The sequence below is a fragment of the Salmo salar genome, chromosome 18 (assembly GCF_965601325.2).
Source record: "Salmo salar chromosome 18, fSalSal1, whole genome shotgun sequence".
NCBI lineage: Eukaryota > Metazoa > Chordata > Actinopteri > Salmoniformes > Salmonidae > Salmo > Salmo salar.
The window spans coordinates 71,361,055-71,503,885 of NC_138308.1; the positions used below are offsets into that span (position 1 = coordinate 71,361,055).

Below are 142,831 nucleotides of genomic sequence, written 5' to 3' on the forward strand. Positions count from 1 at the left end.
CAGCTCATTGAGTGCGGTCTTAGCGCCAGCATCAGTCTCTGGCGGTATGTAGACATCTGTGAAAAATACAGAAACTCTCTAGGTAGATAGTGTGGTCTACAGTTTATCATGAGATAATCTACGTCAGGCGAGCAAAACCTTGAGACTTCCTTAGATATCATGCACCAGTTGTTATTTACAAAAATACATAGTCTGCCACCCCTTGTCTTACCAAATGCCACTGTTCTATCCTGCTACATCATCACCTTGATTACCTTCCCTTTATTTAGCCCTCAGTAATCAGGCAGTATTTGTTCGTTTTGATTCATGTTCTGTACGCTTATGTTTATCTGCATTTATCATTATTAAACTCACCTTCTGCACCTGCATCCTGACTCCCGGCCTACACGTGAAAATGTCTTACCTTTTTTATTGTTTGGCTTCAACATATTTTGCACTCAGTTATCAGTTAGCTTAAAATATGTTGACGCAAACGGTGGCTACTTTGAAATCTCAAATATATTTTGATTTTTGTAACAATTTTTTGGTTACTACATGATTCCATATATGTTATTTCATAGTTTTGATGTCTCTACTACTATTCTACAATGTAGAAAATAGTAAAAAAATAAAAAATAAACACTGGAATGAGTAGTTGTGTCCAAACTTTTGACTGGTACTGTATACTTGTACAAAATATAACATTTTCCATTTTCATTAAGGCAGCATTGAATAAGTACAAAGTTATGGTTTAAACATGTCCTAATTGACAATGTAAAATAAACTGCCACTGATGTTCATATACCATACAGCAAAATGTAATAATACTACATGGGTCTAAATGCAAACCGCACTGTGAATAAGCATAATTGACATAGTGATGGACAGAAATATATTGAGATACTGACTCAAAACTACTAACATGATATGGAATAAGTCTTTTTAACTGATATTAACAATGAATCTGCTACATTCTAACATATTGTACATTTATAAACAGCAATATCCTTCCTGTTCCAAAGATGTATTGAACATTTGAACCTAAAATGACAAGTTATACTTGCAGGTGTTGACATGGTAAAGCTGTACATAACATTAAGATATGTCATCAAGGTGAGTACTATAGGTCACGTACACAGAGTATACAAAACATTAAGAACACCGGCTCTTTCCATGACACGAGACAGATCAGGTGAAACCGAAGATCCCGTATTAATGTCACCTGTTAAATCCAATTTAAAAAATCAGTGTAGATGAAGGGGAGGAGACGGGTTAAAGAAGGATTTTTAAGCATTGAGACATGGATTGTGTGTGTGTGTGCCATTCAGAGGGTGAATGGGCAAGACAAAATGTAAGCGCCTTTGAATGTGTTATGGTGCCAGTCACACCGGTTTGTGTCAAGAAATGCAATGCTGCAGGTTTTTCACGCTCAACAGTTTCCCCATGTGTAACAAGAATGGTCCACCACCCAAAAGACCTCCAGCCAACTTGACAACTGTGGGAAGCATTGGAACATGGGCCAGCATCCCTGTGGAACACCTGTGGAGTCCATGCCCTGACAAATTGTGGCTGTTCCGAGGGTAAAAGGGGGGGGTGCAACTCAATATTAGGAAGGTGTTCCTAATGTTTTGTATACTCAGTGTATATCATCAACTAAGGCTTATGCACAATGAAATTACAATCTTGCTTTTTGGTGATATTCCACTACTTTAGTATACTCACTCAACTGTAAGTGGGGAAAATGCAAAACTCACCCTACTCCCCATAATAGAATAATGGTCACATTTTGTGATCAACTGATTGGTTGGCAGGTTCAACTCCTGGTCTGTTGGCTCAGCAATTTCTCCACACCTCGACTATTCAGTCAATACCCACAGGGCACAAACTGGTTGAATCAACAACATTTTAACCACAGGATTATGTCATCATGGTAACCAAATTTCAACATATACAAACCTTGTATAAAATGTTGAAGTTAAACCAATGTCAGATCTTTAACGTATAAGAAAAAAACAGGGTGGACAGCACCTCCTACTGGAGAATTGATCCATCTACAGCTATCCTTTGGTCTCCCATCCAGGGTTTTAACCAAGCCCAGCCCTGATTAGCTATGATATTTGACACCGACTATTACCAATGTGCTATCGTATGATATTTGACACTGACTATTACCAATGTGCTATCGTGAGAATGATCGTTGGGAGATCTCCACTTTAAAACTAAATAGATTCACTGTTGCTATACGTCATTCCAAAGAGTAGGTTTAACACAGCAAATTAAATGTGACCATACTTTATCGCTTTTATCATCAATGACGCTATTTAGGCCTATATAGCATCTGCAAAGTCATCAACAGCTATTGTTTCAATTAAACCAAGGATGCAACTAAAAATAGACAATACAATAGGCCTAGGGCTTCAAGCTCTGGTTGATTAAAAATGTAATGATATTTAGAGGAAGATAGGACTAAATCAAACTTTTAAAGTTTGATTTGATTTAGTCGTATTCTTTAACTGAACGATTGAAGTAGAGACATTTAGAAACCCTGAAGCTCTTTGGGACCAGAAGGGAAGACCACTGCCTTTGGAGATTAGAAACAAGCCTGGGTTTATACACAACCCAGTGGGTTGTGTATCTTTAGGGGTGACGAAAAGGGACGATTCAGCTCATCCAGTTCATCCTCGGGTGTTGCAATTGCCCACATACTGGCAGATACAAACTGGCTACTTCCCTGTAGCTCTCCCTTCTATTCACTCTGTTAATTCTGTACAGGCAGGGTTCTGCAGCTGTCCTAATAAGCATGTCCACAATCCACATAGAGAAGAGAGCAGAAAGCACCACTTTCGGACTCTCCTTTTTGCCAGTCTTCAAATGACTCTCCTTTGAAGCCCTTTAGAATAGCAAGTACAAAGGGAGGTTGGAAGGGAGCTGGGCCCGTTTCATATAAAACATCTTAAGTGTTTCCCGTAAGGGTTGACCTTATGGAATAATTTTCCCTTACCTAAGGGAATTGTTTAAGGGCGATGCATAGAGCCACTCAAATATTTCCTTAGGTAAGGGCATACTTAAGGGGTTTTACGGTAGTTTGAAGGCACATATGGCAGAAAGAGTATCTGGTTACCATGGAGATGGCCTGATTCACTGACTGAATGTCTCTTCAAAGAGATCGCTTTCATTTTGTGAGATAGCAAAATAGAACTTCTACAATCAAGACAGGATAACCAAATTGCTTCAGATAATAAACCACTTTTCTTGTAGTTACTTTTTTCTCAACTTGTTTATATTACTTCCTAGTACGTCAAGCTAGCTTACAGAGTAGCTGTAGCTAACTAGCCAGCTAGCTTTGTAGCCATGGATCGTGCACCTTCCATTGTTTAGCTAAGTAGCTAGCTGGTTGACGTTTTCCTTTTGTAACCAGAGCAGATTAAAATCAACATTGACCTCTACAAATGCTGTTTACATTGATATCCATACATAATGAGGCATTTAAGGGACCTCATGGACACCTTTAACTTTTGTACTTAATTTAAAATTCACAAATTTTGTGCAACTGATTTAAAGTTACAGGAAAATATGAGTGGAAAATTAACTTAAGTTGTTTTACGCAACCGGGCCCAGGGTCTCAAGGGCGAGGGAAGAGATAAAAGTAGTCTACCAGGGGGATTATGTCAGTAAACATGTCAGTCAAATCACACGGTTGTCTCTTAGGTCTGATGTCCGGACACAAAAGTGTATTGGTTGCCACTGCTCAGGATGGACATGAGATGGTCTTCATCCATGGAGCTTAAGACGTCCAGGTCGTCAAGGGCGGCCGGCTGGCTGGCGTTGCCGGGGGAACTGTCCATCATGCCCTCGTTCTGGAGCAGGTTGACAATGCTGTTGGGGTAGTTCATCCAGGTGCTGCCGCCACAGCTGATGTGGTGGTTGGCTGGGTCTGCTTGGTTCTGGGCCGCGTTGTTGGCCACAGTGTTGGTGGAAGGTAAGTGGCAGGGTGCCTGAGGGGCTGACGCCTCACTGCTCTTTGGCCCTTCTCCAGCCAGACAACTCTGGCCCAGCATAGCCTGGAAGTCGTCGAAGTTTATACTATCTAGAGTCCCGGTCGGTTGTGCCTCAAAGCTGGGGAATTCGGGTAGCTCCTCGTCCACCTTGAACTGGGAGCCTTGGACCCCGAAGGTAGAGGTGGGCTCTGTGGTAGCAGCTGCACTCACCGGCTCCTGGGGACTAGCAAAGGTGTGGAAAGCGTATCCGTGGAGGTCCAACAGGTTTACGGTGGGAAAGTCCTGGGAAGAGGCGGCTGTGGCTACAGAGGCCTGGGGGTTGGTGATGAAGCTGGCCACGGGGGTGGCTTTGGGCTGGGAGTCCAGGGTCAGGCTGTTGAGGAACTTCCAGGTCTCGGCTGTGGTGGAGGCTTCTGCTTTGGGCTGGGTTTGAAACAACTGGCCTGGCTGGGGGCCGTTGTAGTAGGGCTGGGGCTTCACAGAGACAGCACTAGGGGGCGCCACTTGGTTCATCACTGCAAGAGACACAGTCAATGCCACTGTCCCTTACCCAATTCTGTATACTGCCAAATGTACAAATAAAACGTAGGGTCCCTAAACAGTAGTATCCATGTTAACTTTTGATAACATATAGAATAACACCCTTTAACGTACTAACACACCCATTAATAATAAACATCTAAATAAATAGTACGGTTTACCAGGCTGGCTAGCTGCTGGCTTAGCGGTGACTGTTCTCCTGGCAATGTTGAAAGGCCTCGTCTCTGCTGGCATGGCCCCTGGAATTCAAACATACACCATCACACATTAAAACCATCAGAGGACACAGCTGTCTAGTTCATCGACATGGATCATTTTAGACACTTACCTGACATCAGGGACCCCAGCTTCAGATTCTGTAACATTCCTTCTGTCCGTTTTCTCTTCTCCATCAGTTTATATTCATCTGTACAGTGAAAAATTCTAGAGTTAGCCTGGGTAAAATGTTTTGCATGACAACCACAGGAGTTATGCCATAGAAAATAAAGTGGATCGCCATTGTAACGGAAAGGGAAGTGACCTGGGTCGGAGGGCAGGAACTGGAAGTCCATTGGCTCGCTGACCTCACGGTCCGAGGGCCTGCGGAGCTGCATCTTCACTCGGATTGGCTCGGTCAGGTTGGTGTCGCAGTAGGGAGGGGTGCGGAACACAATGGCCACCTGCCTGTGGACATCCGCCTGGGAGAAGGTGCCCTTCCCCTCCCACGCATCCTGGAAGAACCGCACCTCAATGTCCTCTGTGGAGGGGAGAAAGAATGGGGTGGGACAGCGAGATGTGAGAGACCGGCTCAGAATCAATTCTCCCAGCCAGTCTAACTGCCTTGGTAACATTCTGTAACAACATTCTTTCATTGGCCCCCTTTTCATGTCATACAGGAAGGAGAAAGAACCAATGAACTAGGTTAAGTTTGATCAATTAAATAAGTGGTTACCAGTGGGCTTATATACACACACAATACTTTCAAATGTGTCTGGCAAAGAGGAACTACAAAAAAAGGCATACATGAACAAAGCCGTTGACGTAAGGTTAAAGAAACTAAAAAGGCTCAACACATTAATGCCAACAAAAATAGAAGCGCGTGTGTGTAACAGACAAACCTTTTTGCACTTTGTCACAAAGTAAGAAGATCTCATCCCCCCCTCTGCAGCTTCCAGAGTTTCTGTTCACTCGACAGATCTTCAGTTCTGCTGTGTTGGGTGCTCCTGTGAGACAGAAACGATAGAGATGGAGTGTGAAGGGGCTTCATAAATGAGTGAAACTGACACTGAGTCAACTGTGAAACATGCCTGCATATGTTTTGGCACTGTTTAACTGTTGGAAGTTCTTTGGAAATATGTTGTTGACGTCTTAGGGAAATGATGTCCCGCTCTCATGCTCTGTGGTTATAACCCAAATGTCCACATTTCTTTTCAAGAAATGTAACTTGAGCAGTTTCAACAGCTGTGAATAATTTTTTTTTTTTTAATTACTAAAAAAAAACGCTCTCAAAAAGCTGGTTTGAACCCAACGTTGAACTGTGCAGGCTTTGGGTTTTAATGTACAACATTTGTATATTCGTAAGATCAACTGCCAAAATTGTGGGGTGTGTATGATTGTGTGTGTGTGTGTCAGAGAGGATGTGTGTGAGAGTGGGAGTAAGTGAGAGAGGGTGTGGGAGGAAGGGAAGAGCGTGTAGGCCTGTGTGTGTAAAGTTACCAGAACAGTACAGATGGTTAGTGTTTTCATAACATTGCCAGACAAGTTTAGAAGCTCTTTGTGTCCATAGAGCCAGGTCTTTTTGCCTATAGTCACACCCATTTAGAATGCCTGAAGTTTTAACAGTACTTAAAAGGTGTGTGTAAGAAAAGAAAAAAAACTGTGTGCAAGTGTTAAACATCAAGGGCATTGATGAGAGGGAGCAGGCCTACTTAAACATTGAGAGCATTAATAGCTGAATGTTACAGTGACCTCTGTGTTGTTAATAGTGAAAATGTCAAAACGTTCTGATGTAGATCCTTCTGTGTTTCCGACACTTACAATCAAAGCATAGTATGCCTGCAACTTAATGTACTGCTGTTCAAAAAGAAAAAACTTTATTTAGTGCCAAATTTGAACAAATTCAAAAACTGTGATTCGTCGCAATTTACTAATGCCATTAACTCAATTATTTGAAAAGTTTGACAGCCCAAATGTGAATATGTATGTACGCAATTTGTTTTGCGTCTTCCTTGATTCTTGTCTTTATTCTTTAGTTTTTTCTCCTCTTTTTGTGTGATGTTGCTCCCTCTGGGTACTGCTTGTATGTACTGCTTATATTTAGCCTTATATGAAAATAATAAAAAATAATTGTTCACAATAAAACAGGAACACCCCCAGGACAGAACAGTGACATGCGAGGGAGTCAGTGTGTACTTAGTGAGCGTTTGGTTTGTGTAGCAGACTCACTGTTGTCGTAGATGGGCTGGGACACCACGGGCTCTAGAGCGAAGAGTTCCCCGGTAGGCAGAGTGATCGAGGCCTGGAAACACAGCCTCACTGCATTTAGGTCAAACTCCTCCCACACGTTCGCCTCAGGAACTGCAGACAAAACAACACATCAAACACAAAGCAAATTGGTGTGGCATCGGAGATAGGATAGGATACAGTCGGTGTCAGATAGCCAGTCACAGTCAACAGAGGAAAAATAAATTCCTACTCACACGATATTATTGTAATTAACCAAGGTAAACAAACATGAAAATTAGATTGGAGGAGTGAATTATATAACTGGTATAATGTTATGACAGTGGATTGTCACGTACAGTGTGTGTGTTTTTGGTTTACCTATCCTTATGGGGACCAGAAGTACTCACAAGGATAGAAAAACAAGGACAATTCGGACAAGTGGGGACATTTCGCCAGTCCCCACAAGGAAAAAGGCTATTTTAAGCGTAGGAGTCAGGAGTTAGAGAAAATATAATTTTGAAAGGGAATCAATTGTTTGGTCCCCACAAGGATAGTAAAAGAAAGGTGTGTGTGTGTGTGTGTGTGTGTGTGTGTGTGGTGTGTGTACACTCACTGTTGAAGGGGTTGTTTTGGGTCTGCAGCCTACAGGAAACTGCCTCGGCCACATCCTTTTTCTTCACACACTGAATGCCCAGGTTCTGAAAACTGAGAGCAGACAGTAAGACAAGGAGTCAAAGTGAACACGTGTGAAAGTGAGATACTGTAGATATCGACCACAAGAGGGTGCTTATTCCACCATCCTCTGCTTTTGGCCTTTAAAAATGTGAAACAACTTATTCTGAATGGTTATATAAATCATTAACTGGTACCCTTTTGTCATCCAAGTATATGTCCTCTATCAAGATGTTGGCAAGTACACACTGCACCAAACAAACATTTTGTATTTCATCACACACCCACCCACTAACAAGTCTGCCCCCCCACACACACACACACCCATCTAGTCATTTTCCCAGACGTGCCCTCACACCCACCCTCAAGCCCCCAACACACACACACACACAGACACACACACACACACACACACACACAGACCCTGCGTCTAACCTGTGTACTCGTCTCTCCTGCAGGTCTGCCTCATAGTAGCCATGTTTGCAGTCTTTCCCCACCAGTTCGTGGGGGTGGGGCTTGTGAGGTGGGTTCTTGGTCACCAAGGAGACGCGGACACGCAGGGGGCCATTGTAGTTGTGCACCTGCATGGGACCAACCAGGTTAGCAGGATATGTATCATCACTCACCTTAGAATCTCCACCACTTCCTTATCACCTTCAGATCTCCATAAATCAAGTGTCGTAAAGCATGGTGTAGTAGTAATTAGACTGCTCTACCGTGGTTATAACTAGACAAAATGGCTCATTTGCATAACAAATCTTACTTTCATTAATAGTTTTCCCATCGACCATCTCAGAATATATGGTGACTTAGCTACAATTATTAAAGGGATACTTCGAGATTTTGGCAATGAGGCCCTTCATCTACTTCCAAGAGTCAGATGAACTTGTGGATACCATTTTTATGTCTCTGTGTACAGTTTGAACGAAGTTGCTAAACAGTGCTAGCACAATTGCTACCTAGCGCTAGCGCAATGACTGGAAGTCTATGGGTATCCACTACCCATAGACTTCGTCATTGCACTAACACTAGTTAGCATTGGCTCAAGAAATCGACCTCTAACTTCCTTCATACTGGATACAGAGACATAAAAATGGTACCCACGAGTTCATCTGAATCTGAAAGGGGCTCATTGCCAAAATTCCAAAGTATCCCTTTAAGGTCTTGGAATGAATTCATTAAGCTACAGAGTAAACAATGGCATGGAATCATTATAAAATGACAGGTTAATTATCTGTGTCATTAAAGGGCGCCCTCACCTTAATGGCGGGGTGTGTCTTGGTGGTGTCATTGCTCTTCTCTCCCGGGGTGCTTCCCGCAGAGCGCCCCTCACATTTGTACCTGAACCTCATGCCCCTCTGCTTGGGCTGTTCAATGATCTCTATGAAGGGATTACCTGCACACACAGAGAGACAGATATATAAATTTGAGTGAGTGAGAGAGTGAGAGATATAGATATATATATATATATGAGACAGATGGAGAGAGGGGGAGACCAATGTAACGAAGGTCATAGTGCATCTCTAAACTATCACAATGTAATGTACCTAAAGCAGTGTTGAGCTTTTGCAACAGCTGTGATTCATCATGTTTGTATGCGTTTTAAAGCACAGCTGAAGATTCAAGTCAATAGTGAGTGAGAAGCCAAAAAGTTGACTCACTGATTGTCACCCATCAACATGAACAGTTGAGAGGAACAGGAAACAGTTACACAGAGTGATAGAAATCTCCTTACCTTGGTTCAAAGGGGGCTGTTCCCATCCATAAATTCCTAAGGAGATGGGAGGAATTGACAAACATTTACTAGAACAAAGATATCAGTAAGAAAGGATGAGCAATCAAAATCCACAACCTATAATTTCCCTCAACTACTCTCTGATAAGTAAAGGCACACAAGAACTGGTGACATTAAAGATCACAACAGTTCAGCACAGATCTGCGATAGAAATTAATATCCTCGATATGCAGAAGGGTGTTAACTAAGAGTAGAAGTTAATAGGTTTACATTGCAAACACTGGAGGTTGATCTTAAACACAATAGCAGACACGGCATAATCGCTCATAATGTTTGACCTGCCAGGATCGCCCTGAAAGTGTACCGCGAATTAATAAAGAAAATTATCTAGACGGGGACAATAAAAGGTCTCAGATTACATCGCTCCTATTGTGTCTGTGAGCAGTCGGTGTCGAATTTAATACATCTTCACTAAAAGCACTGTCCTGGTTCATGGAAAAAGACTGTCCTGGTACATAGAAAAAGACTGGAAACTTGATTTGTGGCGCTTGTTCATAGCCCCACCCACCACTGTTTCATGGAAGACTTTTCTTTTAAATGGCCACTCTCTAAGAGAAAGGGATGCCTTCCATGTTTGTTCAAGTCGACAATGTAACTTTTCGTAATGTCATATTGTTGCGTGGCTTTCTTAACAAGCTATACACCTATATATGTATAAGCACAACACATTGATGACGTAGGATCATTTCATAACGTTACATTGCAAACATTTACCCACAGCTAGCATACGTTCATCATTTATTTTATGACGTAATCTCGGAAACAACGGCGTCCCCTTATCAATTAAGTGTCAAATTTGTATATCTTGTCATAGGCCTACGAGTTAAATATCTCCCTGTGGCTAAAGTCAAATATCTTGGAGAATCACGTAGGCGCTTGACTGCCGTACTACTCTAATGTTTGGATAAAACTTTTTTTTTAAAGCATCCATAATGAACATGGGCTATGACATGTTCTACTAGATATGATGTGCAGTTCTAGAACTATAGCCTAATAGACGTAGGCCTATCTACTTCCTAGTACAGTGCTGGCAAGTCAGCGCCAATTAACTCCATTATTTTGTATTGGCTCTTCCTGATATAGTACAAAACCAATGGTATGCGGGCTTCACCCTTGTGCGCAAACAAATTGCTAAGCTTCACACGAGACTCCAACATGCATTTACCTTGAGGATCAGTTTGTAAACAAACTTACCATCCATTTCCAACTTCGGCTTCGGCCACCGTGATTAATCGAATAGCCTTTTCCCTATAGGTTGTTTGTCCCTTGAACGCAGTGTTGTTACCTTCTCTTGACAGCTTGTTCTTTCGCCACCCCCAACTTCGAGTCTCCAATGCAACTTACCACCTCCCCCTCAAATGGTGCGGAAATACCCAAATGACGTAGGCCTATGTTAAAAGGGCAATCTGTAGTTGCTACATCCATTTTTGGATTTAGAATTCATTATATGTACCCATAGATTCTTGAAAATATAACTTAGAAATTGCCTCATGAGCTTAGTTCAACTCTCCATACCCCAAATATAAGCTTGTTTTCCTCAAAATTCTGTAAACAATTTAAACACTATAGCCCCAAGACATGGATAAAAAAAAAAATTGATATTATGCATGGTCAGTCGTTGGATCAATCGCTCTGTCTATGAATTTGAAAATGCTCTAATTTCTTCAGCCCCATCCCTCAGCTTTCTACCTAAACAGAGGAAGGAAAACGCTTTAATTTGTTTTACTGCTTATTGCTGCTTTAAAACCTCTTAAGGATCGGACACGTTATTTACATTTTCGCCTAAAATGACATACCCAAATCTAACTGCCTGTAGCTCAGGACCTGAAGCAAGGATATGCATATTCTTGATACCATTTGAAAGGAAACACTTTGAAGTTTGGGGAAATTTGAAATTAATGTAGGAGAATACAATACATTTGATCTGGTAAACTATATTTTTTCTTTTTCCCCCCATCATCTTTGAAATGCAAGAGAAACGCCACAACGTATTATTCCAGTTTAGAGGCACTAGATGGCAACAGTGTTTGTGCAAAGTTTTAGCCTGATCCAGTAAACCATTGCATTTCTGTTCAAAATGTGGTATCAAGTCTGGCCAAATGTGCCTAATTGGTTTATTGATACATTTTCAAGTTCATAACTGTGCACTCTCCTCAATAAAAAGGCATGGTATTATTTCACTGTAATAGCTACTCTAAATTGGACAGTGCAGTTAGATTAACAAGAATATAAGCTATCTGCCCATATCAGATGAACATATGTTCCTGTTACTTACAACCTCATGCTAATCACATTAGCGCACATTAGCTCTACCGTCCCAAGGGGAGGACACTGATCCCATAGAGGTTTTAAAGGAACATATTGGTTTAGTAGCAATCATAGCCCTACCGCAGGTATTCGAGGTAAAAAAAACTATTCGACTATTGCATGGGAAAGGATCAAATCAAATCAATATTAGTCACTTACACAGTTTAGCAGATGCTATAGCGGGTGCAGCGTTATATTACTAGCTAATGTTACTAACTATATAGTACAATGGCAAACAAGTAGCCTACACAAATAATCATATTCAGTTTTTTTTATTAAACAACAAATCTTGAACAAATCCAATTAACCGAAATAGAGTTGTAACAGTAATCCAAATGCAAATATATATATACAGTCAGTGGTGGAAAAAGTACCCAATTGTCATACTTGAGTAAAGGTAAAGATACCTTAATAGAAAATGTGAAAGTCACTCAGTAAAATACTACTTGAGTAAAAGTCTAAAAGTATTTGATTTTAAATATACTTAAATATCAAAATTAAATAGAATTGCTAAAATATACTTAAGTGTCAAAAGTAAAAGTAAAAGTACAAATATTAAAAAATTCCTTATATTAAGCAAACCAGATGGCACGATTTCTTAAAAAAAAAAATGTATGACAGCCAGAGGCACAGTCCAACACTCAGAAATAATTTACAAACAAAGGGTTTGTGTTTAGTGATTCTGCCAGATCGGAGGAATTAGGGATGACCAGGGATTTTCTAATGATAAGTGTGTGAATTGGACCATTTTCTGTCCTGCTAAGCATTTAAAATGTAACAAGTACTTTTGGGTGTCAGGGAAAATGTATGGAGTAAAAAGTACATTATTTTCTTTAGAAATGTAGTGAAGTAAAAGTTGTCAAAAATATAAATGGTTAACAGGTGTCATGACGTTGCCCTCTTTGGGTACAGCGAGCACAGTTAAACCCCCCTCCCTCTGCACCAGGCCTTTTCTATGCACCATCCCCCTACCTACCTCCCCCTACCCAGGCTGCTGCGGTCAGACGGCGGTCGTAAATTCCAAAGGGAATGTTCTGCCTCACAGGCCACAGTTTTGAGACAGAAGGGTTTCATAGAGAGACAAAGGAATTCTTCCACCTCACCGGACGGGGGAACCAAACGACATTTATGTTCTGGAGAAGGTATAAAAGATCGCTGAAGAATCCAGCTACGAACTGGTCCGCTTCGTACAATTTTATGAAACCCATGAGAGACAATATTGCCATATTACCATAATAATGTTTATATAATAGCCTCAGCTATGGGACTTACATCTAAATGGTTGTATAAAATGTATTAATAAGGATAAAGCTATTTGGAATATGTTGAGATGCTTGTAAGATGTTAATGCGAGAGAATTGTATTTTCTACTTAAAGTTTTACCAAGTCACCGGCATGCCCCCAGGGACACAGACAGGACAAGGCGTCATGTGACAGCCTTTTCTACGTTCAGTATATGAACCCCCACACAGGGTTTCTTTCTGCAGACCAGCTTACCTCGAGGAGAGAGAGCCAAGGTTTGACCATGCATTCCTCTACTGAACTTTAACCATACCACGTGGTTAAACTTTTAGACTATCGATACCGACAGAATAATAACAAGTCTTTGATATTAATTACTAGTCTGCAGCTAGAAATTCGGTGTCATTGAACGCGAAGACCGATGAAACATCCATTCTATAACGACATGAACGAATGTCGCTTTGAAAGATCCATCCTAACCAAGAGAGATAGAACGCGGACAAAACTCTCCAACAGATCCAAACTCTCCAACAAGGATCCCGACGACACACTGAGCGTAAATATATATTGATTGCAATTGTTCCCGAATGAGTGAGCGTTCATGTGCAAAGGATTAGCTTATCAATTGTTAATATTTATTAACTCTGTAGGGTCTTCTCAGCTGACTCCCCAATACTCTTTTGTTTAACAAGCCGCCATGCCGGTTTAGCCCACTAGGCCACATTCCTCTACCATTGCTTTGTAACGATACCTACTGTTTTGTATGCTTTCTGTGAATTACTTAGTTTAGTAAATAAATGATTTTAAGACAATTGATGTATGGATGACTTAGTGAAGACTGGGTTCGTGCAGATAACAACAATTTACGACGTTTGGAATGAGACTGGACGCGAGGTAATAACACATCATTAAAACAAGAAGATAATAGATCAGATTTTATAATATAATATATAATGTTATAATATCTGACAGTTATATTGGGAAAATTATAACTGTGTAATCTGAATATTTTCCTTGGTGCCCCGACCTAGTTAATTACAGTTACATGATTAATCAGTTTAATCGCGTAATAATAATTACAGAGAGTTATTTAATAAACATGTCTTCAAGTTAATGATGGCCAAAGACACAACACAGGTGTGCCTTGTTAATTAAAAGTTAATTTGTGGAGTTTCTTTCCTTCTTAATGCGTTTGAGCCAATCAGTTGTGTTGTGACAAGGTAGGGGTAGTATACAGAAGATAGCCCTATTTGGTAAAAGACCAAGTCCATATTATGGCAAGAACAGCTCAAATAAGCAAAAAGAAATGACAGTCCATCATTACTTTGAGACATGAAGGTCACTCTATACGGAAAAAATGAAGAACTTTCAAAGTTTCTTCAAGTGCAGTCGCAAAAACCATCAAGCGCTATGATGAAACTGGCTCTCATGAGGACCGCCACAGGAAAGACAGAGTTACCTCTGCAGCAGATGATAAGTTCATTAGAGTTAACTTCACCTCAGAAATTACAGCCCAAATAAATGCTTCACAGAGTTCAAGTAACAGACACATCAACATCAACTGTTCAGAGGAGATTGCGCGAATCAGGCCTTCATGGTCGAATTTCTGCAAAGAAACCAATACTAAAGGACATCAATAAGAAGAAGAGACTTGCTTGGGCAAAGAAACACGACCAATGAACATTAGACTGGAACAAATCTTTCCTTTGGTCTGATGAGTCCAAATTTTAGATTTTTGGTTCTAACAGACGTGTCTTTGTGAGACGCAGAGTAGGTGAATGGAGGATCTCCACATGTATGGTTCCCACCGTGAAACATGGAGGAGGAGGTGTGATGGTATGGGGGTGCTTTGCTGGTGACACTGTCTGTGATTTATTTAGAATTCAAGAAATACTTAACCAGCATGACTACCACAGCATTCTGCAGTAATACGCCATCCCATCTGGTTTGTGCTTAGTGGGAATATCATTTGTTTTTAAACAGGACAATGAACCAACACACCTCCAGTCTGTGTAAGGGCTATTTGACCAAGAAGGAGAGTGATGGAGTCCTGCAACAGATGACCTGGCCTCCACAATCAAACAACCTCAACCCAATTGAGATGGTTTGGGATGAGTTGGACCGCAGAATGAAGGAAAAGCAGCCAACGACGGCTCAGCATATGTGGGGAACTCCTCCAAGACTGTTGGAAAAGCATTCCAGGCGAAGCTGGTTGAGAGAATGCCAAGAGAGTGCAAAGCTGTCATCAAGGCAAAGGGTGGCTACTTTGAAAAATCTCAAATATAAAATATATTTAGATTTGTTTAACACTTTTTTTTATTACTCCATGAATCCATGTGTTATTTCATAGTTTGGATGTCTTCGCTATTATTCTACAACGTAGAAAATAGTAAAAATAAAGAAAAACCCTTGAAAGAGTAGGTGTGTCCAAACTTTTGACTGGTACTGTATATACACCGAATGTATACTGCTCAAAAAATAAAGGGAACACTTAAACAACACAATGTAACTCCAAGTCAATCACACTTCTGTGAAATCTAACTGTCCACTTAGGAAGCAACACTGATTGACAATACATTTCACATGCTGTTGTGCAAATGGAATAGACAACAGGTGGAAATTATAGGCAATAAGCAAGACACCCCCAATAAAGGAGTGGTTCTGCAGGTGGAGACCACAGACCACTTCTCAGTTCCTATGCTTCCTGGCTGATGTTTTGGTCACTTTTGAATGCTGGCGGTGCTTTCACTCTAGTGGTAGCATGAGACGGAGTCTACAACCCACACAAGTGGCTCAGGTAGTGCAGCTCATCCAGGATGGCACATCAATGCGAGCTGTGGCAAGAAGGTTTGCTGTGTCTGTCAGCGTAGTGTCCAGAGCATGGAGGCGCTACCAGGAGACAGGCCAGTACATCAGGAGACGCGGAGGTGGCCGTAGGAGGGCAACAACCCAGTAGCAGGACCGCTACCCCCGCCTTTGTGCAAGGAGGAGCAGGAGGAGCACTGCCAGAGCCCTGCAAAATGACCTCCAGCAGGCCACAAATGTGCATGTGTCTGCTCAAACGGTCAGAAACAGACTCCATGAGGGTGGTATGAGGGCCCGACGTCCACAGGTGAGGGTTGTGCTTACAGCCCAACACCGTGCAGGACGTTTGGCATTTGCCAGAGAACACCAAGATTGGCAAATTCGCCACTGGCGTCCTGTGCTCTTCACAGATGAAAGCAGGTTCACACTGAGCACATGTGACAGACGTGACAGAGTCTGGAGACGCCGTGGAGAACGTTCTGCTGCCTGCAACATCCTCCAGCATGACCGGTTTGGCGGTGGGTCAGTCATGGTGTGGGGTGGGATTTCTTTGGAGGGCTGCACAGCCCTCCATGTGCTCGCCAGAGGTAGCCTGACTGCCATTAGGTACCGAGATGAGATCCTCAGACCCCTTGTGAGACCATATGCTGGTGCGGTTGGCCCTGGGTTCCTCCTAATGCAAGACAATGCTAGACCTCATGTGGCTGGAGTGTGTCAGCAGTTCCTGCAAGAGGAAGGCATTGATGCTATGGACTGGCCCGCCCATTCCCCAGACCTGAATCCAATTGAGCACATCTGGGACATCATGTCTCGCTCCATCCACCAATGCCACGTTGCACCACAGATTGTCCAGGAGTTGGCAGATGCTTTAGTCCAGGTCTGGGAGGAGATCCCTCAGGAGACCATCCGCCACCTCATCAGGAGCATGCCCAGGCGTTGTAGGGAGGTCATACAGGCACGTGGAGGCCACACACACTACTGAGCCCCATTTTGACTTGTTTAAAGGACATTATATCAAAGTTGGATCAGCCTGTAGTGTGGTTTTCCACTTTAATTTTGAGTGTGACTCCAAATCCAGACCTCCATGGGTTGATAAATTGGATTTCCATTGATTATTTTTGTGTGATTTTGTTGTCAGCACATTCATCTATGTAAAGAAAAAAGTATTTAATAAGATTATTTCTTTCATTCAGATCTAGGATGTGTTGTTTAAGTGTTCCCTTTATTTTTTTGAGCAGTGTATATACAGAAGATATAGGCCTACTGAGAATGATATGTACAACAGTAGATATATTAGAGTAAGCTATGTCAAGAATCCAGTGGGCCCTATATTAATAAATACGCAGTACGTATATACAGTATAACTAAAATGCAATGTACAGTAGTAGAAATAATAGATAGAATGAGCTGTGTCAGGAATACAGTATTTAAATACAAAATATTGTCACGATTCTCTAAGACAGAACCCAGAAGCAGACCAGGACAAAGTGAGTAAAATGAAGGTGAGTATTTATTGGTAGTCTTGATGTGTAATTTGAGTGATCCAGGAGACGGAGCGGCAGCGGAGGCGAGTTGATGAGAGTAAATGGGTTGATCCAATGAAGTCACTGTATCCACCGACGGCCAGGCAAGGGAGTTGAATGTTCCGGGAGAATGACTGTAGACAGAGTAAACGGGAGTGAGTAACCAGTAACAAGCACAAAACAACAAAACTATCTCAGGAAACATGAGGCTGATACGCTGACACAACATACTGTTCGTTGCTAACGATCCGGCAGGGAATGGATGTCAGCTCAGGGTTTAAGAAGAGGTGAAGATCAGGACCAGGTGTGCAGAAGGTTGATGAGATAAAGGTGCGGGTAATAAATAGATCTCCCGCCTAACCTCGTTGCCCGGCAACCAGACGGTGCGTTCATGAACCCTAGACAACACTCAAACAAAAACAGTCATCTCAGGCAGGAACAGACTCAGGAAGCGGGATCCTGACAAATATAAAACCCCATGAACTGGATAGAATTGCAGGAATTTAGCTTCCGGACCAGTGTCTAGAATATAAATATATACAGTGCCTTGTAAAAGTATTCTTCCCCCTTGGCATTTTTCCTATTTTGTTGCATTACAACCTGTATTTAAATGGATTTTTATTTTTATTTCATGTAATGGACATAAACAAAATAGTCCAAATTGGTGAAGTGAAATTTAAAAAAGTACTTGTTTTAAAAAAAATCTAAAAAGAAAAAAACTGAAAAGTGGTGTGTGCATATGTATTCACCACCTTCGCTATGAAGCCCCTAAATAAGATCTGGTGCAACCAATTACCTTCAGAAGTCACATAATTAGTTAAATAAAGTCCACCTGTGTGCAATATAAGTGTCACATGATCTGTCACATGATCTCAGTATATATACACCTGTTCTGAAAGGCCCAGAGTCTGTAACACCACTAAGCAAGGGGCACCACCAAATGTCACCATGAAGACCAAGGAGCTCTCCAAACAGGTCAGGGACAAAGTTCTGGAGAAGTACAGATCAGGGTTGGGTTATAATAAAATATCAGAAACTTTGAGCATCCCATGGAGGACCATTAAATCCATTATTAAAAAATTGAAAGAATATGGCACCACAGCAAACCTGCCAAGAGAGGGCCACCCACAAAAACTCACGGACCAGGCAAGGAGGGCATTAATCAGAGAGGCAACAAAGAGACCAAAGATAACCCTGAAGGAGCTACAAAGCTCCACAGCGGAGATTGGAGTATCTGTCCATAGGACCACTAAGCCGTTTACTCCACAGAGCTGGGCTTTACGGAAGAGTGTCCAAAAAAAAGCCATTGCTTAAGAAAAAAATAAGCAAACACGTTTGGTGTTCGCCAAAAGGCATGTGGAACGAATTGCAAAAATCGCTGAAGTTGGAGACATATCTCTCTCACTAACTTTAAGCATCAGCTATCTGAGCAGCTTACCGATCGCTGCAGCTGTACATAGCTCATCTGTTAATAGCCCATCCAACTACCTACCTCATCCCCATATTGTTTTTATTTACTTTTTTGCTCTTTTGCACACCAGTATTTCTACTTGCACATCATCATCTGCACATCTATCACTCCAGTGTTCATTTGTTAAATTGTAATTACTTCGCTATTATGGCCTATTTATTGCCTTACCTCCTCACTCCATTTGCACACACTGTATATAGATTCCTCTATAGTCTTATTGACTGTACTTTTGTTTATCCCATGTGTAACTCTGTGTTGTTGTTTTTTGTGGCACTGCTTTGCTTTATCTTGGCCAGGTCGCAGTTGTAAATGAGAACTTGTTAAATAAATGTGAAATAAAAAATGTAAAAATAAATGTTCTTCATCGGCAGGGACTGGGAAACTGGTCAGAATTGAAGAAATGATGGATGGCGCTAAAATCAGGGAAATTCTTGAAGGAAACCTGTTTCAGTCTTCCAGAGATTTGAGGCTGGGACAGAGGTTTACCTTCCAGCAGGACAATGACCCTAAGCATACTGCTAAAGCAACACTCGAGTGGTTTAAGGGGAAACATTTAAATGTTTTGGAATGGCCTAGTCAAAACCCAGACCTCAATCCAATTGAGAATCTGTGAACCCATCCAACTTGAAGGAGATGAAGCAGTTTTGCCTTGAAGAATGAGGGAACATCTCAGTGGCTAGATGTGCCAAGCTTATAGAGACATACCCCAAGACACTTGCAGCTGTAATTACTGCAAAAGGTGACTCTATAAAGTATTGGCTTTGGGGGGATGAATATTTATGCACGCTCAAGTTTTCTGTTTTTTTGTCTTATTTCTTGTTTGTTTCCCAATAAAAAATATTTTGCATCTTCAAAGTGGTAGGCATGTTGTGTAAATCAAATGATACAAACCCCCAAAAAATCCATTTTAATTCCAGGTTGTAAGGCAACAAAATAGAAAAAATGTGAGGGGGGGTGAATACTATCGCAAGCCACTGTATGTATGTGAATGGTGTGTATAGACAACATGGACAGTAGCATGTGTGAATAGAAAAGGTGTGTACAGCAGTAGTTACATAGGATGAGCCATGACTAAAATTCAGTATATGCATATGGAAACATTATTCAAGTGACCAGTGTTCAATTAGTCTTTATGTACAGTGCATTCGGAAACTATTCAGACCCCTTTCATTTTTCCACATATTGTTACGTTACAGCCTTATTCAAACATTTATTAAATCTTTTTTTCCCCCAGAGATGTTCGATTGGGTTCAAGTCCGGGCTCTGGCTGGGCCACTCAAGGACATTCAGAGACTTGTCCCGAAGCCACTCCTGCGTTGTCTTGGCTGTGTGCTTAGGGTCGTTCTCCTGTTGGAAGGTGAACCTTCGCCCCAGTCTGAGGTCCTGACCGCTTTAGAGCAGGTTTTCATCAAGGATCTCTGTACTTTGCTCCATTTATCTTTCCCTCGATCCTGACTAGTCTCCCAGTCCCTGCCGCTGAAAAACATCCCCACAGCATGATACGGCCACCACCGTGCTTCACCGTAGGGATGGTGCTAGGTTTCCTCCAGACGTGATGCTTGGCATTCAGGCCAAAGAGTTCAATCTTGGTTTCATCAGACTAGAGAATCTTGTTTATCATGATCTGAGAGTTCTTTAGGTGCCTTTTGGCAAACTTTAAGTGGGCTGTCATGTGCCTTTTACTGAGGAGTGGCTTCCGTCTGGCCACTGTACCATAAAGGCCTGATTGGTGGAGTGCTGCAGAGTTAGTTGTCCTTCTGAAAGGTTCTCCCATCTCCACAGAGGAACTCTGGAGCTCTGTCAGAGTGACCATCGGGTTCTTGGTCACCTCCCTGACCAAGGCCCTTCTCCCCCGATTGCTCTGTTTGGGCGGGCGGCCAGCTCTAGGAAGAGTCTTGTTGGTTCCAAACTTCTTCCATTTAAGAATGATGGAGGCCACTGTCCTTGGGGACCTTCAATGATGCAGAAATGTTTTGGTACCCTACCGCAGATCTGTGCCTCGACACCATCCTGTCTCGGGACTCTACAGACAATTCCTTCAACCTCATGGCTTGGTTTTTGCTCTGACTGGCACTGTCAACTGTGGGACCTTATATAAACAGGTGTGGGTCTTTCCAAATCATGTCCAATCAATTGAATTTATCACAGGTGGACTCCAATTAAGTTGTAGAAACATCTCAAGGATCATCAATGGAAACAGGATGCACCTGAGCTCAATTTTGAGTCTCATAGCAAAGGGTCTGAATACTTATGTAAATAAGGTATTTCTGTTTTTCATTATTGGGTATTGTGTGTTTATTGATGAGTTCATTTTTTTCATTTAATCAATTTTAGAATAAGGCTGTAACGTAACAAAAGGTGGAAAAAGGGAAGGTGTCTGAATACTTTCCGAATGCAGTCTCAAAGGTGCAGGGTAGAGTACCAAGTTGTAATCGGCTAGCGACAGTGTCTAAAGTTCAGGACAGGGCAGAGGTCGGCTGGTGATGACTGTTTAACAGTCTGATTGCCTGGAGATTGAAGCTGTTTATCAGACTCCAGGTCCCAGCTTTGATGGACCTGTACCGTCTCCTCCTTCTGGATGTTAGCGGAGTGAATAGGTCGTGTTTTAGTGCAATTTACACAGTAGCGTTTCTAGACCATTTCAACTGGGGGGGCCAAGCTGGGGCCAGTTGTACTGTTAGAGGGGCCAGTTACATTAGACGTTGTGGTTGTCATATCGTTTTCTTCACTGCATTGCAGGCATTAGCAGGCAAAACACCATGTTCATAATCATCATCGTTGCCACTGTCTAATAACTGATGTAAAAAAAGAACGATAGCAAAAATGAGTTATGTAAAAATTATTTCATTCTCCACATTTAGGGGGGCCACAAGGGGGTCCTAAATTGTTGTCACAGGGGCACTGCCCCCCCCCCCCCCCCCCAGAACCGCTAGTGAATTTACAGCCATATTAGTTGTATTTTACATTCTATTCTACTCATAAACCCATTTATTCCATTCTATTTTATTATTTTAGCCTACATTAAAGGCCTGTTAATATGTTGAAGCTGAGTAGAGACGTCAGAGACGAGGTCAGCAAGGCAGAATACAGTGGTTTTGTATATGCAACTGGGCCAGTAGATCTACTGTCATGTGCTATCACTATACTATACAACACAAAAGGTAAAGTCCTTATTGTACCTATATGCAGTGTGCTAAAGTACATGTACCTGTATAAGTTCTTTATAGAACATAAATTGGTACTGTCTTCGAGCGAGTTAAAAGGGGAAATTCACCAGTGTGTGCATTTATCCTCGTGCGCTCTTGGATCATGCGCCAAAAGGCCAAGAGAGAGCGCCAAAAGCCAAGTTTAGAAGCGGGAGCTGCCCCATCACCCTCTCTCCAGTCTCCACTAGTTTACTCAGAAAGTCAACTCAACTCCAAGAGGGATTAAATGTTTCACTCCAGGAGGAATAAAAACAGGCCAGTCTACCATATTGCCAGTATTTAAATCAAAGAAATTCACCATTGATTTTGAAGTGATTTACAAATCTAGGCTACCCTGTGAGATGTATTTAATTGTTACTGAATTATTTACTCATTTGTTTATGTTTTCTGCTTTAATCAAGAATAACATAACAGTGCATTTATTATAGTTTGGTTAAGTGCCTTGATCAAGGGCATAACGTTCGTTTTTCATTTATAGGCTACATGGAGACACCATCAATTATTGGACATGGAAATGTTAAAAGTCATGGAGAAGTCATGGAAAAGTCATGACATTCCATCTGTCAAAATGTGTATGAACCCTTAATAGTGAATAATCAGAGCTCTTTATAGCGTCATGTAATTTGTGAATTTCAGTTAACATATGCTAGTCTAATGGACCGACCTCTTCCAACCCTAATCAAGCACTGACATAAGCAAACCATGAATGAAGAAATCGCTTATTGCAATTTCCTATAACCTACCTATAGCCTACTGAATATTACGCTTGGGTTTTGGGCATATTGGATTTCATTCAGTACTATTATTAGACTATGACTGCATTGTTATTGATCTATAAAACATACAATAGCCTACATGTTCATATTGGAACGGTGTTATTATCATGAACCTGTTGTATTATATAGGCTTATAGCATACATTTGATTCCCTCCCAGTACAAATAAAAATTCGGGCGGAGAGACCCGGGAGCATGCATTCCGCGGCTGTGAGTCGGCGCCCGTGTTCAGGCGGTGCCTGCCAGGGTCTGTGGCAGCAGTGAACAGTGGAGAGAGCCCTGTCTGTCAGCAGCACCCACTATAGAAATGGCGGAGGGGGAGTTGGACGTCGACTCGCTGATCGCCCGGCTGTTAGAGGGTGAGTTTATCAAAGCCTTTACATTCTTTATTTCACATTTCAAATCAAGACGCTGGCCATTGCGTTGCGGTCTGAAACCCTGTCCTTGTAGTGGTTAGTTTACAACAGGAGGCCCTGGTTCGAGGGAAGGAGAGCCCGGAGTTGTATAGGACTATCCGTCACTTATCAGAAACACAGGCACACCTATACGTTTAACACCCCCTCTTTCTGCAGTTGTGCAAAGTACTTAAGTAAAAATACTTGAAAGTACTACTTGAGTAGTTTTGGGGGGAATCTGTACTTTACTATTTATATTTTTGACTACTTTTACTTTTCTGCATTCCTCAAGAAAATATACTTTTTACTCCATACATTTTCCTTGACACCCAAAAGTACTCTTACATTTTTTATGCTTATCAGGACAGATAAATGGTCCAATTCACGCACTTATCATATATTTCAATACTTAAGTATATTTTAGCAATTACATTTACTTTTAATACTTATGTATATTTTAAAGCAAATACTTTAAAACTTTTACTCAAGTAGTATTTTACTGGGTGACTTTTACTTGAGTCATTTTCTATTTCACTCTTGGCATTCTCTCAACCAGCTTCACCTGGAATGCTTTTCCAACAGTCTTGAAGGAGTTCCCACATATGCTAAGCACTTGTTGGCTGCTTTTCCTTCACTCTGCGGTCCAACTCAGCCCAAACCTTCTCAATTGGTTTGAGGTTGTTTGATTGTGGAGGCCAGGTCATCTGTTGCAGCACTCCATCACTCTTGGTCAAATAGCCCTTACACAGCCTGGAGATGTGTTGGGTCATTGTCCTGTTTAAAAACAAATTATTGTCCACTAAGCGCAAACCAGACGCGATGGCGTATCACTGCAGAATGCTGTGGTAGCCATGCTGTTTAAGTGGGCTTTGAATTCTAAATCATTGACAGTGTCACCAGCAAAGCACCATCACACCTCCTTCTCTATGCTTCACAGTGGGAACCACACATGCGGAGATCAATCGTTCACCTACTCTGTGTCTCACAAAGACGCAGCAGTTGTAACCAAAAATCTTATGTTTGGATTCATCAGACCAAAGGACACATTTCCACTGGTCTAATGTCCATTGCTCGTGTTTCTTAGTCCAAGCAAGCCTCTTCTTCTTATTGGTGTCGTTTGGTAGTGGTTTACATTTTAGTAGACGCTCTTATCCAGAGCGACTTACAGTAGTGAATGCATACATTTCATTTCATACATTTTTTCCCCCTCCGTACTGGCCCCCCGTGGGAATCGAACCCACAACCCTGGCATTGAAAACATCATGCTCTACCAACTGAGCCACAGGGAACCACGCAGGGAACCACACATGCGATTCTTTGCAGCAATTCGACCATGAAGGCCTGATTCACGCAGTGTCCTCTGAACAGTTGATGTTGAGATGTGTCTGTTACTTGGACTCTGTGAAGCATTTATTTGAGGTGCAGTTAACTCTAATGAACTTATCCTCTGCAGCAGAGGTAACTCTGGATCTTCCTTTCCTGTGACAATCCTCATGAGAGCCAGTTTCATCATAGCGCTTGATGGTTTTGCGACTGCACTTGAAGAAACTTTCAAAGTTCTTGAAATGTTCTGGATTTACTGACCCTCATGTCTTAAAGTAATGATGGACTGTTGTTTTCGCTTTGCTTATTTGAGCTGTTCTTGCCATAATATGGACTTGGTCTTTTACCAAATTGGCCAATCATCTGTATACCAACCCTGCCTTGTCACAACACGACTGATTGGCTCAAATGCATTAGGAAGGAAAGAAATTCTACAAATTGACTTTTAACAAGGCACACCTGTTAACTGAAATCATTCCAGGTGACTCCCTCATGAAGCTGGCTGAGAGAATACCAAGAGTGTGCAAAGCTATCATCAAGGCAAAGGGTGGCTACTTTGAAGAATATAACATCTACAATATATTTTGATTTAATTAACACTTTTTTGGGTTACTACATGATTCCATATGTTATTTCCTAGTTTTGATGACCTCACTATAATAGAAAATAGTAAAAAATAAAGAAAAACCATTGAATGAGGAGGTGTGTCCAAACTTTTGACTTGTACTGTATATATAGACTGTTACTGTCAGGCTGAATGAAAGGATATACTCTATTTTAGGAAAACAAACTGAGTATTAGGTCAATAATCTCTCTCTCTCTCTCTCTCTCTCTCTCTCTATACACACACACACAGTCAGTGGTGGAAGAAGTACCCAATTGTCATACTTGAGTAAAAGTAAAGATACCTTTTATAGAAAATGACTCATGTGAAAGTCACCCAGTAAAATACTACTTGAGTAAAAGTATAAAAGTATTGGGTTTTAAATATACTTAAGTATCAAAAGTATAAATAATTTCCTCTTATTTTCTTACGGATAGCCAGGTGCATGCTCCAACACAGAACGTGTTTAGTGAGTCTGCCACATCAGAGGCAGCAGGGATGTTCTCTTGATAAGTGTGTGAATTAGGCAATTTTCCTGTCCACTAAACATTCAAAATGTAACGAGTACTTTTGGGTGTCAGGGAAAACGTATTGAGTAAGAAGTACATACTTTTCTTTAGGAATGTAGTAAAGTAAAAGTTGTCAAAAATATGAATAGTAAAGTACAGATACCCCCCAAAAATACTTAAGTAGTACTTTCAAGTATTTTTACTTAAGTGCTTTACACAACTGCTACTCACATATGATAAGAGGTAGAACAGCAGTCAATCGATCTCAATCTCGATTTGTTATGATGTGCAGAAAAGTGAACAGTCTAGCCTACATAATTAGGTAAGTTACTGTCTCTTTCTGAAGTAGCCTTCCTACTAAAAGCACAACATAGAAGCAAACCACCAAATATCTTTCCCTATTAACGGTTTTAAAAAATAAACAATTGTTGGACTTTACAACTTCATTTACCTATTCAACTGTTGCAAAGAACTATTCTAAAAATGCTTGTCTATATCACTATATAATGCTTATAATACACTGCATATACAGTTGAAGTTGGACGTTTACATACACCTTAGCCAAATACATTTAAACTCCGTTTTTCACAATTCCTGACATTTAATCTTAGTAAAAAATCCATGTCTCAGGTCAGTTAGGATCACCACTTTATTTTAAGAATGTGAAATGTCAGAATAATAGTAGAGAGAATGATTTATTTCAGCTTTTATTTCTTTCATCACATTCCCAGTGGGTAAGAAGTTTACATACACTCAATTAGTATTTGGTAGCATTGACTTTAAATTGTTTCACTTTAAATTGTTTAATTGGGTCAAATGTTTCGGTTAGCCCTTCCACAAGCTTTCCATAATAAGTTGGGTGAATTTTGGCCCATTCCTCCTGACAGAGATGGTGTAACTGAGTCAGGTTTGTAGGCTTCCTTGCTCGCACACGCTTTTTTCAGTTCTGCCCACAAATTTTCTATAGGATTGAGGTCAGGGCTTTGTGATGGCCACTCCAATACCTTGACTTTGTTGTCCTAAGCCATTTTACTACAACTTTGGAAGTATTCTTGGGGTCATTGTCCATTTGGAAGACCCTTTTGTGACCAAGCTTTAACTTCCTGACTGATGTCTTGAGATGTTGCTTCAATATATCCACAGAATTTTCCTTCCTCATGATGCCATCTAGTTTGTGAAGTGCACCAGTCCCTCATGCAGCAAAGCACCCCCACAACATGATGCTGCCACCCCGTGCTTCACGGTTGGGATGGTGTTCTTCGGCTTGCGAGCATCCCCCTTTTTCCTCAGAACATAACGATGGTCATTATGGCCAAACAGTTTTATTTTTGTTTTAACAGACCAGAGGACATTTCTCCAAAAAGTATGATCTTTGTCCCCATGTGCAGTTGCAAACCGTAGTCTGGCTTTTCTATGGCGGTTTTGGAGCAGTGGCTTCTTCCTTGCTGAGCGGCCTTTCAGGTTATACTTTTGTACCTGTTTACTCCAGCATATTTACAAGGTCCTTTGCTGTTGTTCTGGGATTGATTTGCACTTTTCACACCAAAGTACGTTAATCTCTAGGAGACAGAACGTGTGGCGTCTCCTTCCTGAGCGGTATGACGGCTGCATGGTCCCATGGTGTTTATACTTGCGTACTATTGTTTGTACAGATGAACGTGGTACCTTCAGGCATTTGAAAATTGCTCCCAAGGCTGAACCAGACTTGTGGAGGTCTACAATTCTTTTCTGAGGTCTTTGCTGATTTCTTTTGATTTTCCCATGATGTCAAACAAAGAGGCACTGAGTTTGAAGGTAGGCCTTGAAATACATCCACAGGTACACCTTCAATTGACTCAAAAGATGTCAATTAGCCTATCAGAAGTTTCTAAAGCCATGACATAATTTTCTTTACTTTTCCAAGCTGTTTAAAGGCACAGTCAACTTAGTGTATGTAAACTTCTGACCCACTGGAATTGTGATACAGTGAATTATAAGTGAAATAATCTGTCTGTAAACAATTGTTGGAAAAATTACTTGTGTCGTGCACAAAGTGGATGTACTAACCGACTTGCCAAAACTATAGATTGTTAACAAGAAATTTGTGGAGTGGTTGAAAACCTAAGTGTATGTAAACTTCCGACTTCAACTGTACTCTGAGTCAGATGCCTAGTATTATGTCACTAATGAAGTTGAGAAATTACCTTATGTATAGTCATCATAAACAATTTAAGGAGGGCTGTGCTCCCCTTCTTGCATGCCAATTATTTTGTATAAGCCACAGAGTGATGGACAGGCTTCTCTGTTCACCAGTAGGCACTTTTCACACTGTAAGGTACATCATAACTACACAGACTTTAGGTCTCAGCCATTTGGAAAGTCTCTGTTTGTTCAGAAGGCTACATTTTGGCAGTTCTTTCCTAAAGTTAAGAAGCTGATCTCCTAAACATGGCAAAATGAAATATGTTGTATTATTAATGCAACACAGCATTAGAGTTTTAACCTTAAAGCTACTACATCAATAAGAATACTCTAAAGTGCTCCTGACCCAGTAGGTAACCTTTTACCTTTCAGTGAAAGCCTGTTGTGCCCATAGCCAGTGTTATGAGCAGAGTTAGCTGGGGATGATGTCTCACTGAAGCAAGGCTAAATAAGAGATTTCCAGATAGGTGTGGCTATGTGCTCTTAGGAACGACCGTCAAAGATACTGTTCTTCCTGTGTGTTTTGTAAACCTGTATATGGACCGAAGTACTGATGTACAAACGTTGAATACACACACACACACACAGACCAGAAGACGGACGGACGGACGGACGGACACACACACACACACACACACACACACACACACACACACACACACACACACACACACACACACACACACACACACACACACACACACACACACACACACACACACACACACACACACACACACACACACACACACACACACACACACACACACACACACACACACACACACACACACACACACACACACGCACACACACTTAGTGGAATGTAGTCTCTGGACAAACAGAGAGAGAGCCAGCAGTGGAGAGGATGGATGTCTTCAGAACAGAGCCAGTTGTGCCCAGAGACTGAGCCAGAGGCAGGCTGCATTTTTGGCCAAGCGCTCTGTAGCACTGAGGAACCTCAGATGGGGAAATTTTCCTGATCTGTTCCTAAAGGCTTCCAGGTGTGTGTGTGTGTGTGTGTGTGTGTGTGTGTGTGTGTGTGTGTGTGTGTGTGTGTGTGTGTGTGTGTGTGTGTGTGTGTGTGTGTGTGTGTGTGTGTGTGTGTGTGTGTGTGTGTGTGTGTGTCCCACCAGAGACCTAGCAGGAGGAGAATTAGGAGAGCTAGCTTCATGCACTACTGCTGGTCCACTTTCTATCCTGTTGGCAGGAAAAACACTGAACGTCAAGCCTTAAAGGTGCAATCTGTAGTTAAAATTTCAAAACTGATCAAACTCCAACAAAGCGATCACCCTACCACTGTTTTTGTAAACAGCTGAAGGATGGGGCTGGAGAAATGTAACCACTCTTAAATTCATAAACAGAGCTATGGATCTAAGGACTGACCATACACAATGTCAAAATTATATTTTCAACCACGTTTTGAGGCTATACAGTGTTTGATTACAATTACATTGTTTTCAAACCAGTTCATACTTTGGGTTATGATGGAGTATGACATTTGACCTAAGCTCATTTGACCTAAGTACTATTCTTCAAGAATCAATGGGTATTTATCATTAATTTAAACGTCTTCAAATGTATGTACCAATAGCAGAATACCCCTTTTTAATAGGCGCACAATCAAAACATTGGGCCATGGATAGACCCTCATCACACACACACACCTAATGAACACATCCCAGGGTTGGAGGTTCCGGGTTACTCCCTCAAATCGTTGCCTCCCCTCTTTAAAGGTGAGCCCTAGTGCTATTCAGCTCCCCTCCTCCCGACCCCTCTCTGATCCACCATTAAATGTCAACAGACGCAGCTGTCCCCCTTCTGAGGAATTACCCACACACTTCTTCTGGTGACACAAACACACAGCAGCAGCATACTACACAGTTGTGGAAATTCCCTCCTATGGTTCACATCTGTTGCTCTCTTTCTTCTTTATCTCCGTGTCTCTCTCTCATATACCCACTTCTATCTCTCCTCTCTCTCTCTCTCTCTCTCTCTCTCTCTCTCTCTCTCTCTCTCTCTCACACACACACATATACCCACATCTATCTATCTATCTATCTCTCTCTCTCTCTCTCTCTCTCTCTCTCTCTCTCTCTCTCTCTCTCTCTCTCTCTCTCTCTCTCTCACACACACATATACCCACTTCTATCTCTCTCTCTCTCGCTCTCTCGCTCTCTCTTTCTCACATATACCCACTTCTATCTCTCTCTCTCTTTTTTAATTAAAAAATTTTACCTTTATTTAACCAGGTAGGCCAGTTGAGAACAAGTTCTCATTTACAACTGCGACCTGGCCAAGATAAAGCAAAGCAGAGCGACACAAACAACAACACAGAGTTACACATGGAGTAAACAAACGTACAGTCAATAACACAATAGAAAAAGTCTATATACAGTGTGTGCAAATGGCGTGAGGAGGAAAGGCAATAAATAGGCCATAGTAGCGAAGTAATTACAATTTATCAAATTAACACTGGAGTGATAGATGTGCAGATGATGATGTGCAAGTAGAAATACTGGTGTGCAAAAGAGCAAAAAAGTAAATAAAAACAATATGGGGATGAGGTAGGTAGTTGGATGGGCTATTAACAGATGGGCTGTGTACAGCTGCAGCGATCGGTAAGCTGCTCAGATAACTGATGCTTAAAGTTAGTGAAGGAGATATAAGTCTCCAACTTCAGCGGTTTTTGCAATTCGTTCTAGTCATTGGCAGCAGAGAACTGGAAGGAAAGGCAGCCAAAGAGGTGTTGGCATTGGGAATGACCAGTGAGATATACCTGCTGGAGCGCGTGCTACGAGTGGGTGTTGTTATGGTGACCAGTGAGCTGAGATAAGGCAGAGCTTTACCTAGCAAAGACTTATAGATGACCTGGAGCCAGTGGGTGTGGCGACGAATATGTAGTGAGGGCCAGCCAACAAGAGCATACAGGTTGCAGTGGTGGGTGGTATTTGGGGCTTTGGTGACAAAACGGATGGCACTGTGATAGACTACATCCAGTTTGCTGAGTAGAGTGTTGGAGGCTATTTTGTAAATGACATCGCCGAAGTCAAGGATCGGTAGGATAGTCAGTTTTACGAGGGTTTGTTTGGCAGCATGAGTGAAGGATGCTTTGTTGCAAAATAGAAAGCCGTTTCCAGATTTAATTTTGGATTGGAGATGTTTAATATGAGTCTGGAAGGAGAGTTTACAGTCTAGCCAGACACCTAGGTATTTGTAGTTGTCCACATATTCTAAGTCAGAACCGTCCAGAGTAGTGATGCTAGTCGGGCGGGAGGGTGCGGGCAGCGATCGGTTGAAAAGCATGCACTTAGTTTTACTAGCGTTTAAGAGCAGTTGGAGGCCACGGAGGTTTGCTAACACAGTGTCCAAAGAAGGGCCAGAAGTATACAGAATGGTGTCGTCTGCGTAGAGGTGGATCAGGGAATCACCCGCAGCAAGAGCGACATCGTTGATATATATAGAGAAAAGAGTCGGCCCGAGAATTGAATCCTGTGGTACCCCCATAGAGACTGCCAGAGGTCCGGAGAACAGGCCCTCCGATTTGACACACTGAACTCTATCTGAGAAGTAGTTGGTGAACCAGGCGAGGCAGTCATTTGAGAAACCAAGGCTGTTGAGTCTGCCGATAAGAATGTGGTGATTGACAGAGTCGAAAGCCTTGGCCAGGTCGATGAAGACGGTTGCACAGTACTGTTTTTTATCGAAGGCGGTTATGATATCGTTTAGTACCTTGAGCGTGGCTGAGGTGCACCCATAACCAGCTCGGAAACCGGATTGCACAGCGGAGAAGGTACGGTGGGATTCGAAATGGTCAGTGATCTGTTTGTTAACTTGGCTTTCGAAGACTCTCTCTCTCTCTTACATATACCCACTTCTATCTCTCTCTCTCTCTCTCTCACATATACCCACTTCTATCTCTCTCTCTCTCTCTCTCTCTCTCTCTCTCTCTCTCTCTCTCTCTCTCACATATACCCACTTCTATCTATCTCTGTGTCTCTCTCTCACAGACAGACAGACAGACAGACAGACAGACAGAGAACACGTTGTGGTTTATTGATGGTGATATGCAATAGGCAGGAACAGGGGGAGCCTGTGTTTCTACTGCATAGCTGCCTAACTGATCTAGTGATAAGAGTATAGTCTGCCCTCCCTCCTGTTGATGACCAGAGAAAGCCTTCTGGCCGTATCATGCGGAGGTGAAGAATGCGGCAGGAGTAATGTAACAATACTTTAAAATAAGCGACTTTGCTCTGTATCTGTGTGTTTCTGTCTGTCTGTGTGTGTCTGTGTACTTGTCTGTCACAGGAGGTTGGTGGCACCTTAATTGGGGAGGACGTGCTCGTAGTAATGACTGGGATGGTATCAAATACATCAAACACGTGGTTTCCATATGTTTGATGCCATTCCAATTCTCCGTTCCAGCAATTAGTATAAGCCGTGTGTGTGTGTGTGTGTGTGTGTGTGTGTGTGTGTGTGTGTGTGTGTGTGTGTGTGTGTGTGTGTGTGTTTGTGTGTGTGTCTGTGTGTTTGTGTGTGATGAACTGTTTACATCAGTCCCATCCCTGTGGTCTTTGATGTCACGGCCACACACAAGGACCGAGGTTGTTTGACATTTGTTCCATCTGCTTTACTGTCTGTCTGTCTGTCCCTCAGCCACTGGCCTCTGGCTGTATAGTACGGTCTTCTGATAGATGGACTCTCTATCTCTCAGGGGGTCTCTCTCATTCTCCATACCGTACATATACAATATGTTCTCTTGTCACACTCTGTTCTGTGTTATTTAGTGCCTGGCTTTTGTACAGGAACGTGAGCATGAGAGAAAGTCATTGGAATTCCAGCCACTAGTGCATGCCTGCTAGGAAGCGTATCAAAGGACAAAATGTAATTTAACTGTTTCCTATAGCAGTTGTCTATACTACCAGTTTCCTATACCACCATTCATTTTCATCTAGTGTGTTTTTATGTTTGTTTCAGTTTTACATCTCCCCCCCTCTTCTCGTTAGCTTTGTTAGTATGAGTGTAATATGCAAGGGAACCAGCCCTAACTATTCTACTGCATCTCTCTCTCTCTCTCACCCCCATCTCTCTCTCTCTCTCTGTATGCCCACATGCCCTAGCTTACCAACAACATCCCAACAACAGCCCCTCTGTCTCATTGCGATCACAGGTGGCCCATGGCCTTTGTACAGATTTTATAGGGCACAAACAACACCATTCTGCCGTACATGAGCATGGCGACCTGCAGTTAGAGCTGGAGTTGTTTTGTGTTATTCTTGTTTACGGGGCATTAGGTGGCCATTTTTTTCTTCTATTCATGTGAACTGAGTTGAGTTGATAGAGCCTTCACTGTGGGGACACTACAGCTATGGGGTTGTGTCCAAAATGACACCCTATTCCCTAGCTAGTGCAATACTTTTGACTAGGGCCCATAGGGTGCTATTTGAGAAGCAAGCCATGCTGTTTGTGTCATTCTGGACCAACACCTACTTGAGATCCTTACTTACTTGTAATCTTGAGTTGATGTCAATGGAAGATTTACACGAAAATGTACGTGCATAAATTATGCTCATGAATCACAAATTGGGATTAGGCCCTAAGTGTCCAAATCCGTTCCTGAACTGAGCGTAGTACAGTATACGTAGTATAGCTATGTTTGTTAACCTGTTGTTGTTGTTGTTATTGATGGGTATGATGGTGCCCTCTGTGAAGGGGTAGAGGATGGATGGATGTCGGGCAATGACAGTGAGGGTGGCGCTCCACTGTTATGGAAACAACAATGGTGGTGCCTGTGTGTGTGGCCCGGGGCGGGCAGCGCGGAGTGTCTCCCACTGGCACCAGCCATGGCACAGCACTGGGCTCATGGAGGCTTTTCAGCTCGAGAGCTTTTCAGATAAACTGTTCTCATTCTCTAATCTCTCTCTCTCTCTCTCTCTCCATCCATCACTTGATCTTTTTCTCTCTCCCTCACTCTCTCGTTCTCTATTTTCTCTCCCTCTCTTTCTCCATTTCTCCCTCCCCTTCTTACTTTCTTTCGCTCCACAATGACGGCCATTCACCACGACACTTCACAAAGAACAAAAAAGCACTCAGAAGAAAAACTAAGGAGAAAAACATTTCTGAAATGCCATGGAAGGCAGTTGGGATTTCTGCTTGACATTCTCTCCTGTTCTCGGACCCAGATTCGAGCCACTGCGTGTCCACTGTGGGGTCACTGGTTTCCATCCCCTGTGTGTGGGAGAGGAGGACGGAGGAGGTATGGCGGGAGTGGATGGGGGGGGGGGGGGCAGCTGAGCCAGCCTGGCCTGGTGCCCGATGGGAGAAAGCGAGGTGCATGACAACAACAAAGTAGAATGGAGATGGAGACTGGCGAAAGGCCACAGAGGCTATTACCATAGTTGAGTCATTACGCCTGTGGGGGTCCTGGAAAAAGCTGCTTGAAATTCACGAGTTTTGTTCACTCGTGTGAAGAGACTGCAATGTTTTTGTGGAGACTTTTAAGCCTTGATTGGAGTTTGAATATTTCTAGCTGGATTGGATGTAGAAAAAGGTAATATATTTCATCTGACAATATAGTGTTAAAACTTCTCTGTTAAAACCACACTAAAAAGCATTCCCATTCAGTGCGGTATGTCACTGTGACATCAGTCTGAGTTGCCCTTGCTGCCACATAGTGAATGGGCTGACGTTGTGATTGGCTGACTGCAGCTGACAGGGGATGTATTGTTATGGGCCTCGGTCGTCATGGCTGCCAGTGGTGTGACTTGTTGTTGTTCTTGTCAGATTGTTGTTAAGTGAACCAGGCTAGCTAGTGGCTACAGGGCCGTAGCTACAGGGCCGTAGCTACAGTACCTATGAGGACGCCGAGGTCCGGACCTCGGTCATTTATTTGAATGAAATCAAATACAATTTGGGAACTCAGTCGGGGTCTCAACTTACTGTTGCGAGTTATAATAGTAGAATACACAAGGTGAAATTTCGAAATTTGGTAGTGCATCAGGAGTTTTCCTCTTGTTATGTCACTCACTGACAGTCACTCAATTAGCCCATGTCAGTAAAACATTTTTTTTTAGATAGCTGGCTAGACTAACTAGACTAATTTAGGAATCTTAACTTGTAGTAATCATGGCCGAATTACCAACCAGGCCCAGGGGCCCTGACCTACAGGGAGCCCCCATTGATTTTCTTAGTCACTCTCACTTAGATATCATATTACTGTAACTTGGCAAAAAGTCATGGCAAAATGTGTAGAATTGCAGGAAATGAGTTGTAAAACTGCAACAACAAAAAGTCATGTAAAAGCAAATGTATTTATTTACCTTTTTATTTATAAAATACTTGTTCTGCTAACAGATCCCTCTGTACGTATTAAACTGTAGCTTTTAATGCCAGTGCTGAGTTAATGTGAGTTAATGTGTAGCGGCTAACTGTATAGCTAATAGGCTATGACCGCTATGTGTTTGCATATCGACTGAGATTAATGAAGCTACAGCAGCCAATGTGATAATGGCTGGGGTCATTTTAGCTTATTTTTGCTGTTCTCCAGACCACACTAAAACCCAGACCCTGGCTACAGCCCCGAGTGGCTAGCTAGTGCACTTAGCATCAGTTGGTCGTGGCTGAAGACTTTTGAAGTGCTCTAGAACATACTAACTGCATCTGTTGCAAACTTTTTTACATGTATTTCTGTCCTCATTTGTCCTGAGAGATTACTTCCTACTTCCTCTCCTCCGAAACAGCACCCCATATATGGTAATGCTGGGAGAAGCACGGTCTGACTCTGTGAATCAGTTTCTCTCTCCTTCTATGCCAACATTAACGGAAACTTCTTAACCCACCTGACTCCGTTCCTAAATAAAACACAGGCAAGGAAGTGAAAAAGATGACGGCTAAGTAGGCTACAAGATGCCCTACAACTAACCACAAGACCATCTTTGTGTTGTCTAGAATACAACCACATACGTACACAAACTGAAATTACAATCCCCCCCACACAAATGTTTATTAAGTCTTCCATGTTCCAAATGTTGTTGAATTGCATAAACCACCCCTTTTTTAAGATAAATCCCTAATGTTATATTTTACCCAACTAGACAGCCTTTCATTACTTTGCTAAACGTGAAAATGTTGACCGTTGTCCAAACACTAAAAACACAAGCCAACAATAGCAGGGGAAAAGTAATGAAAAAATGTTTCTTTAACTCCAATGCCTTCAGCCCTGTCTCTGAATAACAGCGCTCTCAAATGAACACAGCTCGCCTTTGTCGCTCTCTGCTCTAAGCCCCTTAGATATGTACTCTGCTTTAGTTTCCCTCTCCACACCTTCCTTTCAGGCTCATCATCTACCAGGGATCGCTTTGTGGCACAACTCTCTCTCTCTGGTTGGGCATGTTACATCAAGGTGTAGTGTAGGAACGTGACTGACTCCTCTTCGGCCCAGACAAGACAAGCTAGCCCTCAGGAGGTGTTCTGCTGTGTTGTGTGTCTGTGCTTTGAGGAAACTTGTAGGAAACGTTATGCTGAAGTACTGAAATTCCCACAGGAGATTGTTGTTTCTATATTGCAACTATCCTGCATCATTCCCAGAAAGTTGTGGGAAGATTGTATACAATATAAGCATAGGGCAACCACGTTCTTACCAAGCTCTAAGAAACACGATTCTCAGAACGTTATGCGCTAGCTGGGGTGTGTGTGTGTGTGTGTGTGTGTGTGTGTGTGTGTGTGTGTGTGTGTGTGTGTGTGTGTGTGTGTGTGTGTGTGTGTGTGTGTGTGTGTGTGTGTGTGTGTGTGTGTGTGTATATAGGTCATGTGGAATGTTGTTTCTCAGGGCAGGGGCAGGGCCAGGCTGTCTTGTGAAGTCACACACAGTTCACAGACAGATACAAGAAAGAAGGGAGGGGGTGGAAGGACCACCCAGCTAGCACATTTGGTTTCTTGGAAGTTGTGGGAATGTACGTTTTTGGTTTCCCGTTGGTTCTGAGAACAAAGCTATCAGTTTCCTGACCGGTAAAACAGAATGTTCTGAGAACGGTAGTGAGAATTTTGAGTTTTCCTTGGAGGTTTTATTAACGTTCTTAGAACAGAAATTCTAGGTTATTTGGAGGTTTTTGAATAACTTAACTTTAACAATGTTTCAATAAGACTTTTAATAACACTACTAGCTTAGTTTGGATTAACTGTTTGGAACTTCAAACACAGGACACATGGAAATTCATTTGCTTAGACATTAATGCAAACACGTATTTTTATTGTGGCACGGCGTTGGTGAGATTTGAATATATGATCTTTTGTTCTTTATCCATGAATTAGTCCACTGCACCACCAAGATGGAGCTAGCACGCCATGTTTGTTTTTTTACTCATACAAAGCTGTTCATTTAAGTCTATTCAAACTGACCACATTTCAAATGAAACAAGCACTCGTTAAGATCAGGTGTGGCCAATTAGTGGGTGCAGCCAACACAGCTGAACACACTTAACAAGATAGAGGATAGAGAGAGAGTTGTTGACGCTGAGAATTAAATGTTTTTAAATAACATTCTTAGAACGTTCTTTGAGCGTTATTAATGTTTTAATGTTTTCTTGTGTTTTTTATGGAACGTTTTCTTAATGTTCTGAGTACATGACTTTAAATAGAACCATGAGGAAGCCTGTAAGAAATGTTATGAAATACTGAAATCCCCACAGAAGAACGTTGTTTGTTAACGTTCTCTGAATGTCAAACCAGTTGGAAAACGTTCCAAAAATGTTATTAAATGTAACCATATTTTAACTTTTAGGAAACGTTCGGTTAAAACCTCTTACATCTAGATGTTCCGCTAGCGGAACACCACTCCAATATCCAATGATAGGGCGTGGCGCGAAATACAAACTCCTCGAAAATCCGAAAACTTCCATTTTTCAAACATATGACTATTTTACACCATTTTAAAGACAAGACTCTCCTTTATCTAACCACACTGTCCGATTTCAAAAAGGCTTTACAACGAAAGCAAAACATTAGATTATGTCAGCAGAGTACCCAGCCAGAAATAATCAGACACCCATTTTTCAAGCTAGCATATAATGTCACAAAAACCAAAACCACAGCTAAATGCAGCACTAACCTTTGATGATCTTCATCAGATGACACTCCTAGGACATTATGTTATACAATACATGCATGTTTTGTTCAATCAAGTACATATTTATATCAAAAACCAGCTTTTTACATTAGCATGTGACGTTCAGAACTAGCATTCCCACCGAACACTTCCGGTGAATTTACTAAATTACTCACGATAAACGTTCACAAAAAACATAACAATTATTTTAAGAATTATAGATACAGAACTCCTTTATGCAATCGCGGTGTCCGATTTTAAAATAGCTTTTCGGTGAAAGCACATTTTGCAATATTCTGAGTAGATAGCTCGCCATCACGGGCTAGCTAATTTGACACCCACCAAGTTTGGTACTCACCAAACTCAGATTTACTATAAGAAAAATTGGATTACCTTTGCTGTTCTTCGTCAGAATGCACTCCCAGGACTTCTACTTCAACAACAAAACGTTGGTTTGGTTCCAAATAATCCATAGTTATATCCAATTAGCGGCGTTTTGATCGTGCGTTCAAGACACTATCCGAAGGGTAACGCGCGGAACGCGTATCGTGACAAAAAAATTGAAAATATTCCATTACCGTACTTCGAAGCATGTCAAACGCTGTTTAAAATCAATTTTTATGCGATTTTTCTCGTAAAAAAGCGATAATATTCCGACCGGGAGACATCCTTTCCGTTCAAAGACTCAAAATCTAAAATGGACTCTTCACGTGCACGCGCGCACCCGTCTCATTGTTCTCAGATCGACCACTTACCAAATGCGCTACTGTTTTTCAGCCAGTAACTGCAGAGTCATCATTCAATGTTCTGGCGCCTTCTGAGAGCCTATGGGAGCCTTAGAAAGTGTCACGTTACAGCAGAGATCCTTTGTTTTGGATAGAGATGACAAAGAAGGCCAAGAAATGGTCAGACAGGGTACTTCCTGTACAGAATCTTCTCAGGTTTTGGCCTGCCATTTGAGTTCTGTTATACTCACAGACACCATTCAAACAGTTTTAGAAACTTTGGAGTGTTTTCTATCCAAAGCTACTAATTATATGCATATTCTAGTTTCTGGGCAGGAGTAATAACCAGATTAAATCGGGTACGTTTTTTATCCGGCCGTGAAAATACTGCCCCCTATCCAAGTTCCTTAAATGTGCTGAGAATGTTCCAAAGCCAAGCAACGATCCTGCACCATCCCCAGAAAGATGTGGGAAGGTTGTATGCAAAATAACCTAAGGACAACCATGCTCTCACCAAGCTCTAAGAAACATATGGTTCTCAGAACGTTATGCGCTAGCTGGGCAGGATTCCACAGCTTTTAGAAGAACCATAAGATAAATAGATGAGAGAGGGAGAAAGGGGGAAAGAAGAGGAGAGGATAGAAGGAGAGGGTCTTGATGGGAGAGCTGCATAGCAGTGATCTGATCTGGCAGAGGGAAGATTGCAGGGCACTGGAAAGGACATTTTGTACTGGCGTACGAAAGGTCAGGTTCTGTACCCCTATTCTCCTCTTACCCCCGTACAGTCTGTACATGTGTGCGCGCCACACACACACACACACACAAACACACACTGTCAGAACATGGCCAAATTAGGAGTAATGAATTGGATGTTGGCGCGAGAGATTCCCTTTTCAAACAAAACTAAAGAAAAACCTAACTTGTGTAACCCGTACCAACCTCTCATACAAAGCAATAGAAATCCACAACACACTTCAATGTCTTTTCAACTCAAGCACATTTGTCAAAATTACAGTTTATTCTATAGGGCTCTTGCTCATTTTGACTCGGCGCAACCTAACAAGTGGTGACGCCTGTTCATAAACATCCAGGGCCTAGGGTGTGCTGTTCTAGTCTGCTCGCCACGTCAGTCAGTGGCCATGACATGACACATTAGTATTCACACCATGGGGTAGGTGGAGTGGTGGAGGCTCTGTGTCTGCCAATCAGCTATGCCTTCAGCTAGCAACCAACGCTCATCAACGCCTTGCCTCGCAGATGACCTCCCTGGTGTGTTGCCATGGTGACTGCCTGTGGTACCGCCCCTCGCCGTGGAAACGCTGCAGTGCAGAGAAAAGGGGCAGGATTAGTGGGTTGATACCTCCCGTGAATCCACCAGTGGTTGCATCTGAAGTCAAGGTCACAAGACTGTGGGTGTCAGGCAGCGGTGTACGTGTCAGTGTACACGTCTTTTTCTGTGTGTTTGTGTGTGTGTGTACACCTTTTCTCTGCACTGCAGCGTTTCGACGGCGAGGGGCAGTGTGTGTGTGTGGCATTTCCATCTAAAAGGACTAGAGGTCGACCGATTATGATTTTTCACCGCCGATACCGATTATTGGAGGACCAAAAAAAGCCGCTACCGATTAATCGGCCGGTTTTTATATATATATATTTATAATAATGACAATTACAACAATACTGAATAAACACTTATTTTAACTTAATATAATACATCAATAAAATCAATTTAGTCTCAAATAAACAATGAAACATGTTCAATTTGGTTTAAATAATGCAAAAACAAAGTGTTGGAGAAGAAAGTAAAAGTGCAATATGTGCCATGTAAAAAAGTTCCTTGCTCAGAACATATGAAAGCTGGTGCTTCCTCCTTCAATATTCCCAGGTAAGAAGTTTTAGGTTGTAGTTATTATAGGACTATCTCTCTCTATACCATTTGTATTTCATTTATCTTTGACTATTGGATGTTCTAATAGGTATTTTAGTATTGCCAGCCTAATCTCGGGAGTTGATAGGCTTAAAGTCATAAACAGCGCAATGCTTGAAGCACAGCGAAGAGCTCCTGGCAAATGCAGGAAAGTGCTGTTTGAATGAATGCTTACGAGCCTGCTGCTGCCTACCACCGCTCAGTCAGACTGCTCTATCAAATCATAGACTTGCGAACTGGACCCTCCCAGCGCTCTGGAGACACAGTGCGCAACGCCGGCGCAGGATAACCTGGACCGAGGAGGCGCACTGGAGACCAGACGCGCTGAGCTGGCACCATCCGCCCTGGCTCGATGCCTGCACTCGCATGGCACTTGCGGGGGGCTGGTATGTAGCGCACCGGGCTTTGAACGTGCACTGGGGACACCGTGCGCTCCACAGCATAACACGGTGTCTTACCAGTACCACGCTGCTTCCGGTAAGCACGGGGAGTTGGCTTAGGTCTACCACCTGACTCCGCCAATCTCCCCGTGTGCCCCCCCCCAAAAAAATTGTGGGGCTGCCTCCCGTGTCCGTTGCGCTCCCTCTCCTCATACCAGCGCCTCTCAGCTCTCGCCGCCTCGATCTCCCACTGTGGGCGGCGATAATCCCCAGCTTGAGTCCATGGTCCTTTCCCATCCAGGATTTCCTCCCAAGTCCATGACTCCAGATAGCCTTTCTCCTGGTGCCTCTCCTTGTGCTGCTCCTTCCTCTGCTGCTTGGTCCGTTGTCGGTGGGTAATTCTGTCTCACGACGGTCTAAACCCAGCTCACGTTCCCTTATCATTACGTTTAGGGGGGATTCTGACTTAGAGGCGTTCAGTCATAATCCCACAGATGGTAGCTTCGCACCATTGGCTCCTCAGCCAAGCACATACACCAAATGTCTGAACCTGCGGTTCCTCTCGTACTGAGCAGGATTACTATTGCAACAACACATCATCAGTAGGGTAAAACTAACCTGTCTCCACTATATGGGACTCTCAATCAAAGGCAGATAGACAACACCTGCCTTCAACTGAGAGTCCCAACCCCAATTAACCAAACAAACATACACTCACTAAACTCCACATAGAAATACCTAACCTAGAACCTACCCCAACACTCACAACCCCACTATACCATAACCAAACATAACTGCCACGTCCTGACCAAATATAATACAAAAAAACCTAAGTATATGGTCAGGACGTGACATTACTCTGTCACGTTCCTCGTATTCTCCCTCATCGGAAGATATGTCGAAATCACTCGATGACCAATACGCAGCAGGTTGACTGTTCCACATCATATTTATTTTAGATGGGAACGACAAAACAAAATAAACACTCAGAGGAGAAAGGTGACAGTTTCACAGGTGAAACGAAACACAGTGCAAAATTACAATTACCCACAAAAATCAAACAAACACACCCCACTATATGGGACTCTCAATCAAAGGCAGATAGACAACACCTGCCTTCAACTGAGAGTCCCAACCCCAATTAACCAAACAAACATACACTCACTAAACTCCACATAGAAATACCTAACCTAGAACCTACCCCAACACTCACAACCCCACTATACCATAACCAAACATAACTGCCACGTCCTGACCAAATATAATACAAAAAAACCTAAGTATATGGTCAGGACGTGACAATTATAATATAGTAACACACAGAAATACGAGCCTCAGGTCATTAATATGGTCAAATCCGGAAACTATCATTTCGAAACCAAAACGTTTATTCTTTCATAATTATGTACAATTCTGGCAAATTAATTGCGGTCTTTGTTAGGAAGAAATGGTCTTCACACAGTTCGCAACGAGCCAGGCGGCCCAAACTGCTGCATATACCCTGACTCTGCTTGCACAGAACGCAAGAGAAGTGACACAATTTCCCTAGTTAAAAGAAATTCATGTTAGCAGGCAATATTAACTAAATATGCAGGTGTAAAAAGATATACTTGTGTATTGATTTTAAGAAAGGCATTGATGTTTATGGTTAGGTACATTGGTGCAACGACAGTGTTTTTTTTCGCGAATGTGCTTGTTAAATCACCCGTTTGGCGAAGTAGGCTATGATTCAATGATAAATGAACAGGCACCGCATCGATTATATGCAACGCAGGACAAGCTAGATGAACTAGTAATACCATCATCCATGTGTAGTTAACTAGTGATTAAGTTAAGATTGATTGTTTTTTATAAGATAAATTTAATGCTAGCTAGAAACTTAACTTGGCTCCTTGCTGCACTCGCGTAACAGGTAGTCAGCCTGCCACGCAGGCTCCTTGTGGAGTGCAATGTAATGGGCCATAATCAGTGTCCAAAAATGCAGATTACTGATTTTTATGAAAACTTGAAATCGGCCCTAATTAATCGGCCATTCCGATTAAGGTGGACGGTGTTGTCCAGTTTAGTCAAGTTTATTCATTATTAAGTGATTAAAACTCAGTTATGTTACCAAATCAGTAACGAAATTACTGCAATTGAACTGGCAACAATGGGAAATGATAATAGTCACAAACTACAGTTGGGTCACCTGCTACTCTTCTCCCTTCCACTGGTATACTGTTATGTTCAGCTCATAACTGTTTTTTTTGCCTTCTTTCTGTTGTCAACGCAAGACTGCGAAAACAGTCTGGACAACCCCTCCTTCTCACTTTCTCTCTCTCTCTCTCCTATTTCTCTCCAGTTAATGCCACCTCTGACACCTGCCATGAAACCTACCACCCACACTCTTAGAAAAAATGCTTCCAAAAGGATTTCTCGGATGTCCCCATTGGACAGGGGCGTCAAACTCATTCCATGGAGGGCCTTGTGTCTGCTGGTTTTTAGTTTTTCAGACCTGGACAACCAGGTGAGGGGAGTTCCTTACTAATCAGTGACCTTAATTCATCAATCAAGTCCAAGGGAGGAGGGAAAACCCGCCGACACTCGACCCTCCGTGGAATGAGTTTCACACGTGCCGTAGGTGAACCCTTTGTGGTTCCAGCTAGAACCATTTTGGGTTCCAGGTAGAACCCCTTTTGGGTTCCATGTAGAACCCTCTGTGGAAGGTAGCACCATTCTAAGAATGTACCCTCTTTCCATTTACTGTGACAAGCATCCTCACCCATTGAGCACTGACCCACAACGGACGTCCATGGACTCTGAAAAGTAGTCAAAATTCGGTCAGTCTGCCCTGGCCGGGCCAAATCTGAGCCAGTCATAGACATCTGTTTCTGTCGTTTTGTCCTTTAGTAAGGCAGTTAACCCCCCTCAACAACAACTCCCGGATGACCAATGTGGCAGTCCCCCGCACCTCTCTGATTCAGAGGGGTTGGGTATAAACGTGGAAGTCAAGTTTTGGTTGGACCTTGTGTGCAATTGACTGTACAAATCAATATAATCCTTTTGTGGCAGACATTTTTAAAGTGAGAAATCTGAGTCAACGTGTAATTCCGTCATCGTAGAATTGCCCTGTGGCTTCGGCTGCGAATGTGCATGTCTGTCATGTAGACCTTTCCATTACATGTAAGGCGATCCACTCCGGTCCAGTGTTGCAGTGCGGTGGTGGCCCGGCTGTGGAGTCTGCGTTGATTCTCTCCTCTCATATGTTGGGACTCCCAGTCGCTTTCTCTGCTAACACCTCACCACTGGTCTGAGGTGGAGGAGGTGTGTGGAGGGTCTGAGGACAACACACACAGAGACATACACACACCTCGCTGACCCCATCCTCCTCGGGTTTCATCCTCACTGGAGTTTGTGTGTGTGTGTGTGTGTGTGTGTGTGTGTGTGTGTGTGTGTGTGTGTGTGTGTGTGTGTGTGTGTGCTGGAAGTCAGACGGTGTTGTTTATATTTCTGAATGTGATTATATTTTCTGATAGAGACCCCCGTCTAAATCAACAACTAGAAAGGCAGACTGTTCAATAGGGAGGCTAGGTCCACTTTTGGTCTACCTCCTGGCCTCATTGTATATGACTCTCTTTGGGATACTAGAAATATGATATGTGTTTAGATAACGTTCTCCTGTGGGTTTGGAGGAGAAGAGGGAATGTTTATACAGCTTGATTTAAGGTCTCAATACAGAAATAGCCGGGTCACACAAAGTACCAGTCGACAGGGGGGTCAATCCATTTGAATTCAAAATCTCTTTTTGACAGCATTCCTTTTGATTTAAACAAAACTTTTCATATGTTTGCCCGTGGAAAAAGTGGTCAGAAAATTACTTTTGGATCTGAATGCCAAAACATAAAAGGTGCTCAAAGTTGACCCATTTTGCAAACCGCAACATACTCAGACATTCGCGTCTTTATCACTGGAAAAGATAAACGATTGAGTTTGATATAATTTAAAAGCTTACAAACAGGGTTGTCAAACTATTTTATAAATTATGCCTTTCTTAAACTTTTAACTTATATTATCTAAACGCGTAAACTCTGTTTTTTTTTTTTAGTTTAGACCCTACTTTACATCATCTGAGGTTTTTGTGTTGTGCCTGCTATCGGTTGAGACACAAAATGCTCTTGAATACAACAGGGTGGGTGTCAATTCAATCATAGAAATATAAATCATAGAATGGTCATATCCCATCAGACCACTGCAATTTAGCTGGTACACCATTTACATTTTAATTTAATTGTAACTTCTAATTACTACCACAAAGATGGCCACCGGTACTCCCACCCTCAAATGTCAACTTAAATGGTCATGTCCATTCTATTATCTATATTTCTATGATTTCAATAGGTTTCCTATGGAGGATTGACAGTATAATTTAAAACAACAGATATTCTCTGATGTGTGGACCTCCAACCATTGAAAGTTGAAATTTTATTCCCATTTTAGTACATTTATCAGCCAAAACATGACACCCACCCTGTATTCAAGAGCATTTTTTGTCTCAACCGTTGGCGGGCACAACACAAAAACCTCAGTTGATGTAAAATAGGGTCTAAGCTACACGTTTTTAGATAATTAGCATTTTAAGGTTAAAAAAAATTACATGATTTTATTTTTAATTGAATAAATTATAAAATAGTTTGACAACCCTGTTTGTAAGCTTTTAAACGATATCAATCTCAACCGTTTATTGCTTTCTGTGCAGTTCTACAAAGGGCAAATATGTTTGGAAGGTTTCATTCAAGTCAAATAGATTTACCCCAGTGCTATGGGTGGGGTGCTAGGCAGTGGCTCAGTCACTTCTAGGAATCTCTGGTTCTCTGGCTCATGCCGGAACTGTAGTCTGTCATTAAATTGGCATCAATGAAACTGCTAAATGGTATACATGCTTAGGGATATGGTAACTAATCCATTGTGCATGACTTTGGGAATCTGCCATCTACATCTGCAATGTGCTATTTTTTAACAGACTGAATATTTTGTGCTTTCTTTCCTCCCAAATGCGCATGCTATGAAAACCCTTTCTCTTAGTTATAACTGAAGAAACCTAGTTTGCTAAAATCTATGATGAATTGTGCCCATTGTTCACAATTGACTTTTTCATTTGGAATACTTTAGGGACACCCGTGTCTACATATAGCTACCTAAATGAATGTGACCCAATTACAGTGCATTCAGAAAGTATTCAGACCCCTTGACTTTTTCTAAAAGTGTTTGTTACAGCCTTATTCTAAAATAGATTAAATAAAATCAAAATCACAATCAAATCTACACACAATACATAATGACAAAGCAAAAACAGGTTTTTAGAAATTTTTGCACATTTATTAAATCGGGAATACCTTATTTACATACAGTACCAGTCAAAAGTTGGGACACCTACTCATTCAAGGGTTTGAGTTTGCAAAGCTGTCATCAAGGCAAAGAGTGGCTACTTCGAAGAATCTCAAATATAAAATATATTTCTATTTGTTTAATGCTTTTTTTGGTTACTATGTGATTCCATGTGTTATTTCAATTTTGATGTCTTCACTATTATTCTACAATGTAGAAAATAGTAAAAATAAAGAAAAACCCTTGAATGAGTAGGTGTGTCCAAACTTTTGACTGCTACTGTAAGTATTCAGACCTTTTGTAAATGAGTCTTGAAAATTAGCTCAGGTGCATCCTTTTTCCATTGATCATCCTTGAGATGTTTCTACAACCTGATTGGAGTCCACCTGTGGTAAATTCAATTGATTGGACATGATTTGGAAAGGCACAAACCTGTCTATATAAGGTCCCACAGTTGACAGCGTAAGGTCAGAGCAAAAACCAAGCCATGAGGTCGAAGGAATTGTCTGTAGTGCTCCGAGACAGGATTGTGTCGAGGCACAGATCTGAGGAAGGGTACCAAAAAATGTCTGCTGCATTGAAAGTCCCCAAGAACACAGTGGCCTCCATTATTCTTAAATGGAAAAAGTTTGGAACCACCAAGACTCTTCCTAGAACTGGCTGCCTGGCCAAACTGAGCAATCGGGGGAGAAGGGCCTTGGTCAGGGAGGTGACATAGAGCCCGATGGTCACTCTTACAGAGCTCCAGAGTTCCTCTGTGGAGATTGTTGTCCTTCTGGAAGTTTCTCCCATCTTTGCAGCACTCCAACAATCAGGCCTTCTATGGTAGAGTAACTAGATGGAAGCCACTCCTCAGTAAAAGTCACATGACAACACGCTTGGAGTTTGCCAAAAGGCACCTAAAGACTCTCCGACCATGAGAAACAAGATTCTCTGGTCTGATGAAACCGAGATTGAACTCTTTGGCCTGAATGCCTAGTGTCACCTCTGAAGGAAGCCTGGCACCATCCCTATGATGAAGCATGGTGGTGGCAGCATCATGCTGTGGAGATGTTTTCCAGCATTAGGGACTGGGAGACTAGTCAGGATCGAGGGAAAGATGAACAGAGCAAAGTACAGAGAGATCCTTGATGAAAACCTGTTCCAGATCGCTCAAGACCTCAGAATGGGGCGAAGGTTCACCTTCCAACAGGACAATGACCCTAAGCACACATCCAAGACAAAGCAGGAGTGGCTTTGAGAAAAGTCTTTGAATGTCCTTGTGGCACAGCCAGAGCCCGGACTTGAACCCGATCGAACATCTCTGGAGAGGCCTCCAGAGTGGTGCAGTGGTCTTAGGCACTGCATCGCAGTGCTAGCTATACCACAAGAGATCCTGGTTCAAGTCCAGGCTCTGTCGCAGCTGGCCTTGACCGGGAGAACCATGGGGCGGCGTACAATTGGCCCAGCTTTGTCCGGGTCAGGGGAGGGTTTGGCCGGCCGGGATGTCCTTGTCCCATCGTGCTCTAGCAACTCCTGTGGCGGGCCAGGTGCATGCACACTGACACGGTCGCCAGGTGTACGGTATTTCCTCCGACACATTGGTGCGGCTGGATCCTCGTGTTTCAGAGGATGCATGGCTCTCGACCTTCACCTCTCCCGAGTCCGAACGGGAGTTGCAGAGATGGGACAAGACTGTAACTACCAATTGGATACCTTGAAATTGGGGAGAAAAAGGGAAGAAAGAAACCTGAAAATAGCTGTGCAGCAACACTCCCCATCCAACCTGACAGAGCTTGAGAGGATCTGCAGAGAAAAATGGGAGAAACTCCCCAAATACAGGTGTGCCAAGCTTGTAGCGTCATGCCAAAGAAGACTCGATGCTGTAATCGCTGCCAAAGGTGCTTCAACAAAGTACTGAGTAAAGTGTCTGAATACTTATGTAAATGTGATATTTCTGGTTTAAATTTTTTATCAATTTGCTAACATCTCTAAAAACCAGTTTTTGCTTTGTCATTATGGGGTATTGTGTGTCGATTGATGAGGGGAGGAAACTGTAACGTAACAAAATGTGGAAAAAGTCATGGGGTCTGAATATTTTCCAAATGTACTTAATGTCATGTAAAATAATAACAACAACAACCACAGCCAGTACTGTTTTACTGTTACAATAGGAGTAGGTCTACCTGTAGCTGCCATAGTGTGAGAAAAGGCACTTACTGTACACAGTCCCAGCCCTGCCCCAGTTATTCTGAATGGCTGGCGTTGTGAGGGCAAATAGACTGTCAGTCTATTTGGACCACTGTGTTGACACAACCCAGGCCCTCATATTTACCCTCTTTGGCTGTTTCATGAAAACCTCACCCTCGGGACATTGGGCCGGACTGACTTGCCATGTGTTCCTGTTGTGGTTATAAACACAGATTTTAAAAACGTGAAAAAGAAAGTAGGGGTGCGTGCTCGGGGGTAGTAGGCGGTACCTGCTTAGTAGAGTGTTGGTCCTGCGCTCTTAACCTGAACTGGATTAGTCCCACACTCTCCACTCCTCCCCCCTTCAGTCATCACTTCAGGCAGGCCTCGGTAGTACTGCACTATCACGCTGACTACTGAGAAGCCGAAAAGAACGACACGTATAGAATGTAGGTCTGTTGCACTTGGCAGAAAGATGAAGTGTCACTGCAGATGAGATGCAGTTCTTAAAGGGACATCACACTTTCAAATCAAAGTCTGTCAGACGTTTTCAGACCTCTGAAGTATTCTAATGTCAAGATGAAACCACAACTGATGCCGTGGGCTGTGGTATAATCTTGACCCCACTCTACATTTTGAGGTCTGAAAACATCTGACAGTTGAATTTTGAGTGAAATGTGTCTTTAAGTTCCAGTACCCTTTGCCATCAAATCTAACTGTCTCTGTCGGTCTCTGTGTCAGTGCGGGGATGTCGCCCTGGGAAGATCGTGCAGATGTCAGAGGCTGAGGTGAGGGGCCTCTGCATCAAGTCCAGAGAGATCTTCCTCAGCCAGCCCATCCTCCTGGAACTGGAGGCTCCCCTCAAAATCTGTGGTAGGTGGTGATGACGACGACAGTGATGATGAATCCCCACTACATCTCCCCTCCACTTTCTAACCTCATCACATCGAGTGTGATTATTATAGCGCCATACAATTACATTAGTATAGGATCTCTGTCTAGCGCATTGAGTAAAAGCCTCTCCGGGGGATTATGAAGATCTGTTGGTCTGCGCAGAATCTGCGTATCTCGAACACACATCGTTTCCCCTCATGTCCAGTTCCGCACCTGTCATTCATGAATTGCCCTGACTGTGGATAGCTAGGCTAGGGTAGTTTACGTTCCTCCTTTCTCTCCCCTCCTCCCTCTCTCAGGTGACATCCACGGCCAGTACACGGACCTGCTGCGGCTCTTTGAGTACGGGGGCTTCCCACCCGAGGCCAACTACCTGTTCCTGGGGGACTACGTGGACCGAGGGAAGCAGTCCCTGGAAACCATCTGTCTACTGCTGGCCTACAAGATCAAATACCCAGAGAACTTCTTCCTGCTCAGGGGCAACCACGAGTGTGCCTCCATCAACCGTATCTACGGCTTCTACGACGAGTGTGAGTAGCACGCCTGCTTGCACGCACGCTCTGCACACACATAAACTTCAATACATTGCCTAGTGCAATTGTTTGCGTTTCATACAAGTAACTGAGCCAAATACCCCACCGCGGCACACACACTAACGAATGCTTATTTGGAAAAACAAAATGCAGCCATTCAACACAGGGCGGCCTCTGTTACAAGAGTCAAGTTGCTGGAATTACAAGATCCCAGATGATGTTATAAAGTGTGTTTTTTTGTCTCACTGTTTCTCCAGGTAAGCGCAGATTCAACATAAAACTGTGGAAGACATTTACTGACTGCTTCAACTGCCTTCCCATCGCTGCCATCGTGGATGAGAAGATCTTCTGTTGCCATGGAGGTACGGCACGGCTGGAGGAGCTGTCACTCAAACTCCCTGTCGATGACTTGGCTGTTAAACGATCATCGTCTTGCTCAGCAAAACGTGAAATGTGAAAGTTGATGTAGCAAACCTTTTCTCCTAACTGTCAGTCAAACGAACACCCTATAGAACAAATAAGTCACATCATTATTTTGTGCGTTACAATAATTATTACATACTACGCATGTATTCAACGTGTGTACAATGGAATAACAATGCAAGCAGGCATTGGACATGAGTCATGACTATGACTAGGTGCAAAAAAATAGTTAAAGGCTCTGTGTAGAGCAGTATCCTACAACGTGCTGGTTCTGGCAGGAAAAGTGACCTTGAAAGTGTGTGGATTTTAAATGGATGTGTTTTCGATTACTGTGACTGAGTGCTATTGTCTCTGTGCTCCTCTGTCTCCTACCAGGCCTCTCTCCAGACCTGCAGTCTATGGAGCAGATCCGTCGCATCATGAGACCCACAGACGTCCCTGACACGGGTAGGTCCACACACACACACACACACACACACACCTCTCCAACGTTACAAAAACAAGTGCTATTTCCTTTAGCGGACAGTAGTGGTCAGTATTTCCTAAGCAAAATGTGATTGAATTGCCCACAGTAAAGTGTGATCCCAGATTATTGTACTGTACAATGTAGCTAATTCTTTAAAGATTTTCAGATTCTCTAAATCAATTGACTTTTGACATGACCATATATGGGATATTTAAAAATTATTTAAAAGACTGTTCATGTGTCCAGGATCAACCTATTGTTATGTCACTACAGTAGACCTATGTATAGTTATATCTAAATAAGGTTCTGATACTCACTGTATAAGTCACAGAAAACCTGACTGTCTGGTTCATTTTAAAGAGAAGTACATTTTGACCAAGTCCAGTATCGGCTCATCAGACCTTTCTAGAACACATCTCCTTATATGGGAGCGATGTGAACCACCGAAGCCATTGTTCATGTCTCAGATCCTGCTGTGTGTGTGTGTGTGTGTGTGTGTGTGTGTGTGTGTGTGTGTGTGTGTTCCAGGGTTGCTGTGTGACCTGCTGTGGTCGGACCCAGACAAAGACGTTCAGGGTTGGGGGGAGAACGACCGTGGGGTCTCGTTCACATTTGGGGCTGATGTGGTCAGCAAGTTCCTCAACCGTCACGATCTGGACCTCATCTGCAGAGCCCACCAGGTACAACTGAACTGACCTGTCATTCTGATAGGAAATAAAGGCACTACCCACTGGGCACAAACTGGTTGAGTCAACATTGTTTCAACATAATTAGTCAACGCATTGTGACGTGGAATCTATGTGGAACATACATTTTATTGGAAAAAAAAGACATCAACATAAACTGTTGTTTTGACGGTAACATTTCAACCACACGATTGTGTCATCATGGTAACCAAATTTCAACATAGACAAACCTTGTATGAAATATGTTGAATTTGTACCTATAAAACAATGTCAGATCTTCAATGTTATATCCACTATCAGAAAAAAAAAAAAAAACAATAGGCTGGGTCAGCACCTCCTACTAAAGAATTGATATATCTACAGTCTCCCATCCAGGGTTTTAACCAAGCCCAGCCCTGATTATCTATGATATTTGACACTGACTATTACCAATGTGCTATCGTGAGAATGATCGTTGGGAGATCGCCACTTTAAAACTAAATAGATTCACTGTTGCTATACGTCATTTCAAAGGGTATATTTAACAGAGCAAATGAAATGTGACCATACTTTATCGCTTTTATCATCAATGACGCTATTTAGGCCTATATAGCATCTGCAAAGTCATCAACAGCTATTGTTTCAATTAAACCAAGGATGCAACTAAAAATAGACAATACAATAGGCCTAGGGCTTCAAGCTCTGGTTGATTAAAAATGTAATGATATTTAGTGCCAACGCTACCAAATATCAACATTTGAAGGCGATGTATCTTCTGCTTAGATACTTCCACCGGTGCCACTGAATTAGTCTGGTGTTAATTCCAATCGGTTTTCAAATGAATCGTTGTTATGTTGGATTCACATCTCCATCTCAACCAAAAAAATGTAAGTTAAAGAATGGGAGTTTCTCAGATGGAACTATCACAGCAGTAGATACATCTCCTTTAAATGTTGATATTGGGTTATATTGTCAACCAAACACAATTCAATATTACATTGTAATACAGTAAATAGACTAAAAGTTAAGGCTCTTTTACGAACGTTTGTAACGTTCAACCTTAAAATGAGTAACACATCCATGGCCACATGTTAAGGTCTTCTTTCTGTAATCATGTAAAAGATGAATGTTCAAGATCGCATGCGTAGGTTGTCGCAGGTCTGTAGAGAACTTCACAATTGCTGTAATAGTCTGCGCAGAATCTTGTACAGTATTGATTACTTGTACCAGGTACGATTTAGTTTTATTTTTTTGACTTTTTACCCCTAATTTTGTGAGTCCCGTATGGACTCCGGAGAGGCGAAGGTCGAGAGCCTCCGAAACATGACTCTGTCAAGCCGTACTGCTCGCTTAACCCGTAAGCCAGCTGCACCAATGTGTCTGAGGAAACACCGTACAACTGGCGCCCAAAGTCAGCGTGCATGTGTCCAGGCCCGCCACAACGAGTCACTAGAGCGCGATGGGACAAGGACATCCCGGCCGGCCAAACCCTCCCCTAACCCGGATGACGCTGGGCTAATTGTGCGCCGCCTCATGGATCTCCCGGTCGCGGCACAGCCTGGGATCAAACCCGGGTCTGCAGTGACGCCTCAAGCACTGACATGCAGTGCCTTAGACCGCTGCGCCACTCGGGAGGCCCTGTACCATGTACTTTTAATGTAATCTCAACTGCAATCCAGGTCATTTGGTTCTGCTATTAAATGAACCACAGTGATAACACATTCATCTGTTATCAAAAATATCTGACATTGTATTCCCATTTGAACTTTGCTGTGCTTTTAAATGGTTGAAAGCACAGCGAAAGACATTTGGGTGACAACTGAACTGAACCAAATATCTGACCTAATTTTTCCATTGGAATTTGGTTGTGCTTTTAGGTGGTTTAAAGCATAGTGATAACACATTGCAAATTCAACTACATTTTGTCTGTCTTTTTGAGTGGGTGAATATAGGTTGTAAACTCATTGATTAACGTCTCAACCAAATATGACCCAATTATCCACATATGCCCAGTGGGTAGCCTATAGTTTATGCTAGGTTCTAGACTAAGCAACTTCATAATCATAATGTACTACATTCATGGCCAGTGACCTTTGCCCTTCCTATTCTACCTTTCCTGTGTCTTTCCAACGGTCTATCTTTCCCATAAAGGATAGGGGGATACCTAGTAAGTTGTACAACTGAAATTTGTCTTCCGCATTTAACCCAACCTTTCTGAATCAGAGAGGTGCGGGGGGCTGCCTTAATCGGCATCCACGTCATCGGCGCCCGGGGGAACAGTGGGTTCCCTTACTCAGGGGCAGAACGACAGATTATTACCTTGTCAGCTCGGGGATTTGATCCAGCGACCTTTTGGTTACTGGCCCAACGCTCCTACCCTCCAGGCTCATAAGCCACTCTTTAAAAACATTTTTTTTACTACCTTCACTCTTAGATAAAGCACTCATACACTGACATACACACAGACAACAGCACATGAAAAGTATCATACACCTCACTTGCTGTTGCAATACTACAACTTAACTCTGTAAAATACATTGACTATCTTGACTGTGATACTGCGGGTCCTCTGATGTGCTGACTGTGTGTGTGTGTGTGTGTGTCTCCACCAGGTGGTGGAGGATGGATATGAGTTCTTTGCCAAGCGGCAGCTGGTGACTCTGTTCTCAGCTCCTAACTACTGTGGAGAGTTTGACAACGCCGGCGGCATGATGAGTGTTGACGAGACCCTGATGTGCTCCTTCCAGGTAAAAGCAGTGCCATTGCCACCACTGACAACCACAGCTGGCTTCCGTCTGTATGGCGTACAATTGGTGCGGATGTAAAAATAAGAGACACCGACTGCGAACATTCTCATAAGTCCCTAAAATGTATCATTCCACACAGTGAAGTTTGTACAATGTTTCAGCAATAAGCCTCTTGTCCATTCTATATTGTAACTATATCACGACTACCACTCGGATACACCTGGGGCCGAACAACCCTTAGGTGTGATATAATTATACTGTTTAGTCTCTTATTGTGTCTATTAGTATTAATGATTCCCCAAACATATTAAAGAATTGGGTACAATTATACAGGTGGTGTATGCCTTTGATTGGGATTTAGATGTATGACCGTGTATCTGTCCCTGTCCACTATAACTGTGCAGATCCTGAAGCCATCTGAGAAGAAGGCCAAGTACCAGTACGGAGGGATGAACTCCGGCCGACCCGTCACCCCGCCCCGCACAGCCGTCCCGCCAAAGAAACGGTGAAGGCGGGAGCGAGAGCGAGGAAGGAGATGAACGGACGTCGTGGACGAGCGACGGTCCCTCATCCGCTTTCCACAAGAGAAACACTTGTCAGAGAAAGTAGATAAAACCCAAAGCAAAGTTTTTGATTTTATGCCCCCCACCACCCCCACCCATTTTTTTTTACTTTAATTTCCCTCTGAACTTTTGTCACGCACCGCTCTCCTGCCATAGGCTTTTTTAGCAACTGTGTAACCAACCACACTTGATGTTTTTAAAGTAGTCATTCTGTTTGCAGAAGTGTTTTTTCTTCTTCATTGTTTCCCTTCTTGCGTTTTTGGGCTTATGACAGAATGACGGGCTACTAGTTCCAGTTGAGCATTTCATTCCTATCCAGTAAGAACAGGTGTTAATGACGACTGCTGGGTTTTCAATAAATTCAAATGGGGAATAAACCTTTTTATTAGATGCTGCGATTTTGTATTTTTTATTTTATTGATCGTGCCTTCGATGCAGAAACAAATAGAACACCTAATCCATTATTAATCCTTGTTTGTTTCGATGTCCACTCAAGTACTGAACAAAGACATGAACCAAAATCTAAAAACAATCCATTTAATGGCATAAAAACTATTCCAACAGCAAGTCAAATTCCTCAACACAGAATAACTACGCAAAACATGTACATAGACATAGCCACGATTCCCTTCGCTGTAGTAGCGCATGTTAAATGTTTGTTGCGCAATCATACAGTACGACCCTGACAGAGCAAAGCCCTGCTCACAGCCACAACCTAAAACTGATTGGCACCATTGTGGTTCCATAAAACAAAACAGTGTACCGTATACATGTATGCAACAATGGCATTTATATTCCTGAGAATACTCTCTTCTCATAACCAGGGTCAAACAGGGCCATTGTTCTCATCAGCCCTTCATCCAGCCCTTTTGAAACCAAACGGCTGTTTCACTCAATAACACTTTATGCACTGGTACCTCGTTTATGACTTAGTTCACTCCATTCCGAAAACTCACTCATACACCTTGATCAAATCAAAAGCAAAGATTTCATGAGAGGGAAATTAGAATAAAGAGATTCTCTGGTACTTTTGTATACCTTTTAGCTAGTAGTTGTGAAAGTAGCGCTCATGAGCCAAAAGCGGTTCCCGAAAATTGCATACTACGTCACGTGCAGATATGTCCACCACGTCATGGCTCTCCCACTGCTGTGTGTGCATCTTGCTAGCGGTCACTCAAATGGCTATAACTCGAATTGCTATGTTGGCCCAACGTGGGGGAAAATGTCGGGGAAAATGAAACAGCTTCTAGAAAAAGTGGCTTTCAAACTAGGGATTTTGTTGCTAATTGAGGTAAGACAGTAATTCTGCTCATAGACTACGCATGTATAAATTACACCTTGACACAGCCCAAAGTGGAAGGTTAAAAAAATACTTAGAAGTCACAAGTTCCGGAGCATTAAACAATAAAACAATGGAGAATAAAATAAGAGTAATGGAGAAAGTCTAGAAACCAAAAAAGAGCAAACACACACAAAATGGTTCATGCAATAGTTTGTAAGGTTCTAATCATTGCGTTCATTTCTAGAACAAAACTGGAAATGGGCAAAAATAAATACATTTATAGTCCTAAAAATCTATAGCTTGAAAGCCCAGTTTTAGAAAATAAAGTGATTTGTTGTCATTTATTGTGTTCATGGCACTCTTAATACTGGCAGTTTAAAAATGTAAAATCTGACTCCAAGTCAGTCATTGTGGCCATGACACATTCAATAAATGAAAATTGGCAGAGAATTGTGTCTCGAATTGTGATTTAGTGTTATGGTAATGTCTTAAAATGTAAGGCCCTATAATGGCCTACTGTAATGCAGTTTAGCTAGTACTCCCACTGTCTGTGTGACACTCTATGAAGTATGAAGCTCAAAGATTGGCAGATACAGACACCTTGCCCAGAGCTAACTCGTCAATCAATGACAGCTAGAAGCCATTCTAGTCTGTGATCCTACTTCAAACACTATAGTTTACTCTAGTAAAATGACCAACAGCGAAACAAAACCATTACTTTAAATCCAACCAATTCACCTCATCAACCCTACAGAATAGCTGCCACTTTTTCGTGGTCATTGTCAGACATGAAACATTTAATTACATAGAGACAAACACACCCTTGCTTACGACAAAGCATGAAGCCTAGGTTTTTCCTTTTTGAGTTAGCTGGAACAGCACGCCTTTGTACACCGCACCTAAGGCAAAAATTCTATTTAAACAAAGTGACTGGGTAGGTTGGCCAAGCGGAATGGTGTTAAGGTCAGACTCGACAGTACCCTTAGAACAGAGGACAGGAATGGGTTAGGAATATTTTTAGGCTCCCATAACCTGCCTGCCCTCTCGTGAAAATACATCGAAACAGAAGCAGCTTGGCTAACAGGGGGCTGGAGTGGTCCTGTCAATAAACATATTTTGTTTCTAAAACCAGTCCTACTGGGCCATTATCCTCGCGTAAACAGGAAGTGAGTCAGACACAGGGCAATCGGATGACTGTGACACCTAGGTCAGGTGGTTGAAACGATGAGTCACAGATAGAAAGGTAACATAATTGAGCAGACACGATAATCTTATAATGTGGAATGGTGAATAGGGTTTTTTCCTGTCCATGACATCCGTTTTACTCTACTGAACACGCCATAGGCGGTCCTCTCCACTCCGATGGGCTAAAAAGTTATGACTGTGCTGATGTCGACAGACTAATGGCCACGTTTTCTGTGTAATATGGTAACTTTGTTCTGATGTGTCAATAAAACTGAAACGTATGTTTTAAATCAAATTAAAGGTTTACCGTAAATTCCGGACTATTAGCCGCAACTTTTTTCCCAGGCTTTGAACCTCGCGGCTTAAACAATGACGCGGCTAATATATGGATTTTTCCCGCTTTCAATTTTTTTCTCTCCAAAAAAACACATTCTGTGACGTGCTCAGTTTTTGGGCGGCATGAAGCTTTCATTAGACCAATGAAATTGCCGAACGGGTTAAGGTCAAACAACTTTTTTGTTTACTGTTTAGATTAAATCGAGCGCTCTCAAACTTCCCATCATTCTGATTACGTAGTAATTTTGTCACCCTCATCATGGCAAAGACACGGAGAAATGCATATAATTCAGATTTCAAGTTGAAGGTGATTGATCTGGCTGTTGGAAAAGGAAATAGAGCTGCTGCACGGGAGCTTGGTCTTAATGAGTCGATGATAAGACGTTGGAAACAGCAGCGTGAGGAATTGACTCAGTACAAAAATACAACTAAAGCTTACTGCTAATTTTTTGTTACAAGCCGTGTTTCGTTAAAGCCTGTGTAAAGTTCATTTGTTTCAATGTACCGGTAGGCACCTGCGGCTTATAGACATGTGCGGCTTATTTATGTTCAAAATAATATTTTGTTTTAAATTCAGTGGGTGCGGCTTATATTCAGGTGCGCTTAATAGTCCGGAAATTACGGTAGTTGAAAAGAATAAGTAAATCAACTTCAGAGCCGGTAATCGTATGATTTGCTCTGATGTCGTTTCCAGAGAGGATTATAATAAATGGAACTACTTAGTGTAACAATAGATTAGCTCTCGAAAAACTCACAGCTACAGTACTTGACTAAAGTTAATGCCTTACGTAAAAAGATCTAAAGCTAAGAAAACAAATAACTTTATACAACAATAAAAAAATCCTTAAAATGGCCCAACTCAAAAATAACGAAAACGACCCAAGTTTAGAGCGGTCTGGTACTGACTGTGTCCATTATTCCGGGAGTCAACCAGTGATGCCTTCTTATCACTGTAAACCACTTGTGAAGTAGGTAGCTAGCATTCATGTAGCATTATTCCCTCAAAGTCGGCTCTTAAGGCCATTCTCTCAGTTATTTCAGTGAGTATAGTGTATGTATGTGGCAGATGGAGAGGTAATACTCAAATCGCTTGTATAATATCTATTGTGGTCAGTACTAAATACATTTTGATGCAGGCAGCTCTCTATTCCCAGCCTAGGTCCTTCTAGGAATAAAAAGGGCATTTGGTGGCAGTGGTCGCTCAATTTACGAATGGCCATGTAGGCGACCGTTGTTCGAAAACAACAGGGACTGGTGACGGTGGTCCCTCTGGTGTGCCTGTCTAGACAAGTAGACGCAGCAGGAAAGAAAGGCCAGCCCCGATGGAGAGGCCCAGGCCCAGGAAGAAAGCCATCAGGGCCCCGGCCGTCTCTGCATCTTTGGACGCCACCAGCCTGGGAGGACAGAGAGAAAGGGTTACAGGGATGTAGAAATACATTTAACATTTACATTTAAGTCATTTAGCAGACGCTCTTATCCAGAGTGACTTACAAATTGGTGCATTCACCTTATGATATCCAGTGGAACAACCACTTTACAATAGTGCATCTAAATCTTTTAGGGGGGGGGGGGGTTAGAAGGATTACTTTATCCTATCCTAGGTATTCCTTAAAGAGGTGGGGTTTCAGGTGTCTCCGGAAGGTGGTGATTGACTCCACTGTCCTGGCGTCGTGGGGGAGCTTGTTCCACCATAGGGGTGCCAGAGCAGCGAACAGTTTTGACTGGGCTGAGCGGGAGCTGTGCTTCCTCAGAGGTAGGGGGGCCAGCAGGCCAGAGGTGGATGAACGCAGTGCCCTTGTTTGGGTGTAGGGCCTGATCAGAGCCTGAAGGTACGGAGGTGCCGTTCCCCTCACAGCTCCGTAGGCAAGCACCATGGTCTTGTAGCAGATGCGAGCTTCAACTGGAAGCCAGTGGAGAGAGCGGAGGAGCGGGGTGACGTGAGAGAACTTGGGAAGTTTGAACACCAGACGGGCTGCGGCGTTCTGGATGAGTTGTAGGGGTTTAATGGCACAGGCAGGGAGCCCAGCCAACAGCGAGTTGCAGTAATCCAGACGGGAGATGACAAATGCCTGGATTAGGACCTGCGCCGCTTCCTGTGGGAGGCAGGGTCGTACTCTGCGAATGTTGTAGAGCATGAACCTACAGGATCGGGTCACCGCCTTGATGTTAGTGGAGATAGAGGATGACACATACTGATAGATATGATGAGCCAGACAGTATACACATAGATACAGTATGCAGGTACAGTGAAATGTATTTCTTGCTCTTGCCCAACAATGCAGTACTCAATATCAGTGGTACTATTCAATAAAGTGAAGTAGAACAAAAACACAAGAAATAGAAATAAGAACACAGCAAAGTAATTAAGCTATATACAGGGTCAGTTCCAATACCATATTTACAATGTGCAGGGATACTGGAGTGATAGAGGTAGATATGTAGAGGGGTGAGGTGACTAGGCATCAGGATATATGATCAACAGAGTAGCAGCAGTGTATATGATGATTGTATGTACAGTACCAGTCCAAAGTTTGGACAACTACTCATTCAAGGGTTTTTCTTTAAATCAAATTTATTTTTATATAGCCCTTCGTACATCAGCTGATATTCTCAAAGTGCTGTACAGAAACCCAGCCTAAAACCCCAAACAGCAAGCAAAGCATGTGAAAGAAGCACGGTGGCTAGGAAAAACTCCCTAGGAAAAACTCCCTAGAAAGGCCAAAAACCTAGGAAGAAACCTAGAGAGGAACCAGGCTATGAGGGGTGGCCAGTCCTCTTCTGGCTGTGCAGGGTGGATATTATAACAGAACATGGTCAAAATGTTAAAATGTTAAAATGTTCATAAATGACCAGCATGGTCAAATAATAATAATCATAGTAGTTGTCGAGGGTGCAACAAGCACGTCCGGTGAACAGGTCAGGGTTCCATAGCCGCAGGCAGAACAGTTGAAACTGGAGCAGCAGCACGGCCAGGTGGACTGGGGACAGCAAGGAGTCATCATACCAGGTAGTCCTGAGGCATGGTCCTAGGGCTCAGGTCCTCCGAGAGAAAGACAGAAAGAGAGAAAGAGAGAATTAGAGAGAGCATATTTAAATACACACAGGACACCGGATAAGACAAGAGAAATACTCCAGATGTAACAGACTGACCCTAGCCCCCCGACACATAAACTACTGCAGCATAAATACTGGAGGCTGAGACAGGAGATAAAATATAATTGTTTATATTTTCTACATTGTACAATAATAGTGAAGACATCAAACTATTAAATAACATATGGAATCATGTAGTAACCAAAAAAAAGTGTTAAACAAATCAAAATATATTTTATATTTGAGATTCTTCAAAGTAGCCACTCTTTGCCTTTGAGAGCTTTGCAAACTCTTGGCATTCTCTTTTCCAACAGTCTTGAAGGAGTTCCCACATATGCTGAGCACATGTTGGCTGCTTTCCTTCTCTCTGCTGTCCAACTCATCCCAAACCATCTCATTTAGGTTGAGGTCAGGTGATTGTGGAGGCCAGGTCATCTGATGCAGCACTCCATCACTCTCCTTCTTGGTCAAATAGCCCTTACACAGCCTGGAGGGTTGTTGGGTCATTGTCCTGTTTAAAAACAAATGATATTCCCACTAAGCGCAAACCAGATGGGATGGCGTATCGCTGCAGAATGCTGTGGTAGCCATGCTGGTTAAGTGTGCCTTGAATTCTAAATAAATCACTGACAGTGTCACCAGCAAAGCACCTCCACACCACCTCCTCCATGCTTCACATGGGAACCACACATGCAGAGATCATCTGTTCACCTGCTCTGCGTCTCACAAAGACATTTGGACACATCAGACCAAAGGACAGATTTCCACCGGTCTAATGTCCATTGCTCGTGTTTCTTGGCCCAAGCAAGTCTCTTCTTCTTATTGGTGTCCTTTAGTAGTGGTTTCTTTGCAGCAAATCTACCATGAAGGCCTGATTTACGAAGTCTCCTCTGAACAGTTGATGTTGAGATCAGGGGCGGAAATCCCGGGGGGGACGGGGGGGACACGACCCCCCCCCATCCTGGGAAAAATATGATTTGTCCCCCCCAATATATCACTGAAACATAACTATGTAATTTAAATAATATTAATAATACGCAATGAATGCAATTGTGCTGATTATAGACACTTAATAGCGCGTTTTTAAGTTTCAAAAGATTGCGACCCCCCCACCCTTTGCCTCACCATGGTTTGATCCACTGCCAGTTCCTTAGTTGGCAAGGTAACAGAGGGGTCGTGTCTACTGTCTGAAAGGCACTCAATGAACGTAACTGACGTAAGGTTAATCCAGTCAATCGCGCACACACACTAGCTGAATATGCAGAGCTAGCGCGCAAATATGAACTATTAAGCTAGCTAGTACCTATTCCATTTATGTGGCGTCGTCTAAGATGGAATCTTTGCTATCGTCAATTTATTCCAAGATCAGCATGCAGATGATGTAAGTTAGTGCTTCAAAGTCCCTGTGATAAGGTTAGCGATAAACTGAAGTCCAAACTGAACAGAACTACACTCTCTTCTACCATTGTCTTAAATATATTTAATGGTCTCGTTGCAAAAGCTAAATTGTCGCAAGGGAACTTTTATTTATTTATTTTATTTCACCGTTATTTAACCCGGGTAGCAAAGATTATAGCAAAAACCACTGAAACTGAATTGGTGCTCGCTAGCTTTGCAAATTCAGCTATTGTTGGAAGCCAGCCAATATGAAACAAACTATTAAAATTACAAAAGGTTGCAGCATATGTTGTGTAAATGGTGAACTCATACAGCTGTCAACTCTTGTCATTTTAATCCGTTTCACATTTGCTAGCTACCTTTTAGATCGAAGCACAAATAGAATGATAGAAGATGATAGAAGCCCATCTCCTACTGTAAATAACCTACACACTGGTGTGTGTGTGTGTGTGTGTGTGTGTGTGTGTGTGTGTGTGTGTGTGTGTGTGTGTGTGTGTGTGTGTAGCCAGCCAGCCAGCCAGGTAGAAAAATGGCAGAAAAATAAAAGACGGACATCAGAGTATTTTTCAGTACACCAAAACGCAAAGTAAGAACCCTAGTAGCCTAATATCTCAGACTAGTTGATAAAATGTTCATAAGAAAGAAATGAAATTCTAATGGAAATGTTTCACAATGATGTCATTAGGCAGAGCAGGCAACAGATGGCACACAGACAGCAGAGTTGGGGACAGCTATGCAGGGACAGACTGGCAGAGACAGGGAGTCTCAGGTAAGTTTGTTGAGTCTTGGTTTGGCAACATTATGAAAGGTTCTCAATTTTTTTTGACTTGTAAAATAGGAACATAATTGGAAAATGCCATGGATACCCCCACTCTCAACTTAAACTGGTGACTGAACTAAGATTTGTTAAAGGCAATGGTATTGCTGTTGTGATTAGTTGTGTAGTTTTGGGTACCGGTAGTTAGGAGTACGGGCAAACACCTTATTTCTTTGGTTCCTCAATATACATTTACCATATTACAACGTAGGCTATGTGTTACAGCACTACTTTTGGCGTCCCCCTCAGGAATTGCTCTTGAGAAAATGTCATGTAATTGTCCCCTCCAAAGTTGATATCAGATTTTCGCCCCTGGTTGAGATGTCTGTTACTTGAACTCTGAAACATTTATTTGGGCAGCAATTTCAGGCTGGTAACTCTAATTAACTTATCCTCTGCAGCAGAGGTAACTCTGGGTCTTCCTTTTTTGTGGCGGTCCTGATGAGAGCCAGTTTCATGGTTTGATGGTTTTTGCGACTGCACTTGAAGAAACTTTCAAAGTTCTTGGCATTTTCTGGATTGACTGACCTTCATGTCTTAAAGCAACGAATGACTGTTGTTTCTCTTTGCCTATTTTAGCTGTTCTGGCCATAATATCGACTGGATATTTTACCAAATAGGTCTATCTTCTGTATACCACCCCTAACTTGTCACAACACAATTGATTGGCTAAAATGCATTAAGGAAAGAAATTCCACAAATTAACTTTTAACAAGGCACATCTGTTAATTGAAATGCATTCCAGGTGACTACCTCATGAAGCTGGTTGAGAGAATGCTAAGAGTGTGCAAATCAAGGCAAACGGTGGGAACTTTGAAGAATCTTAAATATGAAATATATTTTGATTTGTTTAACACTTTTTTTGGTTACTACATGATTCCATCTGTGTTATTTCATAGTTTTGATGTCTTCACTATTATTCTACAATGTAGAAAATATGAAAAATAAAGAAAAACCCTTGAATGAGTAGGTATGTCCAAACTTTTTACTGGTACTGTATGTGTGTGTGTGTAGAGTCAGTACATGGTTCTGGTTTTACAGGAAGTAAACAAGGAAGTTGGCCTGAGATAGAAAATGTAATTTCAGAAGAATGTGTATGTGTGGGGGCTGGGTTTCTACTAAGCTAACATATGGAATTGTTTTAAGATGGTCATACCAAGGATCATTTAGCTATTTGATTTTGAATTTTGGGACCCCTGTAAGTACCTCAAATTATGGGGCCTCCCGAGTGGCGCAGCTGTGTAAGGCACTGCATCGCAGTGCTCGAGGTTTCAATACAGACCCGGGTTCGACACCAGGCTGTGTCGCAGCCAGCCGCGAGCGGGAGACCCATGAGGCGGCGCACAATTGGCCGAGCGTCGTCCGGGTTACGGGAGGGTTTGGCCAGCCAGGATGTCCTTGTCCCATCGCACTCTAGCAACTCCTTGTGGCGGGAAGGGCGCATGCACGCTGACTTCGGTCGCCAGCTGGACGGTGTTTACTCCGACACATTGGTGCAGCTGGCTTCCGGGTTAAGCGAGCAGTGTGTCAAGAAGCAGTGTTGCTTGGTAGGGTCGTGTTTTGGAGGACGCTTGGCTCTCAACCGTCGCCTCTCTCGAGTCCGTACGGGAGTTGCACCGATGGGACAAGACTGTAACTACTAAAAAGTAAAACATTTAAAAACATCCCTGAATTATCTAAAATATTTTATAAAACATTGAATTTGGCCTAACTGCTATTAACGATTAGAAACACATTGAATAACATTATTACATGGCAAAACAGATAGTAAAATATTTTACTATCAAAAAGGAGTTTGTTTTGAAGCGTCTGTCCTATATCTGAGAGATAGTGTATATTCTTCATCTTTCTTATATCTATATGACCAAAAGTATGTGGAAACCTGTTTGTCGAACATTTCATTCCAAAATCATGGACATTAATATAGAGTTGGTACCCCCATTTCCTGCTATAACAGCCTCCACTCTTCTGGGAAGGCTTTCCACTAGATGTTGGAACATTTCTGCGGGGACTTGCTTCCATTCAGCCACAAGAGCATTAGTGAGGTCGGGCACTGATGTTGGGCGATTAGGCCTGGCTCACAGCCTGCGTTCCAATTCATCCCAAAGGCGTTCGATGGGGTTGAGATCAGGGCTCTGTGCAGGCCAGTCAAGTTCTTCCACACCGATCTCAACAAACCATTTCTATATGGAGCTCGCTTTGTGCATATTAGTTTGTAGGCCAAACCGTTCAGACACTACAGACGTTTTGGTGAGAAGACCCATTTTGGCTATGTCTCCTGGTCTGACAAACACTGCTGTAGCTCAGCCACCTTCAACCGTAGATGTGGAAGACCGACATCAGCGGATGTGGTGGATTGAGACACAGCCCACGCAAAAAAAACAAATATAGCTAGTTTAAACAGACTTTGTTATTATGCTAATTAGACTAATTTGATTAAGTCAACAGAGTGACATGCCAGAGAGAGAGATTGTGTGTAAACAAGCCATGAAAATGAGATTGAAGGAGTTAATATGTGCATAACTGGCGTAGTGTTACGACAGTGGACTGTCACGTGCGGAGCGTGCACTTGTACTTGTCCTATTTCACACGTTACCAAGTGTGTGATTTAAATTTGTTTTTTTTGCATATCCCACTCTCCCTGAGACACCCTTGGAGAGTAGGGTCACAGCCGGGGTTTACCATTATGAACGGCGCACCTGGAGCAATTAGTTAAGTGCCTAGCTCAAGGGCACATCGGCACGATTTCTCACCTTGTCTGCGCGGGGATTTGAACCAGCAGCCCTAACCGCTAGGCTACCTGCAGTGTAAGCTGCCGCCGTGTGTGTGTGTGTTACTTCTACTCACTGTGGGGCGTAGGTCATGGACAGGCAGACGCAGTAGCCACTAGAGAGGGAGAAGAGCATCATGATGAAGGCGAAGGCAGCGTCGTGGGAGAAGAGGACGGGGAGGTAGGAGCGCCTCTGGACGTTACAGAACATCAGCAGGGGAACAAACACCACCCTGGAGACCACCAGCACCGGGAACAGATGACTCTCCTTGGGAGGCTGCGGAACAAATACAGAGAGAAATGTTACTAGTAAGACACTAATAAGACAAAGTAATAATAACAACTAAATGTAATACGAGTAATAACCGAAGCTTTCATGCAGGGGTAGAAAGTGAGAGAATTTCAATTTGTAGAGGATTATAAAACACTGAGAAACTTGGAAAAATGATCCTATCAAGGACAATCCACACAGATCAAATGAATCAGAAACCTACCCATTGGAACAGGGTGGTGACGGTTCTACCGATCCAGTCACACACGTTGAAGATGAGGAAGCAACACACTGAGATGAAATAGGACTCTGATGGGGAGGAAGAGGTGGTTAATAGGTGGTTTTAAGTCTCATGACATGCATACTAAACATACAGTATACAAAAAGGTGCTATATAGAACCTAAAAGGGTTCTACCTCGAACCAAAAAGGGTTCTACCTGGAACGAGAAAGGGTTCTCCTATGGAGACAGCCGAAGAACCCTTTTGAAACCTATTTATCAAAGAGAGTATACATACCCCATTTCCCAGGGTATATGGTTTTGACGTCCACAGTGACGGCAGGAAACACAGAGAGAGTGACGGTGAAGACAAAAACCACACAGAACGCCATCACCCATATCTGAAGAGAGGGGGACAGGGACAAGGTAAAAAATATGGTGGAAAATTTTTGTCCATGCTTACACTACTTCTAAATGCATGTAGGGGAGTGAACAAGTGTACACTTTGGGAAAAGGGTAGGGAATTGGACCGCAACTATAGACCAGAGCCTTATATAAAATATATATATAAAATAAAAATTATATAAACTCAGCAAAAAAATAAATGTCCTCTCACTGTCAACTGCGTTTATTTTCAGCAAACTTAATATGTGTAAATATTTGTATGAACATAACAAGATTCCACAACTGAGACAAACTGAACAAGTTCCACAGACATGTGACTAACAGAAATTGAATAATGTGTCCCTGAACAAAGGGGGGGTAAAAATCAAAAGTAACAGTCAGTATCTGGTGTGACGTTGTTGCCGGTGATGTCTGGTGAGGACCTGCCTTTACAACAGTCCTACAAGCCCTCATTCCAGCCTCTCTCAGCCTATTGCGGACAGTCTGAGCACTGATGGATGGATTGTGCAGGTAGTTGTTGCTGCCATCCTGCTCCTGTCCCGCAGGTGTGATGTTCGGCTGTACCGATCCTGTGCAGGCGTTGTTACACGTGGTCTGCCACTGCGAGGACGATCAGCTGTCCGGCCCGTCTCCCTGTAGCGCTGTCTTAGGTTTCTCACAGTACGGAGATTGCCATTTATTGCCCTTGCCACATCTGCAGTCCTCATGCCTCCTTGCAGCATGCCTAAGGCACATTCACGCAGATGAGCAGGGACCCTGGGCATCTTTATTTTTGGTGTTTTTCAGAGTCAGTAGAAAGGCCTCTTTAGTGTCCTAAGTTTTCATAACTGTAACCTTAATTGCATACCGTTTGTAAGCTGTTAGTGTCTTAACGACCGTTCCACAGGTGCATGTTCATTAATTGTTTATGCATGGGAAACAGTGCTTAAACCCTTTACAATGAAGATCTGTGAAGTTAATTTGATTATTACGAATTATCTTAGAAAGACGGTGTTCTGAAAAGGGGACGTTTCTTTTTTGCTGAGTTTATTTATTTAATATATCTCCGCTACAGACACAGCTGAGTAATAACAGAGGTCAGCGTTACCTTTTTAAACACCTCCATGACGGTGGACTTCCGGTCCCTGTCCTCAGCCTGCTCCAGGGGTAGGAAGTTATGCTTGGGACTGCCCCCGTCTACCTCCACCTCCTCGCCGCTGGCATCACCATTGGCCAATGAGCCGTTGGCCTTGCCATTCAGCTTGCCGTTCTGCGCCGTGCCACTCTCTGCCAGGTGAGGAAGAACGGGGAAAATGCCAGGGAAAACGGTCAACTTGACCTCACATTGATAAATTAACAGGCATGTGTAAATGTGTAAGGGAGTAATGGCCAATGTTGGGGGGAGGGATGCAGCGCCATCTGTGACACTAGTTTCTGGGGCATGTGCCCACCAGACTACTACGGTTAGTGAGGGCCACAGCCCGGGGGAAGAAACTGTTCAGGTGGTGGGTAGGTTTTGGTCATGAGTGATCTGAACTGCCTGCCAAAAGGGAATTGTTGAAGGAGGGGGTGACCGGGGTGGAAGGGGGTCGGCAAAGATCTTTCCTGCACGCTTCCTTGCCCTGGAGTCGTGCAGATCTCGATGGAGGGCAGGTGGCAGCCAATGACCCTCATGGACAGGGGGACCTGATGCTAGATCGAAACTCCTACTCTGAGATGCTTGATACATACAGCCCCCCTGAGTTTAAAGGGGAATACTAGCAGTGACAGACCGCACTGTACTGGATGGTCATTGAGATGTATAGGAGCACAAAATGAATAGGTCTCTCAGAGCTTTCAGCAGCCTCACCTTTCAGCAGCTCGTCTATGGTCTCCACCTCATAGCTCCTGCTCTTGTCCAAGTAGAACTGGGCAAACTCCTAGATAAGACCGGAGCAGAGGCCAAATGAGACAGACAGAACATTCGTTGAACTCGAACACGGATTCCTTTGATGAAACATAGTAATGCTGTGCTGGTCAGCTACAGCCCTGGGGGACACAACGTCTGTTCTGAGCCCCAACCTGTGACACAGATTCTTTAGATATGTCACGCCTACTCCCACTCCCCCTCTCTGGTGCTGGACGTCGCCGGTCTACTAACCACCGGTCCTGGCAACCCGCCTTTAAGCACACCTGGCAACCGTCATTACGCACACCTGCGTCTCATTATCAGTCACACCTGGACTTCATTACTCCCTTGATTACGAACCCTTTATATAGCACTCTTTTGTTATCAGTCATCGGGTAGTATGTTTGTGTTTCCATATCAGACGCTGCTCTTGTTTTGTTATCGGTCCATTTTCGTTGTTATTTAACTCACTAACTGCACCTGCTTCCTGTCTCCCTGCGTCGACGTTACAAAATAAAACTTGGCTGTAGTCCCGAGGGATACAGGGTCTGTTCTGAGGCCCAACGTGTGATATCTATCAAATGATTCTATTACATTCCAGTCCTGAGGCTTCGTAGGGCTGAGCCACTCACCAGGCGAGGCAGGAGGAGGTAGCTGAGGAGAGTGAGCAGGGTTCCTACACAAGGAGTGATGAAGTAACCCAACGCAGCCGTCTCAAGGTCTGTGTCACCTGTCACACACGCAGGAAAGAAAAAGGAGAGGTCAATTCCAAGTGGGGTTGCAAAGGCCACACCGTACTCTTTTGACTAATTGCCTCATTTGAATGGTTTGCTAGTCAGCCACTGAGCAAATCTGATGGGAGCTGTGCGTGTTTATTTCCAAGTATTTCTTTGTATATTTGATATATCGGTTTGTGTGTGTGACTCACTGGCTATGGAGACCAGCATGGCGAGAGAGGCGAAGGTGCCGGCCAGCCCCTGGCCACTCATAAACACAGCGCTGTACCTCTGAGGCAGCAAGCCCACCAGGCCAAACAGACTGCCCTGCAGCACCGCTCCAAACGCTACAAGGAGAGAGAGAGAGGGAGAGAGAGAGAGGCAGGGTTAATAATATAGCGCACATCATCATCATCATCATCAACAAACAGTTAATGATACCACCCCCCGACCCCGCCCACACACACACACGCACACTATATTAATGCCATCACACACACATGTTGTGACAAATGGTTTCTCTCTTTCACACACACAAACCACAATGATCCCCCCCACATACACAGACAACCATGTCCTACTCACAGTTGATGAACCAGATGGTAGCCATGGTAACAGAGAAGAAGCAGTCCTCCTCCATAGGGACCTTGACCAGGATGGCAGTGAGGATGAAGAGGACGAGGATGAAGACCAGGCTGCCCGCTATACGCACCATCTCCGATATCCTACGCACAAATTTAAAAAAGGTTAGTTCACAATCTCACTGGATTAGACAGCAACACCACCTTCACGCAATATTACACATTTTTACTTTAAACTGAGGCCAACCTAAAATCCACTGTATCACAAAGCATATTGGCTTTTTTGCACCTATTTGCAGTTGAATAAAATGGCCAACACAAAAGGGTTGTTCACACACACACACTAGACTGTCAGCCAAGTATACAGTAAAAAGAAAAGGTGTGTGTTTAGCATTTGGATGACATGTAAACCTGAGGGAGAAGTGCTGTCTCACCGCTGATAAAAGAAGGAGTTGAGCAGAGTGCAGAGCAGCAGGGGGAGCTGGGACAGCAGAGTCATCCAGTTGTTGAAGTAGTACTCTTTCTGGACCACCATCGTGCCGTTGCTCCATTCTACCTTGTTGAGGCGTCTATTGAAATACTGTTGACAGAAGAGATAAAATGGTCTTTTTGCAAACACTTATCCACATTTTGGTAGGTTACAAGGATGCCCGATCAACTGAGCCACACAGGACTCAAGAGATGACCCAGTTTAGATCAACAATCAATATGCTGTTAGTTGCTATCGGCTAAGTACATACAGTAATGGTACATCAGTGGTCACACGTCACTTGTTCCTATACAAATAGGTCTAGTCATTCTACAAACGTGTACTGTATACCAAGAATCAAAGCTAACCCTATGAGCTAACCCTACGAGCTGTGGGGTTTGACATTTGAACATGGGGAGAGCTTAGCCTTAGAGGCTAGGCCACACACACACACACACACACACACCTCCAAAGTGGAAAACTCATGTAATGTTCTATAGCTTAAGGGGCCTCCAACCACACCATAAGGGGTAAACTTCAACATACAGATACTTAGTGGACACCAAGACTACATAACAACAGGGGGCCAGTCACACTAAATCCCTCTCGGACAAAATACTTGACTTGAACATACCAACAACTCAGCTAATCCTCTATGTACAATACACACACAGAACAAATACAAACATCTGACTTTCAGGGGCTGCTTTTTAAAAACTACTTTTCCAAGATAATTCCCTAAGAAGCCAATGCTCTACTTTGGCATGATACATAAAGTATTGCACTTGCTGAACCAGAGCCAAAGTAGATCTGCTCTTCGATCTGTAGCTTTGGGAAACTTTAATACAAAAGTTTCCCCAAAGCTACAGATCTAGGATCAGATCTACCTTGCCCTAATCCTGACTGTAGCTTTTAGGGTGGTGAATAACTATCTGACACTGGACCTGTTGTTATGAAGACATATGAGGTTGGGTTTACCATGGAGGCGGTCATAAAGAAATTCCATGGTAGCAGCGTCCCGAGGCCCAGAATGAAGAAGGTGATCCCCACCAACCAGCCCCTGGGAACGGGAGGATAATATGAAAAGATCAGAAACAAGCATGTCATTCTTAGTTTTTTTTATATGTATTTACCATGTTATTTCTTAAAAAATAGCAGGTAGTTTATGTACCGTGAAATAAAGTGCGACCAGTCAGGGAGATAAAATGCAACAATAGTGAACTTTATAGAAGTACATCAGAAATTAAAATCAATTCACTACGTAAATTGATTAAAAACAGTACAAAGTTCCTTTTCAGCACCACTGCTTTGCTTGGAGCGCATTTCACTTAAACTCAAAATATAAAAATAGGACTCTGGTTGAGAGTGAGAGCAGAAACGAGAAAGAAATGAGAGTAGATACTTATAGTTTGCAAGAGGAAGCGTCGCCAGCGACTCACCTATCACGTGGGGCGTCTGTCCGGTCCTTCATCCTGTGCTATGGGGTTCGGTTGAAACTAGGGGCAAAAGAAAGGGGAACATAGTCAACATAAAGACCAAGTGTAGATTTGTCTATCCTCTCTAAGCACTTTATTTACAGAATAAAAATACAGTTCATTTTCCACATTCTAGAACATTGCGGCAAGGAGTAGGAGCCATTCCCACTACACGACAGTATGTCCAAGATAGGGTTGGGCGGTATTCAGATTTTCATATTGTGATACCGGCCTTCTCTCATCCCGGGATTTATGGTATTACAGTCTTAGTATATAAAAAGGGGCTCTAAAAACGCAAAAAAGCCCATTGGGCATCTATAAACAGAATGCTAACAAAATTGTCACAAACTAATAGAGAATTTCAATAGAGGATGATAGCTAAATATGCTAACAAGCGCAAAGTCAGGCAATCCAGCTCATAAAGTTATACGGCAGGGGGCGGCAGGTAGCCTAGTGGTTAGAGTGTTGGGCCAGTAACCGAAAGGTTGCTAGATCAAATCCCTGAGCTGACATGGTAAAAATATGTAATTCTGCCCCTGAACAAGGCAGTTAACCCACTGTTCCCAGGCCGTCATTGTAAATAAGAATTTGTTCTTAACTGACTTGCCTAGTTAAATAAAAGGTTCAATAAATAAATACAAGTATAGGTAGTAGCTGAGTGCAAATGAACAATGTTTTGACGCATGCTTGTCTGAAGGAAGAACAGGGCTGGTTCTGGAGCAGTATGTGTATATGCTGTGTCTGTGTGGAATCGCTAGGGCAACAGGCCTGCCTGCTCTGCTCTAAGAAAAGGGAGGAGCAGATGGGCTGAGAACGGAGGAGAAAAAAAAACAGGAAATCAAGTTAACAGCTGTACAGATCACTCATCCAAAGCGCTTTGACTTCTCAAACAAGGCAAAAAGCTAAACACACACACACACATAAATAAATAAAATGCCCTGTTTCCTTGTATATTCAGCCACTTACTTGCAGTGCATTCGGAAAGTATTTGTATTAGTAGTTGTATTTTTTCTCTCTCAAATAAACAGTTTTTCCCTTTGTCATTATTGGGTATTGTGTGTCGATTAATGAGGGGGAAACAATTTAATCAATTTTAGAATAAGACTGTAACATAACAAAATGTGGAAAAGTGAAGTAGTCTGAATACTTAACGAATGCACTGTAGCTAACTAGCAAGTTAAACCAAAGACACAGCTGGACTCGCCAGCTCCCGCTTTCTCCCGTTGTGCTATTTACAAACACGTGACTGGCTCAACTGTTCTGGTGAACTACGGTAAGCTTCATAATGTAAAATAATGTGACAGGTGAAATGAAGAACACAATCTGCTTCACCTCCTAGCGTATTACACAAGTTGACTGCAGGTGGTAACTTAAAGTAGCTACAAATATTCTAATTTATTGAAAAACTTCAAAAGAAATAGTTGACGGCACTGACGTTATTGAAAAAGCTTCCCGTGGCTTTTTCCAAATACCCCGGTATACGGTATACGGCCCAAGCCTAGTTCAAGAGCCACTTGATAGTAGCCTGTACTGTGAGGATGTTAGCTGGATAGAGAGAGACCTGACCCCTCTCCCAGTTCAACAACTAAACACTCTATTGATTTCAATAGGAACAGTCAGTTCTATAAAGCTGTGGATTAAGCAAGAGTCCACTCCCTATGTACACACTTGGTTCTGTACACACACAAACTGATAGGCCCCGCACCCAACACAAATAGAAATGGCCCAGGTAGCACAGCTGTGTAGTTGACAAAAATCTATCCAAAAGTTGTTTAGGTCCTAGTGCTTCTGCCGTACGAAGAACGTAACTCTATTTGAAAGTTGTACCCCATTGACAATCCCGTCAGTTGAAACGTATCATCTGAGTCTGCCATTGAGCTCTGTTGTGGGAGAAAAACACGGCTACCCAACATGTTTTGACTAGTCTGTGTGGAACAGTGGCAGGGTGGGTGTGAAGGGATGGGCTGGCAAGTCCCTACCTGTGCTGACTGGGAGAAACCATATCTGTGAGCGTCAAACAGAGATATTCTTTTCAATGCAGAAATCCATAAATTGAAGGGGGGGGTGACTTTTTTAAATTTGTATTTACAAATCCCAGTTGTTGAGGTAGGATTAACATTTTAAAAAGGGCTGTCATTTGACAGAAAGCTCTTGGGTTTTGGGTCTCGTCATTTACCTGGCAATGAAAAGTGTGTTTGTAACCCACACCACACATCCCAAATATTGCCTGAGCTTGGTCGCTAGTACACAAAGCGTGGGTTGCATTTCAGACGTGCTTTGTTGCCCTCTTGGACATAGCTGACCTCAGTCATCAACAACGCCCTGTCTCCAAAAAAACAAACACTACCTGCACACGCACGCACACCAGAGCTGGGAAGATAAACTGACCATACCGATCACTTATCTCAAGCATTCTGATGATATCATTCATTACGATAGCCTATACTAGAGAAATGTGATGTAGGAAATTAAATTTGCTTCCTGCAACACAAACTCAAAAAAAGTTCTGGGACACTGTAAAGTCCATGGAGAATAAGAACACCTCCTCCCAGCTGCCCACTGCACTGAGGATAGGACACTCTGTCACCTCTGATAAATCCACTATAATTGAGCATTTTTCTACGGCTGGCCATGCTTTCCACCTGGCAACCCCTACCGCGGTCAACAGCACTGCACCCCACACAGCTACTCGCCCAAGCCTTCCCCATTTCTCCTTCTCCCAAATCCAATCAGCTGATGTTCTGAAAGAGCTGCAAAATCTGGACCCCTACAAATCAGCCGGGCTAGACACTCTTGACCCTTTCTTTCTTAAATTATCTGCCGAAATTGTTGCAACCCCTATTACTAGCCTGTTCAACCTCTCTTTCGTGTCGTCTGAGATTCCAAAAGATTGGAAAGCAGCTGCTGTCATCCCCCTCTTCAAAGGAGGGGACACTCTTGACCCAAACTGCTACAGACCTATATTTATCCTACCCTGCCTTTCTAAGGTCTTCGAAAGCCAAGTCAACAAACAGATTACCGACCATTTCGAATCACACCGCACCTTCTCCGCTATGCAGTCTGGTTTCAGAGCTGGTCATGGGTGCACCTCAGCCACGCTCAAGGTCCTAAACGATATCGTAACCGCCATCGATAAGAAACAATACTGTGCTGCCGTATTCATTGACCTGGCCAAAGCTTTCGACTCTGTCAATCACCACATCCTCATCGGCAGACTCAATAGCCTTGGTTTCTCAAATGATTGCCTCGCCTGGTTCACCAACTACTTTTCTGATAGAGTTCAATGTGTCAAATCGGATGGCCTGTTGTCCGGGCCTCTGGTAGTCTCTATGGGGGTGCCTCAGGGTTCAATTCTTGGGCCAACTCTTTTCTCTGTATGCATCAATGATGTCGCTCTTGCTGCTGGTGAGTCTCTGATCCACCTCTACGCAGACGACACCATTCTGTATACTTCTGGCCCTTCTTTGGACACTGTGTTAACAACCCTCCAGATGAGATTCAATGCCATACAACTCTCCTTCCGTGGCCTCCAACTGCTCTTAAATACAAGTAAATCTAAATGCATGCTCTTCAACCGATCGCTGCCTGCACCTGCCCGCCCGTCCAGCATCACTACTCTGGACGGTTCTGACTTAGAATATGTGGACAACTACAAATACCTAGGTGTCTGGCTAGACTATAAGCTCTCCTTCCAGACTCACATCAAACATCTCCAATCCAAAGTTAAATCTAGAATTGGCTTCCTATTTCGCAAACAAAGCAACCTTCACTCATGCTGCCAAACATACCCTCGTAAAACTGACCATATTACCGATCCTCGACTTCGCCGATGTCATCTACAAAATAGCCTCCAATACCCTACTCAATAAACTGGATGCAGTCTATAACAGTGCCATCCGTTTTGTCACCAAAGCCCCATATACTACCCACCACTGCGACCTGTATGCTCTCGTTGGCTGGCCCTCGCTTCATACTTGTCGCCAAACCCACTGGCTCCAGGTCATCTACAAGACCCTGCTAGGTAAAGTCCCCCCTTATCTCTGCTCACTGGTCACCATAGCAGCACCCACCTGTAGCACGCGCTCCAGCACGCGCTCCAGCAGGTATATCTCTCTGGTCACCCCCAAAGCCAATTCCTCCTTTGGCCGTCTCTCCTTCCAGTTCTCTGCTGCCAATGACTGGAACGAACTACACAAATCTCTGAAACTGTAAACACATCTCCCTCACTAGCTTTAAGCACCAGCTGTCAGAGCAGCTCACAGATCACTGCACCTGTACATAGCCCATCTATAATTTAGCTACCACTTCCCCTACTGTATTTATTTATTTAGCTCATTTGCACCCCATTATTTCTATTTCTACTTTGCACTTTCTTCCACTGCAAATCTACCATTCCAGTGTTTTACTTGCTATATTGTATTGACTTTGCCACTGTGGCCTTTTTTGCCTTTACCTCCCTTATCTCACCTCATTTTCTCACCTAATTTTCTCACATTGTATATAGACTTATTTTTCTACTATATTATGTTTGTTTTACTCCATGTTTAACTCTGTGTTGTTGTATGTGTCGAACTGCTTTGCTTTATCTTGGCCGGGTCGCAATTGTAAATGAGAACTTGTTCTCAACTTGCCTACCTGGTTTAATAAAGGTGAAATAAAAATAAATAAAAATAAGTTTGCTAATATGAGTGATAGTTACACCCATTCAACTATCACACTAGTAGTAGTAGTTTAAAAGGATAATTTAAAAAAAAATCTGCAGAGCACATTAATGTTACTTATCAATTCAACTATCACAGTAGTAGTAGTTTAAAAGGATAAAAAAAAATTAAATCTGCAGAGCACATTAATGTTACTTATCAATTCAGGCAATTTATCACGATAGGGATTTTTGGCCATTTCGCCCAGCTCTAACATGCACACACACCTGTGGCCTACCAGGAGAATATTAATGAAGAATTTAAGTTGGAGAGTGATATTTCAATTCAGAACGTGAGTGGGTGAGAACAAGCAAGGCATTCATGCAAACAACCCTTCCACTCTTTGCTTTGTTACATTTAATTTCACAGAGAGCAACATGTCTGCCAGGAGACATGCTTTCACCAAGAACCAACCACTTGCCAGCATGTTCACACTAAGGCTGAGTTAAAAGCCAAGCTTTCTATTGGTGTGATGTCTGATTCATACACTCCATTTCCTTTGAAGTGCTCACCAATGCATGAAAGTCACAGAAGCATTATAAAACAGTCGCTAGTGAAGGTCTTGAAGCACCACCACAACCATTAATATTTTACCAAGAACACTGCAACAGAAGCTAACCTTCCACCGCTACTCTTTTCTCCACATGAGGCTACAATACATTGAGTTTCCCCAGGGAAGCTGTGAAGCGCCGGGGAATCTGAAGCGAGCTGTAGTCTATAGGCGTGATTGTGTGAAACAATGTTATGTTTACTACGTTTCATTAAACCATGTACGGCTATAAATATTGTATTTACACTTTTCTGAAAGAAAAGCACATTCTTCGTCCATTAAAATAACATAAAATGTATCAGAAATACAGTGTAGACATTGTTAATGTTGTAAATGACTATTGTAACTGGAAACGGCTGTTTTTTTTATGGAATATCTACATAGGTGTAAAGAGGCCCATTATCAGCAACCATCACTCCTGTGTTCCAATGGCACGTTGTGTTAGCTAATCCAAGTTTATAATTTTAAAAGGCTAATTGATCATTAGAAAACCATTTTGAAATTATGTTAGCACAGCTTAAAACTGTTGTGCTGATTTACAGAAGCAATAAAACTGGCCTTCTTTAGATTAGTTGAGTATCTGGAGCATCAGCATTTGTGGGTTCGATTACAGGTTCAAAATGGCCAGAAACAAATAACTTTCTTCTGAAACTCGTCAGTCTATTCTTGTTCTGAGAAATGAAGGCAATTCCATGTGAGAAATTGCCAAGAAACTGAAGATCTCGTACAATGCTGTGTACTACTCCCTTCATAGAACAGCGCAAACTGGATCTAACCAGAATTGAAAGAGGAGTGGGAGGCCCTGGTGCACAACTGAGCAAGAGGACAAGTACATTGGTGTCTAGTTTAAGAAACAGATGCCTCACAAGTCCTCAACTGGCAGCTTCATTAAATAGTACCCGCAAAACACCAGTCTCAACGTCAACAGTGAAGATGCGACACCGGGATGCTGGCCTTCTAGGCAGCATCCCGGTGAGACTGGTGTTTTGCGGGTACTATTTAATGAAGCTGCCAGTTGAGGACTTGTTTCTCAAGCCTTCTTCACTCATGCTGCCAAACATACCCTCGCAAAACTGACTATCCTACTGATCCTTGACTTCGGCGATGTCATTTATAAAATAGCCTCCAACACTCTACTCAGCAAATTGGATGCAATTTGCCGCACTTCCCTGCCGTGCTTTAAACTTAGTTTTGAAAGTTGTAATAGTAGAATGTACAAGGCTTCATCAGTTCCTCGTCATGTTAGTCATTGCATACCTTAGAGAGCTATTTATAACTTGTCAGAAATGTCCATATCAGCCTCCGGGGTGGCGCAGTGGTCTAAGGCACTGCATTGCAGTGCCAGCTGTACCACCAGAGATTCTGGGTTCGAGTCCAGGCTCTGTCGCCCGGCTGTGACCGGGAGGCCCATGGGGCGGCGCACAATTGGCCCAGCGTCATCCGGGTTAGGGAGGGTTTGGCCGGCGGGATATCCTTGTCTCATCGCACACTAGCGACTCCTATGGCAGGCCGGGCGCAGTGCACGCTGACCAGGTTGCCAGGTGTACTGCGTTTCCTCCGACACATTGGTGCGGCTGGCTTCTGGGTTGGATGGGCATTGTGTCAAGAAGCAGTGCAGCTTGGTTGGGTTGTGTTTTGGAGGACGCATGGCTCTCGACCTTCGCCTCTCCCGAGTCCGTACGGGAGTTGCAGCGACGAGACAAGACTGTAACTACCAATTGGATACCACGAAATTGGGGAGAAAAATGGGAAAAGAAAAAAAGAAATGTCCAGATCGACTAGCCCATGTCAGCAACAGTTTTTTTATTTTATTTTTAAGGTAGGTTTTTTAGCCTATAGATATTATTATAATTTATTACTCACTCAAATATCACATGAATACACATTAGACATGGCAAAGTGAATAGAAGTGCATGAACATTTGCTTTAAAAACCGGCAACATTTTCTTTGCACCCCATGACAAAATGTGTAGAATTGCAGGAAATAAGCTTTAAAACCAGCAAAGTTCTCTCCAAATTCTCTCCACCAAGAAGAGAGGTGTTTGTCATGAAGAATAATTGTGCCCATAGAAATAGATGTGGTGTGAGCACGCAAGGGAGGGCCATGGGATGTTCCCCAGTGCTGGAAGGGGTGAAAAGGTCTGGGAACCCCTTGGCTATATAAATTCATTAATATGGGCAGAATATTGTATATAAATTCATTCATATGGTTATATACAGACTGAAGGCTAAAAACAGACTATACCTAGGCCTATTTCTAGTTTTTACATTGTATTTTCATTTTAAAGATTGTATTTTAATTTTATCTACTGTTTACACCATCCACTAACGCCAACCATTCACTAGAAAACATTTATCAACAAAAAAGCTTAGCAAAATACAAAGAATTATGGGGAAAAAATAAGTAGTAAAACATCTATTTAAAATAATATTTTTTACACCATCCATTAACACAAACCATTCACTATGGACAAAAAGACGTGAGCGAAACACATATTCTTCACATTTTTCTCCCTCAAAATGAATGGCTGCATGTGATTTTTTCCCCCCCTAGCGATCGACACAACCGACACATTTTCAAAGTAAAATAATATTTTTTACATTTTCCAAATTACTAAGAAACACAAAATCCGCGAGGCATAATGGGACCCGTGTCGTCCAAAAAGTTATACTTTTGACTCGCGTGTCAATAGAACATTCTTCCAAGAGTCTTCATGATCATCCAGGTGCTTTTTGGCAAACTTGAGTAAACTTTTTGGACGACATGGGTCCCATTATGTCTGGTGAAAACCAAACACTACATTCCCACAGTAAGAACCTCACACCAACGGTCAAGCATAGTGGAGGTAGTGTGATGGTTAGGGGATGCTTTGCTGCCTCAGGTCCTGGATGACTTGCCTCAACAAAAGGAACCATAAATTCTGCTCTGTATCAGAGAATTCTACAGGACAATGTCAGGCTATCCGTCTGTGAGCTGAAGCTGAATCGCAGCTGGGTCATGCAGCAAGACAATGATAAAAAACACACAATCAAGTATACGTGAAAATTGTTAAAAAGCAACACATTTTACGTTTTGGAACGGCATAGTCAAAGTCCACACCTAATCCCAATTGAGATGTTGTGGCAGGACCTGAAGGAGCAGTTCATGCTTGAAAACCCACAAATGTTGCTGAGTTAAAGCAATTCTGCATGGATGAGTGGGCCAAAATTCCTCCACAGTGACGTGAGAGACTGAGCAACAACTACAGGAAGCGTTTAGCTAAAGGTGACACAACCAATTATTGAGTGTAAAGGGGAAATTACTTTTTCACACGGGCATAACTTTGTTCATGAAATAAAGGGAAAAAGTATGTAATTGTTGTGTTTTGTTCACTCAAGTTCCCTTTATCTAATATTAGGTTTTGGTTGAAGATCTGATAATTCAGTATAAAAAAAATACTCAAAAGTAGAGAAAATTATAAAGGGGGCAAATACTTTTCAACAACACTGTAAGGTCACTCAGTCAAGCACTCAATCTCAAACACAGTTTCAACCACAAAGATCAGGGAGGTTTTCCAACGCCCGCAAGAAAGGGCACCTATTGGTAGATGGGTAAAAAAAAAAGCAGACATTGACTATCGCATTGAACATGGTGAAATTATTACACTTTGGATGGTGTATTAATACACCCAGTCACTACAAGGATACAGGCATCAATTAATCAAATGTATTTATAAAGCCATTCTTACATCAGCTGATGTCACAAAGTGCTGTACAGAAACCCAGCCTAAAACCCCAAACAGCAAGCAATGCAGGTGTAGAAGCACCGTGGATAGGAAAAACTCCCTAGAAAGGCCAGAACCTGGGAAGAAACCTAGAGAGGAACCAGGCTATGAGAGGTGGCCAGTCCTCTTCTGGCTGTGCCGGGTGGAGATTATAACAGAACATGGCCAAGATGTTCAAATGTTCATAGATGATCCTTCCTGACTCAGTTGCCGGAGAGGAAGAAAACCGCTCAGGGATTTCACCATAAGGCCAATGGTGACTTTCAAACAGTTAGAGTTTAATGGCAAGGATAGGAGAAAACTGAGGATGGAACAACAACATTGTAGTTACTCCACAATACTAACCTAAATGACAGAGTGAAAAGAAGGAAGCCTGTACAGAATACACATTTTCCAAATCATGCATCCTGTTTGCAATAAGGCACTAAAGTAAAGCAAAAAAGGTGGCAAAGAAATGTACTCTATGTCCTGAATACAAAGCGTCATGTTTGGGGCAAATCCAACACATCACTGGCATCGGAAAGGACTATGGAGTTTATTTAGGACAAAAATAAACGGAACAGAGCTAAGAATAGGCTAAATCCTAGAGGAAACCCTGGTTCAGTCTGCTTTCCAACAGACACTGGGTGACAAATTCACCTTTCTGCATGACAATAACCTAAAACACAAGGCCAAACATGCACTGGAGTTGCTTACCAAGACGACATTGAATGTTCCAGAGTGGCCTAAGTTACAGTTGACTGAAAACTTCTTGAAAATCTATGGCAAGAATTGAAAATGGCTGTCTAGCAATGATCAACAACCAACTTGACATAGTTTGAAGAATTGTTGAAATAATCATGTGCAAATATTAAACAATCCAGGTGTGCAAAGCTCTTAGACTTACCCAGAAAGACACAGCTGTAATCGCTGCCAAAAGTGATTCTAACATATATTGACTCAGGGGTGTGAATATTTATATAAATTAGATATTTCATTTTCATTAAATTAGCAACAATTTCTAAGAACATGTTTTCGCTTTGGGGGGTATTGTGTGTAGATAAGTGAGGAAAAATGTGTCCATATGGAATTCAGGTTGCAACACAACAAATGTAGAATAAGTGAAGGGGTATGAATACTTTCCGAAGGCACTGAATGTTGCCATAAGAGTTGTGCAAAATTGGTAGAATATTATTCACAGCTGTAATGTCTGCCAAAGGTAATCCACTAACTATTTACTCTGGGGTGTAAAAACATCTGCAATCAATCATTTTTTTCAATTTATTTTTAATTTAGAAAATGTTCTCTAACTTTCACTCAATTTGAATATGTGGAGTACGTTGTGCAGATTTGTAGAAAAAAAAAAAGAATTGACCCAATTTAATTTAAAGGCAGCAAAATGTGAAGACTGCAAGTATGGAACGCTGTTTGGGTCTTTGCGTGTCAAAAACGATGCGTCAAATAGTGTTATTTGAACTGTATCAAATAAGCTTTTCATTTCTTTTAACAAACTTTTAACAAAAAATACATTTGCAAACAAGCACACACCAACCACGAACGATGCGTTTACAATACGGCGTTGGTAATAAGGCATTATTTGTTCAACGAAATGGGAAAACGTCTGTGTGAGCATTTGAAATATGATCAGGATCAAAAATGTTTGCAAATATCTTTGATACAGACGTTATTAGCAACTTCTGCGGAAGCTAGCTAGCTTTAGCTTGGTACCTAGCTAGCACCAATGCAACCAGCCTGAAAACAATGACCAGTAAAAACTGCAGTAATTTTCAATATTCTTAGCAATGATTTAGGAATCCATGTGAGTAAGTATTAGCTAGGTAACCACTTTTGTTTAACTTCAGTTCATGTAAATAACTAGCTAGCATTTGTTGTCCAAAGCTTATGTTATAAGCAGCCAGCTAGCTTCCTCTGACTAGAGAGGCTGCTTGACCGGAGGCTGCTTGACCGAAATGGGGTATCAGTCTACTCAGTACCCAAGTGCTCCCCCCCCCCCCCCCCCCCCCCCCCCCCCCCCCAATGTCTTCCTCAGAGTTCAGAGTTCTCAGACTCCAAAACATCCACACAGTATTGTTTTTCCTCTGGAATAGTGTTCAATACACATAGTAGGTTGACTGGTACAATAAATGTGGCTTAATTCAGTGGTTTCAGAGTCCCGCAATAACAGCTACAACACTAATGTTGTCTGGGTGTCACTGAGTAGACTGATACCCCATGTCATTGATCCACAATCTATAGTCTATAGGTAAGGCTGTACAATGAAATAAGTACACCCCCAATGCAATTCTAAAATCTAATATATCCAGTGTGATTACAATAGATTTGTCAAATTAACAAATTGTCTTTTGTTGAATTTCTATGACATTCCAACCTCGTTTAGCATGATATATTCAATTATGGCATAATTCCACTATTTGTATTCATTTGCATCACTGTCAATGACAGCCTTTTATTTTGAAGGCAAATCGCAAAGTCCACTACTGTGGCTAATCCCTATTGTGGCTAGCTTCACATAGGTGGATCCGCCCACCATCAATCAAATAAGAACAGTCTTATAAATTAGAGGTATTTTAGATGTAGCTACTGAACTAGATGTCGTTTTGCTATGATAAGGTTAGAACATTGGTTTGTATCCATCAGCTAGCTAGCTTTTTTTTATGACCAGCACTGTCCAGAGCTTGGGGAAATGTCTGCGCTTCTGCGGCAGCGCCAGGTGCACGAGACAAAACTTTACCAGCATCATGGCATACGTATCGGTGAATCGCTGTGCATATGAAATACGAGCGATAGTTATTACACATCGATTACACTATGAAAAAAATGTATGAATGTGTTAAATTACTATGTGACGTCATATTCAGGTCCTGATTGGTCAACCAGTTTATTTAACGCGTCAAATAGTGTTATTTGACACGTAAAGACCAAAACGGCGTTCCATATGCAAGGGGTGTGTAGACTTCCACCAGGCACTGTAGTAGTTAAGTTTTTAATGTCACGTGCACAAGTACAGTGACATAAATAATGTATTATTTATTTTATTTTGCCGTGTTGCTAGGGAAGTGGCATGATGATGTATTATTTATTTTGTTTTGCCGTGTTGCTAGGGAAGTAGCATGATGATGTATTATTTATTTTGTTTTGCTGTGTTGCTAGGGAAGTGGCATGATGATGTATTATTTATTTTGTTTGCCGTGTTGCTAGGGAAGTAGCATGATGATGTATTATTTTCCAAGGCTCCGCACCATGCGCTCTCACCACTGGTGTCCCCCAGGGCTCTGTTCTAGGCCCTCTCCTATTCTCGCTATATACCAAGTCACTTGGCTCTGTCATATCCTCACATGGTCTCTCCTATCATTGCTATGCAGACGACACACAATTAATCTTCTCCTTTCCCCCTTCTGATAACCAGGCGGCGAATCGCATCTCTGCATGTCTGTCAGACATATCAGTGTGGATGATGGATCACCACCTCAAGCTGAACCTCGGCAAGACGGAGCTGCTCTTCCTCCCGGGGAAGGACTCCCGTTCCATGATCTCGCCATCACGGTTGACAACTCCCTTGTGTCCTCCTCCCAGAGTGCTAAGAACCTTGGCGTGATCCTGGACAACACCCTGTCGTTCTCCACTAACATCAAGGCGGTGATCCGATCCTGTAGGTTCATGCTCTACAACATTCGCAGAGTACGACCCTGCCTCACACAGGAAGCGGCGCAGGTCCTAATCCAGGCACTTGTCATCTCCCGTCTGGATTACTGCAACTCGCTGTTGGCTGGGCTCCCTGCCTTAGCCATTAAACCCCTACAACTCATCCAGAACGCCGCAGCCCGTCTGGTGTTCAACCTTCCCAAGTTCTCTCACGTCACCCCGCTCCTCCGCTCTCTCCACTGGCTTCCAGTTGAAGCTCGCATCCGCTACAAGACCATGGTGATTGCCTACGGAGCTGTGAAGGGAACGGCACCTCCATACCTTCAGGCTCTGATCAGGCCCTACACCCAAACAAGGGCACTGCGTTCATCCACCTCTGGCCTGCTGGCCCCCCTACCTCTGAGGAAGCACAGTTCCCGCTCAGCCCAGTTAAAACTGTTCGCTGCTCTGGCACCCCAATGGTGGAATAAGCTCCCTCACGACGCCAGGACAGCGGAGTCAATCACCACCTTCCGGAGACACCTGAAACCCCACCTCTTTAAGGAATACCTAGGATAGGATAAAGTAATCCTTCTAACCCCCCTAAAAGATTTAGATGCACTATTGTAAAGTGGTTGTTCCACTGGATATCATAAGGTGAATGCACCAATTTGTAAGTCGCTCTGGATAAGAGCGTCTGCTAAATGACTTAAATGTAAATGTATAAAAAAGGTTCAGTCACCCAGTCCTAAACTTGGTGACAAGCTCTGTGACAGGCTCGGAGAGGACAATGCTGTTGAACGCTTAGCTGTAGTCAATGAACAGGACTCTTACATTGGTATTCCTCTTATCTAGGTGGGTGGGTCTAGGGTGTCTGGGATGATGGAGTTGATGTGTGCCATAACCAGTCTTTCAAAGCACTTCATGATTACAGATGTGAGTACAACAGGAGGGTAGTCATTGTGGCATGAAGCCTTAGAGTTCTTGGGAACAGGAATGATGGTAGCCATCTTAAAATGTGGGGATTACATGTGAAATTGCAGTGAATACGCCTGCCAACTGATCTGCGCATGCTCTGAGAAAGCGCCCTGGAATACCGTCCGGCCCCGCAGCCTTGTGAGTGTTGACCTGATTCAAGACCTTACTCACCTCGGCCTCGGAGACCGAGATCACCCAGTCCTCTAGGGATAGACCGGAGGTAGGCCTATAGCTCGGCCATGCTGTGAATCTGTCTGGTCAAAGTCATTTCAACATAACTAACTACACAACAAGCAGTCAAGCAGAACTGATGAAACTGGGTAAACCATGGACAACGCTACCTTACGAAGGAATGAGAGAGAGACCTGCTCAACCTCATCACCCAGAGAGAAGGGGAGCTTTAGACGATCAAGAGAATAGCACGTACACAAATCACTCCCCCATGACAATTTAATCAGCTGATTAAGCAGAAACTTGGAGACTGAGGATTCTTGTGTACTTATTTTCGCAGACTAGAGGCTAAGAATTGATGGGTTGGGGAATATGTAAAAAAAAAAAGTTTATTACAGACTAATATTACAATTCCTGAAAGAGACATTAGAAAACACCTATATACCGAGGGCTCTGAAGAAGAAAAAAAACAGAACAGGGCAACCTGATTCTGTGGCATGAAAGAGTCATTTCAGTAAAGTTGTCCTTTCAGTGTTTCAGGCTACTTGTCATTTTTTTCAAGACAAATCACAGAAGGTCATAGACAGGCGAGGTCACACTAGGGGAAGGTTTCACTGTGGCCAGTAGTCGTGTGATAACAGACCTTGGGAACTTTTAATGGAATCTGTCAAAAAGAACACCAAAATGTTACTCCCACATTCACATAACTTGGCATTGGCTGCTGTCAAACAGGTTTTGGGAGGAAAATGAAAAACGCAGAATCAGCCAGCTATCTAGCTGATTTATCAGCACACAATCACATGCCAGGTGATGTTAGGGATTATAAATGCATTATGACTTAATGCAAAGAATGGGTAAGTAAGGACTGGTACTTGAAGGTTATATAACCTTATGATATGCGTTCTTTAAAAAAATACAGGACTTTTAGCTATAAGATGAGGCTTGGACAATGTTCTTCTCAGCATTTTCCCCCATCGCACTTTCAAGTTCAACACTTGAACAGTACGATAAAAGCTAATAACATAGCAATAAGGGTCTACTAATGTTTTCACACTATATCAAAATAATACGTCTCACAAGCCAAGTAGGTTTTTAGCTTATTTTTTACTGATTTCCTTGCTTTTCATCTGGTTTTCCCCCCCTTCTTCTGTTTCCCTTCCAATTTATAGCATTTTGCCATGAGCAAATCAGTGGTTTCTTTGTTGAAACCCACTATATCAAATATGACATAAACCTGTGTTTTATAAAGGGTGACATAAGCACAGCTTAATAAAGGCTTTATAAATCATTAAATTAAGGCTTCAAAGTATTTACAACCTTGTCATGCATCTTGGTAGAGCATTGCAACGCCAAGATAATGGGTTCTATTCCCGGGACCACCCATACGTAAAAATGTATGCGCGCATGACTAAGTCGCTTTGGATAAAAGTGTCAGCTGTGTTGTATATATTATATTCCTTTAAAACATTTCTAGGATGACCCAATCTCTTCCCTCTTGGGTGCATAGCAAATATTGGACCGGTCCTCAACTTTCCCCAAAATGCTGTGCTGCAGGATGACACACACTCTAAAGTGCAGTCATGTACAGCAAAAAAGACTGGAAGGCCTTTTAAAATACATTTTTATTCTAATTCATTCCCCCCCCCCCCAAAATTCAATTTTCTCGGTTTTGTTTTTCCAGGTTTCTGATTTCCCCATTTTTTCTGGTTTTCACACCTTTATAATAGAAAAACAACATTTGATTTCCTGTGTTCACAACCATGCTTAAACCACATCGGGATGACTTTTGAGTTCTGGGAAAAATCTAGTTGCCCTTTAATTCAGTGCACATGTTTGGTTTGCGTTGTTTCTTTAGCGCATTAAGCTCACGTGATGAGTTCGCAAATCAAATGCCCACTTGTGGTGTCACTGGACAGCTTAATTTAACCCATTTTAGAATACGGCTGTAACTTAACAAAATGTGGAAAAAGTCAAGGAGTCTGAATAATTTCAGAAGGCACTGTATATACGTCAAACGGTATTGTGGAGATATTTCATAGTTTTTTCATGGGTATATTACTTTCCGATTTCAATCTTATAGCAAACCTAAACGTGACTGTTATGGGAAGAGGAGATCATCCGATATGCCCTTAAATACTTCGAAGCAACCTGGAATAAAAATGTTAGATGACCAGTGCTTCTATAGTGAAACAAATCTCACATCTTTGCAGTTTGCAAGCGATGTTAGGCTACATTGTATCGTTGTTTCTTCTTCAGAGCAAACTGGCGAGCAACAACATAATTTCACTTAACTTGAAGAACTCCTGGTTCTCTTGGTTTAGCAGTGTATCCACACATTTTTGAATGATGATGGTGGTGAACGGGGTGATTGAATTTACATTATAAACCGGTTGGTTTGAGCTCTGAATACTGATTGGCTGACAGCCGTGGTATATCCTCTTAAAGGATCGTACCCTTTTTTAAATTTGCACCTAAAATAACATACCCAAATCTAACTGCCTGTAGCTCAGGACCTGAAGCAAGGATATGCATATTCTTGATATCATTTGAAAGGAAACACTTTGTTTGTGGAAATGTGAAATTAAATGTAGGAGAATATAACACATTACATCTTAAAAGAATGCATGTTTTTTGGTTTGTGTTTTCATCTTTGAAAACGCAAGAGAAAAGCCATAATATAATATTGGAGTTTAGGCACAATTTAGATTTTGGCCACTAGATGGCAGCTGTGTATGTGCAAAGTTTCAGACTGATCCAGTGAAGCATTGCAATACTGCACAAAATGTTTAATCAAGTCTGTCCAAATGTGCCGAATTGGTCAATTGATACATTTAAGTACATAACTATAGAGAACATACAAAAATGATATGATAATACAAAATGGAAGTTTACCCACTCCCAGGAATGTCACACATGATGGATCATTAGCTTATACACTAACTTCCACACATCTTGATGGCCGGGCGGGGTGGGTGTGGAGCCAGAAACCGCAGGGGTTCAGACTTTAGAAACCCAGTTCCCAATTTGAATATAAAAATGGATTTTATCAAACAAAACTATGCTACATTTTATCTCTGGTAGCCTCAGGATGACATATCAGAGCAAGATTACTGAATGTAAGTACATTATTTACCTTCAGAGGTGAATGTATCAAACCAGTTGAAGTGATAAGTTTGATGTTGTGCACTCTCCTCAAACAACAGCATGGTATTTTTTCACTGTAACAGCTACTGTAAATTGGACAGCGAGGTTAGATTAAGAAGAATTTAAGCTTTCTGCCCATATAAGACATGTCTATGTCCTGGAAAGTTTGCTGTGAGTTACAACGTCACTCCAGTCACATTAGCGCACATTAGCATCAACCATCCCGGTATAGGGTCACCAATCCCGTAGAGGATATCAGACCACATACCACGGGTTTGACAAAACTGTTATTTTTATTCTTCTAATTACGTTCGTAACCAGTTTAAAATAGCAGTAAGGCACCTCAGGGTTTTGTGATAGATCGCCAATATACCACGGCTAAGGGCTGTGGTCCACACTCCGCATTGCGTCTTGCACAAGACCAGCCCTTAGCTGTGGTATATTGGCCTAATACCACACCTGCTCAGGCCGACGCAGAAAGGGGGTAGGTGGCCTATTTAAGGAGTGCATGGTGACAGTATTGAAGGAAATAGCTATACCGACAAATATATGGATAAATATAATTGCGTCGGTCAAACAGGTAAGCATACCTCTTATTTCTTAGTGCTCCAACAAAGCCCTCTTGTTAGTAAAATGTGCCGACTCAACTTTCAGCACTGGCCGCTGTCCATATTGATTTTAGAAACAGATCTGGCTGCATCTCTAATCTTTTTTCTAATTTATCCAATTATATTCCTTGCTCTTGTTTTGAATGGACATATTCCCACTAATATTGTAATTAAGCTTTGACATTTGTGTTTTAGACTTTTCCTCAAGCTGTTGGTGCCTGCTTCTATTTATGCCAAATCATTTGACCACTGTAGGTTGAGATTCTTGTTTCCCAACATTATTCCTCTACAATTTTCTACAGCGAATAGAGAAGCTGTATTTCTGTATTTTTTAAGCTATACATCTTGAAAACCTGATTGCTAACATGCAAAACATTTTGGGACTATATCAACAATGGACTAATTAAACAAATACCAAAATATTTTTGGGGGGTAGAGTTTTCCTTTAAGAAGCTTTTGAGAAACAGGGCCCAGAACCACCAGAGTGGTGTTGTAAATATGCTGCTGCTCTGTGATGAGGGAAGCACAGCACTCAGGATCCTCATGAACAGGACACCCTTTGTCTCGTGAATTAGTAAGTAAAGTGTTTGTAGCGCTGATTCTGGGCTGTTTCTGGGAACGCTCTGTCACTGCCTTAAACTAGCCCCCAGGCACCAATTCAGCACCTTGCTGTTCCTCTAGACTAGAAGTCACACTAGCAGACTAGTCCACACAGACAGTAGCCTATTAACGGTACAGTAGGATAAATGACAATCATTTTAGGTTTTTAATTCCATGACTGCGAATGGGCCGTCTTGCATACAGAATTGCTGTCCATCAGATTAAAGCGGCATTTAATGGGGACATGGGCTCGCTTGAACAGCAGGACTACAAAGAGATCTTTACCAGTTTTCCCAAGCCATAGATGTGTCATAGCACTGTGTAATTGTGAAATTACTTTCATGGGCAACACACATACTCTCTTGCTCTTTCTTCTCTCCATCTCACTCACACACACACAAGCGTGTAAACTAGATAGGGCGCTGCTCCACTTCCAGATTTATCAGTGTGTCTGAACACCAACTGGCCTAGTTTTTACTGTCATAACCAAAACAGAAAGATTAGGATTTATTTACTTAGGCTATGAAGGGAAACATTTTAAGAACCTAGATGTAAATATAGCCTATCAAATCCAATTGTATATGTCACATGCGCCAAATACAACAGTTGTAGTAGACCTTACAGTGAAATGCTTACTCACAAGCTCTTAAGCAACAATGCGGTTAAGAAAAATACAATAAATAAAAGTAACAAATAATGAAAGAGCCCTTCTCAGTGGAACTGTTGATTTTCACTTCCAAATCATATGGCAGACACCAGTACACAAAATAAACCCGTCTGATCGATCACCCAGAATTTCCAGAAGAGATAGCCTAAAGGCCGCGCAGTTTATCACTGAATCTCTTATCAGGGATTACGAGTAATTCTCGACGGCGTCAGTCTTGGCCATGTGGTGTCCAGAAAGCAAGCATGTCGCATAGCGATTTACTGAAATTTCCATTATGAATTTTCAAATCTGCGTGTCCTTTGGTGACGATTTCCAAGCACTCCGTCATGGCGCATGATGTGAAAGACTCCGTTTGTAAAGGCTGACTGGCTGAATGTTGAGAGCATGCTGTAATACACCTGCCGCGCCATTCTTAAACAGATATGCAATTTCAATAGAATTAAATACATCTAGTTAATTGAAAATACAGTTTAGAATTAGACGTAGACTTCTGTGAATTACAGCATCCCTCCGTTGGCATTTGCATTACGAGCAAACTTGAGTAACGTTACTTGTACTCAGCCTAAAGATGTCGGGGAATGTGATGTATATTTCCCTTCAGCATATTAAGTACAATTATCTAATTTCACTAAACAACCCATTTGACAGTAGCAGGCAACAGTATTCTAGCAACACTACAAAACGGGGCCCCTTTATAAATCCCAGAAACCAGGCGAACAAGAGCGGCTTTGTCTGTCGCATGACCTAACGGCAAGACCGACAATGAAGAAAACCAATTCACACGATTATACTCCCAAACAATTGATTGCTACAATTAACTGAAACAATTGTACTAATTCATTCGCGCCTTCCGTATCAAGCCGCAGAAGAGGCCAGACTCATATTGCGCCTACTCACCTTGTAGCGACGAGAAACGTGGTAGTCAGCTCAATGTTTTCACTGTCGCGACGGTAAACAAAGCTGATGTCGTTGTGAATACCAAAGCGATAAAATGAAGGTCATAGTTAAAAAATGTTACACGGTAAATGTATCACTCCACGTGGCCCGAGCGTCAAATCGTTAAGAACGGAAGTAACAAGCTAACGTTGAGCGTAACCTTCATTTTCCGTGATACCGGTAGAATCAAAAACAGCATAGCATATTGCTGTGATCCTCCCCATTATGTAAATCAAAACCTACTATTTGTTTTCGGCAATATGAAGTGATAATGGTAGGGCTGCAATGAACTGTTGTGTTCAACTTCCCACACAGGGGCAATGGAAAGGGGATACCTAGTCAGTTGTACAACTGAATGCATTCAACTGAAATGTGTCTTAATGTTGCGGGTCAGTTTGACCCATTTCCACGTTTGAGTTGTCTAAAATACTAGTTACCCTGTCTTTTTCTTCATGAAATGAAATACCTTTTCCTCATTTAGGGTCATGAACCTAACTTCAAAATGTGGAAACTGATATGTTGTGGAATGTCTGTGTATATTCTGTGTACAAACATGATGTTGTGGGTCATTTCGACCCGGAGGCTTTCATGTGTATCGATATTTGCACGGGTCCAAAATAAACAAGTGTCTTAAATGTATTTTGCTTTGACTGGTTCTGTTTGCACTTTTATGATTATGTTGGGTGAAAAAGAGTTTCCAAAGCTTCTCTTTCTCAGTGCGAGAGCAGCAGATCTCTGACACAGACAGGGGCGGAAATCCCGGGGGGGATTTCCTGGGAAAAATATGATTTGTCCCCCCCAATATATCACTGAAACATAACTATGTAATTTAAATAATATTAATAATACGCAATGAAAGCAATTGTGCTGATTATAGACACTTAATAGCGCGTTTTTAAGTTTCAAAAGATTGCAACCCCCCCACCCTTTGCCTCACAATGGTTTGATCCACTGCCAGTTCCTTAGTTTGCAAGGTAAAGTAGAGGTCGTATCTACTGTCTGAAAGGCACTCAATGCACGTAACTGACGTGAGGTTAATCCAGTCAATCTCGCACACACAGTAGCTGAATATGCAGAGCTAGCGCGCAAATATTAACTCTTAAGCTAGCTAGTACCTATTCCATTTATGTGGCGTCGTCAAAAATGGAATCAGCATGCAGATGATGTAAATTAGTGCTTCAAAGTCCCTGTGATAAGGTTAGCTATTAACTGAAATCCAAACTTAACAGAACTACACTCTCTTCTACCATTGTCTTAAATATATTTAATGGTCTCGTTGCAAAAGCTAAATTGTCGCAAGTGAACTTTTATTTATTTATTTTATTTCACCTTTATTTAACTCGGGTAGCAAAGATTATAGCAAACACCACTGAAACTGAATTGGTGCTCGCTAGCTTTGCAAATTCAGCTATTGTTGGAAGCCAGCCAATATGAAACAAACTATTAAAATTACAAAAGGTTGCAGCATATGTTGTGTAAATGGTGAACTCATACAGCTGTCAACTCTTGGCATTTTAATCCGTTTCACATTTGCTAGCTACCTTTTAGATCGAAGCCCAAATAGAATGATTGAAGATGATAGAAGCCCATCTCCTACTGCCAGGTAGAAAAATGGCAGAAAAATAAAAGACGGACATCAGAGTATTTTTCAGTACACCAAAACGCATAGTAAGAACCCTAGTAGCCTAATATCTCAGACTAGTTGATAAAATGTTCATAAGAAAGAAATGAAATTCTAATGGAAATGTTTCACAATGATGTCATTAGGCAGAGCAGGCAAAGATGGCACACAGACAGCAGAGTTGGGGACAGATATGCAGGGACAGACTGGCAGAGACAGGGAGTCTCAGGTAAGTTTGTTGAGTCTTTGTTTGGCAACATTATGAAAGGTTCTCAATTTTTTTGACTTGTAAAATAGGAACATAATTGGAAAATGCCATGGATACCCCCACTCTCAACTTAAACTGGTGACTGAATTAAGATTTGTTAAAGGCGATGGTATTGCTGTTGTGATTAGTTGTGTAGTTTTGGGTACCGGTAGTTAGGAGTACAGCAAACACCTTATTTCTTTGGTTCCTCAATATACATTTACCATATTACAATGTAGGCTATGTGTTACAGCACTACTTTTGGAGTCCCCCTCAGGAATTGCTCTTGAGAAAATTTCATGTAATTGTCCCCTCCAAAGTTGATATCAGATTTTCGCCCCTGGACACAGACAGTCAAAAATGAGCTCCAAAAGATTTTCAGTCAATGAAGCCTTGTCACAAATTCTGGACTGTGACAGTGAAATAGAAGAAGAGGTTTCAGAGATGAGGACAATGCTGTTGATGATCCAGATTGTGAATTTTTCTTTGGGGAAGAGGATTCAGAGGAGGACTCTGCCATACCATCTCCTCCATCAGATGAGAGAGAGAGAGCATGCAACAACCAGCATCCAGAGAAGAGAGGACATGGAAGTCTAAAGATGGTAATATGGAATGGTCACCGTCACCATAACAAAGTCAAGGTAGACTGTCAGCTTCCAATGTAATACAAAATTGTTCCAGGGCCTACAGGATTTGCTCTGCCTCCCTCGCCAAGACAGTAAAACCAGCACCACTTGTGTAGAATGCAATAAATACAGCTGCAGAAAGCACACACGTACATTGTGTTCAACATGCGGAGAGAAAGACTGAAGGGATACTTTTGAACAACAGGGTCAAATGACACCTAAGTGTTACTGTTACTGGGAAATACAAAATAAAATGCCCACTTGGGGAAACAAATGCTTGTTTGTGAAATATGTTTAACAAATAGTTATTAAATAAAGAGTTTTGGTATTGTATTTCTTCTTTCTGAAAGGTCTCAGAAGACTAAATAAAGTTGTCATGTTTTTACTTGATTCTTTGACTGTCTTGAGTGTTTAAACTGTGCTGGTCAATCTGACCCATATCACAATGGACGTCATTTTTTTCAGCAAACGCACAAGGGTTAACCCAATCCCTTAATCGACATTCCACGTCTTCTGCGCCCGGGGAACAGTGGGTTAACTGCCTTGCTCAGGGGTAGAACGACAGATGTTTACCTTGTCAGCTCGGGGATTCGATCCAGCAAACTTTCGGTTACCGGCCCAACGCTCTAACCATTAGGCTACCTGCCGCCTAACTAAAGAAAGCATCATAAAAAAATTCCACATCAGCAAAAAATGACATTTGAGATCATTGGTACAAACAAAACAAGTCACAGTTTTAATACATTGAGTAAACATTTCCACGCTAGATTATTGTATATACATTATAATCTAATGAGTAAAAAATATATGGTAATTGTGTCCTCAAGAATTAGGCTGTTGAGTCTATTTGATGCAATCTAACTAATGTGATAAAGATACCCCCATCAAAATCCGTCAGTTTAAACTATAGATATCTGGAATGTGGCAGAGCTACAGCCCTGATTGTCAGACCAATCGATGGTGTTCTCCATTTTGCTCTACGACCAACACAAGTGTCTCGGGACTCGTCTGAAGGTAAACCATACAAATGAATGGAGGTAGTTGTGCCAACAAGAATAAGGGGTTAAAATGTGTCCAAAAAACTAAAATATTTCCTGAGCTTTCTTAGATCTCCTAGACATAGGAAAGACACTACAAAACCTTATGATTTATTTTTGACTGTATTTTTTTTGCCATTTATGAATGTGCTATTCAACGTGTTTCTATGGGCTATAGTAGTAAAGACCAAATTTGATCAAATAATTTGGTTGGAGGGCCCCCCCTCCATGTAATTCAGCCATGATTACTACAAGCTGGCCAGACTAAGTTACCTAGCAATCTATAAAATGTTAGTTGACATGGGCTAATTGAGTGACTGTCAGTGACAGACACGAAAAGAAAACTGCTGATGCACAACCACATTTGGAATTGCAACCATATGTATTCTGCTGTTTTAACTCCCAACAGTAAGTTGAGACCCCGACTGAGTTCCTAAAGTCCCTGGGTGGGGAGCCCTCTAGGGGCCGCGGGGCCCTAAGCGCAACGTGTACTGTGTATAGGCGGGGCCCTACGCGCAGCGCGTACTCTGGGTATAGGCGGAGGCGGCACCGACTACAACCCCAAAATCTCGGACATTGTGTGCCTTTGTGCAAAGATAGAGTCGTAGACATCCCACTTTGGTTTCCTCATAAAGTTCTTCCACAGTGCTTGAACTGTTTACTTGAGTGTACCTCCATCTGATTTCTCTGCGATAGTCCTCCAGTTGGGTGTTTTTCTTTGAAAGTCCATTTGGGAAAAACATTTCCTCTGCCATTACTTTGATTTCCTCAACAGATTTCTTTTTGTCAACATAGAGGTGTCTTGTACCGCCACCGTTTACTGTCCTGACTTGCTTGAACTCTTGCCCCTTTTCATTGAAGTCCATCCAGCCTAGTTCAATTATTCTCTGTTTCTTCTTGGCATTGGTATTCCCCAACAATCCAGTTTTTAATCGTGTGGTTTGTTTATCCCTAACAGACCCTAATCTGCCTTTCAAGCTCTCTGTCATGGCATCCATGTAATTCGCTTGGCTGCAAAGTGTGGACAGTCCGTCTCCATACTCTGACAAATCACTGTCCGCCATGAATGGGATGACTGAAGTATCAATCTGCAAAAACATGGAAAACAACGATTTGTTTATTATAAACAACGATTTGTTTATTATAAACAATGATTTGTTTATTATAAACAAGGTTTCAATTGTAAAATAACATTATTTTGGTTTTGACTGTAAATGTTGTGCTACTAAGTGACCTTAACATTCATTTCACCAACACTAAATATGGTTACTCGGCAAACACTTACACTTTCATTGGTTTCCACTGGTACGCCCTCCTCTTTAATCCAGTCCTCTTCAATCCAATCATCCGCATAATGTACAATTCTCCTTTTCTGTGAAAAGTCCAAATAATGATAATTAACGAAATAATCAAAATGATCAGTTGTCAAAATAATATACAGTGCCTTCGGAACGTATTCATACCCATAGACTTATTCCACATTTTGTTGTGTTACAGCCTTAATTCAAAATGGATTAAATATTTTTTTCTCACCCCTCTACACACAATATCCTATTACGCCGTGAAAACATGTTTTTAGAAATTGTCACAAATTTATTGAAAATTAAATACAGAAATCAAATGTACATAAGTATTCACACCCCTGAGTCAATACTTTGTAGAAGCACCTTTGGCAGCATTTACAGCTGTGAGTCTTTCTGGGTAAGTCTCTAAGAGCTTTCCACACCTGGATTGTGCAACATTTGCCCATTATTCTTTAAAAAAATTATTCAAGCTTTCCAAGTCGCGCAGCAGTCTAAGGCACTGCATCGCAGTGCTAGAGACGTCACTACAGATCCGGGTTCGATCACGGGCTGTGTCACAGCCAGCCGCGAGCGGGAGACCCATGAGGCGGCGCACAATTGGCCCAGCGTCGTCCGGGTTAGGGGAGGGTTTGGCCGGCTGGGATGTCCTTGTCCCATCGCGCTCTAGTGACTCCTTGTGGTGGGCTGGGGGCATGCACACAGACTTCGGTTGCCAGCTGTACAGTGTTTCCTCCGACACATTGGCGTGGCTGGCTTCCGGGTTAAGCAAGCAGTGTGTCAAGAAGCATGGCTCTCGACCTTCACCTCTCCCGAATCCGTACGGGAGTTGCAGCAATGGGACAAGACTTTAACTATTAATTGGACATCAAGAAATTGGGGAGAAAAATGTGTAAAATGTACACACAAAAAAAATACAAATTCTTCAAGCGGTCAATTTGGTTGTTGATCATTGCTAGACAACCATTTCCAGGTCATGCCATAAATGTTCAAGTAGATTTCAGGCAAAACTGTAACTCGGCCACTCAGGAATATTCACCGTCTTCTTAGTAAGCAACTCCAGTGTAGAGATTTGGCCATTCGTTTTAGGTTATTGTCCTGCTGAAAGGTGAATTAATCTCCTAATGTCTGGTAGAAAGCAGAAAACAAGGTTTTCCTCTAAGATTTTTTGCTCCATTTTGATTATTTTTTATCCTGGAAAACTCCCAGTCCTTAACGGATTACAAGCATACCTATAACATGATGCAGCCACCACTATGCTTGAAAATATGGAGAGTGGTACTCAGTAATGTGTTGTATTGGATTTGCCCCAAACATAACACTTTGTACTCGGGACAAAAAGTGAATTGCTTTGCCACCTTTTTTGCAGTATTACTTTAGTGCCTTGTTGCAAACAGGATGCATGTTTTGGAATATGTTTTGTTCTGAACAGGCTTCCTTTTCACTGTCATTTAGGTTAGTATTGTTGAGTAACTACAATGTTGTTGATCCATCCTCAGTTTTCTCATATCACTGCCATTAAAACAGATTTCAAGTCACCGTTGGCCTCATGGTGAAATTCCTGAGTGGTTTCCTTCCTGTCCAGCAACTGAGTTAGGAAGGACACCTGTATCTTTGTAGTGACTGGGTGTATTGATACACCATCCAAAATGTAATTAATAACTTCACCATGCTCAAAGGGATATTCATTGTCTGCTTTTTTATTTTATCCCATCTACCAATATGTGCCCGTCTTTGCGAGGCACTGGAAAATCTACCTTGTCTTTGTGCTTGAATCGTTGTCTGAAATTCACTGCTCGACTGAGGGACCTTACAGATAATTATGTGTGGGGTAAAGAGATGAGGCTAGTAAATCAAAAATCAGGTTAAACACTATTATTGCACACAGAGTCCATGCAACTTATGTGACTTAAGCAAACGTTAACTCCTGATCTTATTTAGGCTTGCCATAACAAACGGGTTGAATGACAAGGCATTTTTTAATCATTTGTAAAAATATTCTAAAAACACAATTCCACTTTGACATTATGGGGTATTGTGTTGGCCAGTGACCAACAAGCCCTATTTAAAGCTGCAATATATAACTTTTTAGGCGACCCGATCAAATTCAAATAGAAATGTGAGTTAAAGATCTGTCACTCATTGAAAGCAGGTCTAAGAAGCTGTAGATGTGTTGTGTGTTCTATTTCTATGCTTCCCATCTGCTTTTTGAGTCTTTTACTTTTCGGGTTTTGTACACCAGCTTCAAACAGCTGAAAATACAATATTTTTGGTTATTGAAAATATCACAGCGGTTTAGATGGTACAATGATTCTGTACACTATATACAGTGCATTTGGAAAGTATTCAGAACCCTTGACTTTTTCCCACATTAGGTTATGTGACAGCCTTATTCTAAAATGGAATAAATTACATTTTTTTCCTACACACAATACCCCATTCCTACACACAATACCCCATAATGACAAAGCAAAATCAGGTTTAGACATTATTGCATATTTATTACAAATAAAAAAACATACCTTATTTACATAAGTATTCAGACCCTTTGCTATGAGACTCGAAATTGAGCTCAGGTGCATCCGGTTTCCATTGATCATCCTTGAGATGTTTCTACAACTTGATTGGAGTCCACCTGTGGTAGATTCAATTGATTGGACATGATTAGGAAAGGCACACCCCTGTCTAGATAAGGTCCCACAGTTGACAGTGCATGTCAGATCAAAAACTAAACCATGAGGTCGAAGAAATTGTCCGTAGAGGTTCGAGACAGGATTGTGTCGAGGCACAGATCTGGGCAAGGGTACCAAAAACTTTCTGCAGCATTGAAGGTCCCCAAGAACACAGTGTCCTCCATCATTCTTAAATGGAAGAAGTTTGGAACCACCAAGACACTTCCTAGAGCTGGCTGCCCTGCCAAACTAAGCAATCGGGGGAGAAGGAAGGTGACCAAAAACCCGATGGTCACTCCGACAGAGCTCCAGAGTTCCTCTGCAGAAATGGAGAACCTTCCATAAGGACAACCATCTCTGCAGCACTCCACCAATCAGGCCTTTATGGTAGAGGGGGCAGACGGCAACCACTCAGTAAAAGGCACGACAGCCCGCTTGAAGTTTGCCAAAAAGCACCTATAGGACTCTCAGACCATGAGAAACAAGATTCTCTGGTCTGATGAAATGAAGATTGAACTCTTTGGCCTGAATGCCAAGCATCACGTCTGGAAGAAGCCTGGCACCATCCCTACGACGAAGAAGCCTGGCACCATCCCTACGACGAAGGATGGTGCCAGGCAGGGACTGGAAGACTAGTTAGGATCGAGGGAAAGGTGAACGGAGCAGAATACTGAGAGATTCTTGATGAAAACCTGCTCCAGAGCGCTCAGGACTTTAGACTGGGGGCGAAAGTTCACCTTCCAACAGGACAACGACCCTAAGCACACAGCCAAGACAATGCAGGAGTCGCTGAATGTCCTTGAGTGGCCCCAGCCAGAGCCTGGACTTGAATCCGATCGAACATCTCTGGAGAGACTTGAAAATAGCGGTGCAGTGACGCTCCCCATCAAACCAGACAGATCTTGAGAGGACCTGCAGAGAAGAATGAGAGAAACTCCCCAAATACAGGTGTGCCAAGCTTGTAGTGTCATACCCAAGAAGACTCAAGGCTGTAATCGCTGCCAAAGGTGCTTCAACAAAGTACTGAGTAATGGGTCTGAATACTTATGTCATTACGGGATATTGCTTGATGAGGAAAAAACTATTTAATACATTTTAGAATAAGGCTGTAATGTAACAAAAATGTGTAAAAAGTCAAGAGATCTGAATACACTGTATTGCTTGTTTTGTCACAAACTGAAATAAGGCGAACTATTACAATTTTAGCAACCAGGAAATGGTGTAGCGATTTCTGCATATTGCATCTTTAATCCAGTTTAAATTCAGGCTGTAACAACATAATATGGAAAAAGTCAAGTAGCATATTAACCGTTGTGCGGTGGTTCATGTTTTTGTTTTTCACCCAATGTTCTTGGGTCTGATGGACCCACAACATTATTGGGTTAAAACAATACAGCCTTAATTTACGTAAAAATACTTAAAATGTTGACTTATATTAATTACAAGCAATATAGACAGCATACATGGTTAATATTTGCCATTTACCTCTGCTAGATCACATTTATCAATAAAAGCGCTATTCGTTTTTTTTAAATCTAGGAAGAAAATCTATTATAATCAAGACATGGGTGGAATAAATCAAGGTTATACTGAACAAATAAATGAAACAGGGGTTTTCATCACTATCGATGTTTAATGCTTTGAACTGAACAAATTGGAAGGACAAATTTTACATACAGTATTTTATGGAAATGATAAATGAGCCGCATTGAACACAAATTAAGGCCGGTCTACACACCACATGAGGGACAGAGTTTTACTGTATGTGTGCTGCAAATGTATTTCTTGCACTTGACGCATGTGTACTGTGTCTTCCTGTCCTTCTTGGGTCCACACACATCGCAGCGCTTCTTCTTGTTGCTACCAGTTGCAATCTAGAATGATGAAAACACTTAGTTCAGGAATTTTACTAAACATCTCACTCACATATATAGTTACAGCAGGCCAAGGTAGGAGAGTCACACACACACACCAACATCACTCAAACTTACTTCCGGTATTGGAGTAGTTGATTCCGTGGGTCGGGCGGATGGCGCACCAGCATCCTCCTCACGATGGCTGCAGAAGCAAGGGTCCTTGGGATGTTGCTTCCTCTGGATTTGTGGTCTTACCAATGCCTTGCCCAGCTCCTCGAGAATGAGCCGGGAGCTTCCCTCTGTTCCAATCTGGGTTCAACGCTTTCCACATGACATAAGTGTTGTATGCTGAGATGTCCAAGAATATCACAAGTGGCCAGCGTAGGGTTCTTCTTTTTGCAGCTGTAGCCAGTCACCAGCTTGTCTAAATTGTCCACCCCTCCTTTTGTGGCATTGTAATCCATTATGATTTCTGGGCACAAATTCTCCCATCCCTATGCAGCGTTCTCAAGAGCACCACATTTTTGCCTTTCTTTGGCAGGTAGGACAGTAGGGACATGTCGGCCGTGAAGACAGAGGAATTGATAGGCCTGTTCTGTGTATTCAACAGCTGAGGTGGGAGCTCTGACTTGTTTTTTTCATATCCCTCCTACCATTGTCAGCTTCCTCTTGAGGAGCTCCTGTCCCAGCTTGCGAAGTAAAAAATAAAAAAAAGTTATCGCAGGTGATGTTGTGGCCACAGAGTCCCTGTGTCACGTCCAGGACAACCTGCATCCCTTGGTCCCTCTCAGAGGCTCAATCTGGCTTCCGTATACACTTAGAAGTTCCATGCATATGATGAAGCAGCAACACAGGCAGCCCAGATCTTGATTACATATTTTGCGAGTTTAGACAGTATGTACTGCCTGAAGGGGCAGCGGCCCCTAAATGGCGTAACCTGCTCATCAACAGTAACGTTGGGCCCAGGGTTGTAAAACAGTGGGAGGCTGTCCATCCACTTGTCCCACACTGACTTGATTGCAGCTAGCTTGTCTCTCTGCTGCTGAGCTGGTCTGGTGTCTCGGTTATCGAAGCAGATAATGCTGGAAATAATGTGGAAGTTTTCCAGAGACATTGTTGCACAGAAAGGTTCTCTGCCAGTTTCTGCATCCCACAGGGATTCTGTGGATTCACCATTCGATCTGAAAACACCAGCAGGGATAAGAACCCCAAAGTATGCATGTAAATGAGTTTGGTCCATCTCCTTCCATCCCTCTCCTAAAACATACCTTCCCTCCAAATTAGTGCAGTCCAGAATGATTTTCTGGATGGTGTCTGGGATGAACAGTTCATTAGAAGACTATGTCCTGCACATGAGTATCCGCCATCCGCGTCGGCCCTGGTTGCATCCGTATCACATTGGCAGCCATGCGGGGTGGCTCATTTCTTGGTCAAGAAGACCATTCAATTTCAAACAATTTTGACATCTATATTTCTCCTCCTGCAGACCGTTGACAGGCTGGTCCTAGGGCTGGCTGCGGGTCAATCTCATCCTCCTCTTCCAACTAACTGTCAGACTCCAAATTGACAGAGACATGATCCTCATATTTGGAAAATTCTTAATCTTCCAAAGTGGAAGACACTCCTTCAAGACTAGCTTCTCTCTCTGCAAAAATGATTTCTAAAGGCCCTCTGAGCAGAGATGATTTTTGCCATACTGAATGATTGTTGTAAGGAGACACACACGCAAAGCTATTTATTTGTTGTGTCCCTCCCCCAATTTGCACCTGGCTGGGGAAGAGTGTAGGAAAATACTGCATTTTTTACAACGTATCAAAATAATTTATTGTAATAACATTGTGCAGGTTCCAGGCAAGACATTGTGTACTTTCACACACCACAAAGGGTAAAAAGTGCGAGAAAAGCGGGAGACAGGCAGGGAGACATATAGGGTCTTGGTGCTGTTGAAACAGCACACGCAGGGAGGAGGAAGACGGAGTGAAGGCACATCGCAAACCTTTTTTGTTTTCACCTACAAACACACTTTTATTACCCTCTGGTCCAGTGAACCCGAACACCACATACAGTAGGGGGAAAAAGTATTTGATCCCCTGCTGATTTTGTACGTTTGCCCACTTACAAAGAAATGATCAGTCTATAATTTTAATAGTAGGTTTATTTGAACAGTGAGACAGAATAACAAAAAAAATCCTGAAAAAAAACACATGTAAAAAATGTTATAAAATGATTTGCATTTTAATGGGGGAAATAAGTATTTGACCCCTCTGCAAAACATGACTGTGATTGCCAACAAGGGTTTTGCCACCAAGTACTGAGGTCAGACGTTTCTTGTAGTTGGCCACCAGGTTTGCACACATCTCAGGAGGGATTTTGTCCCACTCCTCTTTGCAGATCTTCTCCAAGTCATTAAGGTTGAGGCTGACGTTTGGCAACTCGAACCTTCAGCTCCCTCCACAGATTTTCTATGGGATTAAGGTCTGGAGACTGGCTAGGCCACTCCAGGATCTAAATGTGCTTCTTCTTGAGCCACTCCTTTGTTGCCTTGGCCGTGTGTTTTGGGTCATTGTCATGCTGGAATACCCATCCACGACCCATTTTCAATGCCCTGGCTGAGGGAAGGATGTTCTCACCCAAGATTAGACGGTACATGGCCCCGTCCATCGTCCCTTTGATGCGGTGAAGTTGTCCTGTCCCCTTAGCAGAAAAACACCCCAAAGCATAATGTTTCCACCTCCATGTTTGACGGTGGAGATGGTGTTCTTGGGGTCATAGGCAGCATTCCTCCTCCTCCAAACACGGCAAGTTGAGTTGATGCCAAAGAGCTCCATTTTGGTCTCATCTGACCACAACACTTTCACCCAGTTGTCCTCTGAATCATTCAGATGTTCATTGGCAAACTTCAGACAGGCATGTATATGTATTCTTGAGCAGGGGGACCTTGCGGGCACTGCAGGATTTCAGTCCTTCACGGCGTAGTGTGTTACCAATTGTTTTCTTGGTGACTATGGTCCCAGCTGCCTTGAGATCATTGACAAGATCCCCCCGTGTAGATCTGGGCTGATTCCTCACCGTTCTCATGATCATTGCAACCCCACGAGGTTAGATCTTGCATGGAGCCCCAGGCCGAGGGATATTGACAGTTCTTTTGTGTTTCTTCCATTTGCGAATAATCGCACCAAATGTTGTCACCTTCTCACCAAGCTGCTTGGCGATGGTCTTGTAGGCCATTCCAGCCTTGTGTAGGTCTACAATCTTGTCCCTGACATCCTTGGAGAGCTCTTTGGTCTTGGCCATGGTGGAGAGTTTGGAATCTGATTGATTGCTTCTGTGGACAGGTGTCTTTTTTACAGGTAACAAGCATTAGGAGCACTCCCTTTAAGAGTGTGCGCCTAATCTCAGCTCGTTACCTGTATAAAAGACACCTGGGAGCCAGAAATCTTTCTGATTGAGAGGGGGTCAAATACTTATTTCCCTCATTAAAATGCAAATCAATTTATAACATTTTTGACATGCGTTTTTCTGGATATTTTTGTTGTTATTCTGTCTCTCACTGTTCAAATAAACCTACCATTAAAATTATAGGCTGATACTTTATCAGTGGGCAAACGTACAAAATCGTCAGGGGATCAAATACTTTTCCCCCCCACTGTATGTAATATAGATGTGTAGGGGAGTACACAGTGTGCACTCAATGAAAATGTGTTATTTTACATGTTGTTCACAGAAAATGAGCCAAGGCCAATGAGTCTCAGGTTTTTCATTTTAGTAAACATTGAAAATGGGTCCCGCAGACCCGAACACCACACAAGGTAAAAGCATTCAGTAACGACATAAGAATACAAGGATGGTTTGGTCTGTTTCATCACTGGTATACAATGCATTAGTGTTTGAAATACGCCTGGCATAATGAACTTATCATGTATTTTCCGCTAAGGTAAAATGTCCCTTTAAGTGACACAATGAAGAAGGCTTTATCAAAGACATATGCATACCACATCCAGGGCTGCACTGCAGACCACAGGGGATGCTTTTATTATGCATACAGTAATAACAATTATTTTAAAAAACAAGTTAATAGTTAGAATACCAGTCCCACATTCACACCATACCAACAACAAAAAAAATCAATCGTGTTTCACTTCACCATGTACAGTATAAAAATTTGAAATAAAGTGGAGGATCTTATACATGGAACTGTATATTAGCATTAGAATAGGAGAGGTGACTTTGCTAAATTGTTTTAGGAAAAACGTAGAAGGTCGGCAGTGACAGTTCCACCACCGCTTATGGGCTCCTGAAGTAATCAATCTCCATCACCACTATGTTGTAAGCCTATTCTTTTTGCACTGCCGCCATGTTTGCCGGTGCAGATGTCCCTTGCACATCATTCACTGAGGCCATTCATTTCATTGTAGAGATCTGTTAAGCCAAACTGTCCCTCAACGCCTCTCTGCTGGTCTCATTCGACACTAGCCACTCCTTCAGAGCCTCAGTCACCTTGTTTCTGTCCTCAACCTTTACTGGCTCCAGCACGTCCCCGGACCGGAGGCAGATGTTATGCAGCACAGTGCACATTGCAAGCACTTTCGGGATGAAGCTTGGGTGGAGCTTGAGGGGCTGGAGGAAGATGTGTCAGCACTTTCTCATGTCGAAGGTCCTCTCGGTTAGTAGAAGAGAGCCATGGCACGGTGCTGGTTAAACTGGTCGTGCTTCGGAGCACTTTTCCACAGGGGACTATGCCTGAGCACCTTCAAGTCGCTCATAGACCCAGGCAGCCCCACGAAGACATTGATGAAGCGGCATGTGTGGTCGCAGACCCCTTGGAAGTTGATGGTGGGGAGGGGCTTCTCACCTTGACATTGTTGGGGGAATGGTGCACTGGGGATCTTGACCCTGACGTGGCACACGACTATGGCCCCCCACAGCCTTCTCAAACCTCCGGTGAAGGGCCAGTTTCCCGAAACCCACCATGAGAGCCAGCTCGTCTGAAGAGGGGACAGCTTGGCCAGTTTGTCCACAACGTCGCGGACGAGTCAGGTAGCATTGGACAGAGGGATTCCGAAAGTCTCTGAGACAGTTTTATAGGAGGTCCCGTGGGCCAACCAGTAAGTAAAGACAAGGATCCTTAACGTTGCCGTCTATCTGTCATGACCAGTCAGTGACAAGGAGAACAGAATTCAGAAATTCCCTCAAGTCATTAGTCGAGATACGTGTCTCGTTCAGGATCACAGAAGACTTTGAAGTTAGGAGTGGATGGATTCAGCTTACTGCACTGAAGTGGACCTCCGTTCTGTAAGAAGACGACGAATTGTATGTAAATAAACACGTAAAGGGACTCAGTAGCCTGTCTGGTAGTCTGAGGTCCATGTTGATACAAAGGGATATCTCTGAACATTCAATAAGCTTCAAGAGTTTATTTTTATTGTTCTCCATTGTCATTTTAGGGGATTTGAGTTTGTTGTTCATGTCCTAATGCTGCAGGACTTTGGGAGACACAAAGCACTTGAAGAGCTGGTACAAGTTTCCTTCTTGAAGAACGTTTGCATTGTTTGGTTTGACTGTTGGACTGCTGTGTTTTACTTCTCTTTCCATTCCCATCCTTCGTCATGTCTGATTCGTTTTTATTTTATGACCACAACGTGGCTCAATAGAATCAAATCATGGAATGAAGCACTGTGTGAGTTCCGTCTTGGTGTGTGTGTGTGTATAGTTCACAAACAACCTGATAATCGCAACCATGTTAACATCACGTGTGTTTGTATTACATAGGCCTTCTTTCAGATAAAAACCTCTGATGGGGAAGGGGACTGACCTGATGCTGGGTCATTGACGGTCCTGGAGTTTCTTTCTCCTCTGTTCTGTCGCTATGGTCTCCTATTTCTTTTCCGTCTCGCCACAGGCTTTGGCTCCACTCCTTGCCGTACACCATGTCCACTTTGGGACACGGCTGCTCACCTGCAAACAGAGACCGGTGCCATTACAGTAAAAACAACTTTCTCTTCAAATGAACTTATTGTGTGTCTAGGGGAGAAAAATAATGATCCACTATTCTCAAACAGAGTTGTGATGTATCCATATTTCCAACACCTATGGGGCAATGATGATTTACTGTAGCACTCACCTGTCATTGGACATGGTGTGTCATGTTCTGTGCCTTCATTTATTTCCTTCTTGATGCGAAGTACTTTTATTCCATCCTTCTCCGTGGCAACAACTTTTAGGCCTTCCCCTTTATTGAAAGCTGTAGCCTGCATCAAACACAATAACATCCCACATGATTTCCACTCGGAAACACATGCATTGAACACATCTGAATATACAGGTTAGTATATAATTATAGGCAATTACACAATAATAGACTCAGATATTTCACTTTAAAATGTGTCAAACTAAAAATTGTATGATTGCAGAGTTAAATAAAGCATACACATATATGCACAATAATAACAGTACAGATGCAAAGTTTGGCAAAAGAATGATGACAAATAACAAACATAATTATGTTACCAAACTGTGCATCTGCACTGTTCAAGTAAATGTGTTTTTGTAAAATCTTCAGTACATTTTAAAAGTGGTACTTTAAAAGTTGACACCTACTCATTCCAGGGTTCTTCTTTATTTTTACTATTTTCTACATTGTAGAATAATAGTGAAGACATCAAAACTATGAAATAACATATACGGAATCATGTAGTAACCTAAAAAAAAAAGAGTTAATCAAAATATATATTTGTGTAGTGACATGGTAGGGATGGTAACAGAAGATGGTCTTTTACCAAATAAGGCTAAGTCCATATTATGGCAAGAACAGCTCAAATAAGCAAAGAGAAACGACAGTCCATCATTACTTTAAAGACATGAAGGTCAGTTAATACGGAAAGTTAAGAACTTTGAAAGTTTCTTCAAGTGCAGTCGCAAAAACCATCAACCACTATGATGAAACTGGCTCACATGACGACCCCCACAGAAAAGGAAGACCCAGAGTTACTTCTGCTGCAGAGGATAAGTTCATTAGAGTTACAAGAATTTGCAGCCCAAATAAATGCTTCAGAGTTCAAGTAACAGACATCTCAACAGAGTAGACTCTGAATCTGGCCTTCATGGTCAAATTCCTGCAAAAACCACTACTAAAGGACACCAATAAGAAGAAGAGACTTGCTTGGACCAAGAAACACGAGCAATGGACATTAGACCGGTGAAAATCTGTCCTTTGGTCTGATGAGACCAAATTTGAAATGTTTGGTTCCAACCGCTGTTTCTTTGTAAAAAGCAGAGTCGGGTAACGATGATCTCCGCATGCGTGGTCCCAACCATGAAGCATAGAAGAGGTGGTGTGATGGTGTGCTTTGCTGGTGACTGTCAGTAATAAATTTAGAATTCAAAGCACACTTAACCAGCATGGCTACCACAGGATTATGCAGCGATACACCATCCCATCTGGTTTGCACTTAGTGGGACAGTCATTTGTTTTTCAACAGGTCAATGACCCAACACACCTCCAGGCTGTGTAAGGGCTATTTGACCAAGAAAGAGTGTGATGGAGTGCTGCATCAGATGACCTGGCTTCCACAATCACCCGACCTCAACCCAAATGAGATGGTTTGGGATGAGTTGGACCGCAGAGTGAAGGAAAAGCAGCCAACAAGTGCTCAGCATATGTGGCATTCCAGGTGAAGCTGGTTGTGAGAATGCCAAGCGTGTGAAAAGCTGTCATCAAGGCAAAGGGTGGCTACTTTGAAGAATCTAAAATTAAATTGATTTGTTTAACACTTTCTTGGTTACCTCATGATTCCATGTGTTATTTCATAGTTTTGATGTATTCACTATAATTCTACAATGTTGAAAATAGTAAAAATAAAAACTCTTGAATGAGTAGTGTCAAACTTGTTTTGTTTTTTTTTACCCTTTTTTTCCTCCCCAATTTAGTGGTATCCAATTGGTAGTAGTTACAGTCTTGTCTCATCGCTGCAACTCCCGTATGGACTCGGGAGAGGCAAAGGTCGAGAGCCATGCGTCCTCCGAAACACAACCCAAACGCACTGCTTCCTGACACAATGCACATCTTAGCCGGAAGCCAGCCGCACCAATGTGTTGGAGGAAACACCGTACAACTGGCGACCTGGTCAGCGTGCACTGCGCTCGGTCCGCCACAGGAGTCGCTAGTGCACGATGAGAGAAGGATATCCATGCCGGCCAAACCCTCCCTAACCTGGACGACGCTGGGCCAATTGTGCGCCGCCCCATGGGCCTCCCGGTCGCGGCCGGCTGCGACAGAGCCTGGGCTCGAACCCAGAATCTCTGGTGGCACAGCGCTAGGAGGCTGTAGTGTCAAACTTTTGACTGGTACATGTACATTTTAAAGTGAAAAATCTGAGTCTCAGTAACCAGGTTTCCATCCAACCTTTTTATGTTTGTAAAGTACATGGCGGATACCAAAACGTCACGACAGGCCTGATGGAAACAGCTAATTTGTCAGTTAGCTTTCTAAAATGTCGACAAAAGTAAAATAGGCTAGACAAGAAGGGATCTTTTTATGTCTGTAAAATGAATTACATGAGAAATGGTGGTTGAAATGCCTTTATGCGCAAATATTGATATACTGCTCAAAAAAATAAAGGGAATACGTAAACAACACATCCTAGATCTGAATGAAAGAAATAATCTTATTACATTTTTTTTTTTTTTACATAGTTGAATGTGCTGACAACAAAACCACACAAAAATAATCAATGGAAATCCAATTTATCAACCCATGGAGGTCTGGATTTGGAGTCACACTCAAAATTAAAGTAGAAAACCACACTACAGGCTGATCCAACTTTGATGTAATGTCCTTAAAGTAAAAGTCAAAATGAGGCTCAGTAGTGTGTGTGGCCTCCACGTGCCTGTATGACCTCCCTACAACGCTTGGGCATGCTCCTGAGGGATCTCCTCCCAGACCTGGTCTAAAGCATCCGCCAACTCCTGGACAGTCTGTGGTGCAACGTGGCGTTGGTGGATGGAGTGAGACATGATGTCCCAGATGTGCTCAATTGGATTCAGGTCTGGGGAACGGGCGGGCCAGTCCATAGCATCAATGCCTTCCTCTTGCAGGAACTGCTGACACACTCCAGCCAAATGAGGTCTAGCATTGTCTTGCATTAGGAGGAACCCAGGGCCAACCGCACCAGCATATGGTCTCACAAGGGGTCTGAGGATCTCATCTCGGTACCTAATGGCAGTCAGGCTACCTCTGGCGAGCACATGGAGGGCTGTGCGGCCCTCCCAAAGAAATGCCACCCCACACCATGACTGACCCACCGCCAAACCGGTCATGCTGGAGGATGTTGCAGGCAGCAGAACGTTCTCCACGGCGTCTCCAGACTCTGTCACGTCTGTCACATGTGCTCAGTGTGAACCTGCTTTCATCTGTGAAGAGCACAGGGCGCCAGTGGCGAATTTGCCAATCTTGGTGTTCTCTGGCAAATGCCAAATGTCCTACACGGTGTTGGGCTGTAAGCACAACCCCCACCTGTGGACGTCGGGCCCTTATACCACCCTCATGGAGTCTGTTTCTGACCGTTTGAGCAGACACATGCACATTTGTGGCCTGCTGGAGGTCATCTTGCAGGGCTCTGGCAGTGATACTCCTGCTCCTCCTTGCACAAAGGCGGAGGTAGCCGTCCTGCTGATGGATTGTTGCCCTCCTACGGCCTCCTCCACGTCTCCTGATGTACTGGCCTGTCTCCTGGTAGCGCCTCCATGCTCTGGACACTACGCTGACAGACACAGCAAACCTTCTTGCCACAGCTCGCATTGATGTGCCATCCTGGATGAGCTGCACTACCTGAGCCATTTGTGTGGGTTGTAGACTCCATCTCATGCTACCACTAGAGTGAAAGCACCGCCAGCATTCAAAAGTGACCAAAACATCAGCCAGGAAACATAGGAACTGAGAAGTGGCCTGTGGTCGCCACCTGCAGAACCACTCCTTTATTGGGGGTGTCTTGCTAATTGCCTATAATTTCCACCTGTTGTCTATTCCATTTGCACAACAGCATGTGAAATTTATTGTCAATCAGTGTTGCTTCCTAAGTGGACAGTTTGATTTCACAGAAGTGTGATTGACTTGTGTTGTTTAAGTGTTCCCTTTATTTTTTTGAGCAGTGTATAACAACCATATCGAAGTAAACACTATGATATGTTGTGGGGTCCTCCCATTACCACTCGGGAAAGCTTGTAGTTTATTAGGCTACAGATGACATAAGTTATGATGAACTTCACAGGGTGATGAAAGTGCAGTGATGAGCTTGATGCTGCATTCCAATAAATAGTGGGTCTTATTCTGGTGACATTGACGATCAATGATTGGCTGCCGTTTGACCAAAAAATTCTCACTTTTGTCCATAACAATCTCACCATGTAGTAGGCTATAAATCACATTTAATTTGTCACATGCGCTGAATACAACAGGTGTAGACCTTACAGTGAAATGCTTACTTAGAAGCCCTTAAGCAACAATGCAGTTAAGAAAAATAAGTGTTAAGTAAAAGATAGACAAGTAAAAAATAACAAATAATTAAAGAGCAGCCGGAAAATAACAGTAGCGAGGCTATATTCAGGGGGTACCGGTAGAGTCAATGTGCGGGAGAACAGGTTAGTCGAGTTAATATGTACATGTAGGTAGAGTTAAAGTGACTATACATAGATAATAAACAGAGTAGCAGCAGCGTAAAAGCGGAGGGACAATGCAAATAGTCTGGGTTGCCATTTGATTAGCTATTCAGGAGCCTTATGGCTTGGGGGTAGAAGCTGTTAAGAAGCCTTTTGGACATAGACTTGGCGCTCTGGTACCGCTTGCCGTGGGGTAGCAGAGAGAAGTCTATGACTAGGGTGGATGGAATCTTTTTACATTTTTTAGGGCCCTCCTCTGACACCGCATTGTATAAAGGTCCTGGATGGCAGGAAGCTTGGCCCCAATGATGTACTGGGCTGTACGCACTACCCTCTGTAGTGCCTTACAGTCGGAGGCTGAGCAGTTGCCATACCAGACAGTGATGCAATCAGTCAGGATGCTCTCGATGGTGCAGCTGTATAACTTTTTGAGGATCTGAGGACCAATGCCAAATCTTTTCAGTTTCCAGAGGGGAAAAGGCTTTGTCGTGCCCTCTTCACAACTGTCTTGGTGTGTTTGGACCATGATAGTTTGTTGGTGATGTGTACACCAAGGAACTTCAAGCTCTCAACCTGCAGTGTAGCTGCAAGCTGTTGGCTAGAGCGCACATACCAAAACCCTAAGCTTACCATTTAAAATGTGAACTTTGATGGTATAGGGCCTTCCCAAGGATCAGTCTGTTACCATGGAACAGCCCTTATACCAAAGATGTTTTACAACTAACAAGACGGACCACAGCCTGTCATTTCCAATGGGAACAAATTATTCATAGTTGGCAGAACAAGGAGGGTGGGGCAGAGCCAAGTACGATCTAGCCAGATCCTATTGGCGCATTCTAGCTTGTATTTCCATATTTCCGTTAGTGAACGCCTATTCTGAAGCGAGTGTGCTCTTTACCAGATTTGGTATTGAATATACATCCAGTGAAATATCTGGCTCATTGTTCCATCTGTGCTTATACAATATACTAACCTGGGATTGGCCTGCTGGCTCCAAAGATTGCAGCCTTGCACGGGTCTTCTCTGCACAAGCCTTAACATCTTCCTTTGTTTGGAAAAACGGATCTATATAATTACCATAAACAGAAACCATGACATTTTTATTTGCCCGGAAAGAAATCGTGTAACTTCAACAAAATCAATACAATAGAAAGATTTCAACTATCCACACACACTACCTTACCGCCACCAGCTTCGGCTACATGACAACCGACAGAACGCTGCTCTGCAGCTAGTTTTGCTTCCAAATTTTGCATCTTATTTTTATTCGACTCGTTCTCGGCTTTCAGTGCTTCGTTCTCCCGTTTACTCTTGGACAACTCTTCGCGAAGGGCCACGGCGCTGCCCTCTACAAGTCTGACTATTTCCACGACCGCTGCCCTCATTACCGCGTTCATGAGAGAGGTTAGCTGACTTTGAAGGTGGGCAGCATTCTCCATTGTCATTTGCTAGTAAATCTTTAACTTTGTTTAGAACGCAAGTGTTTAGACTTTATCTAAATCTACTCGTATCCTCCACGTTTACCTTTTCCCTGGCAAAACAAATGGTTGAACAATGGTTGTGCATGACTTCCTATTTGGGGCGGAGCTATTGACGAGATTTTATCACGAGGTCACGCATTAAGTGTCGTGTTGTGCAAATACAAAATTAATTTCGAATTGAATTAATTTAATTTGAGATTGATTTAAAATGTAATTGCCATCAATTCAACTATACAACAAGCAACTGTGATGTCACTAGTCAAAATATTATGTTTACTCAATGTGCTACAAATGTCTCTCAAATGACGTCTTAAATTCTATCTCAATATTAATCAACTATTTCTAATACCAGTAGAAATGGGGAAGGGGGGGGGGGGGGGGGGGTGCATTTAAAACAACACCACACATAAACCTGCCCACAGCTGGCAGCATCCAAGTAAATCATAAATTCGTTGTGCTGCTGTACGCGACCCGATCCCAAATCCTAGTCCAGACGCTGAGACGCGATAGTCCAGCATCTTTTTGTGACATAGATACACTGCTCTGAAAAATTTAACGCCCCCTCCCCACAATTCCCAACCAACAAAGCTCCGGTATGCGTCCTCTACTAATTTGAATGTGTTGAAAGTTAGAGAAACTGTTTGAGCTGTGCCGAGAATTTAAAAAGTATTAAAGTCAACGGTCCATTATTCTACAACACTGCAGTGTGTACGCATACACGTTTAGGACTATGATAGACGCTTAATGCCCATTGTCAATTTGTTGTGGCATTCGATAAGAACCATCAGCAAATTACACAATGTACATGGGACAATATTGTAAAATGTCAGTAGCTCTAAATTTCAATGTCAACTTCAAACCAACTATAAATTGTAAAAATGCATATACAAATATTGAACGCATTTAAATTAGACAACTAAAAGGTGTGCAACATGAAAATATTGTCCCATTTACATTGTGTAATTTATTGACGGTACCTAACTGGTTAAAGCAACAACAAAAAATCTCATGACTGAAACTTAAAGTCGATCTTATATTGATTGGGGCCAAGTTAACCTCCCCTTTCATACTTTAGGGACAGTGGCAGTTCTAGACCATTTAAACTGGGGGGGCCAAGCTGGGGCCAGTTGTACTATTAGAGGGGCCAGTTACATTAGACATTGTTGTCATATCGTTTTCTTCACTGCATTGCAGGCATTAGCAGGCAAAAGACCATGTTCATAATCATTAGTGTTTCGTGTTGCCACTGTCTAATAACAGAACGATAGCAAAAATGTGTTATGTAAAAATTGTTTCATACCTCACAAGGGGGTCCAAAATTGTTGTCACAGGGGCACTGCCCCCCCCCTCCCAGAACCACCCCTGTTTAGGGAAAGAGGTTCATTGTGTATGTGTGTTAAACTGCGAGTTTTACCAATTCCAGTCCCCTTGCTTAGAGGGTACAGGGTCCTCCCCAGGATAATTTTTATATGGATGAACTGGGAAGCTCAGTTCTGATTACTTGTAAAAAGGACATTCTACTCCATTGCCAATTCTTGGTACCCTTCCCCCGATCTGTGCCAACACAATCCTGTCTTGGAGGCCTATGGACAATTCCTTCGACATCATTTATTTTTTATTTAACCATTATTTGAACTAGGCAAGTCAGTTAAGAACAAATTCCTATTTACAATGACAGCCTAGGAACAGCATAGGTTGGTTTTTGCTCTGACATGCACTGTCAACTGTAGAAACAGCTCAAGGATGATCAATGGAAACAGGATGCACCTGAGCTCAATTTCAAGTCTCATAGCAAAGGGTTTGAATACTGATGTGAAATATCACATATAGTTTGTTATAAATTTGCAAACATTTCAAAAAACCTGTTTTTGCTTTGTCATTATGGGGGTATTGTGTGTAGACGGATTAAATAGTTTTTTTCCCCCATCAATTTTAGAATAAGGCTGTAACGTAACAAAATGTGGAAAAAGTCAAGGGCCCAGATTCACAAAACCTTCATAAGACATTTCTTCTTAACTACCATTTTTTTTCTTAACTATAGACTTAAGAAGAAAATTTAGCAAAGTTGGTATTCCTCAAAAAAGTTGTTGAAAAATGTATTGCACTAAGCAAAAAGTTAAGAAATTAGATTCTTGAAAATAAGTTATTGGAAATGTTCTTAATTCCAAGATAGCAAAACCCTTGTCTTAAACTCAGGGCAGTGAGAGAATAAACTCATGAAAGCAAATTAACATGTTCTTCCGTTTAAAATAATCAATACTGAAACTTTCAGTGTAAGTTTGTGTGAATTAAACATGTTTTAGCAACAAAGGCCAAAAGTGTTTTCCCGCGATTGCATGAAGAACTTTTGTGCATTGATTTGTCAGAATACTTTTCCCTCCTATGGCTCTAGCAACTTGAATGCATCTTGAGAGCACAGGAGGCTGCTAAGGGGAGGACGGCTCATGATAATGGCCGGAACGGCATCAAACACATGGAAACCATACGTTTGATGCATTTGATACCATTCCACTCCAGCCATTACTACGAGCCCATCCTCCCCAATTAAGGTACCACCAACCTACTGTGCTCGATTGGAATATTTATCTTGCATACAGAACACACAAGCCAACTAAGTAAATAGGTAAACTATTCTACTATGGGGCTGTCATTATGTTTTAATAACATTACATGGCAAAAATAGTAGCACTGAAAGTTACAAACTGAGTGATAAGCTTTGAATTACCAGCTATGGTAGGCTACACACCGCTGTTTGAGTTAAGCTCTGCTTTGGTGCACATTATAGACTATTTCATTCCCTTCATCTGAACATCAGTGTCATCAACAATCATGCGTGTCAGTTCGGTGCACACAGTGTAACAGAGAAAATAAAATATTTGAGAATAAATTTATTTGGGAATACATTTTGTAGAACAGACATGCTTCTGTCTGTATTAGGCCATGTCATCTCCAAACCAGCAGTGACTGAGAACTTTAACTCCTGCTAGCCTCACAGATAGGCTAACCAAATTCAAACCAACTGCCACGGTCGCACACCTGCCGGCTGAAGCTAATTGGCGAAAGAAGTTGGAACGCTTGCTAGCTAGTCTAAGCTACTTCAAGACAACACCTGGTTACACGTTATCTAGAAAGGTGAGTGACTAATGTTTTGGCAGGGTGAAAGTACAAACGCTTCCCATGTTCACACACACACACACACACCAAATCTCGTTCTGTCGCATTTCCTAGAGAGGAGAATTTAAACCGAGGCTAAATCAGGAAATTCTATAAAAGAACAGGACAAAACAAAAATCTGACAGTCCACTCTGAACACTGTTGGGATAATGTATAGAGTATTACACATTATGGTTGCAACCTGGTTTATGAGCTTAGCGATTTGAGTTCAGCCCCTAACAGAGCTGCTATACTGGGGGCGTAGCGTTGGTGTAACGAAAGCAGACCGTCATTGTAGGCATTTAGCTGCTACAGAATGTATCCTGGAGAAAGGTTGAGCCACTTCATCAAACGCTCTCACGGTACCTTTTAACTAAAGACGATGTGGACAATTAAACTACGGTAAGCCAATCATTTTCAGTGGAAGAGAAGTGAAGTTGGGCAATGTGAGCATTGGGCAATGTGAGCATTGGCAAGGGAGCGTGAACAGAGCGGGACCTTAGTTGGGGAAAGCTGAACTTTAAGCAAAAACTCTTCGAATACTCAGGCTAAGGCTGATTTCAAGGTTTGGTCCTGCCGTACATACCTACACATATGCTACGGTCACAAGACGCAGGCCTCCTTACTGTCCCTAGAATTTCTAAGCAAACAGCTGGAGGCAGGGCTTTCTCCTATTGAGATACATTTTTATGGAATGGTCTACCTATCCATGTGAGACGCAGACCCGGTCTCGACCTTTGTCTTTATTGAAGACTCATCTCTTCAGTAGGTCCTATGATTGAGTGTAGTCTGGCCCGTTCCCCTCTCCATTGGGATTCTCTGCCTCTGACCCTATTACAGGGGCTGAGTCACTGGCTTATTAGTGCTCTTCCATGCCATCCCTAGGTGGGTTGAGTCACTGACGTGATCTTCCTGTCCCGTTTGTCATCTCCTCGGGCTCGTGCGGTGGAGATCTTTGTGGGCTATACTCGGCCTTGTCTCAGGATAGTACGTTGGTGGTTGAAGATATCCCTCTAGTGGTGTGGGGGCTGTGCTTTGGCAAAGTGGGTGGGGTTATATCCTGCCTGGTTGGCCCTGTCTGGGGGTATCATCAGACAGGGCCACAGGGACTCCTGACCCCGTCTCAGCCTCCAGTATCTATGCTGCAATACTCTATGTGCCGGGGGGCTAGGGTCAGTCTGTTATATCTGGTATTATTCTCTTGTCTTGTGTGAATTTAAGTATGCTCCCTCTAATTCTCCCTCTCCTTCCCCTCCCGGAGAACCTGAGCCCTAGGACCATGCCTCAGGACTACCTGGCCTGATGACTCCTTGCTGTCCCCAGTCCACCTGGTCGTGCTGCTGCTCCAGTTTCAACTGTTCTGCCTGCAGCTATGGAACCCTGACCTGTTCACCGGACGTGCTACCTTGTCCCAGACCTCCTGTTTTCACCTCTCCCTCTCTCTACCGCACCTGCTATTTCAACCTCTGAATGCCCAGCTATGAAAAGTCAAGTGACATTTACTGTTAATATACTGACCTGTTGCACCCTCTACAACCACTGTGATTATTATCTGACCCTGCTGGTCATCTATGAACGTTTGAACATTTTGGAGAACAATCTGGCCTTAATGACTATGTACTGTTATAATCGCCACCCGGCACAGACAAAAGAGGACTGGCCACCCCTCAGAGCCTGGTTCCTCTCTAGGTTTTTTCCTAGGTTCCTGCCTTTCTAGGGAGTTTTTCCTAGCCACCGTGCTTCTGCATTTCTTGCTATTTGGGGTTTTAGGTAGGGTTTCTGTATAGCACTTTGTGACATCTGCTGATATATAAAAAAGGGCTTAATAAATACATTTGATTGATTACGCAGCGCGATTGACCAATTGAAGCTCACTATAGCTTCTAGACCCTAATGGATTGGCTGTTGATGCCTAGCATGCTTGATAGCACCCACACGAGTGCTTAGCCAGCTTGGCAAGGCAAAATACAAGTGCTAGTTAATCGCCCCCGTCAGGCGTGAGCTGCACATCGATTTTATTAAACATGCTGCTCACTCGTCCAGTGTAGCAGCTCTGTAGGAACCGCTTCTTGCCATAATGATGCTCTTGGTTTTTATCTCCACCCTCAGGTCTACAAGGGCATCTTCCCATGTGCCTTCGCACATCTTGCCAAATGAACATACCTTTACAGTAAAGACAAGGTTCAAATCTCTTCGCGCCACTATTCGGTTTGGGTTTCCTTTTTACTTTGAGACAGCCGGATCCCTTGTTTACGACGTTAGTGTTGTGTTGGAAATTTCCCTTGTTCCTCAGTTTCTCCAGCAACACTTTCCGCTGTCTTGAAGCTATGTCAAGACTTAAGACATAAGCAATTTCAGCATTTTCCTTCTCATGCTGTTTCAAGTGGCGGGAGATCTTTGATTGAGGCTCTCCACATACAAAACAGTAATTTACATTGCCTTTACAAGGGCCATTTTTTCTCCCTCTCTTCTTTCTTCCGGAGTTGTTCATGTTGTCAAAGTCCTTGGACTTGTCTAATTGGGTGTCCATGACAGCTGCTGCACCTGGTAGCTTCACACATTTCGGGACCATGATGTTGACTGGTGAAGTCAAGAAGTGGTTTTCTTCAAAGTTCAAACAACTTTCTGGTTTAAAACTTCCAAATGCACAACTTTTCTCCACATCACAGGACTCAGTGGTGTTCTGGTGCTGTGGAAAGACCAAGAGGTACGTTTGTCACACTGTCTACACATTTCCATATACTGAAGTTGTACCTGATACAACGCATTTGAGCCCAACACTGCACCTTTCCATTAATTACCTCATACTAATAACTGCACTATACTGCATTTGCACTATGTACACAACACTGTATGTGTGTGTAATGGTAGCATCCCTTCCCTCTGCATATAAAGATATCCATCCCCTCTGTAAATTGTATATCCTCACTGTAAATCAGCTTTACGTTTACTGTATATTCTGTATGTCGACTGTCTGTATTCTGTTTGTACATTGTCCATTGCTGGCAGCACCTATTCACTAAGTCAAATTCCAGGTATATGTAAATGTACTTGATTCTGATGGAGTAATCAGCCTCACTCTCAGGGCTTGACTGATCAGAAGCATCATTTTTCCTCTCACACTGAGTGCAACAAGCAGCTATTTTATACCACAAATAATTGAAAGAGGTCCATTTTGATGTACCTGGGTACCAGCATCTGATGAGTCAGCAGGTTCATCTTCTATGACCGACTTCTTTACACAAACACTCCGCCTTTTCTGAGCCGAAACAGTCTTGACCTGTGTGTTTGACATATTACATGTTACAGCTTTCATTTGTTACTTTTTTCATGGCATATGCCGATGCGTCTCTGTAGTGGTAGCACAATCGCATAAACACATTCTCTCTCACGGTACTAAATGAATAAAACATAAGAGGCACTAAGGATTGTGAGGTGTATATATATTTATTTTCATAAACTTCTAATACAGTTGATTTAATTTAACCTTTATTTAAACAGGGAGTCATGCTGATACCATGGTCTCTTTTGCAGGTGAGCCCTGCATGATAACATCAATTACACTACACACACACACATCAATATACACAATACACACATCAATATACACAATACACACCAATTTAAAAAGCTAACAAAACCGTATGTGGTTACCTCATACAAGACATTAGCCAAGTTACATACCATTGTTATAACACCAAACCCATCCATCCCCTTATGAAATATATGAAAAGCATTGATCTGAATAGTTCGCTTCAAAAAGTTTGAATATTCAGAAAATGTAAATACTAAAGATATGAACTGCCAACACCAACTTCAGAGAACACAGCACAATGGCATCCAGTTACATGCTGCATGCAGATTCTCCTAACCACACCGGACACCAGTCAACACGGAATGTTACACATCTTCCTTAACTTCAACACACAGACATGAGGAATTCTCATTCATGTAAAAACACTGTCCTAACAGTAGAGGACTCCTGCAATATCTTCACTACCTCTTTGACGTGATTCTATTTCCTGCCAACCGCCGGAGCCAACAACGGGCCCAATTTGTGCTGATTAGGATATGACCGCCATTCTCTGCCAGCATCTCCGGGTTTCTGCGCATCACAATGTCTCGCGTGGCTACCATCAGCATGGACGGGCTAACCTGACCTCCAGCTCTTCTCCTCACCATTACGAAGCGAGTAATCTCCTCATCAAACATGTCTGTTCTGAATGGCCTCAAATGGGGTAGGTCTTCCACTTTCTGGACGCCCATGCTTTCGACCGTCTGTTCGTAGCTGATCCTCATGGACCTCACAGTGTTGGGGCTGATGCGTCTTCCCAATTCCTCAGACATCATGGCTGCGGCCATCTGTGCACCCACCTCCATGCACATCCGCGCAATCTTGGCCCTTTGCTCGGGGGTGTACCTGAGGTAGGTCCCTCTCCTTTGCGGATGCGGTTGAGTTCTTACTCTTCGGCGCCGGCGCAGATTTCGTAAGTCCACAGAGCTTGACTGCCCAGGTGTAAGCCACTGTGGAGAGAGAGCTATGTTTTTCAATCAGCGTGTTAGAAATAAAACAAATAAAGAGAATGTGTGTCAGTACCGGAGCTGAGCTACAGATCCGTGCTATCCGGGATCCCTGGGACATCCCTTCCCCATTGAAGTTTAACTTTAAAAATGGTTAGGGTTATGGTTAATGTGCACCAATCTGGATTTAGACCTGGACATAGCACAGTTTCAGCTGCTACTCTTGTTTTAGATGTGTTAAATTGCTTAGATCATAAAAACCATTGTGCTGCCTTATTTATAGACCGTTCGAAAGCCTTTGACACGGTTGACCATCACAATTTAATTCAGAGGTTGACTAAAATAGGCCTGTATCTGGCTTCTTGCAAGTGGTTTGAGAATTGTCAGACAGAACATTGTGATTTCTGATGGTGTTATGTCTAAGTTCCTGGATATTAACGAAGGTGTACTACAGGGTTCGGTACTGGGACATGTTCTCTTTACTATTTATAGAAATAATATTGGTCTGTTAACTTGTAATATTAATCTGCATGCAGACTATGCTGTAATGTATGTCATTGCCCCAACTGTAGACCAGGCGTTGTTAGAGCTGCAATCTGACTTTGTTGCCTCACGAAATGCCCTGGTTGGCCAAGATTAAATATATGTTGTTCTCTAATTCTTGCAACAACAACAAAAAAATCTGATGGACTACATACAGTGTACAAAACATTAGGAACACCTTAATATTGAGTTGCACCCACCCACCCCTTTTGCCCTAAGAACAGCCTCAGTTTGTCAGGGCATGGGCTCTACAAGGTCTCAAAAGTGTTCCACAGGGATGCTGGCCCATGTTGACTCCAATACTTCCCACAGTTGGGTCAAGTTGGCTGGATGTCCTTTGGGTGATGGACCATTCTTGATACACACGGGAAACTGTTGAGCATGAAAAACCCAGCAGCGTTGCAGTTCTTGACACACAAACGGGTGTGCCTGGCATGTACTACCATGCCCCGTTCAAAGGCACTTAAATATTTTGTCTTGCCCATTCACCCTCTGAATGGCAAACACACACAATCCATGTCTCAATTGTCTGAAGGCTTAAAAATCCTTCTTTAACCTGTCTCCTCCCCTTCATCTACACTGATTGAAGTGGATTTAACCGGTGACATCAATAAAGGATCATAGCTTTCACCTGGATTCACCTGGTGAGTCTGTCATGGAAAGAGCAGGTGTTCGTAATGTTTTGTACACTCAATTTATTTATTAATTGAATGGTTCTCCCATTGATCAGGTTCCGACCTATAAAAATCTGGGCTTTTGGATTGACTAGGATTTAAAGTTTTAAAAAAACATACTGATGGGCTAGTTAATTAAAAAGCTAAGAATTAAAGTGAGCTTATTTTTTTTGAAATAGATCTTGCCTTTCCCTAAACAGCAGGAAGCAGATTGTACAGTTAACTTTTTATTAAAGAATAATAACAAAATTAGGGTAGGGATGTCCCAAGGATCCCGGATAGCACTGCCCCTGAGCCATAGGGCAGACTGAGCATCTACCATCCCACTATCAGATTAGGGGTGTGGGCAATTTATGCTTTTTGTCCCCCCACTTTTTAAATCTGAAATCACCATCACCCATTGATTAACTTCTAATTTTTACAGATAAAAAAAATATTGTGAGCTAGTCCTATGACAATATTTATCTTTAGAAATTAGCCTGGCATTTAGCCAATTAATATAACAAAGCTTTTGGATTTTACGGGGTCTCAAACTCGAATGGTTAGACCGTTTGGAATTTTATACTTTGACCAATGAATGAGACCATGCACAGCTCCAAAAAATGTTGCCGTCTTACCCAGTTCAGGTAAAAATGACTGTTTAAAGAAAAACTACCAATACTATTTCTTAAGGTGAACCGGAGTAATCTAAATAAAATCTGATCTAAAACCCCAATCTGCAGTTGGAAGTGAGTTGCGTCCACGCCCCTAGGCCACACAACTCCGGTAAAACACCATTTTCTACAGTGCATTTGATAACAATTAGTCGAGTTACAATTAGTTTAGTGACAAGCAAATTACATTGCTTGTCACTCAACTAATAAAGCCTATGATTTGACATTGTGAAAGACATTTTATAAACATCTGAATGTTAAAGATGCCACGCAGATGTATGAATAGCCTATTGGTACAGGGATAGGCCTACCTCTCGTTGGCTCGAGCAGCTGTCTCCTGAACTGTGCGCACAGTTGTTATCTGACAGTCATACAGTTACAAGCGTAAAAGTTCATAGGCTACTGAACCGAAGGAGAGGAAGCATCAATTCAGTCACAACAGATAAGAGATATTTTCAGAATATAACAATGACTAAAAATCATTAGTGAACCTGTGATTCAATGTTCAATCGGTTTGGCTCCTCTTAAACATTTGAACTTAAGTGAATTATTACATCCCTACTGTTCTTGCCATCATACTCCTCCAAAGTTCACTTCTGTCAACTCTGAGTTTGCGTTACATCCTTTCGTTTTCTTTCCCATTCATTGCCAAAGGCTCTGAGTCTGTTGCGATTGGAATGTGAACTCAGTCAAGTGAAGTAGCAAGAGAAGGTATGAGAGACTTATCTACTTAAAAAGGGATATTTTACTCAAAAGAACCGTGTGGTATTGTTTCATTAGTCCACTGTTGAAATGGACCCCAAATGTTTTTGCATGCCAGCGGTGAAGTTAATATCTAAAAGTGTTATCATATGATGCACTTGCGTCATCACATTTTGCACTGAAGACGTAGAGAAACATTTTCTAATCTAATTCTGTGGCTGTAGGTCTCAATCGGACACTCCCAACCGTGTCAACAGCTTCTGTATGTAAAGCCTACATGCCTTTATCAGATAAGGACCTCTGCCTTAGAAAGAGAACTGACCTGTCGCTGGGTCACCGATGGTCCTGCAGAGTCCTCCTTGACAGCATCTCTGTCTCGCCACAGGCTTTGGCTCCACTCCTTGCCATACACCATGTCCACTTTGGGACACGGCTGCTCACCTGCAAACAGAGACACAAGCTTTGTAAATGAGGTGTAGGACAGTTTGAAGTACATAATTTCAAATCGTCGACAATGGGACCTGATACAATCTGATGTAACAATACTTTCTACGTGAGACAAATATGAATTGTTACCTTCTGTTGAACTTCCAGCCTGTGTGTCTTTCTTCCGATGTGTGCCTTCATGCCCCGCTTCGTTCTTAATGACAACGATGTGAATCCCATCCCTCTCCATGGCTGCTGTAGTCTGAATCAAGTAGAGTGGAATGAAGTCCCACATGTTTGCATACAGACCATGAAAGAATATGCACATGGATGAAAATGATCCATCTACGTAGTCCAAGATTTACTCTTGGGCTAGATGTACTCTTATAAACGTGAATTTCTAGCGGCCTTTTTCCGTTACACACAGGTGTTCAGAGAACGCTAGACAGCTAATTAGCACAGGCGGTCGCTCTGTCTTTCATAAACGCACGCTGTAATATGGAGATAACCCTGTAAAAAGGTGTGTATCAATTTAACCTTTTGTTTATTGGAAATTATTTCTATCTGATATGAAAAATAAGGTCCTTGTGCTTCTAAAACCGTAACAGTACCGCAAGCAATGCGTCTCAATGTTCAGATTGAGTGTCGGGCTCTTAAACTCTTAACAAAACTGTACATAACACGCCTTCGTCCGATTTATGTGTAATAGAACAGAATAATGATAGCATCTAACTAGCTAAATATATTAGGTAACAGACTGCTTTTATGATATTTGCTAGGTAGCAATATAGGTTAGACAGCTAGCTACTGTACCTCTTCCATGGTATGAGCAGATTGTTGCAGCCATGATGATGCATTGTCCTCCTCTGAAGAATTAGGAGGACCAGCAGCATCTCTATCTCTTTTGGGGCTGACGCATCCACCTGGGCCACAAACAGAAGAAACACCATTAGCAAGCGAACGTTAACTAGCTAGATACTCTATCTTGCTTATCCATGCACTGTCCAGTTTGTAACACCTCCATCATTGCAAGCGAATAAACTAACGTTAGCTATGTTAGCAAATTGAACTACCTTTACCGCGAGCTGGAATACCAACACAACGATAACATATTGAACATGGTCGATTTCCCGCTGTCCACAGTTCTGCTTCCAAACTCTGTAACTTATTTTTGTTAGATTCGTTCTCAATTTTCAGTGCTTCGTTCTCAAATTTACTCTTGGACACCTCCAGACGAAGTTCAACGGCGCTATCCTCTACAATTCGCAGTAGTTCTACGACCGCAATTTTAACAAGCGAGTTCAAAACAGATGTTAGCTGAGTTTGTAAATAGTCACAATTCGCCATGGTCGTCTCTTTCTTTATACAATGACAAGTATGTGAACGTGCTAAGTAGTTTGAAGGTGATAGTGCTAGCACCTATGTGAAGCTAGCCACAATAGGGGGATTTGTTGTTCGTTTTTAAAATAAAAGTCCTTCATTGAGGGCAACTCAATATTACAAAGGTGTTGTTAGCATTTCTCCTTTGCCAAGATAATCCACCCACCTGACAGGTGTGGCATATCAAGAAGCTGATTAAACAGCATAATTGTTACAGGTGCACCTAGTGCTGGGGACAATAAAAGGACACACTAAAATGTGCAGTTTTGTCACACAACATAATGCCACACGTGTCTCAAGTTTTGAGGGATCATGCAATTGGCATGCTGAGTGCAGGAATGTCCAACAGACCTTTTGCCAGATAATTTAATGTTCATTTCTCTAGCATAAGCCACCTCCAACATCGTTTTAGAGAATTTGGCAGTACATCCGACCGGCCTCACAACTGCTGACCACGTGTAACCACAGCAGTTCTGGACCTCCACATCCAGCTTCTTCACCTGCGGGATCATCTGAGACCAGCCACCCAGGCAGCTGATGAAACTGAGGAGTATTTCTGTCCGTAATAAAGACTTTTTGTGGGAAAAACTCATTCTGATTGGCTGGGTCTGGCTCCCCAGTGGGTGGGACTATGCCCTCCCAGGCCCACCTATGGCTGAGCCCCTGCCCAGTCATGTGAAATCCATATATTAGGGCCTAATGACATTATTTAAATTGACTGATGTCCATTTATGAACTTGTTGCATGTTGCTTTTATATTTTTGTTCATTATATATTAAATGAAATGAATACACCATTCTAATATTATTAATGCCTTTCTCTGCTTGCAGGGGATTAGACAGATGAACTGCAGCCCCCAGTTGCCCAAGCCTCAACACCGTGGCGAGACAATACTTGTAATTGTAAGAAATATTAACTGATTGGCTTTCCTGTATCTGTGCATGAGTCTTTAGAACACAGTCCATTGTACAAAATAAGTCATCCCCAAGTGGGGTACATAACAAGAGGAGGAACCTCAAAAGCTTGTTTAGTACATGAGGGAAAATGTAGTCCTGACAACTACCGGTTGTTGTTGTTTTTACACAGGACAGGAGTTTACAGGTATTTGTTCCAGCCCTTCACTAACACCTCAACTAATTGTGGACTCAATTGTAAACCATGAATAGTTGAACAAGGTGTATATACTGAACAGAAATATAAACGCAACATGCAACAAGTTCAAAGATTTTACTGAGTTACACGATCTTCCGGATCTTCCTTTCACACCACCTGAAATAGAGGTCTTGGATGGCAGGGAGCTCAGCCCCAGTGATGTACTGGGCTTTCTGCACCACCCTTTGTAGCGCCATGCGATCGAGAGCGGTGCTGTTGCCATACCAAGTGTAGGTGATTTGTACACCGAGAAACTTGAACCGCTCAACCAGCTCCACTGCAGCCCCATCAGTGTGGATAGGGGCGTGCTGGGCCCTCCGTTCCCACGATCAGCTCCTTGGTCTTACTGACATTGAGAGGTTGTTGTCCTGGCTCCACACTGCCAGGTCACTGACCTCCTCCCTGTAGGCTGTCCCATCGCCACCAGTGATCAGGCCTACCATGTTGTGTCGTTAGCAAACTTAATGGTGTTGGAGTCGTGAGTGGCCATGCAGTTGTGGGTGAACAGGGGGTATAGGAGGGGACTAAGCACACACCCCGTGTTGAGGGTCAGAGTGGCGGAGGTGATGTTGCCTATGTAACCGATGTGAAATGGCTAGTTAGTTAGCGGTGGTGCGCGCTAATAGCGTTTCAATCGGCGACGTCACTCGCTCTGAGACCTGAAGTGGTTGTTCCCCTTGCGTGGCAAGGGCTGCGGCTTTTGTGGCGCGAAGGGTAACGATGCTTCGTGGGTGTCAGTTGTTGATGTGTGCAAGGGTCCCTGGTTCGTGCCCAGGTTGGTGCGAAGAGAGCGACGGAACCTACCATGTTACATTGATGCTGTTGACCCGGATCATTGGTTGCTGCGGAAAAGGAGGAGCAGGTCAAAAGGGGGGGTGTAACCGATGTGAAATGGCTAGTTAGTTAGCGGTGGTGCGCACTAATAGTGTTTCAATCGGCGACGTCACTCGCTCTGAGACCGGAAGTGGTTTTTCCCCTTGCGTTGCAAGGGCCGCAGCTTTTGTGGCGCGATGGGTAACGATGCTTCGTGGGTGTCAGTTGTTGATGTGTGCAAGGAGCCCAGGTTGGGGCGAAGAGAGGGACGGAACCTACACTGTTACACCTACCCTCACTACCTGGAGTCAGCCGTCGGAAGTCCAGGACCCAGTTGCAGAGGGAGGTGTTCAGTACCAGGGTCCTAAGCTTGGTGACGAGCATGGACGGGACAATGGTTTTGAACGCTGTGCTGTAGTCAGTGAACAGCATTCCCACATAGGTATTCCTATTATCTTAGTGGGTGAGGGCAGTGTGGAGTGCAATTGAGATTGTGTCATCTATGGATCTGTTGGAGCAGTATGCAAATTAGAGTCTAGGGTGTCTGGGATGAGGGAGTTGACGTGTGCCATATCCAGCCTTTCAAAGCACTTCATGATTACAGATTTGAGTGCTACAGGGAGGTTTTTGGGAACAGGAATGATGGTGGTCAGCTTAACATGTGGAGATTACAGACTGGGACAAAGAAAGTTTGAAAATGACAATGAATATCCCTGCCAGCTGTTCTGTGCATGCTCCGAGAACGCGCCCTGGAATACCGTCTGTCCTTGCTAGTGTCGACCTGATTAAAGTCCTTACTGTTGTTGGCCTTGGAGAGGGAGATGACCCAGTCCTCTGGGTCGGTGGGGGCCCTCACGCGCATCTACCCATTTTTAACCTATTGTAGATGAAACCCTCTTGGGCAAACACGTGGGGACCGTGTGGGGTACACAAAAAAAGACTGCATTCCTAAGGACAAATGCATTGAAAAAGTTAGGTCGACACAATGAAAAATATACTTCATGAACCATCCTACAGCATGGACTGTCAATCATAGTATGCACGTGTTCAGATGATTTTCCAGAGTTTCATTTATCTCCATATATTTCTGTAAACTTAAGTATGTACTTACTTTACCGGAAGTTCTATAAGGATACTTGGGAGATCTGGAAAACAAAGCACACATGAACCATATTTTATAGTTCGCTTTGTAGATTCGAGCAGATGTCTTAAGTGTAGGGTTGGAACCGATTCAGGGAACAGAACCAAAAACATGAAAATAAAGAAATTATTTGAGGAACAGAACCCAAACCGAAAAACAAAAGTGATCTATACTGTTCCAGAACAGGACCTTTATTGTAAAAGCATGGGAACCAGTTAATAACGTAAACTTACATTCAGGGCATTTTTTTTCTGTCCCACAAAAATCGCAAAAAAAAGCACCTATGCAAAAGCCCTCACTGTCAAAAACAACTTTATATCAAAGTACTGCCTTTGATTTGACAGCCTACACATGCGCAGTTTACCGTTAGACCTGATGATGTGTTTTTACGCATGAGCTTAGATCGGGGATTTCAATTTTTGCTTATCTTCATACTGTTCTGTCTTTGGCTGTATTCTTTCTGGTCGAAACCCTTCGCCTGGGACCCGTATCCCATAACTTATTGCGACACAAACATTTTAATTAACGATGGACAGAAGTTCACACTTGGAATAACCTTGTGAAATGTAATTATTACGTCTATTTATTCACCAAATTATGTTAAAGTTCAACAAATTACTTTCTAATTTTGAATGAACATGTTGAATCACTGGTGACATTTATCAGCCCACTAGCCAAGCTAAATTAGCTTACTTGCTAGCTAACGTCTGACTTGATAGCTAGCTAGCAGGCGATCTTTAAGGTTAGAATTGTGTCAATTGTGAAGACACTAACAGTTTTATAATCCTGAGCTCGTGAATTTGCTAACCAGCTAAAGGCAAATCTAGCAAATCGGTTTTTTCCAAGGACAGCTGGCAACTGATGTGTTCATTTCACTCCATGGCATCGGCTTGGCAGTACATAACAGTCGTGTCCGACTGGTTTGGAGGTACGATGTTTTAACATCTGAGTAAAAACGTAGGAAATGCAGTTGGCTGTGTTTGGTTCAATCTAGGCTTGCTAGCCAGCCAGCCAGGTTATTTATGCATTCTTATGTGATCAGTAAATACATGCATGCAGTGTCTGTTTGCTAACTTTCTTGTTGTCATTTTCCCCTCCCAGCTTGTTGCACCATTGCATATGAAGACAATTTTTTCAATTATCAATTAAAAATAAATCGGTGACAACTTGATCAAGCCTATGAATATGCAAAACTGTTTACAGAACCATTGCACATGAATAAAGGTAGTTGTGGTTCTCACAACTTGAACCAGCACTCGAATCTGAGCAGTGAGTTTAGTCGGGAGTTCTTTCAGCAGTGTGCAACATCCCTATGTTAGATAGAAGTAGATCCACACTTTATTCTCTATCATGCAGAATTGTCAGCTCATTCTAAAATAAAGATGTGGGCGATTTGTGTCCCAGGGTACTGGAGTGTGTGCAAGTTTTTATTCCTGCCCAGCACAAACACCTTGTTCAACTATCCATGGTCTACAATTGAGACAACAATGTTGGAGGTTCATCTCCTTCATATGTCCCCCACTTGGGGATGACTTATTTTGTACAATGGACTGTGTTCTAAGGATTCATGCACAGATACAGGAAAACCAATAAGTGTTAATATTTATAAAAAATGACAAGTGTTGACGTCTCGCCATTCCCCAAAGTTCTGGTTTTGAAGCTTGGGCATCTGGGGGCTGTAGTTCATCTGTCTAATTCCCTTCAAGGAGAGAAAGGCATGAATAATATTACAATAGTGTATTCATTTAATGTAATATATTATTGTTTTACATGCATGCAAATAATTCAATTGGACAAGTTATCCTTTACAATATGCCAGTGATTGTTTTGTGTCCAATGCATTTAGCTTACATTAGGATGAAGTAGCCTAGGCCTTCTAATGTAGTTATATTGCATCATATCGCCTAGCAATATTAGTTATCAATGTATGAGTTGAATATAAAACCAAGCTATCTTGAACATCAGAGTCATTTAATAATACGAATGGGTGTTATAGTTGTATGAATGTATACAATGCAAGCCTGATCATTAGAAATAAAACACCAGCAGTCCCAATGCATGCAATATTAGCTTTACAGTAAAATGCGACAAGTCTGGCTATTTATCATTCTTCAACAGTAAGCAAAATAGCTGATTTATCTATTTGTTAAATGTTTAGCTTAAACCTCTGTAACATGCATGAAACTGCAAGCAATACCTGTCATACGTTCACAACGATGTAGCAGGAGGCCAACCAATATGCCAGTAAAGGACCCCACATAAAATAATGATTCTGCTCTGTCTCAGCTTAATACACTAACAGGTACTGAGAAGATCGATTCTGTTACTTGTTTATGATGGCGGGGAGGCACGAGTAATGTCTGCAGTTTTCGGTTTGGCTATTTGTTTCAAGTGTATTAGTCTATAAATAAATCTGTTTGCCAAAATTCGTCATCTCTCCCATGTCTTATTAGACTAGTAGTTGTACTGAGATGTGTATTGCTTGCCTACATTTGACTCCCTCCTCTATGTTTAATATAACAAACACACATACATTAATTAGTAATTTCGGTTGCCTATCCTGACGTGAACTTTGTTCTATAGAAAGTATTTGACTCTGATGTGTGCCACAGAAAGTATTTACATTTACATTTAAGTCATTTAGCAGACGCTCTTATCCAGAGCGACTTACAAATTGGTGCATTCACCTTATGATATCCAGTGGAACAACCACTTTACAATAGTGCATCTAATTTGACTCTAGCCACAAAATTAAGGCAATTAGAAGGGTAAGATCACTGGGAAGCCAAGCCCGGGGGGGAGAAAATGCCATATTACAACCTAAAAAAAGTCACATTACAGCCTCATTATAACCGATGTGCTGTAATAATTGCGTTGTTTGCTTTATAACCTGTTAGTTCATATGCCTTGTCACTGTGATAGGCCTAAGGCCGAGCAAATAAGAAGAAACAGTGGCAGAATAAATTCAACCACATCTTTGTTTCATCACAAAACCTGAGCAAAATCTGTCCGGTGAAGTCCACAAAGCATATTGCATGTAACAAACAGTTACATGGCCTACAGCATGGTCAAGCAAGTTAAAACCAGTTAAATGTAACTAAATGTAATCTATGTAATCTCCAAAATAAATTATTTATCATGAGACAACAATAACATTTCATATGTATTTCCTATTCAACAAAACTGTAGGAATAAGGCTTGAAATTACTTATATGCTTTCGAAATATAGTATAATCAAATTATAAAACGACTAACTATAAGATTTCTGTGAATGTCTCACAGAGATCTAGCTTGGCTTCCTGAACTCGTTAGGAAGAAATGTCCTCTCACTGTCAACTGCGTTTATTTTCAGCAAACTTAACATGTGTAAATATTTGTATGAACATAACAAGATTCAACAACTGAGACATAAACTGAACAAGTTCCACAGACATGTGACTAACAGAAATTGAATAATGTGTCCCTGAACAAAGGGGGGGGGGGGGTAAAAAATCTAAAGTAACAGTCAGTATCTGGTGTGGCCACCAGGTGCATTAAGTACTGCAGTGCATCTCCTCCTCATGGACTGTACCAGATTTGCCAGTTCTTACTGTGAGATGTTACCCTACTCTTCCACTAAGGCACCTGCAAGTTCCCGGACATTTCTGGGGGGAATGGCCCTAGCCCTCACCCTCCGATCCAACAGGTCCCAGACGTGCTCAATAGGATTGAGATCCGGGCTTTTCGCTGGCCATGGCAGAACACTGACATTCCTGTCTTGCAGGAAATTACGCACAGAACGAGCGGTATGGCTGGTGGCATTGTCATGCTGGAGGGTCATGTCAGGATGAGCCTGCAGGAAGGGTACCACATGAGGGAGGAGGATGTCTTCCCTGTAACGCACAGCTTTGAGATTGCCTGCAATGACAATAAGCTCAGTCCGATGGTGCTGTGACACACTGCCCCAGACCATGACGGACCCTCACCTCCAAATCGATCCCGCTCTAAAGTACAGGCCTCTGTGTAACGCTCATTCCTTCAATGATAAACGCGAATCCAGCAATCACCCCTGGTGAGACAAAACCGCGACTCGTCAGTGAAGAGCACTTTTTGCCAGTCCTGTCTGGTCCAGCGACGGTGGGTTTGTGCCCATAGGCGACGCTGTTGCCGGTAATGTCTGGTGAGGACCTGCCTTACAACAGGCCTACAAGCCCTCAGTCCAGCCTCTCTCAGCCTATTGCGGACAGTCGGAGCACTGATGGAGGGATTGTGCGTTCCTGGTGTAACTTGGGCAGTTGTTGTTGCCATCCTGTACCTGTCCCGCAGGTGTGATGTTCGGATATACCAATCCTGTGCAGGTGTTGTTACACGTGGTCTGCCACTGCGAGGGTGATCAGCTGTCTGTCCTGTCTCCCCGTAGCGCTGTCTTAGGCGTCTTACAGTACGGACATTGCAATTTATTGCCCTGGCCACATCTGCAGTCCTCATGCCTCCTTGCAGCATGCCTAAGGCACGTTCACGCAGATGAGCAGGGACCCTGGTGTTTTTCAGAGTCAGTAGAAAGGCCTCTTTAGTGTCCTAAGTTTTCATAACTGTGACCTTAATTGCCTACCGTCTGTAAGCTGTTAGTGTCTTAACGACTGTTCCACAGGTGCAGGTTCATTCATTGGTTATGGTTCATTGAACAAGCATGGGAAACAGTGTTTAAACCCTTTACAATGAAGATCTGTGAAGTTATTTGGATTTTTACGAATTATCTTTGAAAGACAGGGTCCTGAAAAAGTTTCTTTTTTTGCTGAGTTTATGTCCATGTATGACACACAGAAAGTGTTTTTTGTTTAAAATCTATGAATTATTTTAGATTAATGGCTATAAATCGTTCTCTGAATGTGCTACCATGATGAAAACACTCTCTCCTGCTGCGCTACGATTTAACGATTGCAGGCATGCGCTTTGTCAGTGGCTGTGATGTAGGGTTCAGCCAGGTGTTGATGGACAGTCGGATGAGCGAATGAAATGGGAAGAGGGACATTCCAGCCTCAAGTGTTTCAGATATCACAGGCTCAGAAAATATACTCTGTGTGGGAACCAGGGCTATTTATAAGCAAAAATGTAAGTCGGAACCGGTACCAGAAGCACACAGGTCCCCAAACAGGGTACTTTACATCTAGGAGATAATAATTCATGTTTAATTTACTATTGATTTAGAACCACAGAGAGTTACCGCAACTAGCAAAGAAAACAGGAGCTGCGTCCACTATTCCAGCACCATTAAAAGATACCCAAAACTATTTAGTCCAATCAACGTAAGCTAAATATGATGTGGCTATCCATGGTATCGATTTATGTTCAAGTAGAAAAAACATGTTGACTCACCCTACTTGTAGAGAAATGCATGCACAAATGCCAATGCCATCCTCCTCTCTTTCATGTTGCCGAAACGGTCTATGACTGTCATACAGTACACACTATTCGTTTTTGTTGTCCTAGGCTACATGGCTAAAACTGGTTGCTCGTTAGCCTAACTTCCTTTCATGGGCAACGATAAGCTAGCTAGTTAACATTAGCTTACTAACTACATCTAGCTACATATTGAACTTCCATCCTCTCAGGCCAGGGGCACAATGTATAAAATTATGGTTGGATCAGAATCACCATTATAAGTCCAAATCCCTATCTTCATCCATGACTAATTTAAGAAAGGGTCAATTTTAGCTAGCTAGCCACCAGAGGACAACAACACAACAAGATGCAACAATTCAAGTTTTTCAATCAATGACGTTTGGCTTTTGATGTTATGTGATTGGTGTGAGGCCAAATCCAAACTGTCTTCCCTTGACATTTTTTGTTGTTGTTGATGCACCAGGACCATTCACAGTTGAGCTCGCTCAGTTTAGCTCAACGCTGGTTGGCTATTATTTTATTATTATTTGAAATTATCAAGGGAGGCCAAATGCTTACTGGCTTCCCTTGCATTCAATGCTACGGGTGGCAAAAATGTCATACTCTTTTTGACAAGATAGCATCAGATAGATGGGCAACACATACTGAGACAGAGGGGCGCTGTTTCACTCACTCGGATGCTTTCTCCGGTGAGATGCATTCAGCCTCTTGTGAATTGAAGAAAAAATATGAAACAGAGAGACAAAAGATAAATTATTTTGTTTTTTTTCTTACTACATTTTTTTGGGGAAGCCTGGCGTCCCTTGGCTTCCATCAATACACGCCACTGGGGTCTTGAACGTCTGGAACAAGCGATCGACAACAGCAGTCGACAATGGGACAGGTCAGGAAGCTATAGCATGAAACGAAGCAATAGACAATGTGATCAATCTGTGCATAATAGCAAATGACATCAACCTGTGCATGGTGGATAGCAAACAACAAAACAATAGACATCAGCAAATGCATTATACAATACAGTATTGGCACATATGGAACCCCATAGAACAACCTAGATTAACCTTATGATAATGAGCCAGTTGTGTATTTTACACATTAAAATCAGCCCAAGCTTGGCCAGCCATGACATAAAATAAATCAGGTCAATCTCTTGGCCTAACAAATGAAATATTTTTGACGGGCAGTATCTTAGTAAAATCATGTTGTTATAGGTTTAGATTACCCCAAGTATGCATTGTCTTCAAACAATTTTCTTAAACCCACCTTGGTCGCAATTATTCAAAAGGTTTGCTTTTTATACTTGGGTTTTGGACAGATTCATGGCCCATATAGCCCATCTCTCGAAATTGTAATTTGTGAGAAAATACAAGTGATTACTACTTGGCCTTTGTCTTATTAGAAGTCCTACTCAGTGACACCCAGAGAACACAATTCTGAATAATGACAAATTGCAACAGAAATAATGTTTTAATCAGTATTTATTTCAAGAAACAATTTGTGTAATCTCTTCTCATTTGTGTTCTGTGGTTGTCACTGAGTAGACTGATAGCCCATTTCATTTATCCACAATACATTGGTAAGGCTGTAAAGTACAATGTGAATGTAAATATTCACGATAGTCTGACGGGAGGTGATTTCCCACAGTTAGAGTCCAGCAATAAGAGCTACGACGCTAATATTTGTGTAATCTCTTCTTAGTTGTCTACTGTGGGTGTCACTGAGTAGACTGATACTCAATTTTATTGATTCACAATCTATAGGCAAGGCTGCAGAGTGAAATATAAGTATGACCCCAATTCTGAAGTATAATACAGTGAGATTTCAACTGATGTGACATTTTTTTGTCAAATTAACTAATTATTGTCTTTTGTTGAATTTATATAACAACATTACAATCTTGTTTAGCATTGTCTAGTCCAAATATATCATGATACCACTATTTGTAACCACGCATCACTTTCAATGACTTACTTTTATTTTGAAGGGGAACCGCAAATTCCATTATTGTGGCTAGCTCCACATAGGTCTAGCTAGCTACTGTCCTTTGGATGTCGATAGTTACCCCAGCCACAAAGTGGCTATATCGTACAAATTCATGACAACAACAAATTGCTTTTGGTTTATTTAAAGTTCGAGTTATGCATAAGGTTAGCAGTGTGTTTAGGGCTAGGTTTACAATCAGATTTTAGGAAGATAAATTAGCGGGATTTAGCCATAATTACGTCTTTGTGGCTGTGGTAACTAGGGACGACCCTGTCAAACAGTACAGACCAAAACTGCTCCTCCAATAGAAATGCCCGATGACACTTGTTGGCGAGATCATGGCGACGTTGGCTATCAAAGCCCATGCGTAGAAACACGTCATCGGGTCTAACGGTCGTCTGGCGCCGAACTGCCCATGTGCTGGCAGTCAATCAAAGGCACTCCTATATAAAGTTGTTTTGACGGAAATTAAAACGTGTCAGTTTGTCACTTTCACGAGGTTGGAGTAACAACATGTTCAACTACTTAAGACATTGGCTTGAATCTAGGTTGTGCCTTTAGATTTCGAGAAAATCAGCAATCATTTTACACATCTTTCATTGACTTCTCAAACACTACAACCCAGGCCTGGTCTGTTTCGGAAGCGTTCCCGAAAGTCTTGCGATGTAGCGCCTATTGGTTAAGAAACTCTGTGACCCTGTACAGTCGTGGCCAAAAGTTTTGAGAATGACACAAATATTAATTTTCACAAAGTCTGCTGCCTCAGTTTGTATGATGGCAATTTGCATATACTCCAGAATGTTATGAAGAGTGATCAGATGAATTGCAATTAATTGCAAAGTCCCTCTTTGCAATGCAAATGAACTGAATCACCCAAAAAACATTTCCACTGCATTTCAGCCCTGCCACAAAAGGACCAGCTGACATCATGTCAGTGATTCTCTCGTTAACACAGGTGTGAGTGTTGACGAGGACAAGGCTGGAGATCACTCTGTCATGCTGATTGAGTTTGAATAACAGACTGGAAGCTTCAAAAGGAGGGTAGTGCTTGGAATCATTGTTCTTCCTCTGTCAACCATGGTTACCTCCGAGGAAACACGTGCCATCGTCATTGCTTTGCACAAAAAGGGCTTCACAGGCAAGGATATTGCTGCCAATAAGATTGCACCTAAATCAACCATTTATCAGATCATCAAGAACTTCAAGGAGAGCGATTCAAATGTTGTGAAGATGGCTTCAGGGCACCCAAGAAAGTCCAGCAAGCACCAGGACCGTCTCCTAAAGTTGATTCAGCTGCGGGATCGGGGCACCACCAGTACAGAGCTTGCTCAGGAATGGCAGCAGGCAGGTGTGAGTGCATCTGCACGCACAGTGAGGCAAAGACTTTTGGAGGATGGCCTGGTGTCAAGAAGGGCAGCAAAGAAGCCACTTCACTCCAGGAAAAACATCAGGGACAGACTGATATTCTGCAAAAGGTACAGGGATTGGACTGCTGAGGACTGTGGTAAAGTCATTTTCTCTGATGAATCCCCTTTCCGATTGTTTGGGGCATCCGGAAAAAAAGCTTGTCCGGAGAAAACAAGGTGAGCGCTACCATCAGTCCTGTGTCATGCCAACAGTAAAGCATCCTGAGGCCATTCATGTGTGGGGTTGCTTCTCAGCCAAGGGAGTGGGCTCACTCACAATTTTGCCTAAGAACACAGCCATGAATAAATAATGGTACCAACACATCCAACTTCTCCCAACCATCCAGGAACAGTTTGGTTGTCAAGGAGTGAGTGTAGCTGGTGCATAGAAGTCAGGCACAGGAGAGCAGAGATGAGTGGACAAAGCACTTTACTTAGGCAATCATTTGCACAGAACGCAACCGCGTCCCAATACAAATGCCCAACGAACAAGTGAGGCAGCACAAAGTACAAAAAAACCCAAGTACAAAGTACAGGCTGCCAGAAAGCACGGGTATAAAACAAAACCCGGCGCAAACCAGCCGGAAGCGTGCCAACCTCAACAAACAATTTCACACACAGACATGGGGGGGAACAGAGGGTTAAATACACGACAAGTAATGAGAGAAAATGTAAACCAGGTGTATGGGAAAACAAGACAAAACAAATGGAAAATGAAAGGTGGATCGGCGATGGCTAGAAGACCGGTGATGTCGACCGCCGAACGCCGCCCGAACAAGGAGAGGAACCGACTTCGGCGGAAGTCGTGACATTGGTGACGAACAATGCCTTTTCCAGCATGATGGAGCACCTTGCCATAAGGCAAAAGTTATAACTAAGTGGCTCGGGGAACAAAACATCGATATTTTGGGTCCATGGCCAGGAAACTCCCCAGACCTTAATCCCATTGAGAACTTGTGGTCAATCCTCAAGAGGCGGGTGGACAAACAAAACCCCACAAATTCTGACAAACTCCAAGCATTGATTATGCAAGAATGGGCTGCCATCAGTCAGGATGTGGCACAGAAGTTAATTGACAGCATGCCAGGGTGGATTGCAGAGGTCTTGAAAAAGAAGGGTCAACACTGCAAATATTGACTCTTTGCATCAACTTCATGTAATTGTCCATAAAAGCCTTTGACACTTATGAAATGCTTGTAATTATACTTCAGTATTCCATAGTCACATCTGACAAAAAATATCTAAAGTCACTGAAGCAGCAAACTTTGTGGAAATGAATATTTGTGTCATTCTCAAAACTTTTGGCCACGACTGTACTCGTCCTCCCTCGTCCTCCTTCTTCTTCGGTGAGGTTTTACAGCGAACTATATCCTTTAATGTTATATTGTCGCCACCTACTGTGTGGGGTGAAAACTGAGAAACGCAAAAAGGGAAATTGCTAAATGTTTTATTTTATTTTTATTTAACCTTTATTTAACTAGGCAAGTCAGTTAAGAACAAATACTTATTTACAATGACGGCCTACACCGGCCAAACCCTAACCCGGTCAACGCTGGGGCAGTTGTGCGCTGCCCTATGAGGCTCCCAATCACGGCCGGTTGTGATACAGCCTGGAATCAAACCAGGGTCTGTAGGGATGCCTCTAGCACTGTGAGGCAGTGCCTTAAACCGCTGCACCATTCGGTAGCCCAAATAGGGGGAAGACTGAAAAACACTCATAATTTTCACCTGTACAATAAACACAACAAAATATATCCCTCAACTGCTGAACATTCTCATCACTCTGCGGTGCATCCACTCCCATGTCTTCCTCATCTCCATTCGGTTCTTCAACTATTTCCAGTGTCTCCTCAAACACTTTACACGTCTGCAACCACTTGACACTTGCGACATTGCAACGACTTGGGCACGATCTCACCGCGTATCTCACATACCCCAGCATTACAAATGTCGGGAGAAAGTCATCAAACATCATTAAAACCAATAGGCTTGACGAATCGCACCCCAACAATAAACTGATTTTAATTTACAACTTTAGCTCTTTTTTACCCCCTACTTTGCAGTACAGGAAATACCTTAATGCTATGGCCCTTATTTTGTTAATTAGCAACATAGTTATGAGTAACTTAGTAAGACCACATCTGCCTTCTCTTTTAAGCAAATACACTAATATCCTTGAGAAAGGTTGTCATGACAAGTTTATTAGAAAAATTACCAACTTTATCCTTTGTATGTTTGATAAAGCATCATTAAATAAATTGAGAACTAATTACCTTAGCTTTCCAATTCCCCCGAAAGCTAAAGAAGTGCACATTCAAATTCTCAATATTTATCCAGACAGTGAATTTCTAAGGCTTCCTTTCAACCTTGATCAAAACTTGAGTGTATTTTGTACTACTGAAATCAAATCTATGGACCATATATTCTTCTTCTGTACCTTCACCCCAAAATTCTGGGCTGCACTTTAAGACTGGTTTGGCTACCAGAGATTGAGCTTTCAAGAAATTATATAATATGGTGCTATTATAAAATATTAAAAATATGGAATATTTGACCAATGTAGTAATACATCTTGCAAAATCTTTAATCCACAAAGCGAAATTTATGAAGACTTCCCACCCTGTTATTATTTTCCAACATGAATTCAAAACGTATTGTAAGGGCTGTCGTTGTAAGAAAACCAAGATGCAGCGGAGGATGTGTATTCATTTTAAAGACTTAATCAAATGAACCACTATAAACAAAATACTCGACAGCAAACAGTCCTGTCTGGTCCTACATGAACAAAACAGAAAACAATCACCCACCAACCCCAAAGGAAAAACAGGCTACTTATGTGTGACTCCCAATCAGCAACAACGAACTACAGCTGTGCCTGATTGGGAGCTACACACGGCCAAAATCAACGAAACAAATCAACATAGAAAAAATAACATAGAACGCCCACCCAATGTAACACCCTGGCCTAACCAAAATAAAGAACAAAAACCCCTCTCTATGGCCAGGGCGTTACATGTATACAGAATCCCTTAAATTGATTAAGTACAAAAAAGGATGTAAACTTAAAGGTCAAATGCAGCTGTTTTTATCTCAATATCAAATTATTTCTAGGTAACAATGAAATACCTTCCTGTGATTGTTTTCATACTGCAGAGGGAAATAGGTTGGGCCATCCTTGAAATGTTTTAGAGGAATATAATATCATATATACAATTTAACAGACACTTTTATCCAAAGCAACTTCCAGTCATGTGTGCAAACATTTGTATGTATAGGTGGTCCTGGGAATAGAACCCACTATCCTGACGTAGCAATGCTCTACCAAGATGCATGACAAGGTTATAAATACTTTGTGACGCCTCAATTTAATATGATTTATAAAACCTTTATTAAGCAGTGCTTATGTCACCCTTTGTAAAACACAGGTTTATGTCATATTTGATATAGTGGGTTATGTCACATTTGACATTGGTGGTTATGTCACACAGTTATGGCAAATTTATTAACCCTTTGTAGAGCATGACATATGGTTATAGATGATTTCTGACACATTTATGTCGTGTTTATGAAGACTTTATGAAGGCTTATTGAGGCCTTTATAAGCTGCACGTAATTTCAAGGTGTCTAATTCTATAGCTACTAATTCAGCAGTACGGTGTCTCATTCATAATCCATCTCTATATTGGTCAGGCAAACCTACGACTTTATGCGAGACCATGGGGAAGGCAGTTGGGCTTTTATTTCTATCATTAAGACATGAGTAAAAACAACCTTTCATGATGAAAACGTATTATTATTATTTTTTCAGTAGGCACATTGTGAAACTGTCTGGTAATGCGTCTGTTTGAAACAAATGGGTTCAGCATGGTCACTCCCACTGGTGCTCAATTGCAGTTTACTGCAGTTTGACACTTCAGCCTTGTGGGTTGCTATGGTTTCAGAGCATCGTTCTTGCAGATTTTCAGTACAGCACTGACTCTTTCTCAATTCTAACTGCGTATTCTCACTACTTCATGACTGCTTAAAAACCCAGTGCAGTCAACATTCTGATTTGGAGTTTTATGTCATTTTTGCACAGAAAAAAAACACTGTAAAAGTGAAAAATGTGATCTGTATGTCACAACACAAAGTAACTACCCACTGGGTACACCATATCATTTCAACGTGGAAATGTGGGTAATATTTGGTTGAGATGTTGATCATTGAAAATTCAACCTTTATTCGCCCACTTAAAAAGACAGCCAGAAGTTTGTTGAATTCCCAATGTGTTATCACTATCCTTTCAACCATCTAAAAGGACAGTTAAAACTTCAAATATTTTGTACATATACAACAACTTAATGTGTCAAGGGCGCAACTTTCAATGGGGACAGGGGGGACATGTCTGAAATAGAATTTTTGTCCCTCCCAGTTTTATCATTGTAATGTGTTACAAAACGAGGCAACGTTGTGCTTTAGGACCATGTGAACGCCTTTGAGCAGTCGGGTAGGCTGTCTGTTCAGTGTCTGTGTTCTTTTGCCCATCTTAATCTTTTCTTTTTATTGGCCAATCTTAGATATGGCTTTTTCTTTGAAACTCTGCCTAGAAGGCCAGCATCCCGGAGTTGCCTCTTCACTATTGACGTTGAGACTGGTGTTTTGCGGGTACTTTTTAATGAAGCTGCCCGTTGAGGACTTGTGAGGCGTCTGTTTCTTAAACTAGACACTAATGTACTTGTTCTCTTGCTCAGTTGTGCACCGGGGCCTCCCACTCCTCTTTCTATTCTGGTTCGAGCCAATTTGCGCTGTTCTGTGAAGGGAGTAGTACACAACGTTGTATGAGATCTTCAGTTTCTTGTCAATTTCTCACATGGAATAGCCTTAATTTCTCAGAACAAGAATAGACTGACGAGTTTCAGAAGAAAGTTCTTTGTTTCTGGCCATTTTGAGCCTGTAATCGAACCCACAATTGCTGATGCTCCAGATACTCAACTAGTCTAAAAAAAAAAAGGCCAGTTTTATTGATTCTTTAATCAGACAACAGTTTTCAGCTGTGCTAACATAATTGCAAAAGGGTTTTCTAATGATCAATTAGCCTTTAAAATAATCAACTTGGATTAACTAACACAACGTGCCATTGGAACACAGGAGTGTAGGTTCCTGATAATGGGCCTCTGTACGTGTCACGTCCTGACCAGTATAAGGGTTATTTGTTAGTGTAGTTTGGTCAGGACGTGGCAGAGGGTATTTTATTTATGTGGTTCGGGGTGGTGTTTTATGTAGTAGGGTGTTTGATTTATTATTTCCAGGTTTTTGGGGTTATGTTCTAGGTTTGTATTTCTATGTGGTCTCTAGTCTTTTGTATTTCTTTGTCTAGTTTATTGGGGTTGGACTCTCAATTGGAGGCAGGTGTTTTCTAGTTGCCTCTGATTGAGAGTCCTATATATGGGTATGTGTTTGGTTAATTCTTTGTGGGAGATTGTTTCTTGTTTTGCTGAGTGTGCCTGACAAGACTGTTTTGCTGTTCGTGACTTTTTCGTTTTTGTTATAGTATTAAAAATAAATATGAAGATGAGCATCCACATTCCTGCTGCGTTTTGGTCCTCCATTCCTGACGACAACCGTTAATGTAGATATTCCATAAAATGCTGCAGTTTCCAGCTACAATAGTCATTTACAACATTAACAATGTCTATGGTGTATTTCTGATCATTTTGATGTTATTTTAATAGACCATTTTTTTTTTCTTTCAAAAACAAGGACATTTCTAAGTGACCCCAAACTTTTGAACAATAGTGTATATATGGTGGATTGGAAATAATGCAGACAATTACATTGATGGAAGCCACAATATCTCTGCAATATTAAAGCTGATCTTGTTTTATTTACATTTTTTAATTGATGCCCCCCCCCACTTCTAAAACGTTGTAACCCTGTAATGTGTTATCACTGTGCTTCGTCTAATAGCACAACTAAATTACCTGAGATTTCATTAAAAGTACATGGTGCAAGTGATCAATGCTGTTTGAGATTTTGCACAGATTATTATGTGACCTTTCCACTGTTGTAACGGCTGTCGGGAGAGAGAGTAGACCAAGGCGC

General features: G+C 42.4%; 5 protein-coding genes across 12 annotated transcripts; 1 reads left to right on the plus strand and 4 right to left on the minus strand.

The window, feature by feature from the left end:
• Nucleotides 1-634: 634 nt before the first annotated feature.
• Nucleotides 635-10,774, minus strand: LOC106577543 (transcription factor p65). Its single transcript, XM_082965091.1, has 11 exons — nucleotides 10,603-10,774; nucleotides 9,349-9,384; nucleotides 8,873-9,009; nucleotides 8,049-8,194; nucleotides 7,555-7,646; nucleotides 6,942-7,073; nucleotides 5,615-5,719; nucleotides 5,038-5,253; nucleotides 4,846-4,923; nucleotides 4,679-4,756; nucleotides 635-4,492 (listed from the first exon to the last, which is right to left on the minus strand). The coding sequence occupies exons 1-11, from the start codon at nucleotides 10,607-10,609 to the stop codon at nucleotides 3,684-3,686; spliced, it is 1,836 nt and encodes a 611-aa protein (XP_082821217.1). The 5' UTR covers nucleotides 10,610-10,774; the 3' UTR covers nucleotides 635-3,683.
• Nucleotides 10,775-22,937: 12,163 nt separating this feature from the next.
• LOC106577544 (serine/threonine-protein phosphatase PP1-beta catalytic subunit) lies at nucleotides 22,938-55,099 on the plus strand. The gene is made up of 8 exons (XM_014155659.3): nucleotides 22,938-23,096; nucleotides 49,155-49,286; nucleotides 49,607-49,837; nucleotides 50,098-50,202; nucleotides 50,639-50,710; nucleotides 51,258-51,409; nucleotides 54,007-54,141; nucleotides 54,546-55,099. The coding sequence occupies exons 1-8, from the start codon at nucleotides 23,045-23,047 to the stop codon at nucleotides 54,648-54,650; spliced, it is 984 nt and encodes a 327-aa protein (XP_014011134.1). The 5' UTR covers nucleotides 22,938-23,044; the 3' UTR covers nucleotides 54,651-55,099.
• A 128-nt stretch (nucleotides 55,100-55,227) lies between these two features.
• On the minus strand, nucleotides 55,228-91,652 carry LOC106577545 (equilibrative nucleoside transporter 2). 3 transcript variants are annotated; one of them, XM_014155660.3, is made up of 13 exons: nucleotides 91,289-91,652; nucleotides 71,553-71,609; nucleotides 71,092-71,173; nucleotides 70,079-70,224; nucleotides 69,649-69,788; nucleotides 69,276-69,410; nucleotides 68,980-69,077; nucleotides 68,309-68,378; nucleotides 67,568-67,746; nucleotides 66,374-66,476; nucleotides 66,080-66,165; nucleotides 65,663-65,862; nucleotides 55,228-58,901 (listed from the first exon to the last, which is right to left on the minus strand). In XM_014155660.3, exons 2-13 carry the CDS (start codon nucleotides 71,582-71,584, stop codon nucleotides 58,790-58,792), a joined length of 1,383 nt encoding a protein of 460 aa, XP_014011135.1. In that variant the 5' UTR covers nucleotides 71,585-71,609; nucleotides 91,289-91,652; the 3' UTR covers nucleotides 55,228-58,789. The 3 variants fall into 3 exon arrangements, with proteins under 3 accessions (XP_014011135.1, XP_082821219.1, XP_082821220.1); XM_082965093.1 differs by lacking the exon at nucleotides 91,289-91,652 and adding an exon at nucleotides 75,659-75,791; XM_082965094.1 differs by lacking the exon at nucleotides 55,228-58,901 and adding an exon at nucleotides 60,062-60,547.
• Nucleotides 91,653-94,534: 2,882 nt separating this feature from the next.
• Nucleotides 94,535-113,003, minus strand: LOC106577546 (uncharacterized). Of its 5 annotated transcripts, none has more exons than XR_014381389.1 (7): nucleotides 112,519-112,978; nucleotides 112,314-112,405; nucleotides 106,809-106,935; nucleotides 106,500-106,642; nucleotides 100,570-100,705; nucleotides 96,144-96,230; nucleotides 94,535-95,946 (listed from the first exon to the last, which is right to left on the minus strand). XR_014381389.1 is itself a non-coding variant. In XM_014155662.3 (6 exons), the coding sequence occupies exons 1-6, from the start codon at nucleotides 112,783-112,785 to the stop codon at nucleotides 95,368-95,370; spliced, it is 1,290 nt and encodes a 429-aa protein (XP_014011137.3). In that variant the 5' UTR covers nucleotides 112,786-113,003; the 3' UTR covers nucleotides 94,535-95,367. The 5 variants fall into 5 exon arrangements, 3 of the variants coding, with proteins under 3 accessions (XP_014011137.3, XP_082821221.1, XP_014011139.1); XR_001322166.3 differs by having other exon boundaries at nucleotides 112,524-112,935; XM_014155662.3 differs by lacking the exon at nucleotides 100,570-100,705 and having other exon boundaries at nucleotides 112,524-113,003.
• A 1,406-nt stretch (nucleotides 113,004-114,409) lies between these two features.
• Nucleotides 114,410-125,007, minus strand: LOC106577548 (uncharacterized). 2 transcript variants are annotated; one of them, XM_014155665.3, is made up of 6 exons: nucleotides 124,567-125,007; nucleotides 124,307-124,416; nucleotides 123,644-123,755; nucleotides 123,390-123,508; nucleotides 119,159-119,254; nucleotides 114,410-118,663 (listed from the first exon to the last, which is right to left on the minus strand). In XM_014155665.3, exons 1-6 carry the CDS (start codon nucleotides 124,838-124,840, stop codon nucleotides 117,953-117,955), a joined length of 1,422 nt encoding a protein of 473 aa, XP_014011140.3. In that variant the 5' UTR covers nucleotides 124,841-125,007; the 3' UTR covers nucleotides 114,410-117,952. The 2 variants fall into 2 exon arrangements, with proteins under 2 accessions (XP_014011140.3, XP_014011141.1); XM_014155666.3 differs by having other exon boundaries at nucleotides 119,159-120,498; nucleotides 124,567-124,942.
• Between the last annotated feature and the right edge of the window lie 17,824 nt (nucleotides 125,008-142,831).

Bases quoted from the DNA above. Each gene is read 5' to 3' on its own strand.
- LOC106577544 (XM_014155659.3), top strand. From the start codon at position 23,045: ATGGCGGAGGGGGAGTTGGACGTCGACTCGCTGATCGCCCGGCTGTTA. The intron at 23,097-49,154 runs GTGAGTTTATCA...TCTCTGTGTCAG, and splicing joins GATCGCCCGGCTGTTAGAGG to TGCGGGGATGTCGCCCTGGG. The intron at 49,287-49,606 runs GTAGGTGGTGAT...TCCCTCTCTCAG, and splicing joins GGCTCCCCTCAAAATCTGTG to GTGACATCCACGGCCAGTAC.
- LOC106577543 (XM_082965091.1), bottom strand. The intron at 7,074-7,554 runs GTGAGTGTACAC...TTTTGTCTGCAG, and splicing joins CCAAAACAACCCCTTCAACA to TTCCTGAGGCGAACGTGTGG. The intron at 5,254-5,614 runs GTTTGTCTGTTA...TCCCCTCCACAG, and splicing joins TTGTGACAAAGTGCAAAAAG to AGGACATTGAGGTGCGGTTC.
- LOC106577546 (XM_014155662.3), bottom strand. From the start codon at position 112,785: ATGACAATGGAGAATGCTGCCCACCTTCAAAGTCAGCTAACCTCTCTC. The intron at 112,406-112,523 runs GTAAGGTAGTGT...GTAATTATATAG, and splicing joins TGTAGCCGAAGCTGGTGGCG to ATCCGTTTTTCCAAACAAAG. The intron at 106,936-112,313 runs GTTAGTATATTG...TGTTTGATGCAG, and splicing joins AGCCAGCAGGCCAATCCCAG to GCTACAGCTTTCAATAAAGG.
- LOC106577545 (XM_014155660.3), bottom strand. From the start codon at position 71,584: ATGAAGGACCGGACAGACGCCCCACGTGATAG. The intron at 70,225-71,091 runs GTAAACCCAACC...TTCTGTCAACAG, and splicing joins TCTTTATGACCGCCTCCATG to TATTTCAATAGACGCCTCAA. The intron at 69,411-69,648 runs GTGAGTAGGACA...CTCTCCTTGTAG, and splicing joins TACCATCTGGTTCATCAACT to CGTTTGGAGCGGTGCTGCAG.
- LOC106577548 (XM_014155665.3), bottom strand. From the start codon at position 124,840: ATGGCGAATTGTGACTATTTACAAACTCAGCTAACATCTGTTTTGAAC. The intron at 123,509-123,643 runs GTAACAATTCAT...CTCTGTTTGCAG, and splicing joins GGCTGGAAGTTCAACAGAAG to GTGAGCAGCCGTGTCCCAAA. The intron at 118,664-119,158 runs GTACATCAAAAT...GTCTTTCCACAG, and splicing joins CATCAGATGCTGGTACCCAG to CACCAGAACACCACTGAGTC.